A 144179-nucleotide genomic window follows, 5' to 3' on the forward strand; every position below is an offset into this window, starting at 1 on the left:
AGGCTGTATAACATAAAGCCTATTCCATAACCAAATTTATCAGATTTATTTTAGTTTTAGTAGTTAAATGGGTTCATTGTTTACCACTAGTTTCTTGACAATGGTTTTTGTTTTAAGTCATCTCTTATTTAGTTATATTTCATCCCCTCACAGTTTTATCAAGAAGAAGAATAAAATCTTATTCAAATGTATATAACTGTTTACATTCTAAGGGCAAAAGTCAAATTCTATCTTCATGTATTACACTAAAATGAATTTCAGGCTATTATACTAAAGAGATAAATAGAAAAACAAAAAGTTTAATAAATCTTGAAAGAAAGTATAGATCAATATTTATTGGACCCATAGATTTCATAGATTTCATAAAATCTATGACAATATGACAATGGTAAAACTTGTAAGATATTATTATATAAAATTGAAAAAAATTTTCCATGTCAGGTATTACTTAAACAACTTCAAAAAATAGAGAAAACTGAAATTAAAATATTTACAACAAATATAGCAGATTTAAATTAGAACCTTATAAATAATTGATTCGTATGTTGAGATGTCTTATTGTTAAGATCTTCATTTAAGAGGTCACTTATTCAAGGTTTTAAAGGTCTTAAATAGGTAAAGAAATACATTTCAGAAATTACAGATGGAAGGTATAGTTTGAAAAAAGAAAACTACAGCTGGAGTATTTGAAAGAATTTGGAAGGAGATAAAAGACCATAAAAGACTGCCATTGAAAATGGGATAATTTAGAAATAAGTATGAATATACTCATTAGCTGATTAAAGAATCATTAAAATAGTAATCTGAGTATATTTTGATTTTCAAAACTTACCTAATTCTCCAAGAATTTTATTTTTTTCCGATATTCAAGATTTGAATATTGCCTTGTAAATCTGTCTGATTCCCAAAACCAAGCTCATCCAGTTTCTTACAGACCTTCTCCTAGGAGCCATCCATAAAGCTGAATAATATCCTCATTTACTAAACATCTAAAGCCAAATTAAAAATACGTGTTAGGATATTCTCCCTGCAATCTTTTCTCCTGAATAAGTACTGGAGGAGAGCATTTTCCAAATAATTAGCTTGATAAGATAAATAAGAATAACATAGATTTTCATCCATTCTATTAAAAAAGAATGATGCCCTTTCTGGCTGAGAATCCACTGCCCCAACCATGAAGACACAAGGCAGTTTTCAACCAAATGAAAGAAAAGTAGGAAAGGAAACAGAGCTTGAAAAGTTTCATTACACAGATGCTGATTGTCTGAAAGTGCCCAGGGTCAACAGAACCTACTGGCCTGCAACAGCTGAAGATGGAGTGGTTTAATTTGTGGAAAACTATTACACTGTCCATATTGCAAAGGCAAAACCTACTGCCAACGATGGAAAATTCTGTAGGCCATGGCCCTAGTTACTGTTCAGAATACAGTCTGTCACCTAATCAGCGTGTATGACCTTGGGTTACCATCCGTCTTCCTAACCAGGCAAGTGGCCCCACTATGAAAAGTTAAACCTTAAAAATAAACATGGATGATGTATTTTATCTGTAGGCAGAAGTGGATACCAAATATCAAACTCTACAACTCTAACATCTACATCTAACATCTAACGTCTACAAAGGGCTTTCCACGTTATAATAATAGAACATTACCTCAAAACTGCAAAATCTTTTAAAGCTTATCCTCTTCTGGGAAGCAATCACTCTTATTTTCTCACAATGAATTTAACATTCATAATAAAGAACGTTTAATTATAGCAGCAGTAACCCATTTGGAATAGAAGTTTGATATCTACTTTTTTCTTTTTTATGACAAGCTAGAGCTTCTTAAAGATGTATTTTTTTTCTTCCAGAAGATTCAAACAATTCCTCAAATTAGTTTGAACCTTAAGTTAGGATAAAGGCACTTATATAGGTTTGGGAGAAATGGCACGTATATAGTGGCTTCAATTTTACTTTGCCAGATAATGATATAAACCGCCACACATCAGAGAGGATAATGAGCTTCTAGAGCTTTTACCGAAACCTCATGAGCTTAAATCAGATCTCACTGTCTCTAACCCACATCCGAACATTCCACTGGACGTGCGGAAAATTGCTTAAAGACAAAGATGTATGGTTTTGAGGCTTTAAAATCCTTATAATATAGACACATATCACACAGATTTTGACAAGCCTCCCTGGATACCAAAGATGAGCTGTCACTCCCATAGAAAACAAGCTCCAATTACCAATTTCACCAGTAATGTATCTAGCTTATGAAAACATTAACCCAATTCTGTGCATAGCAGTTGAATTCCCACCCCGTCCCCCTCCCGGGGGACTAAAAACTTCCAGAAATGAAAGTTTCTTATGAAAAGCAAAGTAATACTTTTCTATAGCACATTATTTTTAAAATTTTAAGTTATTTTTAGTGATCTAAATGATTCCTATTTTTCACTCATCTTTCCACCCAATCAAAAAAAAAATTAATTGTATCAGCTTCCTAAACAAAATTTTATGGTAAAACAAGCAACAGAAAACAAACCAGAAGTAAATAAAACCAAACAAACATACACATTAAAAAATGGCGAGAGATCACTACATTAAATTATCACTGTTATACATTTTCAGCAACAAAATTTAGATATTAAGTACCTTTCTGATTCTGAAAAAACACTAACATTGAGATATTTTTATGTACTGTGAAATGTGGGTTTTTCCCCATACTCTTTCAAACGGAGAAATAAAAGGAGAACAAAACACACTTTAAAAATGTATCCTGATTTAAGAAAAAGTAACTCAAAAGTCAGTTATTGACTTTTGTTTCAGGAGACGGTGTTACCTGCACCAAACTTCTAGGAATTAAAACAGTACCCTCCTAAACAAGACCCTCCTAAAACATTAATAGACAGCCCACAGAGAGGCCGAAAGACAGTTTCAAAGAATATAGCTCGGACTATCTAGGATCTCCAAAAAGAGCATCAGATCTGAGAACTAACTCTTTATTGAGGAGAACCTTAATAATTGAGAACCTCAAAATAGTTTGTGCCTAGCCAGGACCAGCTACATAATTCTCTGGGCTCAGTGCAAAATAAACATGTGAGGCCCCCTGTTCAAACACCAAAACATAAAGTTATTTCCTTTTTTCTACTCTCTCTCTCTCAACTTGCCTTGGTTTTTTATTTGCTATTTAAAGTTGAACTTCTTCCACCATAAGGATACTCCCTGCAAGAGAAGACCTTCACAGGAGCACAGGACCCAGCTGGTGATTTAGTGGACTGGACACATGTGCCCAGTCACTGCCCTCTCCATGTCTGTACCCAGCCTGCCCCAGGAGTGGAGGGTGAGGGTGGCAGTGGTCCCTGGGAAGGAGCAGTGAGCAGGTGGCTGAGAAGCTGCCACAAGGGGATGGGAGGTATGGGAGCCCCAACTCTGTATGAGCTGGGAATCTAGGTCCCCAGCACCAGTGCTTCATTGTCCCATGGGACTCCATGTACAGAACGCAAATCCCAAAATATAATTATTAAGATTTTTGAGATAGTGACCACAGGTATTAAACCTTAAGCCCCTCCTGAGTGTGTGACCTTGTGAGAATGCATTGTTCACGGTCCCAAAACATCAGCTCTATGTCCAGCCCTAGACCAGAATTTCTCAACCTCAGTGCTATTGACATTTGGGGCCAGATGATTCCTTTTCGTGAGGAGTTGTTCTATGCATTGCAGGAAGTTTAGCTGCATCCCTCCTGTCTTACCCAGTAGTGTCTCTAGACACAGTTAAATGCCCCCTGGGGAACAAAATTGTGCCTGGTTGAGAACAAAAGCCTTAGATGTATATCTATCTATACAAACCCAGGGTGACAACTATGTACTTCTCATATTCCCCTATTGATAGGTAGATAAGGGAGAGATTACAAGATGCACAACTACCTTACGATAATCATTTAGCAGTTACCAGTTAAAGAAAAGGAAGGCATCGAAAGATGAATTTTATCACAGTCTTTTGGTGCTCAGGGCTGACTCCCTACCAGGCCATCTCCTGCCTAGGGCAAGAAGCAGGGGACTCAGCCTTGCAGGAGTGCTTAGGAGATAAGCTCAAAGGACACATTTAACATTCTTCCAACAGAAGGCATACAGTCTAGTTACTATTCTATCCATCTCCTATTTCCTCTGAGACAAGTCAAGCAATTCTCCCCAAAGTTGTAAGTCTCTTGGGAATTGTTGCTTGAGCTTGGAAGGCTTTGTGGAGTTGACAGCTGTAAAGGAAGATCAGACAGCTGTGAGAGCACCACTGGGTCATTGCCCAGGATGCACAGGATCAGATAAAAACTGTTTTCTCCTATCAACTTCTGTGGTTGACGTACTGATTTTTAGTATGTTTTTATATGTTTATTTTCATTGCACCTTCCTAATTTTAAGTAGCCAAGCCCTAGTATATTAGCTGGCTTAATATAATTGGTCAGCAGCTTCTTTACCACCTTGACTCCCTCTTTAATACCTCCCCAGTTCCCGTTCCATTCCTCCCTACCTTCATCCCTGCCTTCCACCCCTCCCAGAGACCCTCTCCACTTAGCAACTCTAGCAACTCTTCTTCCTTCAGGACCAAATCAGGTCCTGTTACCTGAGGAAGGGGAAGAGGGTGTTATGGGGAGCAAGTACAACAAAGTCCACAAAACCTCCATTCCTGTCCTGGTCCTGCCATTTTCCTACAAGAGCTGGCAGCTGACAAGGATGTACTCAGTGTCACGTGTTTCGTACTGCCTTGTCTTTCTCCATGATGTGTCCATGCCAACTGCTTATGCCCGCATCTGTTGAACTTCTCTTACTCATCCAGATCCAATGCAGCTTCCTCTCTGAACCTTCTCTGACCATTCCATTCCTCAATAATCACAGCTCTCTCAATTTCATGAGCACACATGGTTTGTACAGTATATGGGGCATATTGCCTGGCACATAGCAGTCAGTCAGTTACCATATTTATTTTAAAAAATCACCTCACATTTTAAGACAGCATTACATGTTACAATTTTTTTGTCATTCTTTCCAACAATATTACAACTCTGAGACCAGAAGCTATCCTCCCACTGCTAAATGAAGAGTGGATAAATTAATACATAATTAGTCACTACTAGAACTCTATTTCTCTTGATCTGTTTCCTTCTCAAACTGAAACAGTTATTACCAAGGAGCTTTTACTCTCTATTCTTATAATCTGTATTAGTCCCTAAACTTGGCTCTTCCAAAGTTCTCTAGATATTTTCCCCAAAGAAGAAATTGAGAATATTGACATTTTCTCACTGCTTCCTACCAAACTACTGACTATTTATCAGCTTTCAGATTGTGTTATATTGGCTAAATAACCATCCTACTGGGGCTATGCCTCTATGTTTATAGTCTAAGTAGCACCTGACAGGCAATAAATATTGTGATTATTATTGTAACAAAACGGGCACAGTTCCTTATGCTCTTACCACAGAATTAATGCACATAAAAATTGTTTCTGTCCAACTAGGAGCAAACTTAGAACAATTTTTTGCTATAGGTATTCAGATAAATATGAATTGCATAAATGATTAATAAAAATGTTTGGTTAATGCACTTTCCCCTATATCATAAGAAGGTAAGTATTTACTATAAACATGTCTAAAAAAGTATGCATAGGAAAAATTTATGATGTAATGGTAAGTATAAAAGAATTAAAAAATATATTGATAGAGATGTGATTTAAGCTGCATAAACACGGAAGGGAGATGGAAAGAAATTTAAATATTATAATTAAAATGATTGTCTCCGAGGGCTTCCCTGATGGCGCAGTGGTTGAGAGTCCGCCTGCCGATGCAGGGAACACGGGTTCGTGCCCCGGTCTGGGAAGATCCCACATGCCGCGGAGCGGCTGGGCCCGTGAGCCATGGCCACTGAGCCTGCGCGTCCGGAGCCTGTGCTCCGCAACGGGAGAAGCCACAACAGTGAGAGGCCCGCATACCACAAAGGAAAAAAAAAAAAACAGATTGTCTCCGAATGAGAGAGGTGCCAGCGAGGTTTTCTTTTTCTGCTCTTATATGCTTTTCTATATTTTCTAAAGTTTTATTCAATAATGATTTGTTTTGTTATCAGAAAAAAATAAGCAAATATAACACATTTGAAAAGTCATGACTAACAGAAGAAGGAATGGGAATTTTCTTTTGGTCTCAAAAATATTCTTGAATCCCCAAAGCTAAGGACCATAAATGCTAAGGACTCCTGTATAAAAGGATTTACCAGACACATTTTTAGGACTTGCTCAGAGTGAGCAGAACAGTTCTGCTAGTGAGCAAACATCACCACCACACAACATCACCACTACCCTAGCCCAGCTTGGGAAAGATGACTAGAGTGGTTGTTCAGTGTTTCAGATTTGTCTGCTCAGGGGTTCAGTGATGTGACTTCCTCCTATCCTTACTTAAATCAAGCAAAAGAACCACTCCCAGAAAACACAGGTGCTGGCAAAGAAGAGGAGAATGGGATCTCATTTTTCAGTTGGATATATATTTACACACTAGATTTGCTTCTCTCTGTTTTCTGCCCATCTAAGCAAAATCAAAGAAGTTGCAGAGATGGCAAGAAGAATAAAGAGAACAGCTGTTGATTTGCCTGAATTCCTAATCTTTGGCAAGACAACAGTAGGCGAGATCCCCATAGTTCAAGTGGATGCTACAAAATATGGAACTTGAGCTGCTTGCCAGGTAAAGACCCTGATTACAAAACATGTTACAGGATGGATTACCAGGATTTCTCACGGAAAGCAGTTGGGAACACATCGGGACACAGTAGACATTCCCATGTGATGACTTCTGAGGGACTTTGATGTTAATTAGCTGGAAGAAGATCACCACAGTAGCAATTAAATGAAAGAATTTTTTTTTTTTTTTGTGGTACGCGGGCCTCTCACTGTTGTGGCCTCTCCCGTTGCAGAGCACAGGCTCCAGACACGCAGGCTCAGTGGCCATGGCTCACGGGCCCAGCCGCTCCGTGGCATGCAGTATCCTCCCGGACCGGGACACGAACCCGTGTCCCCTGCATCGGCAGGTGGACTCTCAACCACTGCACCACCAGGGAAGCCCTAAATGAAAGAATTTTGCCTCCTCCATCCATCTTCCAGGCTCTAATTCTGTGACGGAGAAATGGGGACTCAGAATGGCCTGTTAAATATATTATCTTTCTAAACATAAAGATAGATACATAATGGTTAGACACATAAATGGTTATTTCTTGCAGAGGAACATTATACCTAAACTTAGGGGCTTAAAAGAGCAACCACTGTGTTATCTATCATTTTTTCTGTATTCTAAAATTCTATATTTTAAATGCTATATATAAAATACTGTATCCTAAAATCCAAAATATACTGAATTTCAAAATCCATCTGGCTTCAAGAGTTGTGGATAAGAAATTACGGACCAGTTTGGGATCTTTAAGTCACATCTTTTTAAAAGATATGCTCCATATCTACTATAGATAAGAACATACCAGAGAAAACCCTTCCTTTATCATTCTTTCTGGCAGATGCTTTTCTATTAATTATTTTTCATAATTTATGTTTGTAAGTACCCATTCTACATGTTCTCAGGCATAAAGACAAACAAAAAATGTTCTGTTACTGGTAAGTTCACAGGTCAAGAACTAAAAAGCAAAGCCTCTGGACAACATATGTCTCCTCAAAAAGCCCTATATAAAGGAAGCATAGTTTTTCTAGGTCACAGCAGAGCCTTTGCTATGTGACACGCTTATGATCTTACAAAAGCATGAATACATTGGACGTTATTTGTTGCCTCATAGAATCAATTGTCTCTTTACACTGAAGGTAGAACAACATAAGATGAATCAGCTGAGCTAGTAAAAAGTAAAATAACAAGAGTGAAGAAGAATAATGAACAGTTATGGTTCAAGACTGGCAAAATAGTGAGGGAGTAGTCAACCTATGTGGTGCTAATTAAAATCCTTATTTTATTGGAGTATTTGTCATCTCTGCACATCAAAGAATAAGTTATGTCTCAAAGGAAATGTTCAACAGATACAGTCAAACTTGGCCAGAAGGAAGAGGAAGTTACTACAATTAATATAGGCCAGTTTTAATTATGAATATATTTTGATTCCTGCAATGCTTGTTGAGCTAACTTTGATCACTCTAAAAGAAGTATAAGATATGCATTTATAAGATATGTTACTTATACGGTATGATTTGGCCTTTTTTCAGCTTTGTCTGATTGTTCCAGGGATTAATATTAGAATATCACCAAGTCTTTTAAAATTAAGACTAAATATACAAAAAAATCTTTCAAGTGAAGTGATTTTATATAATTAAGACCTACTAAATGAGACTGTAAATGCTGGGAGGGAAGGCCTTGCTATGCTAGTTTATTTTTCTTTTAATGGGAAGAACTTATTTATAATAGATTCTGGGATTTAAAAAGTATATTAAACATATAACTAAATTCTCTTAGTAAAGTGGATATTTGAATTAGGGAATATTAGAGAAAAGAAGAAATGAAACAAGCAGCAAAATGACCAAATAGCAGGAAGCTTTATGTGTCAATGAAAGACAGACAAGATGGGCTGAAAAGAAGAGCAGTCATGACAGAGTCTATCCAGAACAGATGGACCAGGGAAAGTCCACCTGCATCAGAAGCTTCAGAGGAAACTGATACCCCACTGGATTTTGAATATAGTGTGTTTTAAGCTTCCACTCTTAAAGGCACTCAGCAGGAAAGAATTGCCATCAATTCATTCCAATCAGTGTCTTACCCTGGCATGGCTGAAATCTGCCCAATATGGAGGTCCAAAATTTGTAAATAAATGGTTTCAAGATTACACGGGGGTAACATGCAGTGTGAGAAAACGGAATTATCAGAAATTCATTGAACAAGTAGATTAGGCTTGAAAAAGCTAAATATCATGCGGAAGTACCCGAGAAGAGAATACATTTTCAATCCTGAAATAGATTTTTTCCTCTTGCTTTGTCTCCCATGTCCAAGAAAGAATGTGCTCAAAGGTGCCTGTCAAAGTTTATACTTTAATGAATGCAGAGCAGCCAGGCTTGAAAATGAATTTCTGGATGTGATCCTGGAAGCCTAGTGTGTCGTTCTAATCATATGAGTGGCAGCCAGAAACTTTGTGTTTATCATCTCTTTTGACAAGAACCCATCAATGTGCATTACCTTTTTGCCATCCTGCCTTCATTTCTACCTGTAAGAATACTCTAATAGACACTATTAGCACAAAAATTACCATTATGCATAATGAGTGCATGAGGGGACATCCAAGTTACTAAAAAGAAATTACTTTTTGGACTGCGAATTTCCTATCATATCTTGGGGACAAATTACAAATGCAAAGATATGATGCCTTATGAGATGCCTGGCATGTTCTCCAGTGTATGTTTAGTCTTTCCTCCTTCAGCCTGCTATCAGAACCAAACTGTAATCAAGGAGACTCATGTAAGTGGCATTTATTCACTCATCCAATCATGGCTTCTTGACAAATGACAGACTCAATTTTATTCCAACAAAGGAAAAGTGTGGAAAAGTGTTTAATATGATTGATAGACAACTTATTCTCTCTCTCTTTGCTTTTCAGTAATCAACACTTTCCATATTATATAAACATCAGAACTGGCCGTTCCTAATGTGAATAAATTATTTCCTATTTCTTAAAATTGTACATTAAGAAAAAATGTTGTTTATTTAATTTTCTATTTCATTAAAATAGTTCTGTACTCTTAAATATTGATATATTATCATAATCAATAATGAACACAATGCCCTAATAAAAATTGCCCAATTAAGTTATTCTAAAATACAGTTTACTTTAGATTAATATAGAAAATCAATTAACAAATTTTTTATTAAATTAAGTTAAAATATAATGTTCTCTATAGCAAATAAATACAAGAGAGAGAGAAAAAAAGATACAATAAACATTTCTATGTCATCAAGTGGAAACAAGATAAAAATCTCCTTTTTAGAACTTCCAAGAAGTACGCCCTACCAAAATTAACTCAGAGGTTTTAAGAAGGGAATTTCTGAATGCCTGGTCCTTCAGAGATGTCGATGATCCCCAGGTGTGCCATGTTCCCAGTGCACTACTAGCAACCGCTCAATAACCCTTCCTCTTTTTGATATCGTAACTCTGAAAGTTGTATTTTATATATACCATTGATGCCAGATTATTTAGACTAGACTAGGACAAATAAACATGTTGCCAAATATCTTTATCGCTTCATCACCTAAAACAACCAACACAGAAGACTCATATATTGCTAGAATTCTGGTTACTGAATGGTGAAAAATACAAACAAGCATCATACTCACAGGAAGCAATGCTCATGAGGGAATGGAGTTCAAATGGAAAACTTTGCTTAAAGTATTAAAAGTATTAGTAAGTACTCTAATTTCACATGTGAATATTTGGTTGATGAAATAATATTTTTAGATTACAAATAAATATAAGTATAAAATAAATGTATGTTCATTTTCTATAAAAATCAGTAGGTATAATAAATCCTTTCTTCATGTGAATGTTTCCAGGCTACATAAATTAGGGTGTATAAACTTTTCAATATGTTTCACAGTCAGTACATGCTTCCAAAAATGAAATTCACCAAAAATATTGGATGAATAAACAAATTCTAGAATCACTGAGCTTTGACACTCAAATCCTAGTATTTGGTTTCATTCTGATTGCACACAACAGGGTCCTGGCAGGAAACATCTAACACACTTATATAGGTTAATTGAGAAAAGTTTGATAAGGAGATGTTTATGTGTGTGGGTAGGTTTCAGGGAAATGGACAGGCAAGGCTGGCTTCAGGGGTGTGCCATCTCTAGTGCTGCATAGGTCCTCACACTTAAGTGCCCTGTGTCTGGTGTAATGTTCTACTGTTGTCATCTTGAAATTCTTAATATTTTTTTAACAAAGGCCCCCATATTTTCATCTGCACTGGGCCCCACAAATTATGTAGTCATTCCTGTTAATAGGAAATAGTGAAGAACCTAAAGGATTCTGCTCCAGATTTCCTTCAGACTCAAGACGGCAATATCAACTCCTCCCTGGGTCTCCAGCCTGCTGCTGACCTGCTCTGAAGATTTTGGACTTGCCAGTCACCACAATCATGTGAGCAATTCCTGAAATAAAAAATCTAGATAGACAGATATAGAGAGATATATGGATGGATGGACAAAGAGATGTAGACAAAGAGAGATATACAGACTTATCTATACCAAAACCTCTATCTATCATGTATCTATCAGCTATCTATCTATCTATCTATCTATGTATCTATGTATCTCTCTCCATGACAGTTTAATCTCTCTAGTTCCTTCTTCTTGTTCCTTTAGAGTTATAAATGATAAAGGTTCTTTTTTATATAGTAAGAGAAAGAGAGAGAGAGGCACCCAGGGGAATAAATACCCCACACCTAAGCTTTCTCAACCCTGAAATTTTCCTCTTGGATTCTCTCTTTGTCCTAAGCTGACTGAAAGCCAAAGGACAAGAGAATTTATTTATGTGGCCCACAAATGCCAGCCTCTTGAAGCACAGAGCAAGATGGAGAAAAGTGGTAATGAATCTAGAGGGCAAAATTATAATACTCATCATCCTAATATAGTTTTATGATTGTAAAATTCTAAATACAGCTCCCAGTTGATGCAGTACATAGCTTCAGTACAATGGTTGATCTATCATATTCACCTTCTTTTAACTTCATGAGATAGTTGTTATACCCTCTTCACATATGAGAAAACAGAGACTTAAAAAATTTAAGTAATGTGTCCAAAATCATACAGCTAGTCAATGACAGAACTGGGATTCAAGTATTAATCTGTCTGATCGCAGAAACAGTGGTCTTGGCTACTTTCTAAACTGATGTGGGTATTTTTCTCTGGTGCACTCCTGTCTTCAATACATCCCTTCACACAAAATATTCAATTTATTCCCAATAGCTCCCTTGTATCATATAATCAATATATATTCTACCTCTACAATCTTATTTGACCAGCTTATTCTCTTAGCAGAGGAGGAGGGTGCAAAAAGCTGACCTAAACTGAAGAGACAGAAGAAAAAATAAATAAATAAAACTAAAGGGGACCAGGAGAAGAACCAGGACCTCTAGACTTTCTTCAAGGATAAACTAAGATTTTACTGCTGGAAATTAATGAATTTACCAAAAGAAAAGAGCAGACTACTAAGTAATTCAAAAGCTAGTTCTTTGCAGAGAAATTACATGCTAGGTAAATTATTAGCTACCTTCTCAAAAAATAAAAATGAAAGCTCAAGCAAAATAGATAAAAATGAGAATGTGGAAATAACCTAAGTCAAAGGGAATTAAAGTAATTATAGGATTTGTTTATATGTGTATTAAAAAATTGAAAATCAGAGTTAAATAGATTTTTTCTGTGAAAATATAAATATGCTCATTGCCTTAATGAAGATTTTTTAATGAATTATTATTTTCAAACATATCAAGCAATTGTACAGATTAAGTCTTTCAAATGTACGTGGAAAGAAAGGAGAAAATCTGTTTCTTGTTTCACCTGTGAACTGCCTGGGTTCAAAACCTATCTTCAGCTAGCTTTACTGGAGTTTCCTAACCTCTTTGTGCCTCCATATTATAATTTGCAAAACAAGGATGCTAATAGTATTTCCTTCATAGGTCTATCATGAGTGTATTTATAAAGCATTTAGAACAGTACCTGGTACACAGTGATATATAAATTATTGCTAATAACAAAATATTTAACAAATACAATCATTTTCTTAAAACCACTTATCTACAAATATTAATGTAAGCATCATAAATAAATATTAGCAAAGCTATTTAATCAAAGCAATAAATGAACAATATACAATGAAAAACAGATTATATATCAGGAATGCAGTGATAATAGTCTAGTAATAAAATTTACTAAATTTAAATATTAAATCATACAATCAATTCCGTGGATGTTGAAAGCATTTAATAAAAGCTTCATATTTATTCCAGATGAAAACTCCTAATAAAACATGAAGAATAGACACAATTTTATATACAAATGTATAAATAAATTTAGCATCATTTTAAGGGTGAAATAATAAAAGTAAAATTAGGAACAAGAAAAAGATGTTGTCTTATTTGGTGTTATTCTAGAGATGTGAGCTGATGGAACTAGAATTGAGAAAAAAATCAATACGTATAAAATCTTAAAATCGATCTGCATAATTATCATAATTTAGAAATTATGTAATGGTATAAAAAGTACCCAGTAGAGTCAACTGGAAAAATGTTACCAAAAATAGGAAAGAGGCTACAAACACAAAGGAGGAAAAGACATATAATTGTCTTTACTTTTGTAAACTACTGATTAAAGGACAGCTGGGGTGGGGAACTTAGGTAACTGTAACAAAGTGACTCCAATGATGTCTCTATTTATTTCCAAAGCCACGTTCTGCTGGAGAAGTTTTCTAAATCTCCTGACCAGAGCAATAGGAAGCAAAAAATAATAGGGCAGAAAATCTAGACTCTCCTTCCAGCTTTGCAAACCAGTTATTTGACCACTAAGAAGTTGGAAATTGAACCTCTCCAGGATTCAAAACTCCTCATCTGAAGGTAAGGAAGTGAAGGCACGATGATATGGGTTCTCACATTCCATTTCATATAGATGTAGGAGAGAGAAGACCCATCTTTTCAACATTCCAAAGCTCAGCAAACCATTTGGGTCAACAATGGAAGTCTACTGTAAGAATAATCATAATGTCTTCATTGAGTAGGGAAGATATGAGGCTAAAAAATATTTAGCAAAATATTGATAATGGTTGAAGCTGAGCAATAGGTAAATGGAGGTTCATTATGCTTGTCTCATCATTTTTTGTTTACATTTTAAATGTTTCATCAGCTCTTATGATAAGGGTTCTTATCACAAAGTGATAATAATAATGATAATAATAAAAGAAAAAGGGTAGGAGAAAGCTTTTGGAAGAGATGGCTATGTTTGTGGCATAGATTGTGATGATGATTTCACAAATGCATACTTATCTCCAAACTCATCTAGTTGTAACACATTAAATACATATGGCTTTTTCTATGTCAATCATACCCCAAAAGTGGTTTTAAAAATGCTTCATTATAAAAAGTTTTTAAAAACCAAAATTATGTCAAAATATGTTCCTCTCTCTAATTACCACTCACATAGAGGAAAAAGATTTAAACAATTTTAAAAAGAACAAGTAAAAATATAAAATGCAGTATTTAGTTGAATTTTTTTCCAAAAAATATAACACTACAGGTAGGTAACACTTTTCAAAAGTTCTCAAAAAGACTCTGGAGAAATAGACATTTTTCACAGAAGAACTCCCTTTGAACTGAGAAAAAACTAATCTAGGTAGAATTAATGCTTTTTAAAGATCAAATTGTCTACATTTTAAAGTGTCCAGAGAAAATAGAATAATATATTCCTTATATTTCCTTTATACTAATAATCATATTTTTAAGAAAAGTGAGGCTGAAAAGTTATTTTGGTATAATCATAATCAATATAAATTCTAATATTGTGAATTTCATGCTTGCAAACAGAAATTTTTGCTACCATGAATTATTTTCCAATTTTAAACTGTCTGGATTCATAAGATAACTTTTGGCTGGATATCATGAATTCCTATATTAAGCAAAGAAAAAAAGAAGGAATACATACATAAACAGGAAGAAAAAGGTAGGGTCTTCTTCTTTTTTTCTTGTCCCTATATTGTTAGGCACTTTACACAAAGTATATCAAAAACACTCTTTAATCTCATATTCAAGAGAAATATAAGAACAAACATTTGTTGAGGACCTCCTATATTTTCCAAATTCTGTAAGGGTCTATGGGAACTGAAAAGGATGAAAAATGGTTCTTTTCTATGAGAAGCTTATGATTTGGCTGGAGGTAACAACACAGCCATAGCTGAAACAATTTGAGAATAGCTCTGTGCTAGAACATGTAGTACTTATGGTAACAGAATGCAGTCTCAGAGCAGAAAAGTGGGGAGTGAGGTCAGTGAGAGAATGGCAAGTGTGGTCTTAGGATATAGCACTTGAGCTAGGTCTGGAAAAGTAAGAGGATCTGAGTGGGCTAAAGGAAAAGGAGGGAGGGGAATGATATTAAGATAGAAGGCAAAGAGTCTGATTTTGGCAGTGTACTGTGGAAATTGTCCAATCTGTAAGTCTAGAATGTTTGGAATGTGAAATGAGATTTTATAATAAGATTCAACTCATATTATGAGTTAGTCTTTATAATTTAAAAGGAGGTTATGAGCAACATTAGAACTTAGACACTGGAGTCAACTTGATGTAGGAGTTACATGAAACTTCTTTAAGTTCTTAAGCAGTGAAGTAACATGAGGAAAGATAATTTGGTACTCTCTGCCAACTGGATTTAAAGAAAGAAAATCTTAGAGTCAGAGAGATTTGCCTGGGGTCTGTTGTAGCACTCCAGATAATAGAGGGTATAGTGGTTTTAAAATGTGCCGACAAATTCTTTAATATTCCTCCTTTCAAGAGGTAGAGCCTAATTCCCCTCTCTTTGAGACTTAATGATTCTCTAAGTGTATTCTAATCAATAGAATACAGTAGAAGTGACAGTACATCACTGCTGAGACTACATCATAAAATGACTGCGTATTCGTCCTTGCTTTCTTTTTCAGAGTAGTTAGCTGTCATGTCACGAGCAGCCCTTTGGAGGCCAGCTAAAGAAGCCTCTATCCAACAGCCATGTGAATGATCCTTCTTGAAGCATACTTTCCAACCCCCGTCAAGCATTCATATGACTACAGCTCCTGCCAATAGCCTGACTACAACTTCATGAGTGACTTTGAACCAGAACCAACTAGCTAAGCCACACCCAGGTTCCCAACATTATATGAGATAATAAGTATTTATTCTTTTAAGCAACTAAGTTTTGGGTAATTTGCTATGCCATAATAGAAATCAATAAAAGAATGAGCTGACAATAAATTGGTTGGTTTTCTGTCACTGTTTGCTTTGGTTTCTAATTTTTTTTTTTTTTTTTTTTTTAGGGAGGAAGAGAAATATGTGTAGTATGTAAGACTTTGACCATTTCAAGTAAAAAGAAAAAAATTCAAATGACTTCTGTAATATAGTAACTTTGGTGAAGTTGGAGGACAGCCTCATTTTAACCTAAAGGGCATATTGTTAAGATCATCACCTTCTGGAATATGGTCATAGTTTTGACATTTAAAGACAAAGAGAGATCAGGCCCTGAAAAACAGTATCAGGTGATCAATGTAAGTTCCAGAAAAAGAAAAACATAAACAAAACTCAGCTACAATGAGAGAAACACTCTGAAGAATGTATGTAAATTTGTCCTTGCTCTGGGGCTCCAGTCCAAAATCTGAAAACATACATGGGAAATAAATTAATAGTCAGATGTGAATTTGACAAGGATAGGAGACATGTCTGATTGAAATGGTGATAGAAACTGAAACTTTAAAATAGAGAGGCTGGGGACTTCCCTGGTGGCGCAGTGGTTAAGAATCCACCTGCCAATTCAGGGGACACGGGTTTGAGCCCTGGTCCACGAAGATCCCCCATACCGCAAAGTAACTAAGCCTGTGTGTCACAGCTATTGAGCCCACGTGTCACAACTACTGACGCCCTGCGCCTAGAGCCCATGCTCCGCAACAAGAGAAGCCACGGCAATGAGAAGCCCATGTACCGCAACGAAGAGTAGCCCCCCCCGGCCCAACTAGAGAAAGCCCTCGTGCAGCAACCTAGACCCAACACAACCAAAAATAAATAAATAAAATTGATTCTTTAAAATGAAAAAAAATAGAGGCTGGCTGCTTTGTGTGACCTCTTCTCTTTGTATTTATCAGCTAAAGTTTCTTTGCCCTAGGCAGTATTGAATAAATACTTATAATCATGTGTGTCAGTTTCTTAACTGACATGCCCGACAGTACATAACTTATTTATATTAAGTATCTTTTATGTTGGTTGTTTCTTGATGATATACTATACATCCTAATTCTATTAATAAATAGTCTCAAAAACTAATGGTAGGTAATTTTGCTCCTGGAATTAGCACCATGCATTGAGTGTGATATTTTTTTTCCTACCTCTATCAAAAGAAAAATAATGCTTTTTATGACATTTGTATGTGTGTATTTTGCAAAATAGACTCAATGGAATTGGGAAATATAGTCAATGGACAGAGTTTGATTTTAAGATCTAGTCTTCCTGCCTTAGTGTCTACAATAGCATAAAAATTTGTACCTTCGAAATAGAAGAATGGTGATATCACTGACAGAAATAAAATAGTTGATATTACAGCCAATTTTAAATGGTAGTAAAGTTGAGCGAAATTTGTTTTCCCCAAAGAGTGTTTCTCAGTATAATAGTACAGTAAGTTAATAGAAATTGTTCATAAATAGACTCTGTAGTCAAAATATATGGGTAGCAAGACCCTGGCAAACACATTTTGGTATGTGATAGATTTAATGATCTTCATTAATTTTCATTGCTTGAAACCTATGATAAATTCAGTTAAGTCATATAGATGGAAATAGCAAGAGCACAGACTGAATCATGAACCTCTAATAACAGTTTAAACAATACCACAGTGTTCTAAAAAGTTGTAATTTTCTTTACTGCACTGATTTTAAAATGAATAAAAACCAAGACACTTTATGAAATGGATCCATATGTTTCTCCCTACATTCTCCCTAATAAAATTGAATCCCCAAATGAAAATAGCTGAAAGGCATTATCTTATTATTAATCCAATTATATATTAATATATATTATATAATATATTATAATATAATATATATATTAATATTATATATTAATCCAATAATGTGCAAACAGCTTCCTTGTGCCTAGACAAATACAAGTTGTCTGGATTGTGATTATTTTAATGATTCAATAAGTAGGAAAAATTAGAGGGTTAATAGAGTCAGTAGGCAAATGTGACTCTTGCTATAACAGTCATTTCCCAATATTCTCAAGATATAAAAAGAAAGGCAGTTTTTGTATCTTCCATGGTAAATAATCCTACTAATTAGAAAAGCAATACCCATCATTGCATGCAATAAGCTAAAAGAAAGATGAGACATTTGAAATTATAGCAAATGATTAGAAAAAGGCCTCAGGATGAAAAGTATGATCCAATGTGCCCTGGTGATATATGTAATGGAATAATGTGGCTATAAAATGTTCCACCCACTAAATGTCCAAGTATCTGTATTCTATTCAAAATAGTTCCAAATAGTACACAAAAAACACTCTGGGAGATGTGAAGGTAGGGTTGAAGGAATGCTTTCCATCATTGGGCCAAGTAAGAGTGAAGATCAGATTTTGTTTAAAACTTTTGCTCTGTTCTCTGTGATGTTTTTGTGAGTTTCAGTCATGGTAGAAGTAAGTATTTAAAAAGTCACAGTATGGTATTTCCCTTCCTTTGTGAAGTTGAAAGTTCCCTTATAAACATCTAAAATTTCCACATTTTTCAAATAATTATGGTAATGGAGACCTCTGCAAACTATTTGTAGAGCAACAATTTGGCATGTCCCATACTAATACACAACTTTTTACAACTGGTTCTCAAGTTCATTTTTATCCTTATATAAACAATTGGTAGGTTTCAGATAAAATGTATGACACCTGGATAAGTTTGAACTTTAGATAAACAACAAATACTTTTTTGTTTTAAGTATTTCCCCAATACTGCATAGAACATACTTACATGACAAAAATATTTTTTATTTATCTTAAATTTGAATTTAATAGCATCATGTATTTTCATTTGACAAATACGGTAACACTAACAACTGGCAATGATCTTTACAAATTAATTGAAAAATCAGGGAGTGTAAATAGGAATAATAATATTAGATTAAGTGAAGAGATGGGTAACGGAGTATCAGAAAAAATATTTTCACTGAATTCTAATAGACAGTATAATAGCTTTCCTCCCAAAAAAGGAATTTACACGATTGTGAAGTAAAGCTTACAGTTTATTGTACAGTTTCCAACTAGGTTAATATAAACTCATTTTCTATGTGGTACCTTTCAAATAGGCAGCTCAATTACTTTTTTATAATTCCTTATTAATATCCAATTGTTCCAGCACCACTTGTTGAAAAGGCTATCTTTGCTCCAACCATATTAAGGTGTGCAATTTAGTGGTCTTAGTATATTTACAAAGTTGTGCAACCATCACCACAATAAATTTCAGCACATTTTCATCATCCCTAAAAGAAAAATAATGCCCACTAGCAGTCACACTCCATTCCTTATACCTGACCCCAAGCCCGAGGCAAACAATCTTCTTTCTATCCCTATAGATTTGCTTATTCTGGACAATGTATATTAATGGGATCATATGATATGTGGACCTCTGTGGCTTAATCCTTTCATTAGCATATCTTCAAGGATCATCCATGTTGTAGAATGTACCATATTTTCTTTCTTTCTATTGTTGAACAATATTTTACTGTATGGATATATCACATTTTATTTATCCATTCATCAGTTAATGGATATTTGGTTGTTTCCAATTTTTAGCAATTCCTAATAATGCTGCCATAAAATCTGCATTTCCATGTTTGTGTGAACCAGTGTTTTATTTCTCTTCAGTTGATACCTAGGAGTGAAATTACCAGGTCATATTGTAACTCTACAACTGTTCCTTTGAGGAACTGCCAAATTTATTTTCCAAAATGACTGTACCATTTTATATTCCCAGCAGCAGTGTATAGGATTCCAATTACTCCACATACTTTCCAACATTTTTTATTATCTCTCTTTTTGTTTATAACCAACCTAATTGGTATGAAATTGAATCTCACTGAGTTTTGATTTGTGTTTCCCTAATGGTTAATGATGTTGAACATTTTTTCATGTGCTTATTAGACATTTGTATATATTTGCTGGAAAATGTCAATTAAAATCTTTTGCCCATTTATTAATTGGGTTGTTTGTCCTTTTATTATTGAGTTTTGTAAGGAAACATTCTCCCTGAGAGCCACCAGAAAAAAAAAAAAAAAATCTTCCAAACCATTTTAGATCTTTGTGGGAACACATAGGCTGAGGTCTCCTACTCCATCACCCAGGTGATGTCATTGTCTCCTGCAACCTTAATGAATTTATTTATTACTTCTACAGGTTTTTTTTGGTTGTTGTTAAGTCTTTAGAGTTTTCTACATATATGATCATGCCATCTGAAAACAGAGATAATTTTGCTTCTTTTCTGACCTGAATGCATTTTATTTTTCTTGTCTAACTACTCTAGCTAGGGCCTCAAGTACCATGCTGAGTAGAAGTGGCGAAAGCAGGCATCCTTAGCTTGTAAAAGATGTTAGAGAAAATGCTTTTATTTTTTTTCCCCATGTATTATTATGTTTGCTGTAGACTTTCCTTGTATAGCCATGCAAGCTGTCAAAAATACAGTAAAAGAAACAGCCAAGGAATCAAAATGGTACACCAGAAAATATCTATTTAAATACAAAAGTAATAGAGGAATAGAAGGAAAAAAGACATAAAATATGGAAAAAACAAATAGCAAAATGGTGAACAAAAATTGTACTTTATCAGTAATTACATTAATTTAAATGGACTAAACAGTTCAATCAAAAAACAGGGATTGACACATTTCATTAAAAAAAAAATCCAACTACATGCTGTCTACAAGAGACATACTTTAGATTCAAAGACAAAATAGGTTGAAAGTAAAAGGAAAGAAAAAGGAAAAATATAGCTCTGTAAGGTATGCATCTAAATTCATTTATTTGCATTTAATATCCAATTGTTCCAGCACCGCTTGTTGAAAAGGCTATCTTTGCTCCAATGCATTTATTGCCTTTGCTCCTTTGTCCAAGATTAGTTGATTGTATTTATGTGGGTCTACTTCTGGATTTTCTGTTCTGTTCCATTTATCTATTTTCCTATGCTTTCTTCAATACCACACTGTCTTCTTTTCTGTAGCTTTACAGAAAGTCATGAAGTCAGGTAGTGTCAGTTTTTCAATTTTGTTCTTTTCCTTCAGTATTTTGCTGCCTATTCCAGGTATTTTGCCTCTCCACATAAAGTTTAGAAACAGTTTTTCTATATCCACAAAATAACTTCCGTTTTTAATTGGGATTGCATTAAATCTATATATCAAGTTGGGAACAACTGAAATCTTGACAATATTGAGTCTTTTTATCCATAAATATGGAACATTTCTCATTTATTTATTTCTTCTTTTAGTTCATTCATCAGAGTTCTGTAGTTTTCCTCATATGATCTTGTACATATTTTGTTAGATTGTATATGCGTTTCACTTTTGTGTGTGCTAATATAAATGGTATTATGTGTTTAATTTCATATTCCTCTTGCTTACTTATGGTATATAGGAATGTGATTGACTTTTGGATATTAACCTTGTAGCCTGCAACCTTGCTATAATTACTCATTACTTTCAGGAGTTATTTTGTCAACTCTTTTGGATTGTTCCACATAGGTGATTCTTTTAGAATTTTTGCAAAAAGAAAATTTTGTTTCTTCCTTCCCAATCTACATACTATTTTTTTCCTTTTCTTGTGTCTTGCATTAGCTAGAACTTTGAGTACAATGTTGAAAGGAAGCAGTGAGAAGGGACATCCATGTCGTGTAATTGATCTTGGTGGGAAAGCTTTGAGTTTCTCACCATTAAGTACAATGTTAGTTGTTTTTTGTCGATATTCTTTCATCAAGTTGAGGAAATTCCCCTATTTTCCTAGTTTATTGTGGGTTTTTATAGTGAATTGGTGTTTAATTTTGTCAAATGATTTTCTGTATCTATTAATATGATTATGTAATTTTTCTTTCTTAGCTTGTTGATGTGGTGGATAACATTAATTGATTTTTCAATGTTAGACCAGCCTTCCATACCTGGAATAAATCCCACTTTATGGTGGTGCATACAGCTGACCTTGAACAACACAAGATTGTATTGCACAGGACCACTTATATGCAGATTTTTGCAAAAGATATATGAAAACAAATTTCAGAGATTTGCGATGATTTGAAAAAGCTCAGATAAACCATATAGCCTGGAAATATGGAAAAATTAAGAAAATTTTAGGTATGTCATGAATGCATAAAATGTACATAGATAGACTTTTTTATTATTTACTACCATAAAATATACACAAATCTAATACAAAATGTTGAAATTCATCAAAACTTACACACACATTTACAGATCATACATGGTATCATTTGCAGTGGAGAGAAATGTAAACAAATATAAAGATGCAGTATTGAATTATAACTGCACAAAATTAACTCTGGTACATACTGTACTACCGTAATAATTTTGTAGCCACCTCCTGTTACTATTGTGGTGAACTCAAATGTTGTATCTGCTTAAATCACTTTGTAATGCTAATCATCTTTTCGTGAGCAGTTTCTCTCCAGTAAACTGCATATTGCAGTAAAAATGCATATCTTGTGGTTCTCACATATTTTTCATTGTGTTTAGTGCAATACCACAAACCTTGAATAATTCTGTGGGACCCATATGAAGTGCCACTAGTGACGCTGGAAGGGCTCCTAAGAAGCAAAGTCATGACATTATAAGAAAAAGTTGAATGGCTTGATATGTATTGTAGATTGAGGTCTATAGCTGTGGTTGCCCACCATTTCAAGATAAATGAATCCAATGTAAGGACCATTTTTATAAAAAAAGAAAAGGAATTTCATGAAGCCATCACTGCAGCTATGCCAGCAGGTGCAGAAAGCTTGCCTTTTTGGGAAATACCCTTTTATCTCATATTGAAAATGCAGTTTTTATGTGGGTGCAGGATTGCTATAAGAAAGGTATCCCTATAGACTCTAATATGATTTGAGAAAAGGTGAAGTCATTGTATAACAAGTTAAAGCTAAAGGAAGGTGAAGGGTATAAAGCCAGAGAACTGAGTGCCAACAAAGAATGGTTTGATAATTTTAGAAAGAGGTTTAGCTTAGAAAATGTCAAGATAACAGGAGAAGTAGCCTCTGCCAACCAGAAGACAGCAGGTGAGTTCCCAGACGCCATTAAGAAAATTATTGAGGGCTTCCCTGGTGGCGCTGTGGTTAAGAATCTGCCTGCCAACGCAGGGGACATGGGTTCGAGCCCTGGTCCAGGAAGATCCCACATGCCGCGGAGCAACTAAGCCTGTGCACTGCAACTACTGAGCCTGTGCTCCAGAGCCCATGTGCGACAATTACTGAAGCCCAAGTGCCTGCTTGCCACAACTAGAGAAAGCCTGTGGACAGCAACGAAGACCCAATGCAGCCATAAACAAACAAACAAATAAATAAAAAGAAAATTACTGAGGAGAAAGGATATCTGCCTGAATAGGTTTGCAATGCAGACGAAAGCACCCTATTTTGAAAAAAAAGAAATAGTGCAACAAAGGACATTTATTAGTAAGGAAGAGAAGTGAGCAACAGGATTTAAGGCAGGAAGTGATAGTCTAACTCTACTGTTTTGTGCAAATGCAGTCCAATTTATAATCAAGACTACCCTTATCTATAAAGTTGCTTACACCGGAGCCTGGAAAGGAAAAGATAAACATGAGCTGCCAGTCCTTTGGTTGTGCAACAAGGAGGCCTGGACAAACAAGAACCCTTTTTCTGGATTGGTTCCATCGATGCTTTGTCCATGAAGTCAGGAATACCTTGCCAGTAAGGGGATGCCTTTTAAAGTTCTTTTGGTAATGAACAATGGCCTGGCCACCCAGAACTGCATGAGTTAAACACTAAAAGCATAGAAGTGATCTACTTTCCTTCAAACATAAAGTTTCTAATTCAGTATCCAGATCACAGGATCATAAAGACATTAAAGGCTCATTACACAGAGTATTTTATGGAAAGCACTGTCAACACTACGGAAGAGAATCCTGACAGAGAGAACATCATGAAAGTCTGGAAGGATTATATCATTGGGGATGCCAATGTTGTTATAGAAAAAACAGTGAAAGCCGTCAAGCCCAAAACAATAAATTCTGCTGGAGAAAACTGTGTCCAGATGTTGTGTAATGACTTCACAGGATTCATGACAGCCAATCAGGGAAATCTTGAAAGAGACTGTGGATGTGAAAAAAAGTGTGTGGGGGGGGGTGAAAGGTTTCAAGATACGGATCTTGGAGAAATTCAAAAGCTAACAGACACCACATCAGAGGAATTAACAGAAGAAAACTTGATGAAGATGAGTGTTTCTAAACCAGTGCCAGATGATGAGGAAGAAGCAGTGCCAAAAAACAAACTGACATTAGACAACCTGGCAGAAAGAAGGGTTCCAATTATTCAAGAATGCTTTGGACTTCCTTTACAACATAGACCCTTCTATGATACAGGCACTGAAACTAAAGCAAACCAAACGGTGGAAAAAGGATTGGTACCGGTGGGCGGGGGGGGGGGGGGGGGGGGGCGCAGGCGGGGTGAGGGTTGGAGAGAGATAAATTAGGAGTCTGAGATTAATATATACACAGTACTATATATACAGCAGATAACCAACCAGGACCTACTGTATAGCATAGGGAACGCTACTCAGTACTTTGTAATAAACTATAAGGGAAAAGAACCTGAGAAAGAATATATATATATATGACTGAATCACTCTGTTGTATACCTGAAACTAACATGATATTGTAAATCAACTATACTTCGATTAAAAAAATAAAATAAAGATAAAAAGTTAAAAAAAAAAGGATTGGTACCATATAGAAACATTTTTAAAGAAATAAAAAAGCAAAAAGGTCAGACGGAAATTAGATTTCCATAAACTTACACCTAGTGTGTCTGCCTCTCCTGTCTCCCCTTTCACCTTTTCCACCTCTGCCACGTCTGCCACTTCTGAGACAGCAAGACCAAGCCCTCTTCTTCCTCCTCTTCCTCAGCCTACTCAAGACTATGAGGATAAAGATCTTTTTGATGATCTACTTCCGCTTAATGAATAGTAAATAATCATCATGCCACTCAGTTAATAAACCTATCTGTTGTGTATATGTGTGTCTGTGTGAAAATCTAATAACTGTAACTGCAAGAGCTGTATGAGACATTTTTTTGTGACATCATCACCTAAGTATTCATTGTGTAGAACATCGTGTGCAAGACTTGTGTTAAAGTGGATAGCCTGGGCTTCCCTGGTGGCGCAGTGGTTGAGAGTCCGCCTGCCAATGCAGGGGACGCGGGTTCGCATCCCGGTCCGGGAAGATCCCACATGCCGTGGAGCAGCTGGGCCCGTGAGCCATGGACGCTGAGCCTGCGCATCCGGAGCCTGTGCTCCACAGCGGGAGAGGCCACAACAGTGAGAGGCCCGCGTACCGCCAAAAAAAAAAAAAAAAAGTGGATAGCCTATCCTTACACAGGCATAAGGTGAGCAATATTTAAAGTTAATAATGTGTTAGTTTGCTTACTGTTTTATAACTTTGCTTTCAAAACCTACATTAGCATACAGTATGCCTCTCTCTCTTTGTAACTGGAGAAATTTCGTTATCAGCCAGTCATCACAAGTGGCTTTTTTTAAAAAGTTAACAATGTTTCCAATACTGTATTATGAATATGACTGTAATAGTGTATGTTACAAAAATTTTATAACGATTTATTCATTAGTGTATAGGCAGGCTACCATGAAGCAGTCATACTGCTGCTTCTTCATTATCAGTGCATGCATCATTATATCTGTAAATAAATATGAATTTCTTTTTCACATTATCTTTTTATTTTTGATGTCTAGAGTTAGTAATACTTATAACATCTACAGTGTTTTGTATCATATAAGACAATATTGATGTAAGTACTGACAGACAATTCATTTTGTAAACAATGTAAACTTACAGTATCAATATAGTACAGTAGTGAAAATATATTTCCCCTTCCTTATGATTTTTCTTAATAACATATTCTTTTCTCTAGCATACTTTACTGTAAGAATATGTACACAATACACATAACATACAAAATAAGTGTTAATCAACTGATATCGGTATGGCTTCCGGGTCAACAGTAGGCCATTAGTAGTTAAGTTTCTGTGAAGTCAAAAGTTATACATGAATTTTCAACTGCACATGGAGTTGGCATCCCTAATCCCCACATTGTTCAAGGGTCAACTGTAATTCTCTTAATACATTATTGGATTTAATTTGCTAATATTTTTTGAGATTTTTTTATCTGTTAACAAGAGATATTGGTCTGTAGTTTTCTTTTTGTAATGTTTTTGTCTGGTTTGGGTATTAGAATAATGCTTGCCTCATCAAATGGGTTAGGAAGTAATCCCTCTGTTTCTATCCTCCTAAAGTGATTGTAAAGAATTGGCATCATTTCTCCCTTAAATGTTTGGGAGAGTTCACCAGTGAACCCAACTGAGCCTGGTGCTTTCTGTTTTGGAAGGTTATTAGTTATTTATCTGATTTCTTTAAGTTTCTTTAATAGATATAGACCTATTCAGATTGTCTGTTTCTTCTTGCGTTGAGTTTTGGCACAATGTGCCCTTCTAGGGATTGGTCCATTTCATCTAGGTCATCAAAGTTGTGGGAACAGGGTTGTTCATATTCCTTTTTTATACTTTCAATGTTTATGGAATCTGTAGTTATGTCCCTTTTCACTTCTGATATTAGTAGTGTCCTCTCTCTTTTTTTAGTTAGCTTGACTAGAGGTTCTCAATGTTATTGACCTTTTCAAAGAGGCAGTTTTTTATTTCTTTGATATTTTCTATTGATTTATTGTTTTCAATTTCATTGATTTTTGCTTTAATTCTTTTTTTATAAATTGAGATACAGTTGCATATAACATTATGTTAGTTTCAGGTATATAACATCATTATTCAATATATGTAAACATTACAAAATGATCACCACAATAAGTCTCTTTAAAAGCCAACATTACACATAGTTACAATTTCCTTTTCTTTTGATGAGAACTTTTAAGATCTACTCTCAGCAACTTTCAAATATACAATCCAGTATTATTAATATAGTTACCATCCTGTACATTTACTTTCCCAGAGCTTATTTATTTTATAACTGGAAGTTTGCTTTAATTCTATTTTTTTTCTTTTGCTTACTTTGGAATTAATTTGCTCATTTTTTTCTAGTTTCCTGAGGTGAAAATTTAGATTACTGATGTTATATTTTCAATTACTTTTAAAATATTAAATAATAGATCCTTAAAAAATATTTTAATCCTTGTATGATAGCTGGGACTGGCAAGTAATGTGGATCTCATTTAAATTGAAAATAAACAGGGAGAAGGACTTAAAGATTTATGTGACATATCCCAGAATTTTCAGTAGCATGTGGAAAAATTAGCTGTAAATATCTAAAAGTTCAGATTTTTATTTTGCTGTCTTCAGAAATTTTCTCTGGATTTTGCACATTGGAAATGGGATCTATCTCAATAAGACTTAAGAAAACTAGAAAAATATTTTTGGAGGAAATCTCAGTTTACTATTTCAGATTCTTATTGCTCCTTTATGATGACAATGGGCTGCACAGTTGTGACAGCACATTTTGAACAGTTAGAAAGCAATGACAATGATTTTTATGAAGTACAATAACTAAATTTTCTATAAGAGAAGCAGGCATTTTTCCAAGTTTTCCATAAACAGTTTCCAACATCTTTCACTCTGCGGAAATTGAGGATGCACTATAGCATGTAACAGTTTTAGAGTTCATTTTACTCTTGATGATACGTTCAGTTTTGCTGTAACTTGAGGTAGTACCTTTCTAAACAGGTTAAATTGTGAAGAAATATATAAATCCTGAAATAGATATGGAACTATATCTTTAAAAAAGATACCTGAAATTTACTTATAGCAGTGAACGTAAGAATGTTTTCAGCTTGTGAATTATTGTTAAATGTTGAAATAGGTTTATCTGAATTAGGAGGGAAAGTTGTAACTTCAGATGTGAACAGGTGTCTCAGAGACATGTGGAAACTGGTGGATATTTGAGATCTGCGTATGTGTGTCTGGTTTTTTCCTTCACAACTCCATTCAGCTGAGTGCACATTTTGCATTCACCTAGTGCTTCCTGTGGGGGAAACTGTACGTAGGCAAATGTGGAATTCATGTTCTGCTCCGATTATTTCTTAATATATCAATTGCTTTGGAACAAATTTGAGTTTCAAAACAAACATCATAGCAGAGCTAACCGTATCTGAAAACTTCTACGTTAAAAAATAGAAAAGCCGTTGATTGCAGATCCATTGTAGATATATTCTTGAGTAAGGAGATTAAGCAAATAAGCCCATCTTTTATAGTTGGCAATCCAGGGGCTGTTTGGAAGTTATTTGAACTGACACAGTTGAGGTGGCAAAGATATGTTATGGATCTGTTGAAGAAACTGAAAACATGCTGCATGGGAGAACAGCTACAGCATTTGTAAGCCTCGGAGAAAAACACACTTGCCCTTGCCCAGTCAGATTTACAATATAGCCATTCTTGCACTGCACTAAGCCCTGGTCATATATATATATATATATATTTATTTATATATATATTCTAAATATTGATAAAGTCTTTTTTCCTTGTGCTAAGGTAAATATAGATAGCTATTATTTAAATTATTTCTTGGAGAATAATTTAAGGAAAGCTGATTTCATTTCATGCCACCAGCCTGTCTCACTAGTTAATATGTTCCTCTGTACATAAGTTACATGAAAACAGAACCAAAACTTTAAGGGTATCTAACTGCAGAGTGTCCATGATGTCCTCATATGCATAATTTCATATTCTTGAAGATTTTATTTACAGAAGTAAATATGAAAGAGGTGGTATAAGACTGATATGAGGATATTACGCTTTAAATTTTTTCCTTTTTTCATAAATATAATATTTATTTTTAAGTCTTTGGCCTAACATCATTCAAATGTTTCTTCATTTCTGTCCTATCTTACATATAGTTTTGTGTCTTATTCAGTAAGTCATACCTTACTTCAGTATTTTTTTAATCTTTTTGTTATTGGTATTTGAATAAAGGTATGAGATATTTATTACTTTCAATTATTCCTATGGTGCTTTGACTAAGTGTTTGCAAGCTGCATTCAAGTCTAAGTCCTTGAATATTTGATACTTTTAAATGAAACTTAAAGAAGGTATTATATTTTCTATATTTTATTTTTGTATTTATTATATACAATTTATCTATGTATTATAAATATATAATGTCTATAATTTTGTAATATATTTAATTATTTATACAAGATATATATACAATTTGGAAGAGGTGAGCCACAGGTATTTTTCAAGGATTTTTACAGTGACATCTTTACAATTTAATACATAAAAAGTAAAACTTCAGAGATTATAGAATGTGCCTGCTATTTAAACAAACAGGAAAAATGTTTTTTAAAACTTTGGTTAGATTTTAATGGTTTCTATACAAAGAATTATGCTATTGCCCTCTTGGTTCCTTGAAGTTTGGAGTGAAAGAAGTAATTTCATGGTACTAGGTGTTAGAAGCTGCCAGATGGACCCACCATTCAGTCTTTCTTTTCTTGACTAAACTTCAGGCAAAGAGAATTATCCAAATTCTATTCCCTAATCATTACTGGGAAAATTTCAGCCCAAGTATTAGACTTGTAGGTAAAATTGCAGGTGCAGGCATTCTTTGGGTGTTTTGTTCCCTTCTGTAGCCCATGATTATAGCTGGCCTTGGACTTTGCTCCCTTATATTAGAATAGGTTAAATTATGCTATCAAATAGCCTAACAATGGACTCATGGCCCTAGCATAATAGCACTATAGTTCCTCACATGCCCTGAATGTAAATTGGATTTCCAACAGAAGTTTCCTTCTTAAAAACAAGATTTTACCTTGTCAGCCTGTTTTCTTTAATACATACCTCATCTACTAATTTTAGGAGTTCATTTCAAATTGTTAGTTCTTATACCATCCCTATATCCTACTTTGGTAATATTCAGATATTTTTGCCTAAAGAACTTCAAAGATGTGTTTTTTCCATAATTTTAGTATTTTTAGATAAATTCAGAACTCGGAATTTTACAGTATTAATCTTCTTAGCTTACAGTAAATGATTTTATTTTATCTAAAATTATTATTTACAGACAATTAACTCAAGGATTAAAACAGAGCTATGCTCATCACCTTAGGCTGCATGCAAAGATCTCAGTTCAAAAGCACTCAAATTCCCTAATTCTGTATTAAGATTTTTATTTACATAACAAACTCAAGGGATATATGAAATCAAATTCAAGTGAATTACCAAAGGAATGAACTTCATCATAATACAGTAATTATTAATCTGGTTACACTATTCCATTAAAAATAGTTAAACAATAAAACCTGGTATGAAACTAGTCACCTAAAACAGAATCTACCTAAAATTCTCACAGACAACATCAGAGTATTCCATGACACTCTCAATATCTACACAGAGCATATGCTGGCAGAATCTCACACTGACAGAAATTTTATCTGAAACTGATGACTAATTTCACAACCAAACATTGGATGTAACTCTTTATTAGAACCTGCATGCTCACAGGTACTAGAAATTTCTCTGAAATAAATTTTAATATACTTAAGTCTGATTTTATTCTAGTATTGATATTTCCACGAAAGATAAACAAAAAATATTTCTTTCCAAACACTATGTTTCAGGACATTTTAGTCACGCAGTTTATTTACTAAAATTCAGATTTTATTATTGTTTTCCTGAAACATTATTTGTATTATTTCATGTTTCTTTGTATCAAATATTTCTGATGCTTCTTACGTGAGTCAATAAAACTTGGCACCACCAGCATTACCCTTCTTCCTAAATTATGTTTGCATTTCTCAAGTTCTAGGTTACTGCCTATTCTATCCAGTCATTCATTCACTTATTCATCCATGTTTTTAAACAAGTATTTATTTAATATCTACCATGTATGAGATAAATGTTATAGGTGTGAAAAATCAAGAAGACTAAACCACTAATTTCAAGATGCTCAGAGGAGAAAGGGGAGAAAGACAAGTAAAAAGAAGATAAAGATACATATGATACATGTTAAAATAAGCCTAAACATAAGAAACTATGAATTTCCTGGAGTAGATTACACTGGGCTAAGTTCTGTAGTATTAATAGGAGTTAGCCATGTGGAAAGCAAAGGGGTACTGGGGGAAAGTACCAGGAATTTAAAGGACAATCATGACCAAAGGTTTTGAAGTGCACAATACAGTACATGAAGGTGAATGATGAGTGAGAAAAGTAGCACAGGAAGATGGGATAAGGGAAGTGATGAGCAAGGAGGCTGGAAAAATGCTGAGATAAGACCAAGAAACATGTGCCCAAAGTCCAATGAGTCACCAAGAATTTCAAGAAGTGTCTTCATTAAATTTTTATTTTAGAAAATTATAAAAGTACAGAAGACAATCTAAAATATAACACTAGTAAATTGTGGATATAATTAGGAGGCTGTTTCAATCATCCAGAGCAAACATATTATGAGAAGCTGAACTAAGAGAGTAAAATGGGAATAGGGACAACAAACAAACTTTAGCAATATCATGGAGGTGATTTGTATTTGACTTATAGCTCATTTAGAGATAAGCGATGGAGCAGAGTCACGGTTGGCTTTCAAGATTCTGCTTTTAACATTAAAAGCACATTAGACATATATGAAAAGGAGCAAATTTAGACAAGAAGAAAATCAGTGTGGTTTCTATGTGCAGTTTTGGGTGCCTATCTTATATATGTTTAGAGAGTTGGACATGCTGATTTGAAGCTAAGAGAGAACTGGATTAGTGATATGGATTTGGGAGTAATTTGCCCAAAAATGGTAATTTCAGACTTGGGAAGAGGTGACCAGGAAAGTTGAGATTCGAAAGTTGCCAGGTAGGTTTTTTGAGTCAGTAGGGTGTTTATTAAATACCTGCATTTAAGCATTCTTTTATGGGGCAGGTCCTCTCTAACTGTCCCAGTTCTCACCAGGCACTGTCAAGGTAAACATAGTATACAGCCTGCTCTACTCCCTTGTGTTAACCAGCTTGGCCCCTAAAGGCAATTGATTGCAGAACCCAAAGGAGATAACAGAAGAAAGGATTGATCTCTGAAAAATATCAACATTTCTGGACAGATGAAGATAATCATGTGAATGATAGTGAAAGGGATCTACAGAGAAAGAAAAGAAGATTCAGAATAACCTTACTTGTATTGGTATTCCCTAATTGCTGTGTCTATTCTCACATATATTTAATTTACTAAATAAAGAAAATACCTCCTATTTTTCTCAATATTAGGGATATCCTCCCACATTTTTTTCACTAATGGTTCCAAGTTATTTAGGAAAATCATAGAATAAGATTTGAGATACCAAGATTTTAGTGTAGTGTTCATTTTGTTTGTTCCCCTCTTTCTTTTTTTATTTTGGAGAGTATCTATTATTAAGGTGCCTGACATATAGAAGTTTCTAAAAACATGTTTATTCTTTTCTTCACATAGCGTAATTTATTTTTGCATAAAGTTGGGAATGCAAATGTGTTTAATACCACCCTCTACCTCATTAACGGCAATTTTTTATAAAACTGAAGGAAAATTAAAAGGAGAAAGGGCTGGAATAGAGAGATAATCATTGTTTATTCTTGAAAGGCAGTTTAAACTGAATTTTTTTACTAGAAAGGAAAACTTTGTGGAAGAATTTTAGTGAGGAAGAACTAGCCCCATCTGATATTAAAATGTATGGTGAAATAACAGAAACTAATTGGACTGGAGAGAGAACACATAAATTAACAGAATAAAATAAAAAGCTCAGAAATAAATCCATATATATATATATACACACACACACATATCCCTAACATACAAATATGACATTTAAGGACAGGGAAATTGCAAAGGTTTTAGGAACCTAATAAAGTTTCCAGTTATTGTTATTGGACTAAAATTCTTGCTATTATTAGATAGTGCTATAAACTTCCCATTATCTTACTGTAGGTATCCCTAAATAACAAAAAATACAATTACATAAACATTTTAAAACTGGAATAATAAAAGGCACCATTTACATGGTGAAAATGTAAATAAAGTACTGGATGGATAATTTTTAGTACTAGTTTTTAGAAGAAATATGGGATTAGTTAACCACAATTAATAGTTTCTATGAATAAATGACAAAAAACATATAACCCAAAAGAATATGGGCAAGGAAAATAGACAACTTGGATAAGAAAAATATTGAAAGTTTGCTTAATCTCATAGTAAAAGAAATACAAATTCAAATAATAAATTATGTTCTTCTGCCCAACACCTGGACAAAAGGGAAAAGATTGATTGCATTTATTAATCATTTATCTTGAAGAAATGCCATTCGTATACTGTTTTGGTGGAGGATAAAGTGGTTCAATTTTTTGGAAATCATTTCAACAGTATTTATTACAAATTAAAATTTTCAAACTGTTAGATTCAATTTCCATTTCTATGTAACCATCCTAAAGAAATACTTGTGCATATACATAGAGGCATGTATAAAAAATGCAAATGAAACATTGTTCATAATACTGGGGGGAAAATCTCCATCAGTACGGATATAGTTAAAGAGTACCAGCATACTATGGAATATTACCTGGAAATTAAACAACTGACACTGGAATTCTTTAGGACACATGAAGGAGAAGCAGTGAGGTTGAACTGATGATTGGGGTGGGCTTTTTTGGGTTTAGGTTGTCACGATTAAGATCAGTGTTTCTCATTGGAAGTTCACAAAAAAAACAGATAGAATCACATGGTATCTGGGGTAGGACTCAGGAATCTGCATTTTGACATTTTATTCTTTTAAAAAAAATTATTAAGCATATTTTACACATCATATGATTCACTCCAGTGCACAATTCAATGATTTTTAGAAATTTTAACAACTTGTGACACCATCACCATAAATCAGTTTTACAGCATTTTCATCATCCCAGTAAGATCCCTCACATCTTTTTACTGTTAACTCAATGCCCACCCCTGCCTCAGACAACCATTAATCTACTATCTGTCTCTATCTATTTGCCTTTTCTGGACATTTCATTTAAATGGAATCACACAGCATGTCTCAAACTTTAACATGCATAGAAATCACCTGGGAATCTTGTTAAAAAGCAGATTGAGCAGGTCTGGAATGAGGCCTTAAAATCTGCAGTTCTAACAAGTTCTCAAATGATGCTGAAGCTGCTGGTCCATGGACCACATTTCCTGGGGCAGGACCCTAGGATGCTTCTGATTCTTACACACAGAAAATTTTGAGGACCACTGTTGCATATCTATCTGTACTTTGTTAACAATGAATATTAGTTCCTGTCTTATAGCTATCTTTTTTTTTTTAAGAAGAAAGTTAGATAATAGGAAGTTTATAGCACTATCTAATAATAGCAAGAATTTTAGTCCAATAACAATAACTGAAAACTTTATTAGGTTCCTGACACCTTTGCAACTTCTCTGCCCTTAAATGTCATATTTGCATTGTCTTTTATTTTCTAGAGAGAGATTAGTCAAAAATATGAGGATTATCTTGATCAACAGAAAAATGGAGAGCCAGCCTCATGGGGATATGAGTCTCAGGAAATAAAGAAGAAAAATATTTAAAAGGAAAAGAACATCAAATAAATTCCTGGAGCCTATGGAAAAAGTGCACAGATGGACAACCAAGAAAGGATGGAGGTAGGACTCAGGCTGTTCCCAACTCTTAATACTACAAATAAATAACAAAAGGTATTTTACTTATTTGCATTCTCTCTTGACAAGTTTATTTTTAGTGTCTGCCCTTAAATTGTTTCTCCAATTTATTTATGTTTTCAGATTGATATTTTCTATACGTTGTATAACATAAACTCCTAAGGTAGCAGTTTTCTAATATTATGTACGTCTATTCAGGGCCTGAAGAATGCATCACTAGTTATATTAGCATTTAGTTTCTCTCTGAGGAATATTCTATTGTGAATACAAATAAAGAAAGAACAATAATAGATGCCCAGAAAATTCTTATCTTTATTGTGAATTCTTGGTTGAGTAAATCTAAATTATATAATTTAAATCCTAGCCAATCAACTTTATTTAACATGTACTTACCATACCCCAGTGTTCTTCTCCCGCTTATTTTCAATACTACCAAATATTAAGTCTCTGTATGAAGAAAAGCTGTGGTTTGGGTAATCCAAAGCAATAGTTAAATCTAAATAATTGGTTTTGAAATGTTTTATAAAATTCTGTTGCTTCTGTTTGCTTGAGCTTCCAAACCCCAGAAGTTAGGTACAAGGAATGCTGGGACTATAAGAGGTATCTGAGTAATATCAGAAAGAAAGGAATAGGATATGTATTTCTATTTTCCACTGCTTTTTGTATTCCTGCCAGTATATCTTTTCTCATATTGAACATTGTTCACTTTATACAACAATAAAACATCTTTTGACCTGAAATTTTATAATATAAGGAATCTGTCATTCCTCTAATGACCTTAACAGGTAAATTGTTTTTTCTTAGAAAAATGGTTTGACCATGTATTATCACTTGTACAAATATACCTAAGAAAAACTACTGAAAGCAGAAAAATCTTTACATTTGAAGATGCTTATCACATTATTTATAAAAGAAAATATTGAAAATAAGCTAAATGCTGGTTAATATGCAAATAATTACATAATTTTGGAATATTTGCTTGAATAAATAAGCCAAAACTTAAAAAATAGTTTTTATGGTGAATTTCAACATGCACTGCCTACAATAACTATATTCATTAATTTATTCATGTATTTAGCAAATGTCTTTAGCATGTGCTAGACACTGTAAAATAAAAAATTATTTATATGATAAGTTTTTAAAAGCAGCATGCAAAATTATAAATCATATATTATTGAAACCATTTTAGTACAAAAATTATGAATATAAAAATATCAGAAGGAAAGTTAGTAACTGTAAAAAATTAATTTTGAACTTCTAATTTTCTGTATATTTAATATTACTATACTGATTTTTACAAAAACAGCTTTAAAAATTCAAGAAATAGGTAGAGCCTGAAAACCCTGACTTATAAAAATTAGTGACAAAAGAATTAAAATACACTCTGTAGGCTTTTATGTATATAAAAAATGCACTGTCTTATTCAGTTCTCTATTCTCTTTATGCATAACAGAGCTTGTCTACTCTAGTTATTTGCTATTTCAGTATCAGTGATAACCAGGGTCAAAGGGCTCCCAGTCTTTGAAAAGGTACTGTATAACAGATTAGTTATAGGGTATCAGTAAATTGGATCTAAATGCAAGGCATTTCTCACAACATGTCTCAATGTTGCTTTTCAGATTCTCCCTTGTAACTTCAGTAGCAGCACATGTAGAAAGCTAGCTTAGCCTACAGAAAAAAACCTTTTCAACTGGCATTTATTTTTATGTCCAAAGTAAAAAATTTCAGAGGTTGACTCACTGGTTGGCTGCATTAATCCGAAACCAAGTGAAGTTTCTCTCAGCAGGATTCCTAAACCTTTTGCAGAATATATCTGAATTTTCTGGCCACAAGACAATGGTAGGAGAAACAGTGCACTGTGGAATAATTAATTTAATCAAAATGTGTGTTTTCTGCTAAATATTCTCCTATTTAAGAAGCTGTGAAGACCATCTGTGATGGTTGATTTTATGTGTCAACTTTGGCTAGGCTACGGTACCAAATTTTTTTTTTTTTTTTGCGGTAAGCGGGCCTCTCGTTGTGGCCTTTCCCGTTGCAGAGCACAGGCTCCGGACGCGCAGGCTCAGCGGCCATGGCTCACGGGCCCAGCCGCTCCGCGGCATGTGGGATCTTCCCAGACCGGGGCACAAACCCGTGTCCCCTGCATCAGCAGGCAGACTCTCAACCACTGCGCCACCAGGGAAGCCCGGTACCAAATATTTGATCGAACACCATTCTACATATTTCTGTGAAAGTATTTCTGGGATAGAATAATATTTAAATCAGTAACCTTGAGTAAAGCAGACTGCCCTCCATTATGTGAGTGGAACTCATGCAATCAGTTGAAGGACTTGAGAAAAAGACTCATCTCCCTCAAGGGAGATTTCTGCTGGCAGACTGCCTTTGGATTCATAATGCAACTCTTTCCTGCTTCTCTAGCCTGCTCACCTACTCTGCATATTTTGGACTTGCTGGTATCCACAATCATGTGAGACAATGAGACAATTCCTTAAAATAAATTTCTCTCTCTCTCTCTCCCCACCCTTCTCTTACACACACACACACACACACTCACACATGCTATTAGATACATTATCTTATGTGTCTTCTTTCTCTCTCTCTCTCTCTCCCCCTCCCCTTCTTTTACACACACACACACACACACATGCTCACACATGCTATTAGTTCTGCTTCTCTGGAGAATATTGACTAATACTTTATCTTATGTGTCTTCTTTGTCACATTGTCTATTATCAATACCCAGTGTACTGGCCTCTTTCTTAAGTGTCATCATTACACAAAGTTGCTTGTGGAATATAAAATAATTAACCATGTTATAAATTCAGAGAAAATTCTCCTGTAATTCAGCTAGTGAATCGGGTCCTAGTTCAGGTGTCTCCCCCATCCACCCCTTTTTGATACACTGGCCAATAAGAGGATACTTTGGATACTAAGGCTAGGGAAGATCGCCATATCATTAAAACCATAAATAACTTAGGTTTTACAAACAAGTTTGGGAGTTTAATTACAGTCTAGCTATATCACAGAAATGGATGTTTATATTATTAATTGGCAATATTTACCAGGTGAAGGAAGTACCTTTCAGTATACTAGGTTAAACAGGTAAATCCTAATGGTTTTATAGAATTTTACCTCAGATTCAACATCACACAGATTTTTTTTATAAGCTTTGCATTTGCTGTGAACTCATTTTTAGGACTCCCAGTCTATCAGAACAAAAGGCTTCCTGTCTAGAAAGCCTTGTGGTTAAGACTGGCACATTTTTTTTCACAGTGTTTTGCCTGACACCAAAGATGACATCTTAAGTAACTTTACATTTAAAGAAAAGAAAAAAATAACCTGTAAGAGCAAAATTGCTCCAATCGAAGAAGAAAATATTTTTCTACCAAGAGTCCATATATAGCTCTTACATCAACACAAAAGATAATATTTCAAAATGGAAAAACCAAATCAAAATCAATATGTCCAACTGACACTAAAATGAGCTCAAAATTAAACTCCAGATTTAAGTGTTTCATTGACTGGATAGGATCTTGGACATAACCCAAGGAAGGAAATGTTGTATCAGTAATGTTTCCCAGTTTTTTCTCAGTTGCTTTTTTCTTTTCTTTTCTTTTTTTAGCTATTACTAGCAGCCACAGTTCACCATGACAAAACTTTACAGATGCAAAAAGTACACATCACATTTAAAGGTTTTGTGATATACCAACTATATTGTAGAGCTTATTCAGAGATATGTGGTGATGGAATTATCTGCACAGCTTTCTTATGAACTTCATATCTTAAGGTTGTACAACAGGCCTCCCTAAGCTACTGGAAAAAAAAAAAAATACACAGAAAACTTTGGGTGAGATATCCGTGTCCTGAGCTGCAGGGATTAAGATAGCTAAATAAAGAGGAGGAGTATGTGTAAGACTTAAATGGATAGAGACAGACAGCAACTTCATATGAAAAAGTATGGCACACCTGGGCAGGACCATATCAGCTGCAGTAAACAATGTTCTGGTGTGTAACAGGAAGTCATTCAATGTCTTCAAATATAACTCCAAGATACTGCACAGAACTAACCTGTGGTAAGTTGGAGAAATTATCCAAACTCAAGTGCACTTATAACAGTAAAATGAACAGAAGTCAAGAATCTGCTAATAACTAGAGTCACAAATAAAGTGAGAACAGAAACACGGTTTAGACAAGAGGAAGAAATGTCAGTCATGTGAGAATATGAACCACCTAGCAGCAGTGAAAAAAGAAACTGCTGGCAGCTTGCACTTCCAGTAGTTCATAGGGAAGTTGAACAGGACTCAAAGCCATTATAGCTACTCAATTCTGGATTGTTCTTGAAGGGAGGATGGAACCAAGGGGCAGTGACCGAAGGTACACGTATTTAATTCACCTTATTTTCTAAATAGCAAAATGATGTATAATACCAGAATATTGACTCAGATATTTCTACAGTCTACATTTTCAAAATTCGTCAATAAAGAAGACTAGTAAAATTCTTCTTTCTCTGAGAAAATACAATCAACAATAAACTTTATTTGAAAGAATAATTCTAAATATAGCCCTAGTGTTAAATCATAATTGTCAGCCCCTCCTTGAATGTAGTTATCTCCTTAAAAACAAAATATTCCAAAACATGCCACAAAAGTTTAGCACCTAAATAACCTTTTCTCTTGGCTTTCATATATGCACATCTCTAGATTTCTCTTTGTCTTGATGTCACCTCCTCAACCTCTGTGGCAAGATTCTCAGTTTTTCAGACTATTTAAATAATCAGGTTTCTCAGTGTTAAGTATTTGGGCTCTCTTCTCTTCAAACTCTACACTCTATCTGTATATTATTTGTCAATTCTTATGCTTTCTATTCAGTTACCATCTGATGGCCAATGACTCCCATATCTCCATTCCAATTATGTTGCTTATTTAATGCATATATATAGAGAGAGGCTAGAATATATGAGTAGCTTGGCATCTTAGATGTCAATTTGGATAGCTCACAAGAACTTCAAACTTCTGAATATTCAAATATTTGAAAACATGAATTATTAATCTCATTCTGTAAAACCTGTTTCTTCCCAGTCTTTGTTGTATTATTAAAGGGCATTTCCTAGCCTTGTCTTTTCCCTCTTTATCATTCTCTATGTTCAGTTTACTACCAAATCCTCTGGATTCTACTTCCAAAAGGATATATGTGATTCTCTTCATTTTCACTGTCTCCACCTTAATTCCATTCATCATTATTCCTTACCTGGATCACCGCAAAGGGCTTCTAACGGGTCTCCCTGCTTCACCTTTATTTTCACTCTAATTCTTCCCCACACATACTAACATGATCTTCCCAAAACCTAACCTGGATCACGTCACTCTCCAGCACAAAATCCTTCCAGGCTCCATTGTATTCTGATTAATATCTAAAATCCTCAACATGGCCTAGAAAATCTTTTCAGATTCATCTGATGCCACAGTTCTTCCATCTTCACCTCCACTGACCTGCGTCCATTGATCTCTCAACTCCTGATTCATTAGGTGTCTCTTGGTTCTTTTCTGTTCAGCTCACAAAGGTACAGTTTCCTCTAACCAAATTATTCTTTTTTCTTCCCTGTCTCCTGTCCTATGATTCTCATTAACTCTTAGTATCTACCACATCACATATTCCTCTGAGAAGATTTCCTTAAGTACTTAACCAAAGTTAGAATCCCCATTATACTCTCCCATTAGGAAAACTTTATGCTATATAACCATATATTGGAGTAATTGTGTATTTAATGTATTCCTTTACCATTACACTCAGGAGAACGGGGTCAAAATAGTTTTATTTAGTATTATATATTCAGTATGCAGTCAATAAATGTCTCATGTTAAATAAAATCTAGATTTTATTCTGTTCTATTCTAATATGAAATATTCATAGTAACACTGATACAAGTTGTTTTTCTCAAAATGCTTTCTGTTAAATTTATAAACTCAATATGACTTATAAGTTTGTCAACAGTTGTTTAAAAATGCTTTATAAATAATCTTTCTTGTTCCATGAAGGACTTCTTGAAAAATCCCAGTCATAGGACTTAAGAGTACTGGCTCACAGATTGCTTAGAAGTCACTTTTTTTTTTCTTTAAATAAGTTATTTCCCCTTAATTTGAGTGTAAAATCTTTGAGGACTTTCCCCTCTACATGTAAATTATACTGCATTTTTTCAAGCAGGCAGACCCTTATACTGCCAATTTTTTTTCTATTTATAATTATACGGAGTTGGCATGTGTTACATCATTAAATTTGTAGAATCATTTGTATTTTCCAAAGTGTTCTTAGCATGCAGATGATCAGGTTTGCAGGAGATAGGATACCTCACTAGAAAAATATTTACAAAGAAAAAAAAAATAACTATGCAGTATTGGCATAGCCACTTATTCCAGAAACTAAAGTAAAACAATTTGATTTTAATATTATTTTAGAGAGTTAGATATTTGTGTAAGTTTGAGTCATGTTGTCTTGCTTTTACTCTCACCAATTCCGGTGTAATTTTGCTCTCTCAAGTTAGGCTTTCTATTAAAAGTCTGAAACTGTACCTTACTTCCTTTGACCAGTAGTTTGCTCCCCCTGGTGGTCTTGCTAAGTTCAAACTGTTAACAAAATACAGATATTTAATTTATAATTTGGCTTTTTTTTCTTGATGTTTTCGAAGACTGACATCTCAGCACCCTATTTCTGGGGGAGTAGGAGATGTCACTAAACTTACTGGCAAGAAATGCTGTTCATTGGTTTGGAGGGATCACCCCAGTATCTCTAGTTCAAAAATTTATCATTATAATCCCTAAATCAAACCATTTTTATAAGAATTTAACATTAAGAAGCATGGTGACAGGATGATAATTATAAGCTTATTATAAAGATCTATCAAGATGGACCAATATCTAGAAATACTGTGGGGCAGGGGCTGGGAGGTGGCAGGGGGGAAGGCAAAGATTTCCTGCTTGGGAAAAATCTTTCATCTGAGACTATAACATTATTTCCTATTTCACTGAATGTCATTACAACGTAAGGAGTTTCTTTTGAAATCACTGAATGTTTCTGATATAAAAGAGATACAGGTTGAAAAGGAATTGGATTAAGGAAAGTAGCACTTACTTGAATCCAGTCTTCTGAAATAAGGTAGAGCATTAAAAATAAATGGCCACATTTCTAAAGACCATTAAAAATAAATGGCCTTTTCTAATTTGACATCACGTAAATACTTCAAATATTTAATGGTGGCAGAGTACAAGCTAAATTCTGAGACAAATGCTGAAACAGTATATTTGTGTCAAAATGTCATATTGGTTTCCAAGTTAAGAAGCCTTCAGTGAAATGCTCTCAGACAAAGGAGAAGGGAGCTATCTGCAGCTGAATATACGCCTGCTCCCAAGCTGTACTTGAAATGCTTTACCCTGGGCTCACAATGCTGGAGAAGGCATGCAGAAGAAAATCTACAAGATTTTTTCCTCAGATGTCTTATCTTGAAGACTTTTTGCATTGTTTAAGCCTCCCTATCTGTCAGAGCCCAGTGAAGAGATGGATTCACTCCAGTAAGTTTTGAAAAAGCTACTGGCTATTAAGAATAATGAATGAAAAGAGAAAACAGAAAGGGAGCTGAGAACAAGGCGGGGAAGGGAGTTGAGCATTTACATCTGAAGTATAAAGATCTTTAGAAAGTTTTGGGCTTAGCAATATCGTTTACATAACAAACACTTGAGAAGATTTAGAACTCCTTGCAATCATAAAGATTTAGGTGATTTTAGGAACTTTTCATTCAACCACTATTCAGTGCAGACTTATATTAATGCTACTGGATTTATCCCATCAACATTAGCTGCTTATGGACTAGTAGGTACTGTAACTGTGCAGAAATAATAACTAGTAACTGCAGCGAATTAAGAACCCTCTGGAGAAATCATCTGTGACATTCTTTTGTAAGATCAGGGCATCTATGAAGCTTTTCTGTATTGATTTTGAGATATTGGAGAATCTGAAAGGGGGTTAAACCTTTTCCATTTATGGTAGCCCTAATCTTAATAGAGGGCCAGCTGATCCCCTGTAAAGCTCTCTGTTACATTTAGCATGAGGCTTTGTTGTACATAGTTCTCTTAAGCCAATTAAAACTTGACATTTTGTACACCCTGTAATTAAAATGCAAATGAAGGGATGAATTTTATTTTCAAAAATAGATTACACAGGTTAATTAAAATGAAAACTTACCTAGACCCAGGTTTACAGATAAATAATGTTTTCAAAGAGCCTATTAACATGGCAGAATATGAATTCTGAGCCTGTGCTCTACATAATAGAAAGATCCATTATCTACATGTCAAAGCAAGGGAAGGAAGTCCCAGAGACTGAAAAATATATTAGGTAGACTCTTTAAAGTAATGGTATAGAGAAAGCAATTCACCAGTTTCTATTTGAAATTAACTTTTCTATGGTTCCATTTTGCCTCAGACTTAGAAAATGCTAGCTTTAAAAAGCACATAGCCTTCAGATGGTATGGATAATGAAAATTACCACAATGAATGCATTTATGAAAAACCATAAACCTTTGTGCACTTACTCTATTTTTATCCGTCCACTTGAGTAATTAAAGGGGAGCTTCTGGACACACTAGAGACATTTGGGTCACAATTCAAACATATAACCTCCCTCTCTCAGAGGAAAGGTGAACAAAGCTAAGAAAAGCAAATACTTTAGAAATGACCTTGCATTATTCTTGTTGCTACTGCAAGAAGATGCAATTCTAAGGGCGATGATGGAAAGGAATAAAATGCAACATTCATTTTCCACACTGAAAAGCCAAATAATGCTTTGTTATTGGTTTTTCTAAGGAAGCATTTTCTAGTCTTTGCCACTTAATCATAGCTGAACTCCTTGCACATACAAAACACAATGTCATATTTAATTTTTAGCCATTAGGAAGATGGATACCTTGTAGATGTTAAAAGCAGCAAAGATAAAGAAACAATTATATAATATTTGTGGCATAAGAAATAAAATACTCCTAGATATCATTGATCAAATACAATAATTATTTTAAAAACTTAAAGACGACACCAAACTGAAAATTTGGGGCGTAGATAATTAACATGGGGTTAGAAAAGGTCACCTTAGCTACCGTGAAACTGAAACTATTGCCACAATTTAAATTAGGCCATTAGAAACTGAGTGTGGGAGTTGAACCAGCATCCACAGCATGATATAGCACCCTGGAACATCTCATTAAATACTTCAAATTGATGAAGTGCTTTAACATCCTTATGTTTTTATTTACTGATTTAAATTCAGTCCTACAGAGCAGAAAAGGAGACAGAGTACAGCTTAGAACCTAAAGGAGAACTAGAAGGGAGGAGATATTTTACTGGATTCTTTAGAATATATTTGTTTCTTATGCAAGTCGCTTCAGTGGGCTTCCAGGGCATGGCTTTTCTCGAGAGAAAATGAAGACTGCAGATTTTTCTCTCATTGAGACACTTACCCCTTCATTTTCTTATGCCTTTTTAAGAACCAAATCCCTAATTTCTCTTACCTTTATTCTACAATTTGGACATAACAAGATATTAAAGTCCCAAGATAATACAATCTGTCTGCTTTTTGCTTCTAAAATAACAACTGAATTTTCCAAAGATATTGCTTACCATTTTCATTATATTCTTAGTGTGTTAGTCATTCTTTAGTGTTTTTGTTATCTTGTTCACACTCCACACACACACACACACACACACACTATTTTTAATGTTTTACTTTCTGGAAAAGTTTTCTCCTGAGCCTTATAAACATATATAAGCATCCCAAGAGTCTTTACTTTCAAGAACGTGGTTATTGGCGCTCTCTCTCTTTTTAAGACTGAACCCCTTTCTTTGAATCTTTTAGTTCACTCTTTTTTCCCCCTCATAATTTCAATCATGTAGTTCCAGAAGGCTTTTGCTATGGGATACCAAGATCTGGCTAAATGTGGGGTCTCTGCATGGCAAGCTAATAGACCCTGGTTATTTAGGAAATTCAGCCCTTTCTTCTACTCTGAGGACATAACAGGAACTCACAGGCCCAATGCGGAGCACTCTTAAACAGCAGAAAGGCAATGATTGTGCCCATGGGGCTACTCATGCTCTTTCACTCCCCAGCTGCTAGTCAAGTCCTTTAAAGAAGCTGATGGGCAGCAACACATGCGTGTTACCAGGGGATATTCCATCAGCCCTGGAAAAAAGCAAACCGCGCCTTTGGGATAAATAGAGACTGTCACCACAGAGCCAGGCTTTTCCCTCATTTACTTTCTCTCCTTTGTGACTGCATATCCTGTTCTCAGAAACAGTTTGTTTCTCCTTCTAAGACTTTCTTTCAGTCCACCCCAGGGAAGATCCCCTGTTTACATCTTGCTCCAGCTTTAGGAAAGGCTACTTTCCTTGGTTATCAGCTACCATCTCAACAGGGAATCAGGAATCAATACCATGGATCATTACTCTAAGAACTAGTTTAGAGTTTCCTGGCTCATTCTGAAGGAGTACAAGTTTTTCCATCCACCAATAACTGATACGATTATAAAGAAGGAATATGTCCCAGGAACTCAATTATCTTTCCTTTCTAATCTTAGTCTAGAATTTTCCAGGAGCGTTATAATGAATTCTCCCCGACAATCTGCTGGAGTTCTGAAGGACAGTCCATCCGCCTACATCATGGATTATCTGACTCGACCTGGAACCTGGTCCCTTAGAAATGCTGAAATAACAAGAGAGATACATGGAATTTTGAGATACAGCAAAACACCACACTTAACATCCTGTCACCCTTAATCAGAACCCAGTGTTCTGTTCACTCTCGTTTCCATAGTTTCATGCTTTACTTTCCTACTTAGACTTCACTGATCTTCTCCTCCCAAAACTTTATATATTCCTTCTAAAATCCCTGTTTCATGGCAAACAAAGCAAAGCAAAGCAAAACAACACAGAACAAACAAACAAAAAACCCTCTTTTACATCCCTTCACCAAACATTCCCTTCAGTTCCTTGCTTTTGCTAAAAATAGTCTTCCCCTTTCCACTAACCCCAGCTCTCTGAAATGGAGACTGTGAAGTCTCAGGGTCAGGATGTTCATGTCAGGAGGGGTGTCAGCATTCTGCTAGCCCCTAGCTCCACCCCACCCATAGACCTGGCACTTAGAACCCTAACTCCTCCCCCCACCCATGGATAGAGTCTGCCTCCTCTGACATCATGCCATTCAACTCTACAATCCAGAATCATGCACAAGCCTCTGGGTCATTTTCCCACATTTATCAAAGGATTTAGCACCATGACTGTGGGCTTCCCCTCCACTCAACTTCTTGTCAATACTCTCCCATGCAGGTGACCAGTTCAAGTGCTTACTTCATAGTTTCTGGAGCTTTTTGACTCTGGTGAACTTTATATTCACCTTGCTGCAGGCCCTCAAACCCAAAACTACATCTGGGATCTTGTAATCACATGGAACTACTCCATCTCTGAAAGTTTTCAGCTGTAAATTCTCATTTGTTCTAATACCTATCCTTCCATTTCCTCACTTATTTATTCCTATTACAGCTATAATTGAAGCCCATAAGCCTCTAGTTGCTTATCTCTATACCATTCCTCAATCTATGGACAAACTCCATATTCCTTCCTATCTAAACTAGAGCCACCAACTTGAATGCATCTCTTGTTAACAACATCTGCTTCCTTTCTCCTTTAACCTCCTGCCATCCCTGCTCTGAAAAATCTCCAACCTGGATCTGGAACATCCCACCTCCTCTACTCTCACACCAGAGCTGCCAAAATGAGATTGGAGACAACCACAGAGCTATGCACATTGGGCCACAACAAAGTCCAAGTCTCAAACCTCAGCTTGGTACCTTACATTGCATGGCAGTCTTTCCAGTTAGTTCCCTTGTACAAGTACCAGCTATTACAAGAATTCTCAATTGTTGTATCCTGACGCATCCCCATAAGTTTTAAAATTAACTTTTTACGAAAGCATAAAATGACATAACAAAAAATGCACATAAGTTTACATATTGATGGGTTTTCAAAAATTTAATACATCTGTGTAAGCTGGCAATCTAACCAGGAAACCAAACATTATCAGCAACCCTGAAGCCCTGCTGGGTTCCCTTTTGCCCCATTCGCCTGACTTTAAACAATACAGGTTGTTTTGCTTTTTTAAAAATTTCCTTGTTTCCTTTCTTTTTCCTTCTCTTCTTTTTTTTTTTATGGATATACCATAGTACATTTATCTATTATAGTATAGGCAGACATTTGGTATGCTTCTAGTTTTGGGGTATTAAAAATAATGCTGTTATAAAAATTCTAGTACATTTTTTGGGGTGAACACAATTGTGCACTTCTGATGGATGTACACATAGGAGTGGAATTATTAGATTACATGGCCTGCCTATGTTCAGCTCTACTAGAAGTGCCAAACCACTTTTCAAATTGAGTGCACCACTCTATACTCTTATGCAGACCTTGACCTCATGAATTACCTTTCAATAAGAAAAAACAAATAAACTAAATAATTACAGGTTGTGGCAAGTGCTATAAAGGATATAAACAATTAATGGGATAGATAGTGCTTGGGAGATTTAAAGTGAGCTACTTGTGTGGTGAGGAAAGAGCACTCTGTGGCAATGACACGTGAACTTGGACTTATCAGGAAGAGATTCCCATAGGAAGAGCCAGGAAAAGCACACGCTAGGCGAAAAGAAAAGCAAATATAAAAGCCCTCAGACAGGAAAGAGTTTGGTATGTTCATGGTATACAAAAAAGGCAAGAGACCTATTTGGCTGACAGATTATAAGAAAGAAAGAGAGGGGCACACATTCTGAGATGAGTTGGGAAAGGTGAACAAGGATCAGTTCGTGCACGGCCTTCCAGACTGCTGGCTGGAGTTTGCTTTTAACTTTATATTCAGTGGAATGCTCCAGGAAGTCTGAAGCTGGGAATGAGTGTGTGTGGGGGGGGAGGATTGACACCATCTGATTACTTTTCATCCTGGCAGCCACCTGAAGAACAGACTGTATACTGACAAGAGTAGGAACTGGAGCATCCATTAGTAAGGTGACCAGGTGTCTTAGGACCCTTAAATTTTTGTCTAATGTTCTACCTGAGCATAATAGCATCCTTTATCAATCTCAAAAATGCTTTGTTTAAGTTAGGAAGTTAAGCATATGGTCACTCTAACCATTAAGGGACTTTAGCAGGAGTATCCAAGATAGATACTGTTGGCCTGAATCAGGTTGTTGGTGTTCGAGAAAGTAAGAAGTGATTCAACTGAAGACCTATTTTGAAGGTAGCATTGAAGGATATATTTATGGGTTGCATATGGGAGATAAGAGAAAGGCACAGACTGAGCATGATTTCTAGATTTTTGCCCGAAATTTATGGGGGTACCATTTCTTAGATAGGGACATCTGAAGTATGAGAAAGACAAATCTACCCAACTGACTGAGAAATCAGAACAGGAGAGATGGAAGAAAAAACAGAAAGTAAAATTGCCAAAATAAATATTTACTTTTTTAAAAAAAATAAATTTATTTATTTATTTTTGGCTGCATCAGGTCTTCGTTGCTGCATGTGGGCTTTCTCTAGTTGCAGCAAGCAGGAGTACACTTCATTGCGGTGCACGGGCTTCTCATTGTGGTGACTTCTCTGGTTGCGGAGCATGGGCTCTAGGCGCATGGGCTTCAGTAGTTGTGGCTCACGGGCTCAGGAGTTGTGGCTCGCAGGCTCTAGAACGCAGGCTCAGTAGTTGTGGTGCACGGGCTTAGTTGCTCTGCGGCATGTGGGATCTTCCTGGACCAGGGCTCGAACCTGTCTCCCCTGCATTGGCAGGCAGATTCTTAACCACTGCACCACCAGGGAAGCCCAAATATTTCTTTTTTTTCTTCTTCTGTTAGTAGAAGAAAGACTCTCTTCAACCTGAAGTATAATCCTTCCACTTGTTCTCTAAATCTTCTCCCCTTCCTTTTTTATTTGCCTCACACTCCCAGTTATCCCTGCTTCAATTTTACCTTTTCCATCTTATTCACTCTTTCTGAAAGACTATAGATGTGAACAACTATTCATCTTTAAAAAAAAAAAAGAACACGTAAGCAAACCCCCAACACTCCATGAACCCTACAGCCTTTTTTCACTACCACAGTTCCTGGGACTTTCAGAGCCAAATTTCTGAAAGTGGTAATCTATAGTCAAGATCACCCTTTCCTTGCCTCCCATTTCCATGAAATCACTGGCACTATGATTTCCATCCTCATCACTTTGATTAAAATCTCTCCCACCAGTTACCTCCACAGGGCAAATGAATGAATACTTCTGATTCTTCGCTTATTTGATTTTCAGAATCCTTTATCACTTTTTGGATACTGTCTCTTACATTTTTCCTACCCTTCCATAAAATTAATATTCTTCAGAAATCTATTTAGTCCAGTTTTCTTCTCATTTTAAAAGGTATTCCAGGACTTCCCTGATGGTCCGGTGGTTAAGACTCCGCACTTCCAATGCAGGGGGGCACAGGTCTGATCCTTGGTCAGGGAACTGAGATCCCACATGCCACACGGTGTGGCCTAAAAATAAATAAAGGTATTCCTCCAAAAGATTCCACTCGGTTCTTATACTCACCTCAAAAGGGTGATAAATATATTTACTGTCTTGATTTTGGTAATGTTTCCATGGATGGACACAGAAAGCAAAGCTTATCAAATTATACACTTCAAATGTGTGAAATTTATTGTAAATAAAGCTGAAGAATTTGTCCCTTAGTTTGAATGAATCTTGGCAGAAAATCCATAAAAAGAGAATACTTGTTCCCATAACACTCTTGCTATGGTGGACATTTTCTGATCTCCAGTGGGACATACCTGCCATGTGAGTTAAATCTTATATCACCAGCTATTTATTGCTCAGATGTTGACAATATGTTCCTAAAGGCAAAATTCAATAAAATTAACTTGAGTGACTTTTCAGGTATGAATCTAGTTATGATTTTTCAGATATGAGTCTGGTGTGAAGCTTTCTGAATGGGTAATTTTTTTTCTCATGAATGCCTCAGGTACAGGTCTCATGTTTTGTCTGAACACTCTAGCCTATCTTACCTCGGAAGAACAAAGACTGAGTTAGCTCTATGTCTATTTCTTTCTGGGCCTCCAAAGTTACTACAACTTATTTCCAGAGTATTATAGTATGCTAGAGAGTACCCCCATTATAAGGTAATATACAATAGTTCCTAGAACAGCAATCGCTTGCCTTTGGAGGAAGTGTAATCTCTGCCACCAAGACTCAGTTTTTCCCTCCTTAAGATCACTCTCTGAAACTCCAAATCACTTTGCTAGGCAGCAATCATCAAGCCTAGTGTTTCATCATTATTGTAGTGTGGATTCCAGAGAGATAGCCCCAAATATTAGCTTTGCCGAACTTTTTAGGATAAAACAATCTGTTTGCAGCCCCAGAGGTTCTACACCCCCTTGCTAGGTGGGATACTGGTAAACTGAGACTACAACCTGTGGGATAGAGCAAATGCATCTCTTTTTCTCAAGCTTGACCTAAAATAAAACCTATAACATAGTCTCCAAGAGCTGCCACTCTGAAATGCCCCGTAGCATCCAGTTAATGCTGCTCAAGACTAAAGACAAGGAGATGTTATCAGTCCACACTTAGAAGAAGCTTCTGTACTATACCTCTGATCATTACCTATGGTGAGCCATTTCAGCAGTAAAAACTTACATTTAGAAATGAAGCCTCAGACTTAGCTGTCAGGTTTCCAATAGGAACTATCCCTGGGAATTTTTCCCTGGAGTTTGGATATAGTACCCTAAGCTTTCCAAATTGACTTCAGTGGTATTATGAAAATGTTTTGGGGGGTGGTGAGGGAAAGTCAATACTGGAGTGTTATTAGTCAATAATTCAAGATCACTGTCAAACATTCCCTGTCTCTTATCTGATCCTTAGATTTACTTTTGGGTATGTATATTAATAAATATTCACTTAACATTAGCACCTTCTATTTTGCCTAAACCAGCCCTAGTCCAATTTGTCCAGGATAATGCCAAATTGACTAGCTCTAATAGTAGACTCCACACTTCTTTGATCAAATACTCATATTATTAACAATTAATTAAAATATAAAAAATAAAATAGCCATGCATGATCAGAATCTACATATGCATTCCTTTTCTTTAAAAGTGATACATGGGGACTTCCCTGGTGGCACAGTGGTTAAGAATCCGCCTGCCAATGCAGGGCACATGGGTTCGAGCCCTGGTCCAGGAAGATCCCACATGCCACAGAGCAACTAAGCCCGTGTGCCACAACTACTGAGCCTGCACGCCTAGAGCCCCTGCTCTGCAACAAAGAGAAGCCACCGTAATGAGAAGCCTGTGCACTGCAATGAAGAGTAGCCCCCACTTGCCGCAACTAGAGAAAGCCTGCACACAGTAATGAAGACCCAAAGCAGCCAACAATAAATAATAAATAAATATTAAAAAAAAAAAAAAGTGATACGTGTGTGTACTACTATTCTAAGCCAATATTTCAAGGCATAAAATAAGCTTAAGATTAGGTTTATTGCTAAATATAGTATATATAACTTTATATTTCAAATAGTTTTCTTAATAATTTTATACTTTCAAAGAATTTAGCTGACTTTTTTATCAGACCTGATTAGATCTTCATTGATCTTGCCTTGACATGTGGCTGGCAAAAAACCCCACATGTACTAGTAGCAGAAATTTCAGCTCTAACATTCTCAGAGGGTGGAGAGGAGGGTTGTTTGCTTCTACTTAAAAACATTATCCTCAACCCAGGGTTACTCTGCAGGGTTCATTTTGATCCACTTATTCATTTCCACAAGTTTAGTGTAGTTAAAACTAGATAATATAATCCATATAACAACTTAATGAGACACATCTAAACTACACAGCCTTACAAAATGCTGAAAGCAAACATCTACTTGGTTTTATGTAAACTCCACTCTTCCGCCAGATACCTTATGGATTCTTCATGAAATTGCAAATATGACATAATGACCTAGTGAAGATTCCAGTGCCTATTCATATTTCAAATATCAACAAGACTTAATTTTTATTTCAACTTCAGGAAAAAATATCAATATCAGTGCTAATATTTTCTTCACACTCTTCAAAGGGCCATCTGTGTATCTAATGCTGCACTCACCCCAATTTAGAGACCACTGATTTACACATGAGTGCTTACGCCATAATTCCTATTGGTTCTATCTTCTCCGTATATTTCAACAGTGCAGGCAAGATCTCTTCCACCACAATAATGTGTATTTATTTTAATCACAATTAAGTAAAACATTATATCTCTTTTTTTCTTAGTCTGTATATTTAACTATACCTCATTAAGATCTTAAAAAATCCACAATTCTTTTTTTATATAAAAAAGACAATTTTTTATTTTAACTTTATGCTATGACAGTATTTAATTACTACATTCAATATTAGTGAATAAAGCTAGGAAATCCTTCAAACAAACACTAATATACAACTGGTATCGACATCTCACAGCCAACAATCCAGGCCTCCAGCTAGTTCTATTTGATAGACACCCACTTAGTTTCACCCTCGATAGCAAACTATCTATCCATATGCTCAAGAGATGCAATGATTGTTGTTTCACTACCATTATCTAAAGGAATAAAATATGAATCCCATTTTTATATATTCCTGCCCTCTAAGAACATTAATATTTAAACATTATTAAATATTCAGTAGTTTAATTTCACAGCTAGATATTTAGAAAAAGTCACTGAATCTTAGACATGCATAGTATTGAATAGACAATACCTGTAAAAGCATTATCTGTGAATAGAGCAAAACAATCTAAAATTGGACACTCCACTTCAGCAATAATTGCATGAGTGAAACATGGAAGTAATTCCATTTATTTAATGAGTGGCCACTATGTTTAGAACAGGCTAGAGGATCCTGTTATGAATCATGAAGTTGACTGAAGGACTAATTAAAAAAAAGAAATATATGATAAGGACAAGCACTAAATACAAAGATGAGGAAAAATAAATGTATGAAAGTAAAGGGGTTAGGGATTTTCACTGAGAAGATTAGAGGGAATAAACAAATACTCCTTTTCTCCGTAAAGAAAAACTCTGGAGTTCAGAACTCAGCTTGTCCCAAAATAACATCTTGATTATCTTTCTAAAATTCTAATTTATGACTCCTGGATTGTCATCTGTTTTAGAATATAACTTCTACTTAAGATTCAACACATTTTTGTTAAGTAAATGAAAATGAATAAATTAGAAAAAAATGGGTATCTGATATAAAGGGGACAATTTTTGTTTTGCACTGCCTAATACAAACTTGCACTACTTCTTTTGTTGTCCAAAATATTAAGATTACATTGTACATAATTTTACGTGGTCTCTAGTACTATGAGAAAAAATTGTTTTTAAAATGTTATGTAAAGCAATTATACTCCAGTAAAGATGTTAAAATAAAAAAATAAATAAAAAGGTTAAAAAAAGAAAAAAAAAGTCAACCAAAACAAGTCATAAAAATGCTATTTTTACCAAGGAAGGACACGTTTCCACAGGAAAATAAAAGTGAAATTTATAATCAGCATTTAAAAAAAATGTTAAACATACAGTTGACGTTGCTACTTATGGAGCAATGTGGTTAATTAGGGTTAGGGTTTGGATTGGGATTGGGTTAAGAGAAATAATGTTCATAATCTATATAATATATGCTCAATGTTTTGGGGTTGTTTGTAATTATTGTTGGACTAATGTGACAGCAAACATTTTGCAAACAGCCCACAGCAGGCCTTAGATCATTGACATTTTATGAGCAGCTTTTCTGACTGAAGAATTAATAGTAATTTTTGAAAATCAGAACATTCTACAGAGTAAAAAGAATATAATAAGTCTACCCACAATCAAGATTAATATTTTGGTAGGTTTCAAGCATGTCTTCTCTGAGATATATACATTTGTCACATGAAATTACATTCCTACAATATGTACCATATGTAGTTGCATCCTATTTTTTTTTATTTAACTCCCCTATTACGAATATTTCTCCATTCATTAAATACTCCCTAAAACCATGACTTAAACATTTTTATAATATTCCATTCTATACTTGTACTGTAATTTATAAAGCCTTCCTCATTTTTGTGGATATTTACATTATATCTGATCAAAACCCACATATTTTGAAAAAGTCCTAAACATGGAATTTCTGGTCCTAAGGTTATTTAAAACTCCTGCTGCAATTTTCCAACTGTCCTTGCAGAAAGGTTCTTATACCCAAGCTAGTATTGCATAAGAGAAACTCCCATTTTACTATAGATAGTCTTACATGCACTAGATATTATGCTACTAACCGTCACACTTCATGGGAGATTAAATAGTATTACATTTTACTTCTATTTTTCTTATAAACTACTAACTAACATGCTTTTACATGTTTGCTTTTATAGATAATTCTTGACTTTACTGTATATGTTCTTTTCTGAATTCTCTACTGGTGCCATAATTTTCTAAGTGATTTTAAGAACATATGTCTTTACATATTAAGGATACTGCTATATTTAATATATATGTTTTGAATATTTCCCCATTTATTATTTCTTCCAATGTTTTGGACCTCAAAGTTTAAATAGTTATTCAATCTTTATTCTTTATTTTTCTCATGCCATTTATTCTGCTGTTTTTGTTCTTAGAAAGTTCTCCATTCTGAAACTATATAAATATTTATCTAAATGTCCATCTTGTTGTTACAGTTTTGTTTTCTTATATTTTGTTATTTAATCCATCTGAAATAATTTGATTCAGGGTATAAGAAAAAACACTTTATTTTTTATTTAGGAACAATTGTTCCAGCACCACAGAGTGAATCTACATTTTCATTCAATAAGGACTCCCTACTCACAATGAGCCAGCCTCTGCCCTAGGCACTGAATCATTCCTCCTTTGCTGCATTGGTCATAGTCAACCTTTTTAAACTATGCTGTATCACTTCTTGTGCCAGGAACATATTATTTTAAGTATTGTCTATTTACAATTCACTGTAATATGTAGAGAGGCAGATCCTCTTCAGATGTCCCTACCTATTTGGTTTGTTTGTAAACTTTGGGAGAATGTGTGGGGCTGGATGAGGACAGTAATCTTTTAAATTTCTTCATTCAATTATGTGTGGTTTTAATTTTAATAACATAGGTTACTTTTATAACTTTACTTTTTTACTGCTTTATCACTTTTTAACTACTTCAACAAGTTTAATATTCCTCCCATTATTCTGTTTAGAATCACATCATATGAATGAATATGAAAATGATTAATGTATCTACTTTCACAATATTCAACTTCCCATTTGAGAATATATTTTGTCTCTTTGTTTAGCCATTTGATTTCATCCTCATGATTTTTTGTAATAGTTTTTACAATGGCTTTGTGTGTTTCTTTTTTTATAATTCAAGTGTTAGATTATTGGAAATGCAATATTTAAAAATTACTTTTGCAACTATTTTTGGCTACTATATTGAATTCTATTGTTTTGTATATTTATTTGTAACAATTTGCTTTTAAAAACAATATTTCTAATTTATTTTTAGTAGAATCCCTTGATTTATACTTCTTTTTTCTGAGAACGCTGTGATTGTGTTTCCTCTTTTTTTAACATACTCTTATCCCAGAACAATGCTAATAGTAATAATGTCAGTGCCTCCTGGTCTTGTTTTGATTTTAATGGGAATGCCTCTGCTGTTTCAAGGTTAAGTATAATGTTGTCTGTTGACTTCAATAGATAGCCTTTATTATAAGTAATAACTATCTTTCCATTACTATCTTTCTATAATTTTAAAATAAAAATTTATTGTTATAAACTGTAAAATTTCCTTTCTGATTCTTTTAAAAATAGTGTATTTTTCCCTCCGACTTATTGTCAAAACTTACTGATTGTCAAAACTTTTTTTTTTTTTTTTTTGCTATAATAAGCCCCACCTGGGTATCTGGGTATGTTTGATGAAAACATCTGAAATATAAATGGTCTGTAGTTTCGTCTTTTGTGCTTTCTTCTACAGGTGTCAGTTTGTAGATTATCATGGTTTAATAAGTGATACATGTTCAAATAGGATTTTTGGGGGGAGCATGGAATGGATTATACAAAAAGAGGATTATTTGAAAACTGAAAAGAATATATTAATTAAACTGATTGGGTTTAGAGACTTTGGGAAGTAATTCTTTCACGTTTTGTTTCCACTTTTTCATGGGCTTAGTCAATAATATCTAACAATTTTACACTGCATTTATTTGCTGCCGTGCTATTTAAATGGGGTTCCAGGTAAATCTTATTGCATTTGATATTCAACACAACATGATGAATCAAGTGTATGTAGCTGTTTCCCCATTAAAGATAAAAATAGCAGCTCAAACAGGCTTGACTTGGCCAATGTCACACTGGTGTAACAAGCAGCAGTCAAGGTTAAAATCCCAAATAATTCAGAGGCCAGTTTTCTTTTGAGCACACTATCTTGCCTCTTACTCTACCTTTTAAATGGCCCCATGGGTCACCTTAATTTATCCCTCCGATGCAACTTAACACTTATCTTCCTGTGTTTTCCTTGAGATAGACTCCATCACTTCATTTATCACACTGAATTGACCAATATGTCCTTAATGTTGCCTCTGTTTGACTAAACTTGAGACAGGTTTCTTCCTGCCCTGACCTCCTTTTTCTTGGAGCATTTACTTTAGAAAACAGTTATAAATGCTGTCTTTGTCTCTTTGAGATGTAAGTATTCTCCCAGCCCCTTGCCAATTTTACAACCCAGGAAGGTCCTACTCAAGGACCTAGGAGCCATCCCCTGGAAAGGTAATCATCAAGAAAGATAGCACCTTTATCTTCCAGTGTCTGTGTGACATAGGATAAGCACCAATTAGCAAACACAGAAGGCCCAATTTCATTGACCAATCTCCTCTTTAATATCCTCCTGTACTTTTCACTAGCTGACCCCAGTGCTTGAAAACCCTCCCATCTATTGTCTGAGTGGAGTAGAGTTCAGTCTCTCTCCAGTGTTAACAATAGTCTTGAATAAAGTATTTCTTGTCCATTTAACTCTGTCAGGTACAATTTTTCTTTTACAGTATTAAAATGTATCTATTTATTTGGTAGTTTTCCACTCTGTCCTTTGAAGTTCTTAGAAGCTATACTAGGTTTCAATCCTGTTTTTAATTCCTAACACAACAAAAGTACCTAAATATATGAGGTATTTAATAAATGTTGATTGAATACATGGAATATGTTTGAATGAATAAATGAATGACTGAATGAATGGGCTGCAGGAAGGCAATTTGTGGTCCAGAGTCCCTGTCCCCATTATAAGTATAGCTCTCTCAATTTTTTTAAAATAACATTTGGAAGTGCTGATCCATAGCAGATACCTCCTGCTATGCAAAGACAGAAAATTAACAAGTGACTGCTCTGTAAGTGGTACTTCTTCTAAGGAGATCCAGATACTGTTAAGGGGGTGATCTCATCCTTCTAATTTAAATCCATCCTCCATTTTTCCCAAGGATCACTAGTTGAAATAACACTGTCAGGCCTGTGCCCCAAGAATAATAAGTTAAATGAGTGTTTTGTTGGAATACAGCAGCTCCATAAAGCTTTGTTTCAATGAGAGAGTTTGATTTCACCCACCAACATTCACCTTTCCTCAGATATCAGAAGATCAGAGAGACTTTCTTTTATCAGCTTAAGGAATAGGCATATAGTTTGGCAAAAGTATAAAGTAGGTAAATAGCAATGCCTTCTTTAGCCCCCTTTTTTAAAAAACTGTCTTCTGAGATGGTGATGTAATTGAACTTATTTATTAATGAAGGTCAGCTCACTAGATTTCCTATCATGGTGCACCTTGATATAGCAGCTTTTCTACATCACTAGTAGCCAAGGTCTTGCCATTTCTTTTTGCTATCTTATCATGTTTGTTTTAATTCCTTATGTTTTTCACTGTTTTATATAGCCAACCAATATGTACATTGTTTGTAATTGTGTCTGTTTACCAAGTCATACTCTCTCATTCAGACTGAACCAACCTCACTTTTGTTTTAGTTCAACTTCTCTCTGTAGGGTATATGTGCATTTCCACCACCCTCCTTCCCAGGAGTTCGGGCTGTTTACCTTTAAGGGAAGTAGACCCAGCAGTGGCCCAGCCAAGGGACCCTTCTCTTCTGCCCACATCACCTGTAACTTTGCCTCCAGGGGCTTCCTTACCATTCCTTGTATTGATGCTTCCTTTATAATACTTAGCACAATCGGCAATTATGTGTTTATTCCTGTGTATATTTGTTCAATGTATGTCCTTTCCATTAGACTGAAAACTATGATTATAGGCCATGTCTTTTTACTGACTGCTGTATCCTGGCACATGGTAGCCATTGCACAAATACCTCGACTACGAAATGGTAATCTCAAATAAGCTAGGTCACTATTGAGAGAGGTAACCCACATGTCTTGGGTGGAGAGTTCATAAAAGGCCAGCAGTCCAAAGCAGAGCCCGTGCCTGAAACTCTGACAAGGTCTTCTATCTCCCTCTACCAGGCAAGGAGGAATACAAGGCCTGTCACCAGCATCCCACCCACAAGCTGCCATCAGTTCTTTAAAATACTTGAAAATGTATAGTCAAAATTGCTACCATTCAGGAATATAGCATTTATTGGGAATCCGTAACATCTTGATAACTTTCTATAAAGCAAATCATTTTAGCAGCAGTGTTTGTAATTTTTGAAAATTTTTTCTAAAAATCCAGAAAATCTAACTTTTAAAAATAAACAACCATATATTTATTGATGAACTGTCTAGGCCTAGAGCCGGGGTAGCACCTAGGGCCAACTAAGTCCATTTTCCATCCTGGGACCATTCTCCTCGGCCCACTTCACCTGTGACTGCCTTCAGGTGCTCCTCTATCACTCGTCATTTTGCATTTTTCTAACACAAGGTACACATTTCAAGTAAAGTATTGCAAGAAGGAAGCGAAAGGTGAGAGGTGTCCTAGAATGCTGCGTAATATTAAAATATTTACCTGAAGGTATAAAAGCCAGAATGGCAAACTATGCCACTCTGTTAATACTGATATTTTTAATTGGACAGTGGTGAGAATAGCTGTGGGCTGATGTAATTAGTGGTTAGAACACAGGTCTGAATTAGTGCCTTAGCTCCATATCTTAGTAATTATACACACTATAAGCAGTTTTATTCACCTTTTTTAGAACTGCTTTTATGACATATACAATAACACAGTATTCTCTTTTTAAAAGCCAAGGATATAATATTTGTAAAGTGTCTAATGCAGTGCCAGGCACGCTGTTAGTGCTCAGTAAATGACGATGATGTGATGATGGTGATGTTAGTGATGACAAAGAACATGTAACTGACACCTTCATATACTGGATAACTTAAAGTTTTGTTTTAAACCACATAAGGCATAAATACATCCCTCAGTTTTTAACTTTAAACTGTTAAATGTGGCAGAAAAACATGTATACATACTATCCTTCAATCACTCTAAACTATCATTCTCTCACACCTGTTTTCCTCCCATCAATAGCCTCTTGTTTTTGTTGTTTCTGTGGTAAGATCCTATTTTATCCTGGGTTGGAGGGTAGAATAGGGGCAGGGAGGTATCAGGAAGGCTGACCACTGTCAGAAGAATTATCAACCCAAGATGTTTGATGCCTTTTCTCTGGAGACCTGGGTTCCAGTCTGGGCTCTACTACCAGTTAATGATATAACCTTGGGCAAGTGACAACCTGTCTAGGCTTAGCTCCTCATTTGTAAAATGAAGGAATTGGCAAAGAGTCCCTTCTAAAGCTCCTTCCACTTCTACAAGGACTATGATTAGTTCCTATCACTCTAGGCAACATCCTACTGTCTTAGCTAATAAGGTCACGTATGTTCAGTCTATCAATGCATCATTTTGCAGAGGTATTACAATTCTCTATTGATGTTCTTCTGATCAGTTTGAATGCGTGCTATTAGTAGAAATATTCTCCCTAAAAATGTACCAGGTAATAAACGTGTAGTTTAAGCTACACAATCATTAACAAGTTATTCCCAAGAGTTCAATAAACAATATTTCTCTAGGCACACTCCTATCTTTGTAGATATCACATAGGTTAATCCTGACATCAATGGCCATCATTATCCTCACCAATTACTATGAATAGTGATCACAACAGACAAACAGGCTTCTTTGGGACGTCCAGAAATTATGCACCTTAGCCTATAAGAAGAAAAACCAAGAGAAAATAGCTCTTTACAGAATTCCTATGTTTTTCTCTTATTTTCCTTTGTTAAGAGTATTAGGAAGTAGGGCACTTTATCCTTCCACTTAATTTTGAGGGTTGAATTTAATGATTTTTTAAAAATTTGTACAAAGTTTTTACTAAACTTTTTGTTATTTATTTCTCTTCCAGAATCATATTTCTAGGCTTTAGTAACTTTGTCTCACTTGGTCTCAGCAGGATTTAAACACACACACACACATACACACAAAAACACACATACACAAACACTCAGTTGTTTTCCTTTCTTTGTAATGCACATCTCTTTACAGGACTTGATTTCATCAGATTCTTTAGAAATGCTTACTACATGTGACACAATAACCCTATAGATAAATGTCCTGAATAGATAGTATAATTAAATTAAACATTGGAGGCCAATTTTCTTCGCCTTGTGGTGCTGGTAGCTGGATTAGAGTATTTACATTCACATTTTAATCCATTAATCTAGGAATCAATGTATGACCTGAGGCAACAAGTAAATAGCTTGCCAAAACGAAGCCTGGGCAGGTGGCAACATTGATCCAGACTGCAATTTCCCAAGACCCCTGGAAATATCTGGTGCAAGAGTCTGACAAACAGTCACAAAGGAGTCAGGGCCCTGCCCAGGACAGCTCTCTGATCCCTGTGGCACGGCTTATCTTCTCTTCCAACTCAAGGCACTGAGTTTCCCGCATTTTCCATAAAAACTATACATGTTATTAACAAGTCCTGCTTTCTCTGGGACACCATGGATCATGCAAATCATATTTCCATTCAATTTACCCAGGCCATGACAAATATGCCCTCTCCTTTCTCAATAATTCCGGTAACATATCCCTGTAACTTTGTGAAAGGTTTTCTTTCTGTTTTTCTTTTTGAATTCTGCCTCACTTATTTGTCACTATCTATTCCTTGGAACTCTTGAGATTTTATAATTTATTCTTTTTTTTTTTGAGAAAAATTCCCAAAACATCTTAAGATGTCAAATATTTCTTTTAGGTAAAACCTTCAGGGCCTTGGCTTCACAGCAGATGGCAACACAATGCAGTGGTATTGTGTTTGGCCAGTGACAGTTTCCATATTTAAAGCAGCGGTATTGTTCCTGGTAAGCACTCAGATGAATGTACTGAATCTCTCTGCTATTAAATTTTTGTGCTCCTTGGTCAATAGCACACTTCTGCATGTGTTTGCCTTGTCTTTTGTTCACATCTTTTCCTGTAACTCACAACCTGAAAGCCATATTCTTTTTCTTTCTATTGCCTGACTTTTTACCTTGCAGGTTGTGTTTGCTCCTGATGTTCCAGTGGACATTTAGTAACCATCAAATAGTCCATTTGAAGGTGCTATTTGCCGTTTCTATATGTTCAATTGAATAGATCCCATCTTTATCATCTCTTTCATTTCCCCCAATCCTTAATTCATGAAGGATAGTTAATTAAGTAACTGTGATGACTTAGTTGCCTTGCTTATTTCATTCTCACATCTAATGTACATGGCCCTATTAGTTCTCTGATCAATTTATAACCTTGATCAAAATCTGACATTCCCAAATCAAATAAGCTTGTTTTCCACTATTCCCCAACAAGCCACTTCCACTTCACTCAGGTTGCCTCTTCCTTTTTCACTGAACACTCAGTGCTCATTTCTAGCTCTACTGCTTGGCCTGCCTGAACCACTTTGTCCTTTCCATGGATAACCTGTATCTCTGTCAGCCTCCGTGTCTTTGCAGCCATTCTGCCTACAGCAGCCCACATAGTCACTCTCCTTTGTACCTTCGCAGCACTTCAATCAGGCCTTACAGTCTAATACACATCAAATACACTTTTGTACTGTTCCATCTAGATTGCAAGCTCTCTGCCCTACACTCTCTGTGAAGATGCCTTAATGCCATCTATGACCCCACACAGTGAAGATTTTAATTGAACTGTATCAGTGGGTCACTTGGTATTACATCTTATCTTCTACAGTCTTAAAATATAAAACCTGTTCTTAAAATTAATATGTCCAGTTTTTCCCTATTAAAACATAGCACAAAATACATGCAAAATATAAACTATAAAAATAATCTCCATTTTCCAAATACTCAGATAATACCTATTGTTAGTATGTTGATATATTTCTTTCCAGTCTTTTACAGATAGAGAGATAGAAAAGCCACATACTTATGTCTTTAATTATCTGAAAATGTGTATTTCCATTTTATTTTTTCCACTTAGTCAAACATGAAGATTTTCATAATGACCTTGTATAGCCTTCAGAGGCATGATCATATACTTATATAATCATCTAATTACTCTCACATTATTGGACATTTATATTTAGTCTAATATTCTAATTTTTTAATACTATTAGTAATTCTGTTATGAATACACTTCACATAAATTTGTGTGTTTCTGATTATTTCCTTAGAACAGACTCCTCAAGTGGAATTGCTAGGTCAAAGTGTAGGAATTACTTTAAGACGTTTGATTAATATTGATAATTTGGCAGGGTTATAGTGTCCTCTTGATTTCTTTTTGATTCATTATTCATTCTCTTATCCAATTCATTAATTCTACCAACATTTGTTGAGTATGGGTATCTGCTACTTGCTGAAGAGATCCTGAAGCCAACTTCAGTCCAGTGCTGCTGTTGTTACAATGAGAGGAAATCCCTCCAGGATTACGGTGACAGACTGTCTGTCAGTCTACGTGCCATTATGTTTTACTCTTAAAATGATGTGGTCTTCTTGGCTTCACTTTACACTCAAGTGATTTCCAGAGACTTATCAGAGATCCTTTTACCGTGTCCCACTTGATTAAACCCAAATAAAAGGCAACTTAATGGTACTCACTCTCTTTCAAATTTCTACCCCTCAATATAAAACACCAACCATTTTCCCATTTTGCCAGCACCATTACAATCTAAGTTGGAATGTTTCATACCTATGGAGAAGTTCTGTAGCTTCTCCATAATGTTTCTCTCATGCAATGGTGTCATTTGATTTGAACTATGAAACTGAATAAACTTCACAGTTTAAAAAATGTAGACTATCGGGAATTCCTTGGTGGTCCAGTGGCTGGGACTCTGTGCTCTCACTGCCGAGGGCCTGGGATTAATCCCTGGTTGGGGAACTAAAATCCCACTGGCCGTGCTGCATGGCAGAAAAAGAAAAAATGTAGACTATCATAGAGGTATGGAATTTTATTCCTAGATTTTACTCTTATGACCTAGCTCTGGCAGGCTAAGCCATTATCTTCTACTGTAAACACTCCAGAAAGAGAAAAGTCATATAACCAATGAGGGTAGTCAGAAAATGAAAACTAAAAGGCAGAGGAAAACTGAATGAAGCATTGGAGTATCCATCTTTTAGATGGTGCGGATAAACAGAAAGGAGATAGCTATCTGGCTCCTAGATGGGCTCCTTGTCCCTAGCCTAGCAGATAGGTCAGGAGGGAATATCTGAGTCACATGCAAGGTCAGGAGGGTATTTGTTCAGGCTATTCCTCAATATCATTTTCTTCTGCCTTTTATTTCCCTACTCTTGCTCCTTTTCCTCTTTCATATGTGATTTTCATCCTTTATTTCACCTCAGAATTGCCTGATCTGAAACATGATTACTTTAAGTTTGTTCAACTTCTTTAAATCATTCAGAGACAGTTTCAGATTGGCATTTCTATTTCTGGAGTCGAGGGAGTGCTTTCCAATTCCCCCCATTGTTCTTCAGAACCACCTTTTTCTTATCACACTTCTAATCAAATTTTAGTCTTAAAATACCTGTCATTTCTTACAGACTTTGGAAGTTTTTGGTGTTCTGAAAGAAGTTGTTGAGGAGGCTTTTTAAAATTATTATTTGTAAAATAAAATAAAACTATAATTTGAGAGAATAGTTTGACTTATTCCAATGGCTTTATTCTATTAATTGTAATCATCAAGGACAAACTTTACATTGCTTTCTCTGTCTCTCTTTTTTTCTTTTTTTTTTAAGTTTGTTAATAGGGTTGAATTTCATTAGTCACAGAATGGTTTTAAATAACTTTGTCCAAGATCCTTTGGATGAATTCAGAAACGCACATTTATAAGAACTTTAGATTAATGCCTTTGTATCATGTTCACCAGTGTCAGCAACTTGTGGAAGACCATGTTTGATTACCCTACTGCCTCTCAGATTTTTCAGGTGTATGATTCAGGGAGGGAAGCCGAATATGTGCTGGAAACACTCACTTGACCTGAACCTCTTGGTTCCTCCATAGCTGCCACTTAAACCCTCGTTTCCCATAGTCCCCACTGGCTGAGAAACTGGGCTGTGGACCCCTCAGCTGCTTAAGGGAGACTTTCCCCATCCTCACCCATATTTAGGCCCCATCCAAAGGGCTAGGTTATGGCCCAGGTCTCCAACCTCAGTTTTCATCCTATTGCCTTCTCAGTACTTCTTTGTAGGACTGGAACTCTGCTCATCTGCTAGTCTTCTGGCCCAGATCCGGGTCTTGTATTCCACTATCCCTGTCTACTCCCAAGTGTCCTGTCATAGAGTGAAAATCACAGTGCAAATCAAAGAGTGAAACCACCTTTTGCTTTTTGGTCATTTCCTCAGCAGGTCTTCTTTGGCCACCCTATTTATAGACGATGTCCTCCAGAAATGCCTCATGAGTCCAATATTGTGTATGGATGTGTGTTTCCCTTATGATGCTTATTACAACTTAGAGTCATGATATTTATTATCTGGAAATGTGGCTTTTGTCCACCTCCATGGAAGCCAGGGATGTACCTGTCTTGCTAGTTTTTTATTATCAAAATTTAAGATAGTGTTATAAACATAGTGAGCACCAAATAAATGCTCACTAAATGAAAAAATGAGCAACACTGACCTGTTGATCATTTTCATGTCAGGCTCTGTGCTGCTTTCATCAAAATTACCAACTTATGCTCAACTGTCCTGAGAGTCTCAATATGAACCCAGACATCTCTTATGACATGTACTTCTCTGATGCTAGCACCTACTCAAGGTGCTTGCTCTAAAACCTCAATGCCTCTTCGGAAGTGAATACATGACTACAGAATCAGAAACCTACTTTAGGCATTAGAAATTCTGCATTTGTCATAAGGATATAACTCAAACAGAGAATGTACTTGGTAGTGTTCATGTTCTTGTTCTGAATACACACGAGGGGCCAGTTCTAGAAATAACTACTTCTCAGCAGCTTCCTTGTTCTTGCCCTGACTAAATACACACACCACAGCTCTTCAGCCGGCATATACAGCCCTGCCTCAGCTTCAACTCAGCCATAACCAAGTCTGGTCACATATCAGTAGCTCTAGCCCCTCAGCACTTGAGGTCTAGATTTACCCACTGCTCTCATTCTGGCACCCAGTAGATCTGGAACAAACCAACATTCATTTGCATGCTAACTAAACTGCAGACTTTCTCCCTGACTTCTAGACTGTATATAAAATATGCACGACCAGATATTTATCCTGAATCCTGATTTATACTCGAGTTTTCTCAACTGGAACTGAAGCAGTCACCAAACCTTAGATCATCTGGCTTTACTAGAAGAACCCTGACATGTCATCTGGTTCTTGCCAGCATTCCTTTCCAAGAGCAAGACACACTTCTCCCTGCAGCTGCTAGCTCCAAACCAAAACCACAATGCCACTACCACCTGTCAATCCTGGCACTGCTTGCCCCTCACCCAAGCAGAGCCCATGTGCATGCATCAACCCAGATCAGGTCAAAGATGTCAGAGACCTTCAGCTTTGCAGTTTGTACTGTAAGCTTTCAGTCTTCAGAAATGAGACTTTGAGACCAGGAGAGGGCCCTTGCTCTTGTCCCACCCATCCTCTGATTATGGTGTCTCCCAAAGAAGCTGCCATCACTTTTGGTATACTCTGAGGCCCTTGAATTATGAATGTGCTCCTCAGAAGAGCACAGGTTAACCACTACTAACATAAAATCCACCAGAGATAGGTATTTAGTCTGTAGCAAGACTTACATGAGTAGTGACAGTTTCTGAGACACATTCTTTTCTTTTCCATCCTTTAGCTTTAAGGATCTACATTATTTTAAAAATAAGTTAACAATTATCTAAAGACAATATCGAGACTCCAAGAACTATAGTAATCTAGTGCCTTCCTCAAAGTGTGGTTCCAGTACCTGAGAACCAGTAGTAATGCAAACTCTCAGGTCCTGACCTAGACCTAAGTCAGAAACTGCATTTTTAACAAGGACCTCAGGTGATGTGTATACACAGAAAAAATGATAAACACTGATCTAGCAAATATGAGAGAAATATTTAGATTGCCTCTAAACACAGAGTAATGTTGTTTGGCTTGCACTGAAAATTAATCCTTCCTTTGCCTACTAGGCAAGCTTCCATCTATCCTTCAAAATCCTGCTCAAACATTACCCCTTCCATGAAGACTTTTCTATAAGAAATCCAAGAAAGAGTGGTTTACTCTCATCCTCTCCTTAGCTGATTTTATCCTTTTCTTTACACGATGTTATCCATATCAAGAGGTTTTCATAAATAAGTAAAATTAAATAAATCATGTGAGTTCCCCCATAGGTAAAATTATGAACACATAGGTCATAATAACAGCTTACAGTTTTTGAACACAATGTGCAAACAATGTTCTGAACACTATAAATATATTAACTTAACCCCTAAAAGCTGATTGAGGTGGATGCTATTATTATTTCCATTTTCAGACTCTGTTAGCTGTAAGCTCATCAATTTAGAATAATAACATTGGGAAAGAACCATGGTTCACAGATTACGCTGGCTTGTATTTTCTTAAATCTATAAATAAAATGTAGATTAGAAACTGACCATCGACTAAACGCTTTAGTTTCCAAAGTCTCATGTTTCTAATGCAATATCAGACATACAGCTGCCTTGAAACCCCATTTTTACATTCAACAAGGAGTTATTTTTTTAAATAGAGGGTTTAATCTTTAAATCCTTAGCAGGAATAAAACTAGAATCTCCTAGATCACCTCCACACTGTTGCCTCTCTAATGCATAGTATTAAATGCTACACACAGAACGCAGTTAAATGTATGAGCTTGACTGAATTTCTTCAAACCTATATAGAGAGATGAGATACACCTGGTTGTTCTGTTAACTCTTCTTCACAGGTTACAGTTACACACAGAGAAGACAAATAATAAGCAGGTCCAATTCTGAAACAGCTGTCTCAGGTTTCTGCAAAGCATGGGCTATCACCACAGCGTTCGATCTGATCAGAGCCAAGTAAACTCTGATTGGCTGTTACATAGCAATAAGCATGGCAGGGCACCGCCCCTAAGGGCCATGCCAGGACCAAGACTCTTTAGCAGTGCCTCCAAAGGGCCCTTGCAAATTCTCATACACTGCCATTTTCTTCGAAATATTTTATAGGACTGGAATCTCTGACCCCTTAAATTGTCTTCATTACACACTTTATTTCAGAGACTTAAAAGAAAAAAGACAAAGAATTAGAAGGTGAGGGCAAGGTGAATATATTCATCAGCAGTGTGAGGACACGACTTATAGTATTTCCCTGTATTATTCCATATGATTCTGTTTACTGAGGCCATTACATTTGCCAAAGATTGTGTGCTCCCATTCCCCACTCCCCAAGTAAATAAAAAATTTAAAATAAAGAGTGCCAGAGTATTAAAAAAAAAAAAAAATCAACCTAATACAGGACATACATTGACCAGCCTAGTGATCTAATGTAATAAATGATTTAATACCAGGGGAAAAAACTTCTGAGTCAGGAATTACTTTGCATTCAACTGTATTGTGTAAGATAATACAGAAGCCAGACAAATTAAGAACCCACAGGCACTTATTTAAACTGAGAGAAATGTGTCTATCCTTTACCAATCTCATCAGATTTCTAACACTATTTCATAAATATCAAAAGAAAATATAAAGTCATAGGTTGTTAACCTTCAGATGCAACTGAAACATATGATGCTTATGCTTGCAAAATGAAAAACAGAGGTTTGAAAGTTCAGTAAAATATTCTACTGCAACCTAGTATAAGTTTATTCACTATTTCTAACTCATCATTTACTACAGAATTACGCATTTGAAGTATTTTAATAAAATTTATAATTTCTGGGTCTCTTACACATTTCTAATGCATGCTGAAGTACAAAATTTGGGGAGATTTGAGACCCTCAAATTTCCTTAATCAGTTTTGCACATCTGCAATCTGCTGCCATACTGCTATTGACATAAACAATGATACTTATTCTGTCAATAAAAACAGCATTGATGCTAAGAAGCATTTTAGAATATTGATCCCCAGAAGTCTCATATAATCTAAAGCCACTGTTTATTATTCATTATCACCCATTGCTAGAAGAACACTTCCCGCTCTCAAATTTCAGACCATTATCTAACTGCTGAGACTGCTGTTGCTGTTATTACAGAGTCAAATGCTTTCAGTATGCGACTCCATAATTGTACTGCAGGGGAAAATTCCATAGAAACTCCACTTCAGTTTTAAAGAGCAGGGTGGAATGGGGAGAAAGATTTTCTCTGAGGAAGCTGTCTTGCTAGCATTCCTGGAATAGCCTGGCTTCAATGGATCCACTGTGCTTCCATCTGAACCTCTATTGATTCCAGCTGCTGTCTAATTGGCCCATGACTGAGTAACACCCCTGAATGTGTTGCATTTGTATCACCAAAGTAAACAAGGAATCTCCGCCCTGCATAACATCAGTGGCTGCCTGAAGGAAAATGCTTTTAGATATCTGAATGTTTCATCCCCAGATTTCTGGATACCTGTGGCCTTTTGTACAATCTCTATGATTGAATTCCCTGGCAAGTAGAATCTTAACAGGCCTCTGGTGGGATGCCATACAACACACTTAGACAATTTAATGATAATAGTGGTAGTGGTAGAAGTAGTAATCAACACTTGCAGGAAAGTCCAATGCATGGTGTGCAAAAGCTTCAAAGAAATGAATTACTGCCATATATACATATACTGAAAAATTACTTTTAATCCTGTATTCTTGAGTTAAAAACAATAAAAGATAAATTCTAACTTCAGGAACATACCAAGAATCTTTTCTCCTACTCTATTTCTGGGGGTGAATTTGCTCTAAATATTTAATTTTGGAAAAATAAGTTGTTGTCCTTTTAAGTTAAATTTCTTTTCCCCTGAAGGAAAAGAGAAGAAAATTAATTTATTTTATAATTGATCTGGGAGAGCTTTTTGCCATCCTTTTTTGTTTTCATTATGGATGACTAGAACAGCTGCCACCTGCAATGCCAATGGTGAAGTAAAACTTAATTATCACCAGCTGGTGGATGAGGTTAAACTTGCTTACTGATGACCCAGGACAAGATCTAAATAAGGCAAATAAATAAAGTAAATAAGAGTTCTGAGGTTTACCTTCCAGTAACCATTTTCAAGAGATGTGTTAATTTTAGTAGAACTTCCAAAATCTTACTTTCACTGAATAAAGCATATAATTTTATTTAAAGGGGGAAAAATGTGTCTATATACTCTCTACATCATACACATGAAACTATAATACACTTAAAAAAATCTTTACTGATATAATTATTGCAATATTGTGAATATATATTATAAGGATCTATCACATTATGGAGGCCACATTTTAGGTACTCAAGGATCTTCTTTTTTTCCTAAATTATAGTAATCTGGTTTTATTTTTTTTAAGTAATTTTCACTCCTCTGTGCAAAATTTCTAACCCTAAGCAAATAATTCGGAAGATGAAGGTGTTTTTTTTTACAAGTAAGGCTCCAGAAAACTTTGGCAATTATTTCCTGATGTGTATGCACAACACCTGGCTATATAATTAGATTGATGACTGAGAGCAGTTTAGTTTGTTGGAAACTGCCTTTTGATTTTGACAAAGCTAAGCCAGATTTAAGGTGTTGTCCTGAGACCTGAGAGCCAATAATGTTTATATGATGAAGATAGTACAGCTGGACTGAGGACTGAGTTTCATGAATAGAAAGGACCCAAATACTAAGGGAAAGCATGCTTATAATTGAGAACCCTGAAAATGCAAGGCCTGTTCTATCTAGTCAAGTGGTTTTGAAGTCCAAAGTCCAAGCAGTTTTAGAACATGATTAACAGAATATCTATGTCAAAGTGCAAAAAGGCCTGAAACTACTATAGTCCAGTATTCTAGGCAAGTAAAATTATAGGTGCAAGGCAGTACTGACTTCTATTGTTTTCTGTTTAGTACACTTATTCCAAAGATCCTTCTCAATAAGAACATTTTACAAAATAAAAATGAGGAACTCGGCTAAATTTCCAGAACGAGAGAAATAAAAGCATTGTTTTGACAATTCCTAGCCCGAGAGTTCTGGGAACAGAGAGGAAAAATGACATTTTCATCTTCAAGAGTTCAATTTCTGTGTAGATTCCAGAAATAATATAAAATCTTTAATCATGCCCTGTCATCTCTTGGGGCTTCAGTTTCCTCATCTGTAAAAGTGCAAATGGAATTAAATAATAAGGTCCGTTCTACATCTCTTATCCTATAATTCAAATAATAGTACTTTTTACCTGAAGTAATTTTCTTCTACTAACATATATTTGAATTTTTAATACCCTTTATTGCTTCAATCTCCTTTCTGGCCAGCAGCCATTCTTGGATTTAAATTTTAAGTACTTAACAGAACCTTCATTTCAATTCAAAGGTGCAACTGCAGCCACAGAGTATCCCAACTAGAAGAGTTCTCATATTTTATGAGCAATAACATTTGAGCTTGAACTGGAGAAGTTTACCCTTTTTGTAAGAAAATTAGGCCCTCCCAGCATGCATACTGCAGCAAAATATGACTCATCAGTGAAAACGAGAGGTCCAAGAACTTAGCTTTGTCACCCAATCACCTATTTCTCTGGACGCTCTGCAGAGCACCAAAGCATGATGGCTCATGACTAATAATAACCAAGGGAAAAGAGATAAGCATTGTCAAAGTCAGAAAGCACCTGCCTACTATTCACACCAATGGCTCTACAGAATCTAGGAAACAAAAATGAACTCGCTCCTATGTAGAGATTTTCCAATTGCCAGAGATTTACTTAAACCATCCCTCTCCAACCTTCAAAATTAACTGATGTAAAAGGATGCAAATTAAAACCTGTAATGTAATTAACAAGAAGACTTAATTAAAAGCAGGCAAGTCTTAATAAACCAAAATAAAATACAGGAATTTATTAAAGAAAATTTTGTGTTTATTTTATGAAACAGGTTTGGTTTCTCTCCTTTTTTTTTTTTTTAACATCTTTATTGGGGTATAATTGCTTTACAATGGTGTGTTAGTTTCTGCTTTATAACAAAGTGAATCAGTTATACATATACATATGTTCCCATATCTCTTCCCTCTTGCGTCTCCCTCCCTCCCACCCTCCCTATCCCACCCCTCCAGGCGGTCACAAAGCACCGAGCCGATATCCCTGTGCCATGCGGCTGCTTCCCACTAGCTATCTACCTTACGTTTGGTAGTGTATATATGTCCATGACTCTCTCTCGCCCTGTCACAGTTCACCCTTCCCCCTCCCCATATGGTTTCTCTCTTAAGACAGAAAAAAAAATAAGCATAAAGAAAGCAAACAAATTTAATAAATTTTATTTAAAAACATTAAATTTTCAAATAATTTATAGTCAGTTTATAAAGGAAGTATATAAATCTATACATTTTATTCTATTCTGTTGACAAGGCTACTTTAAGTAAAAATGACCACTTTCATTATTCAGCTAAAAGTACTATTTTATTATTTATTTTTTTTAACATCCTTATTGGAGTATAATTGCCTTACAATGGTGTGTTAGTTGACGCTGTATAATGAAGTGAATCAGCTATACGTTTATATATATCTCCATATCCCCTCCCTCTTGCGTCTCCCTCCCACTGTCCCTATCCCACCCATCTAGGTGGACACAAACACGCAGCTGATCTCCCTGTGCTATGTGGCTCCTTCCCACTATCTATTTTACATTTGGTAGTGTATATATGTCCATGCCACTCTCTCACTTCATCCCAGCTTACCCTTCTCCCTCCCCATGTCCTCAGGTCCATTCTCTAAGTCTGCATCTTTATTCCTGTCCTGTCCCTAGGTTCGTCAGAATCATTTTTTTTTTTAGATTCCATGTATATGTGTTAGCATACGGTATTTGTTTTTCTCTTTCTGACTTACTTCACTCTGTATGACAGACTCTAGGTCCAACCACCTCACTACAAATAATTCAATTTCGTTTCTTTTTATGGCCAAGTAGTATTCCATTGTATATATGTGCCACATCTTCTTTATCCATTCATCTGTTGACGGACACTTAGTTTGCTTCCATGTCCTGGCTATTGTAAATAGAGCTGCAATGAACATTGTGGTACATGACTCTTTTTTTTCAAATTATGTTTTTCTCACGGTATACGGCCAGTAGTGGGATTGCTAGGTCATATGGTAGTTCTATTTTTAGTTTTTTAAGGAACCTCCATACTGTTTTCCATAGTGGCTGTATCAATTTACATTCCTACAAACAGTGCAAGAGTGTTCCCTTTTCTCCACACCCTCTCCAGCATTTGCTGTTCGTAGATTTTTTGATGATGGCCATCCTGACTGGTGTAAGGTGATAATTCATTGTAGTTTTGATTTGCATTTCTCTAATGATTAATGTTGTTGAGCACCCTTTCATGTGTTTGTTGGCAATCTGTATGTCTTCTTTGGAGAAATGTCAGTTTAGGTCTTCTGCCCATTTTTGGATTGGGTTGTTTGCTTTTTTGAAATTGAGCTACATGAGCTGCTTGTATATTTTGGAGATTAATCCTTTGTCAGTTGCTTCATTTGCAAATATTCTCTCCCATTCTGAGGGTTGTCTTTTCGCCTTGTTTATGGTTTCCTTTGCTGTGCAAAAGCTTTTAAGTTTCATTAAGTCCCATTTGTTTATTTTTGTTTTTATTTCCATTTCTCTAGGAGGTGGGTCAAAAACGATCTTGCTGCGATTTGTCATAGAGTGTTCTGCCTATGTTTTCCTCTAAGAGTTTTATAGTGTCTGGCCTTATATTTAGGTCTTTAACCCATTTTGAGTTTATTTTTATGTATGGTGTTAGGGAGTGTTCTAATTTCATTCTTTTCCATGTAGCTGTCCAGTTTTCCCAGCACCACTTATTGAAGAGGCCGTCTTTTCTCCATTGTATATTCTTGCCTCCTTTATAAAAGATAAATTGATCATATGTGTGTGGGTTTATCTCTGGGCTTTCTATCCTGTTCCATTAATCTATATTTCTGTTTTTGTGCCACTACCATACTGTTATTTTAAAATTTTTATTTATTTATTTTGGCTGCACTGGGTCTTCATTGCTGCACGCAGTCTTTCTCTAGTTGTGGTGAGCGGGGGTAATCTTCGTTGCAGTGTGTGGGTTTCTCATTGCGGTGGCTTCTCTTGTTGTGGAGCACAGGCTCTAGGTGTGTGGGCTTCAGTAGTTGTGGCTCATGGGCTCTAGAGCGCAGGCTCAGTAGTTGTGGCGCACGGGCTTAGTTGCTCCGAGGCATGAGGGATCTTACCGGACCAGAGCTCGAACCAGTGGCCCCTGCATTGGCAGGCAGATTCTTAACCACTGCGCCACGAGGGAAGCCCCATACTGTCTTGATTACTGTAGCTTTGTAGTATAGTCTGAAGACCGGGAGCCTGATTCCTCCTGCTCCGTTTTTCGTTCTCAAGATTGCTTTGGCTATTTGGGGTCCTTTGTGTTTCCATATAAATTGTGAAATTTTTTGTTCTAGATCTGTGCAAAATGCCATTGGTAGTTTGATAGGGATTGCAATGAATCTGTAGATTGCTTTGGGTAGTATAGTCATTTTCACAATGTTGATTCTTCCAATCCAAGAACGTGGTATATCTCTCCATCTGTTTGTATCATCTTTAACTTCTTTTATCAGTGTCTTATAGTTTTGTGCATAGAGGTCTTTTGTCTCCCTAGGTAGGTTTATCCTTAGGTATTTTATTCTTTTTCTTGCAATGGTAAATGGGAGTGTTTCCTTAATTTCTCTTTCATACTTTTCATAATTAGTGTATAAGAATACAAGAGATTTCTGTGCATTAATATTGTATCCTGCTACTTTACCAAATTCATTCATTAGCTCTAGTAGTTTTCTGGTAGCATCTTTAGGATTCTCTATGTATAATATCATATGATCTGCAAACAGTGACAGGTTTACTTCTTCTTTTCTGATTTGGATTCCTTTTATTTCTTTTTCTTCTCTGACTACTGTGGCTAAAACTTTGAAAACTATGTTGAATAACAGTGGTGAGAGTGGGCATCCTTGTCTTGTTCCTGATCTTAGTGGAAATGGTTTCAGTTTTTTACCACTGAGAATGATATTGGCTGTGGGTTTGTCATATATGGCCTTTATCATGTTGAGGTAAGTTCACTCTATGCCTACTTTCTGGAGGGTTTTTATCATAAAGGGTGTTGAATTTTGTCAAAAGCTTTTCCTGCATCTATTGAGATGATCATATGGTTTTTCTCCTTCAATTTGTTAATATGGTGTATCATACTGATTGATTTGTGTATATTGAAGAAACCTTGCATTCCTGGGATAATCCCCACTTGATCATGGTGTATGATCCTTTTAATGTGCTTTGGATTCTGTTTCCTAGTATTTTGTTGAGGATTTTTGCATCTATGTTCATCAGTGATATTAGCCTGTAGTTTCTTTTTTTGTGACATCTTTGTCTGGATTTAGTATCAGGGTAATGGTGCCCTCATTGATGAGTTTGGGAGTGTTCCTCCCTCTGCTATATTTTGGAAGAGTTTGAGAAGGATAGGTGTTAGCTCTTCTCTAAATGTTTGATAGAATTCACCTGTGAAGCCAGCTGGTCCTGGACTTTTGTTTTTTGGAAGATTTTTAATCATAGTTTCAATTTCAGCGCTTGTGATCGCTCTGTTTATATTTTCTATTTCTTCCCGGTTCAGTCTCGGAAAGTTTTGCTTTCCTAAGAAGTTGTCTATTTCTTCCAGGTTGTCCATTTTATTGGCATAAAGTTGCTAGTAGTAATCCCTCATGATCCTTTGTATTTCTGCAGTGTCACTTGTTACTTCTCCTTTTTCATTTCTAATTCTATTGATGTGAGTCTTCTCCCTTTTTTTCTTGATGAGTCTGGCTAATTGTTTATCAATTTTGTTTATTTTCTCCAAGAACCAGCTTTTAGTGTTATTGATCTTTGCTATTGTTTCCTTCATTTCTTTTTCATTTATTTCTGGTCTGATCTTTATGATTTCTTTCCTTCTGCTAACTTTGGGGGGGTTTTGTTCTTCTTTCTCTAATTGCTTTAGGTGTAAGGTTAGGTTGTTTATTTGAGATGTTTCTTGTTTCATGAGGTAGGATTGCATTGCTATAAACTTCTCTCATAGAGCTGCCTTTGCTGCACCCCATAAGTTTTGGGTCATTGTGTTTTCATTGTCATTTGTTTCTAGTTTTTTGTTTTTTTTGCGGTATGCGGGCCTCTCACTACTGTGGCCTCTCCCGTTGCGGAGCACAGGCTCTGGATGCGCAGGCTCAGCGGCCATGGTTCATGGGCCCAGCCGCTCCGTGGCACGTGGGATCCTCCTGGACCCAGGCATGAACCCGTGTCCCCTGCAACGGCAGGCAGACTCTCAACTACTGTGCCACCAGGGAAGCCCTGTTTCTAGTTATTTTTTGATTTCCTCAGTGATCTCTTGGTTATTTACTAGTGTATTGTTTAGCCTCCATGTGTTTGTATTTTTTACAGATTTTTCTCTGTAACTGATATCTGGTCTCATAGCATTGTGATCAGAAAATATACTTGATATGATTTCAATTTTCTTAAAGTCACCAAGGCTTGATTTGTGACCCAAGATATGATCTATCCTGGAGAATGTTCCATAAGCACTTGAGAAGAAAGTGTGTTCTGTTGTTTTTGGATGGAATGTCCTATAAATATCAATTAAGTCCACCTTGTTTAATGTATCATTTAAAGCTTGTGTTTCCTTATTTATTTTCATTTTGGATGATCTGTCCATGGGTGAAAGTGGGGTGATAAAGTCCCCTAATATGATTGTGTTACTGTCAGTTTCCCCTTTTATAGTTGTTAGCATTTGCCTTATGTATTGAGGTGCTCCTATGTTGGGTGCATAAATATTTACAATTGTTATATCTTCTTCTTGGATTGATCCCTTGATCATTACGTAGTGTCCTTCTTTGTCTCTTGTAATAGTTTTTATTTTAAATTCTATTTTGTCTGATATGAGTACTGCTACTCCAGTTTTCTTTTGATTTCCATTTACATGGAATGTCTTTTTCCATCCCCTCGCTTTCAGTCTGTATATGTCCCTCTGTCTGAAGTGGGTCTCTTGTAGACAGCATATATACAAGTCTTGCTTTTGTATCCATTCAGCCAGTCTGTCTTTTGGTTGGAGCATTTAATCCATTTACATTTATAGTAGTTATTGATATGTATGTTCCTATTACCATTTTCTTAATTGTTTTGGGTTTGTTATTGTAGGTCTTTTCCTTCTGTTGTGTTTCCTGCCTAGAGAAGATGCTATAGTATTTGTTGTAAAGCTGTTTTATTGGTGCTGAATTCTCTTAGCTTTTGCTTGTCTGTAAAGGTTGTAATTTCTCCACCGAAACTGAATGAGATCCTTTCTGGGTAGAGAAATCTTAATTGTAGGTTTTTCCCTTTCATCACTTTAAATATGTCCTGCCACTCCCTTCTGGCTTGCAGAATTTCTGCTGAAAGATCAGCTGTTAACCTTATGGGGATTCCCTTGTATGTTATTTGTTGCTTTTCCCTTGCTGTTTTTAGTATTTTTTCTTTGTATTTAATTTTTGATAGTTTGATTAATATGTGTCTTGGCATGTTTCTCCTTGGATTTATCCTGTATGGGACTCTCTGCGCATCCTGGACTTGACTATTTCCTTTCCCATATTAGGGAAGTTTTCAACTATAATCTCTTCAAATATTTTCTCAGTCCCTTTCTTTTTCTCTTCTTCTTCTGGGAACTCTATAATTTGAATGTTGGTGTGTTAATGTTGTCCCAGCAGTCTCTGAGACTGTCCTTAATTCTTTTCATTCTTTTTTCTTTATTCTGCTCTGCTGTAGTTATTTCCACTATTTTATCTTCCAGGTCACCTATCTGTTCTTCTACCTCAGTTATTCTGCTATTGATTCCTTTTAGAGAATTTTTAATTGCTTTTACTGTGTTGTTCATCATTGTTTGTTTGTTCTTTAGTTCTTCTAGGTCCTTGTCAAATGTTTCTTGTATTTTCTCCATTCTATTTCCAAGATTTTGGATCACCTTTACTATCATTATTCTGAATTCTTTTTCAGGTAGACTGCCTTTTTCCTCTTCATTTGTTTGGTCTGGTGGGTTTTTACCTTGCTCCTTCATCTGCTGCATATTTCTCTGTCTTCCCATTTTGCTTAACATACTGTGTTTGGGGTCTCCTTTTCGCAGGCTACAGGTTCGTAGCTCCCTTTGTTTTTGGTGTCTGCCCCCAGTGGGTAATGTTGGTTCAGTGGGTTGTGTAGGCTTCCTGGTGGAGGGCACTGGTGCCTGTCTTCTGGTGGATGAGGCTGGATCTTGTTTTTCTGTTGGGTAGTCTGCGTCTGGTGGTGTGTTTTGGGGTGTCTGTGAACTTAGTACGATTTTAGGCAGCCTCTCTGCTAACAGATGGGGTTGTGTTCCTGTGTTGCTAGTTGTTTGGCATAGGATGTCCAGCACTGTAGCTTGCTGGTCATTCAGTGCAGCTGGATGTTAGCATTGAGATGGAAGGCTCTGGGAGAGCTTTCTCTGTTTGATCTTATGTGGGGCTGGGAGGTCTCTGTTGGACCAGTGTCCTGAACTCAGCTCTCCCACCTCAGAAGCTCAGGCCTGACACCTGGCCAGAGCACCAAGACCTTATCTGCTACACAGCTCAGAAGAAAAGGGAGGAAAATAAATAAAGAAAAAATAAATAAAATTAAAAAATTAAAATAAAAATATAAAAAAATTATTAAAACTAAAAAAAGTAATAAAATAAAGTAAGAAAGAAGAGAGCAGCTAAACCAAAAAACAAATCCACTAATTATAACAAGTACTAAGAAGTATTAACCAAAAAAAAACAAGACAGACAGAACCCTACGACAAATGGTAAAAGCAAAGCTATACAGATAAATGCAAAGCTCTACAGACAAAATCAAAGAAACATATACACAAACAGAGAAAGAAGGAAAAAAATATATACAAATCTACCATTGGTAATAAGCTCTAAATACTACACTAAGATAAACATAAAACCAGAAACAAATTAGATGCAGAAAGCAAACCCCAAGTCTACAGTTGCTCCCACAGTTCACCGCCTCAATTTTGGGATGATTCGTTGTCTATTCAGGTATTCCACAGATGCAGGGTACATCAAATTGATTGTAGAGATTTAATCTGCTGATCCTGAGGTTGCTGAGAGAAATTTCCCTTTCTCTTCTTTGTTCACATAGCTCCTGGGGTTCAGCTTTGGATTTGGCCCTTCCTCAGCATGTATGTCACCTGAGGGCATCTGTTCCCTGCCTAGACAGGATGGGGTTAAAGTAGCAGCTGATTAGGGGGGTCTGGCTTACTCAGGCCAGGGGGAGGGAGGGGTATGGAATGCAGGGTGAGCCTGCAGCGGCCGAGGCCAGCGTGACATTGCAACAGGCTGAGCTGTGCCATGTGTTCTCCCGGGAAAGTGTCCCTGCATCACGGGACCCTGGCAGTGGCAGGCTGCCCAGGGTCCCAGGAGGGGAGCTGTGGATAGTGACCTGTGCTCGCACACAGGCTTCTTGTTGGCTGCAGCAGCAGCCTTAGCATTTCATGACCGTCTCTGTTGTCCGTGCTGATAGTTGCGGCTCATGCCCGTCTCTGGAGCTCATTTAGGAGGTGCTCTGAATCCCCTCTCCTTGTGCACCCCGAAGCAATGGTCTCTTGCCTCTTAGACAGTTCCAGACTTTTCCCCTGACTCCCTCCCAGCTAGCTGTGGCCCACTAGCCCCCTTCAGCCGTGTTCACGCAGCCAACCCCAGTCCTCTCCCTGGGATCCGACCTCCGAAGCCCGAGACTCAGCTCCCAGCACCCACCCACCCTGGTGAGCAAACAAGCCTCTCAGGCTGGTGAGTGCTGGTCAGCACTAATCCTCTGTGTGGGAATTTCTCCACTTAGCCCTCTGCACTCCTGTTGCTGCGCTCACCTCTGTGGCTCCGAAGCTTCCTCCCCGCCCACCCCCCATCTCTGCCAGTGAAGGGGGTTCCTAGTGTGTGGAAACTATTCCTTCTTCACAGCTCCTTCCCAGAGGTGCAGGTCTCATCCCTATTCTTTTGTCTCTGGTTTTTTTCTTTTGCCCTACCCAGGTACATGTGGAGTTTCTTGCCTTTTGGGAAGTCTGAGGTCTTCTACCAGCATTCAGTAGGTGTTCTTTAGGAGTTGTTCCACATGTAGATGTATTTTTGATGTATTTGTGGGGAGGAAGGTGATCTCCTCTGTCTTACTCCTCTGCCATCTTGAAGGTCCCTCCAAAAGTACTATTTTAAAAAGTTGCTAACTATGAGAGATTTGAAATAGGGCAGGCAGGCATCTAGAGAAGGTGTAATGATTGGAAAGGAATTAATGACGTGATCCAACTGCTTCAAAAATTGACAATTCAGCTCATAGGGATAAATGATGCTGAGAATGAACAAAGAGATTGCAGAATTAACTTGGAATATCTAACCCATTCTGTGAATTCCACTAAACGTTCAAGATAATGACATGCAAAATTTTGGACCTACGATTGACCTACTCTCTAGGATGTGTTCTTTTCATTTTGCTTGCTTTTCATACTTAACACATGTTAAGGTGGCTTTGATCATTTAAGATACAGTGATATGTCAACAAATTTTGAAACTCTTGTCATAATGTCATCTTTGAAAAAGTAATAGATATGATGCTTTCCTCCATGTTTTCTGAAAGGTGAAATGGTTTTTCTGATGTCATACCAAGTAATACTTTCCATTATTGCTTAAAACTTGACTAGGAGAGACAAATATTATGGGAGAGATGAACCATAAATACACATTTAGGGAAGATAATTTTAATGTTCTTTAGAAGTGTAATTTATTACACTGTTTTTGCAGCTCCAGTAGAGCTTCAGGGGAAAAGTAAAACACTAAACTTTTATCCAATGAAAAAGAAAAGCAACAATAGCAAATGTTGTTTGAGAATTTTAGCTTCAGTAATAACCAAAGAAGAATGAATACGCCTTGAAAAACAAAACATAAGAGTCTTTGTGAAGTAGACACTGAGTCCACCAAGTGTGAGTGAATTAGACTAAAATATGATCTGATTAGACATACACATGTACACACAAAATATCTCCTGTAATTATTACAATTTGTGATATATTCTTGTCAACTGGGTTTGCTTAATCAGAATATAAAATTTTATAAAAGCTATAGCTCAACAGAATAAAATCACTACACTCCTAATATTGCAAACATAATTAACTTTGAATTATGTGAGTTAACAGTGCCTAACAAATTATCATTCAGCTCTGAAATTAAATTCTTTCATACCATTAGATTTGTTTGTTAAGCTCAAGTAGGCAAAATTGTATTTAATATAGTAATAATGGTGCTTTTCTAAGAATGCCTTTGAGAAATATAGATTTATCTAAAACAAATCAAGAAATTTCTATTATTAGTTTATTTGTGAATATCATAACATCTACCTAATAAAATTAAGGGGAAAGTCTGGTGCTCTTACAGGATACTGTATGTTTATTACAGGAAACCCTTTTCTAATTACCTTTTTAATTAGGTATTTTATATGGTTATTTTGTGGTTTCATACACGTAATACAAATACATTTAAGACTGATTAGATTCACAGGTTTTTTTTCCATTAAAGTTATACTAGCACCTCCATTTACAAAAAGTAGGGTCACTTAAACTTCATCTTACACTGTCCATCGCAGATAATTCTGCAAAATATATTTAAAGTTATCAAACAAAAAATAAAGGAATACAGTATTCAAATATTTTCATATGACCGAAGAATCGAAATTTGGAATACTTCTTATATTGCAGAGTCTATCTACATAAATTCTAATGTTTCATTGGACTGAATTTTTGCTAGATCAGGAGCAGGGGTGAGGGTATGCTTTCACTTGTGTAAAGAAAGGAAATTTGCTCATATATTTGATTAGGTTCTCCTTCAGGGTATCATCTGAACAGTATAAATCCAAGTATGTTAAAGGGGAGGCTTCTGAGAGGCCAGTGGAATAACTGTGAGTGAGACAAAAGACAAATGATTTAAAAACAAAACAAAATAAAATCCTAGCAGACTCGGTCGACTTGAATGCCACCATAAGGCATGTACTTTCTCATTCAAAAATGACCCCAAGATAATTTCTCAAGATCAAGGGACCCTGGTAAACTCAGCCAACTTAGGTTCTTCAATAATATTTGAGTATGGTTTGAGACTAGGTTCGTCATCAAGGGAAACAGGAAAATGTTTACATGGAAGGTGTTTGGAGCTTGAGTTTGATCTTAAGGGTCATGTTGAAATACTGCAGTACGCTAAAGCTTTCTGTGTATTCCAATCATAAAATTCAACTGGAGAGATGGCAAGGAGGATGCTTATCAGGAATTCTATTCTGCTGCGAAGGGTGTTGCTATTGTTAGGAACATACTAGCCTTCTTTCATAAATCATCTCACCTAGGGCTTGAGATACTGAAGTATTTCTGTAATCAGAGTGACAAGTTTGTTCTTGTTCCTAATTCTATACATAACCCCTTGCTGGATCCCTCTTGTAAAGAGAGGCTCAAACACTCAATGTGGATTGTCAGTGTCAGGTGTTTGTGGCCATGGTGAAAGGGGGTCAGGGAGAGGTAGAGGAAGAGAGAGAAGGAAGGAAAGAAAGAAGGGGGGAGGGAGGGAGGGAGGGAGGGAGGGAGGAGGGAAGGAAAGAAGGAAGGAAAAGAATAAAAGGCAGATATGTATAGGTAGATAAATAGACAGATGATAGATAGATAGAACCCCTTTCTGGTTCCCAGGCAGGTAGAACATATTTTAAAATTAGTACAGACCACCTAACTCCAAGCCTATGTTTAGTTGAAAAATCTCTTCTATGATTTCAATGAAAAAATAGTACCTATTATTCCAAATTTGAATAAAATGAAAAGGCTGTGCTATTAGAATTATTTACAGCAATGCTGTTTGTTTAAATATTTAGTAAAATAATTTTCCAATCAAAAATAATACTTAACCCTTTGAGAGGAAGACAAATACCATATGATATCACTTATATGTAGAATCTAAAGTATGACACATATTAATTTATCTAAGAAACAGAAACAGACTCACAGACATAGAAAACAGATTTGTGGTTGCCAAGGGTGAGGGGAGGTGGGGGAGGGACGGATTGTGAGTTTGGGGTTAGCAGATGCAAACTAGTATATATAGAATAGATAAACATGACTTCCCTGGTGGCGCAGTGGTTAAGAATCCGCCTGCCAGCGCAAATCCCCCTGCCAATGCAGGGGACACCGGTTCGAGACCTGGTCCAGGAAGATCCCACATGCCACAGAGCAACTAAGCCTGCGAGCCACAATTACTGAGCCCACATGTCACAGCTACTGAAGCCCACGTACCTAGAGCCCATGCTCCACAACAAGAGAAGCCACTGCAATGAGAAGCCCATGCACCACAATGAAGAGTAGCCCCCCCCGGCCCAACTGGAGAAAGCCCGCGCACAGCAACGAAGACCCAACACAGCCAAAATTAAATTAATTAATTAATAAAAAAAAGAATGGATAAACAAGGTCCTACTGTATAGCACAGGGAACTATACTCAATATCCTGTAATAAATCATAATGGAAAAAACATTAAAAAGAATGTGTGTGTATATATATATATATATATATATATATACACACACACAAATACATATATACATATATATATATAAAACTGAATCACTTTGCTGTACACCAGAAACTAACACAACATTGCAAATCAACTATACTTCAATAAAATAAATTTTAAAAAATACTTAACCCTTTGAGACAGTTTTATAGTTTTGAAACATACCACAGCTGTGGTTCACCAGAGATAAGCTGGCTTGCTCACCATCAAGACGTGATCACCTACAGTAAGGCCTTTATCTAGTAGATTCATGTTAGTTCAAGATCTGGCTTTCATGGCAAGAGTTTTTGTTCATATGAGCAGGCCTGTCTCCTAAAGGAGGCAGATTTTCATTAACTAAGCTCATGACGATCCACGTATGAAAACTAGAATGTCGACTTATCAAACAGGAAGCAAAATTACCTAGGTGACGGGTCTCTGAATGTTTGTGAGGCAGAAAAGCTTCTTCAATGAAACCCCACAGAGAAATAATGCAATGTACCCATGAAAAATATATATATTCTCCCATGTAGGTCTGGCCATTCTTTTAACATATTCCTTCTTCAGAAGAGGAATAAAATGATTATCTAGAAAGAGACTTTCTTAGGAGCACACAGAGTCCAGCTGTGCCTGAGATCACACTCCCACAAGAACTTGATTGCATTTGGGCTCCTCTCAGACAACCTCTTGAGTTGTTCCTACAGATAACTGATAATATACTTTGCTGACTTACCTTAACTTGTGGTTCTTCCTAATTTTATTCCCAGAAAATATGTTTCAGTGATTTTTAAAATTTAACTCAAATGACTGCTTAGAAGCAACATCCATTTAATTTTTCATGAGTAAATATTTTATTTTGAAAGTATTGGCCAAAGAAGGAAATAGCTGCATTTAGTCATCATCATTCCAGTTTGAACCTCAAACAATTCCAGTACTTTAAATTTTATAGAGTAACTTCTTGGTTAGTTGAGGCCCTTGACATCGCATTGCTAACACTGATTTTCTTCCAGTTTCTTTGGATGCTCTTCAATCTACTTTGAGGGCTTTTCTTCTTTTGCCAATTGCTTATGAGTTGGAATTTCTATCCTTGGTCATTGTATCTGTTCACTCCGAGCCCTCTCCCTTCATGGTTTCATGAGAACCAATATATACTATAAGCTTGTATACTTGGATGTCCCATAATTACCTCAAATTCAACTTGCAAAAAAACTGTGCTAGGAAAATCCTGATCCTCTGTCACTTGACCATTTGACCATCCCATAAAACAAGAAAATATTATTTTTTCCACTATATCAAATACTTTCCAAATTCTACTGATTAGATCTCACAAAATTCTAAAAATTTATATTTTCTCTCTGCTGCTGTTCTTGTCCTAGTCACCAACACTTCTCTCCTGTGTTACTAAAACCGTCCCTGCCTTGGCTTCCGTATCTCCATCATTGCCTCCAACGCAATTCATTCTCCATATTGTGAAAGGAGTGGTCCTTCCAAAATGCATCTCATTTTCCTGCTTACAAAACTTAATGACTCCGTTTTCTTCCTGATATATGCTTCCTAACATTGGACTGACTGTATCACACAATAATTACCTCATCACTTACCCAAAGTTTCCCTAAAGATAGTCAGTGGATTTTGTCCATCATTTTACTCTTATTTACCTAACAGCATCTGACAATGATAGTAGCTCAATAAATACTTATCCAGAGAATCAATGAATTAATGTAAACTTTGTATGGAGGCATATCTGTGAATACAGAAAATAATGCATTTATAACATTAGGAACATGTTAGGGACATGCAAAATTGTAATTTAAAAATTGATATATGTGTATAAGGCAGTGTTATGCATGGTAGTAAATAGGGAGGGAGATGATCCCGTGTCCATTGTCTTATTTGACCCTCACAAACCAAGCTGTGAATTAAAATTCTCAAGAACAATAAAAGAAGATAAAAATAAACATTTTAGAGGACTGACCACTGATCTCCAACTTTGCAGTGCCTGCTTTTGGACACAGCATTATTATGATTATTGTTTTTCTTACAGTAAGGTACTACTTTTACTCGCTATTAAATGTTTTGACCCACAGAATATTCATAGATCAATAATATTTAATGTTATTTTCTTAATGAGTGCATATTTGTATATTTCGTACTTGCATAGAGAAGGTGACTGTAGGTAAGATTGTGAGCTCTGGCAAATGGCCTATGCTTCAGTTGCCTTTTCTATTAAATAAGTAATAGTACCTACTTCATAAGTTTATGTGAGGCTTAAATGAGTTTATTTATAGAGTAATAAGAACAGAGCCTGGCACATAAGTACACATATTAATTATTAGTTCTTATAGTTATTATACATACATGATGTTATTAATTTGGATCCTATAATTTTAGCTGGAAGCTAATATCTATCTATATAGAGGTCATTCTTTTTTTTTTTTTTTTTTTTTTTTTTTTTTTGCGGTACACGGGCCTCTCACTGTTGTGGCCTGTCCTGTTGCGGAGCACAGGCTCCGGACGCGCAGGCTCAGAGGCCATGGCTCACGGGCCCAGCCGCTCTGCGGCACGTGGGATCCTCCCGAACCGGGGCACGAACCCGCGTCCCCTGCATCGGCAGGCAGACTCTCAACCACTGTGCCACCAGGGAAGCCCGTAGAGGTCATTCTTAAAAATTTTTATTACGTTTACTAGGAGGTGATTGATTATAGCCTTTCTTTTCACTTAAATTTTGTGTATGCCATGTTTTCTAATTATGTAGTTGCTCTCCTAGGTTTTTGTCTTCCTTTTTTCAAATATTGTTTTCATTAATTTGCAGGAAACTTAAGGATTATAATACCTAAACAAATTTCTTCTATAATTAATTTGCATTCAGCAAAGTCTACACTCAGATTTCTTAAGTACTTCTTAAATATTTTCCCTCTTCCCTGAAATTTATATATCATTGTCATTACTTAACTTCTAAGAGCAAATGACTCTTATTAAAACCAGAATTTTTATACGCTGTTAGTTCCTAGTGCAGATCATTGCCTCTAGGTGTTTCAGAATCAAAATCAGAACTACTAAATAATTTAGAGGTAAGTTAGCAATTAACTGAAAATGACTTATCACAAACTGTGGTTCATATGTGGGAAGTGGGCTGGCAGAACTGTTACAATCTGCCAGATCAGAACTTTCTCTCTCTCATTCTCTAAGAGGTAATAGCCAATAACGGACATAGAAATATATTTACATAATGAAAAATAATTAATACAGCTTCATCACTCTTTTGTAAAATTGTGCCTAAAACTCTATAATGTGCTAGCATATAATTGCTACTATATGCTTATCTGTTAGAAAAAATCCTGTGCATAGAAACAGGAGGGATACTTGATATTGAGATAGAAATTTGTAATTTCATCTCATTTTCTTTTCAGCTGTACTATAACACCCCAAATCATTTAGTTATTTTAAAGAAAATAGAAAATGGGAAGTTTTACTTAGGGCCAATATAATATTTCATTTTGTTAATACCTCATATTGGAGAGGAAAAAATAAACACGGTGACAAATACTATCTTTTGTTTTCAGACACCAACATAAAAGTGATTGAAAAATTCATAATTATAGAATTAGAAAGGATCTTACAGATTGCCCTCAGATTTTATAGCTGAAAGAAGTAAGATGCAAAAGGGATTAAATGTCATGCCAAAAGCAACACATGTTTGTACCATTCCTGGAAAAAGAACCTCTGTCTTCCAATGCCAAGTCCCATGTGCTTTCTGTGTCTCAATCTAAAACAAATTATTGTGGATCACTGGCTTCTGCTAACTAATTTGTTTTTAAGATAAAATATTTCTGTCGCACCAGATCACCCATACCTTAGAGCACAACAAATGTAGTTTGACTTTATGCCCAATAAATAGAAGCAAAGGGCCACAGGGTTGCAGCAATACACTGAAGTTGTCATATTGCCCACTTTTCCCAGACTACGTCATCATATCAAAACCTCACAAGAAAAAGAATAATTGATTATGCTTAACTTGACCTCCATAGAAGAAAGGCCTCAATATCCTGTTCTGCCATTCTAACATCTAAGAATCCAGTTATAGGTCTCAATTCTCTTCTTTCTCATCTGGATATCTAGGGGTTTTCTTTGTATTATTTGTCCTCAGTGGGAAAATGAAGACCTGATCAACGACTGTCAGTCCAAGACTGCTTTCTCTCCTTATAAGTTCATTCAAAAGTTTGCTAAATCATGACATTCTTGAGAGCCAGATTAGTTCTTATTTAATGCTACCTTTCTAATGTACCCAGCACCTCACAGGTACCCAATACATTTTAGAGTAAATAAACTTTGGATTCAATCAGTCATTGGTCTTGAGGACTATTTTCTTCATGCTGAAATTCACTTTAACTTTTTTCTACCTGTTTTTCTTTTTAGGGAAAGTTTATTTACCCTTTTAATTTTCCTCCCAACTTTTCTAGTAAAGAAGTACAGAACTGTCCACTGTGCTCTAATAAGAGCACAAACATTCAGTATTTAATGGAAAGATTATTTCATAATTTCAAATTGTAATAAATTTTTTGGAGTTTTTAATATTATGTTTCCTTTTAAAAATAGTGCTTTTCTGCTGACCCAGGATCAGCCAATATCCATCCTCACCACCCCCAACCCTTGGGGTCTCTTTCTCTTGTACTAGCACTTAGGCAGTCATCCCATATGATAGAATCCCAAGACAGAAAGACAATTATCTTTCTAAATGAGCTTGCTTGTAATCAGTGAAAAAAGAAAATACCTAACCCAGAAATGTTTATTTTCCTTGCACCTCAACATACTTGAATAGTATTGTTTTAGTTTTCAATCAAGATTATGTGTATCATTTCCTTTTCTCCTTTGGCACCAGGATCTATAGGCAGTAAAGATGCATTAAAGAGCCAAAACCCAAGAAAGCGTCTGTAGAAGTGAGCCAATAATAGAAGTCAATGTCATACATGTAAGGTCAGGGCAAGGCAGGAAAGAACGCCAGGTAGACAGGTCAGAGACTGATGGATGCAGAATCAAGAGGTCAGATAAGTAGCTGGGACTAGAAATTAAGCTAAAAGCTATTAGTGGAGAGATTTTCTACTTTGGGGAAAGCAGGACAAGAGCAAAAAAAAATTAACTGATGCAGGACTTCCTGTTGGTTCAACTATTGGCTCAACTGTTGCTCTGGCTGCCTCAAAACTAGCTTTTTTTCTCTCTTGTTCGACATGAGACTGACCCAAGGGCTGCAAAAGTGGCCACTGAACAAGCCAGCTGGGAAGAAGAGTGTGGAAGGAGGACATACCCACTGATTGCAGAGAATTTGTAAAAGATCTATTGCTCCCGATCTGGAAAAGCCAAACTCAGTTTACACTGAGTCTTGAACACTACAATAATTCAATCAATCTTGGTAATATTACTTCACTTATTGACATCGAGGAGCTTAATGACCCTTAGATCTCATGTTTTTTGAAGGGATTTTTCCATATTGTCTTCTCCTGCGAGAGACCATTTAGTTTGGAAGTCAAAGCAGAAAAAAAGGGCAGAGCTAATGAAACTACGGGAGAAATGCTGAAGAACTTGCCACAGTTCTCAGCAAACGTAGCTTTCCTGTCTACATTGCTTCTTCTATCATGATCTTCTAGGAAATTTGACACCGTTTTTTCAGTAAATTGTCAAATATTTATTGAGTACCTACTATGAGACCAGTGGTCCATTAAAAAAACTAAAGACTGTGATACAGGGATGGACAGTAGGAGATGAAGGATTCAGGGAATGCCTCTGTCCAGTCCCCCTGATGTCTACCTTATAGTCTTGAGATTTCCCATTCTACTTCTGGCTTGAAACTTTATTTCTCCTAAACCAAAATCAAATGCACTATTCACTTTTATATTTACCAAACATTTTCTGAGACTCTTTAGGATGTGCCAATTGGTAGGAGAGCAAAGTTAAAAAATATATATCCCTTGCTTTAGATATTGCATGATTTACAAAGGATACATACAAACAACTTGAATATTATTTCTTCTTGTTATAAAAGTATTTGCAAATACATGCTTCATCTCTCTTATGAGAAATCAGGAGAAGTTTTGATTCTGGAATTAGAAAAATATCAAATCACTCCTACTGAAGATTATAAAAGGAGAGAACTGAAGAAATGAACTTAAAAAGTACAAAACAAAAACAGCAGAAAAGAAGGGGTGTGTGTGTGAGTATTTGCATGTATGTGAACTTTTCTTCTTCCTTTCCTAAGGAAAGATAAAACCTATAAAGGAAAAGTCAAATTGGGCCATATGGCTGCATTTCTTAAGTACCTATGTGAAGAAGAATTGAGTAAGCCATGCAGATAGTTGCTAATTTGATGATCACAAGTGAAAGTCTATTTTAAGGAAGTGTTTGGCAGAGATATGAGAGAAATGATCAAAAGACAGTAATAATATTTTAAATAGCAGTGCTTACTCATCACCTAATATATTCTGGATATTGTGCTAGATATATCAATATAATTTAGTATAATACTCCTCATAACCCAGTGCATTAAGACAGATTCCCCAAAAATGGTTACCAAAGGACGTTCATAGATGTCTTGCATCACATACGCATCAACTTAATTAGTTTTCAAACACATTAATGACATACTAAGCTAAAACAAAATTCAAATGAGTTTTTTGTATTACAGGTCTTGTGGTCTCTAACACATTAAAGCAGAAATTCTAAGCAGGAGAATATGGTATATAGCAATCCTCATACTAATTTTGGATGATGGAACCTATTTTTCAGGGACCATATCGGAGGTTGGTGTATTAGTGCCCTGAGAAATATGCTTTGGAAAATATTGTGACTAGGCATTAAGTATTGGGAAGAAAAAACTTGAGACAGAAAACAAAAGACTGTTAATATTCATTTACCTGCACCAAAATAATATAAAATTTCAAGTTCAAACTTAGGAGAGCTTAGGGGAAGAGTTTCTACAATACTTTGCACTGGAATGGATATTACTAATATATTTCATTGTCATTGCTATTATTTTGGTGTTCTATATTTACTGCACTATTTTGGTGAACTTCAGAGCACCTCATATCACGGAACTTTGATCACTTTACTCTTAAGTCTCAGCTTCCTCAATCACAAATTCTTCTACCATGGAAAATTTTAGGAACTTAATCCCTAAATGGGGGGAAAAAAACACTATAATTACAAGAGTCATGAACAAAGTGATATTGACATACTGAGGAGAAAGATCTGACCCTTCCTGGGGTGGGGAGATTTTATAAAAAGATGACAAAGGAGCTGTTCTATAACTCCCATTGAAGCTGCTATGGTTTACTTAGAGACTTGGTGCAAGAAAATATTAAAAGAACAACAGAAGGAAATGATTATGTAATGGGTCTTGTCAGGCTGTTTGCTAGAAAGTTCCTGGTTAATATTTTGACCCATCTCATAATACATTGTGGGTCATTATGATACACAGCATTTAGTTATTCTTGTGGCCTCACTTTGTCTCTGATTCAGAATGATTGTCTAGGCTAACTTCATTTTTACAACCTATTTAAATTATCCCTGGCCCGGTTCCAAATTTTATCTGAAGTACCATTTCTTTTTTCTTTTTTTTTTCATTTTTTTTTTTTTTTTTTTGCGGTACGCGGGCCTCTCACCGTTGCGGCCTCTCCCGTTGCGGAGCACAGGCTCCGGACGCGCAGGCTCAGCGGCCATGGCTCACGGGCCTAGCCGCTCCGCGGCATGTGGGATCCTCCCGAACCGGGGCACGAACCCGTGTCCCCTGCATCGGCAGGCAGACTCTCAACCACTGTGCCACCAGGGAAGCCCTTTTTTTCATTTTAAAGACTTTTTTGATGTGGAGCATTTTTAAAGTCTTTGTTGAATTTGTTACAATATTGCTTCTGGTTTATGTTTTGGCTTTATGGCTGCCAAACATGTGGGATCTTAGCTCCCCGACCAAAGATTGAACCCCCATCCCCTACATTAGAAGGCGAAATCTTAACCACTGGACTGCCAGGGAAGCCCCTGAAGTACCATCCTTAATGCTATATTAGGTTCATGGACAAAAGGGGAAATCATTCCCACCCAGTCAGTCCTGGAAAAACTGAAGTGCTTTGGGTCTCAGACAACTGTAACAATGGGCCAGATATAGTACTGACTCTATCAGCCCCAGATGAAATCTCAGGTGGTTTGTAGTTTCTATTTCTTCATCCTTTAAACTACCCCTTAAACCTAACCAGCACAGGATTAAATTAACTCCCTCCCTTTTCATACTTCTTCCAAAGTTATTTACAGATGAGCAGCAGAGGACAGAGACCGTGGTCCTCTCTCACTGGTTTCTTCATCATAGGCACATTGAGAGGCAAAGTGTCTTCTTTTGTCTTACCTCAGAAAACAAGTTAAATACCCCAGATATTTTTCTGATTTGTTCTTCTTGATTATAGATTTATCTTTGACTCATGATTTAAGTTAACTCCAAAACAAACTTACTGAAATGGGAAACAGTATGCTTTGTTTGTTCTTGTTTTTGTAAGAAAATAAAGACAAAGCGTAAAGTTTCCACTCACAGGCTGAAACATTTCACCTTTTAATACCTAATTATCAAGCTTAATATGCTTTATATTATGCTCCTTTTCTTGTTTTTCCCTTCTTTGTTATATTTGATAGGCAACTGTAAAACTCCAAGATAGTTTCTAGATCAAGATAATTGTAAACAAGCAAGATTATGATGACAAAAAAAAAGTCAGCTGAGAATGTGAAACTAAAGGCTGCATAAATGAAGTGAACTATAGTAGAAAATGAATGTTGATTATGTTACAAAATTAGCAGCATGAAAAGGGGTTAAATAGAAAATCACTTGAACCATTGGTAAAAGTGGATATCTAGAGTCCTTCATTATTTCTGATCAGATGCGGGTTACTAAAACCGGAAGTTATTTCTACAAATAAAGAAGAGGTGGGTCACCAAGCTACAGCAGGATTTAAGACTCAACTAGAATGTTTGCAGAAAAAAATATAACAGTTTGAGACAGATCAAAAGAAGAATAGTATTATGGCAAAGAGGGCTGCAGGGAGATCCAACTTTCTGTCCTAGAATTATGTTTGCAAGGACTCATGCCATTGCCACTCCAATATTTAACAAAAGGTCTATATAAGTTTTAGAATAAATACAGTAAAGCACCTATTTAAAGTATAAGTCCTATTTATTATTTTTTCCTCGTTGATTTAGCTGTGTATTTCTTGTTTCCTTTTGAAATTTTCTAATGGTTTGCCCTCAATGTGCCAGAGGGAACATAGTGCCAGCTGCCATTGAGACTGATGTAGTGAAAGGGCAATTAAACCAGTATTAAGGTTTCTGTTTCCCTCAGAATGCAAGAAATTAAAGTCTTTGAATTCTACCTTAGGATAAAAAGGTAATCAAGTTTATTACTAGAGTGCAAGAACAACTAAATCGTATACGAAATGATTTTGTTAATTCAGTGAGTATCATTTTGAAATAATTCATATTTTAACTATATGTGTATCATCTAATAAGAATGTGATGATTTCCAGTTTTTAACAATTAATTAACATCCTGCTCAAAATATTTTTCTCTTTGTTTTAGTGGCTTTTTGTGACTCTTTACAAGTGTTGGAAAAACTGAAAAATATAACCATAAAGCTCACAAGAGAAACGTAATATCTTTTGAACTAAATGCTCCCTCATGCTTGACTAAAGAGTAGTAAGCCATTTAATCGGTATCTCATATTATGGTCTGTGGATGAACGTATGCAAAAATAGTATTATGGTCTATGAAAATGGTATGATCTTAGAGATCCTAGCTCCTAGCTTGTGTCTAATCAGATGGCTTAAAATGTAAAATGAAAAAAGAGAGTTAAAATAATCATATGACAAAGAAGTGTTCAATTATTTTAAAAGCTTTCTTATGACAAAGTATTTAATCTTTCTAAGAAAAACATTTTATCATTTTTGTTTATAATGACCTCAGGTAGAGTAGTGTTATGGTGCTTTCCAATGGACATTTTATTATCACAGGTAAAAGTATTATAGATGGCATGAGGTTTAGTGAGTATGTAGAACCTCTTCAATACATACAAAGAAATAAAGGTACAGGTGGGAGATACCATATTATTGGTGGAATCCTTTTCTCTTCTCCACTGGAAGTGTGTTGGCAATTCCTCTCTTCCTATGGATATCCCCACTTGGTTTCAGGCTGATCACGGCCTATACCATCAAACGGGTAGGCTAGATATGCTCCAGGTATATATAATTGAACCTGCACCTGACAGGACCTGCGGAAGCACTGCTACTTCCTCCCGTGATTCACTGCTTCAAGAGCTCAATAGTAACATTTTTCCAGAACCATTCCGGTTCAGACCAGCTTTGTCAGCAGAAACTTCATTTCTGGACAAATGCTAACAAACTCATATTGTGCTCTACAGTGACAATATAAATAAATACAAACTAAGAGCAAGATTTAAATAGCAATGTTTTGGGGAATTCAGCAAGTGTTCGGTAAGCTACCTCCTTTTTATTTGATAGTCACATTTGTTTTTGCAAATGTATTCTGATAAAATACAATGCCATGGGTCTTTCAATTTGTAAAATGTAACTTCTTGATTTTTCTCTAATTGACAACTCGTATGTTGAATATACCCTTCACCAGTAAACTGGTCTCCTGATAAATAAGAACAGATTTCATAAAGTCAATTTTCTTTTCTTTCTTTCTCTTTTAGATTTTATTTTTATAACAGTTTTATGTTCACACCAAAATTGAGCAGAAGGTACAGAGATTTTTCATATACCCCTTGTCTCTCCACACACAGCTTCCTCCCCTATCAACATCCTGCACCAGAGTGGTACCTTTGTTACAGTCAATGAACCAATATTTTTAAACTCTATTATAGCAAGGTTGCAGAATAGAAGATTAATATACAAAAGTCAGTCACTTTCCAATATAATAGCAATGAACAAGTGGAATTTGAAATTTAAAACCCAATACTATTTACATTAGCACCCCAAAAATAAAATACTTAGTTTTACATCTAACAAAATATGTACAAGATCTAAATGAGGAAAACTACAGACCTCTGATGAACGAAATCAAAGAAGAAACAAATAAATGGAGAGATATGTCATATTCATGGAAAAGAAGACTCAAAATGTCAAGATGTCAGTTGTTCCCAATTTGATCAATAGATCTGATGCAATTCCAATAAAAAAAAATTATGTTGTGGATACTGACAAACTGAGTCTAAAGTGTTTGGAGAGGCAAAAGACCCAGAATAGACAACACAACATTGAAGGACAGAATAAAGTTGACATATTGATACTACCTGATTTCAAGGCTTACTATAAAGCTACAGTAATCAAGACAGTATAGTATTAGAGAAAGAAGAGACAAAGAGCTCAATGGAAGGAATAGAGAGCCCAGAAATAGACTCACAAAATAGTCAACTGATCTTTGACAAAAGAGCAAAGGCAATAAGTGTAATGGAGCAAAGATAGTCTTTTTAACACATGGTGCTAGAACTACCAGACATCTACATGCAAAAAAAAAAAAAACCCAGTTACACCCCTCACAAAAGTTAGTTCTAAATGGATTGTAGACCTAAGGGTATAAAACTCCTAGAAGACAACATAGGAGAAAACCTAGATGACCTTGAGTATGTCAGTGACTTTTTATATATAACACCAAAGGCATGGTCCATGAAAGAAACAATTGATATTCCAGACTTCATTAAAATTTTAAAATCTCTGCTTTGTGAAAGACAATGTCAAGAGAATGACAAGACAAGTCACAGACTAGGAGAAAATATTTACAAAAGACACATCTGATAAAGGACTATTATTCAAAATATACAAAGAACTCTTAAAACTCAACAATAAGAAAACAAACAATCCAATTAAAATATACGCCAAAGACTTTAACAGACACCTCTCTAAAGAAGAGATACTGATGGCAAATAAGCATATGAAAAGATGCTCCACACCATATGCCATCAGGGAAATGCAAACTAAACAATAATGAGATACCACGACATACCTATTTGAATGGCCAAAATCCATAACACTGACAACCTCCAATGCTGATGAGGATGTGGAGTGACAGGAACTCTCATCTATTGCTGGTGGAAATGCACAATGATACAGTCACTTTGGAAGACAGTTCAGCGGTTTCTTTCAAAACTAAACATACTCTTACCAAATGGTACAGCAATCACACTCCTTGGTATTTACCCAAAGAAGTTCAAAACTTATGTCCACACAAATACCAGCACATAGATGGTTACAGCACCTTTATTCATAATTGCCAAAACTTGGAAACATCCAAGATGTTTTTCAGTAGGTGAATGTATAAATAAACTGTGGTATATCCAGACAATAGAATATTATGAATATTATTTAGCACTAAAAAGAAATGAGCTATCAAGCCATGAAAAGATATGGAGGAAGCTTAAATGCATATTACTAAGTAAAAGAAACTAATCAGAGAAGGCTACAAACTGCATGATTCCAACTATATGACACTCTGGAAAAAGCAAAACTATGTACATGGTAAAAACATCAGTGGATGTCAGGGGTTGGGGAAGGGGAGGGATGAATAGGTGGAGCACAGGATTTTTAGGGCAGTGAAAATACTCTGTATGATACCATAAGGATGGATACATATCATTATACATTTGAGACAAACAACCCCACAAGAGTGAACTATAATGTAAATTGTGGGCTTTGGATTATTATGATGAGTCAACATAAGTTCATCAACTGAAACAAATGTACCACTCTGGTAGGAGATGTTGGTAATTTGGAAGGCTATGCATGTGTGAAGGCAAAAAGTATGTGGGAAGTCTCTGTACCTTCCCCTAAATTTTGCTGTGAATCCAAAACTGCTCTAAAAAAAAATAAAGTCTTAATAAAGCAAAAAAAAAATTCAAAATAGTAAGATGATGTTTTGATAAAAACAATCATCACTTGCTCATTGACCACAGGATAAAATGTTACATATACATAATGTAGGCTGAAGTATCCTGATTCTAATAATTGTGTCAATTACCGCAAATCAAGCCCTTCAAAGAGAATTCTAAAAAAAAAAAAAAAAGAAAAAAACTTTTCCTAGTTCTTCAGAAATCACACTCACGTTTGATATATCTCACCCAGAGGGTCATGATATCATAGCTGTCATGAATTATAGTGTCCTCTGAACTTTTGAGATTACTTCATGAAAAGTCCATTCCTCATTATACTAATGGCTTAAGACACGAAAACTAAGTTGATAACGCTTATCCACTGAACATTAATCAAGACAAACCTGAAGCAAAAACTCTGCAAACATATCACAGTACTCGTCTGAGCTGAAACTGAGCCAATAGGTAGTTGATGAATTCTTAGTAGAAGACTCATTTGCCATATGATATTTGAGTTGCAGAAGTGTTTGGAAACAAAAAGAACTTTACCTGTCCACATGTATATATAGGCTGTAAGTACCATGTTCCCTCACATCTATATATCACTAACAAGAGTATTAGGAAAAGTTCAGAAAATCCCAGCAGTCATCAATTCTCATCTGTGTTTAATTACCTGAAAAGTCTAGACAAGTTTGAAGCATCCAAGCCAGTGGTGTTTCCATAACCAACTGTTTCTAATAAACATACATGATCAGAAACAATTCTGCTTCCTTAACCCTCAGCATTCAGAAATATCTATAGAGAGAAAAGCAATACTAGGGAGAACACAAAATATTCCAAGGCAGTGGAGTGTTCCAAGGCAGCACATCCATTAAGTACTTCTTATGACACCTTAAAATTTTTACCATATAAAATTACAGTCTTTCTTAATGCTGAAATTGGGATTGCTTGCCTTATTCTATGTCCATTTCCACCCCCTCCCCATGATTTTTACACTTCATTTTTCCCCAAAATATACGAAGAGTTTCTTTTCTATAAATTCTGATTGGTTTCACCACTTCTAGATAACCATTCTTGCAGTTGTTTATGGTTTTTAAATGATCCTTTGTGATATTTAAATAATCATTTACCACTGCTAGCACATTAAAAAATCATCTGATGATGACATAACTGAACAACAGTTAGAAAATCATTAACTGTAAACTGATACTGATGAGCTCTTCAAAAATCTAGATGACATAAATTATTTGTAAACCATAACTATATGGAGAATAAAAACACAACGTGAGGAAAATTCATATCTACACTAACCCTAAAGGGAAATTATATAATAAAACCTCACAAATCTGAAATAATAGAGGAAAGTTTGCTTCAATTATTGAATACCTTACACAAATGCAGCATTAGTACATTCAAACAAACAAAAAACCAAATGAATAAGGCAATTTTAATTTAAGGGCCTATTTTTCTCATCTAAGTTATTATCAGAATAAAAGGCTGTTTTTAGACTTGTCATTTGGATTTTTAAAAAATACACTGAGACTTAGTTTAGACAAATCTTTTGTTTTAGCCACATAATGGTGGTCCCTATCTTCCCCAGCTCTAGGTTGTTGTGGGTATGAAAGACATAGAATCTATACGACCCCACTCGATATTTGCCCTTCAGGGTCTTTTTGATCAGTGAAGAAGAAAGTTACATAAACATACAATTGCAATATAATGAGATAATGTTATATTAGACAAATATAGCAAGACCACAGATGAGAAAGAAAATGTGGTGTAGCATAATACTTTCTTATTTGGTTTTAATCAGCTTTACTATGTGATAAGCAACAACTAAAACTGGTAAGTTAAGCCAATATCAGAGCTGAAGTGCCATTTTAAAATACTGATCATGAATAACCTTTAGAGGAACTGCCACCTTACAATCTTTAAAAAGTTCAGGTAATATAGCTTTTTGAGACTGGGCTACAGAAAGCAGAGCTGTGTGACAGGGCAATAAATCAAGGATGTAGTTCCCTAAGGGTCTTAACTAAATATGTTTCTACAATTAAGTTAGCTATTGAACTTAAATATTTTTAACAGTAAGAATATTTCTTATTATATATGCATAATGTATCTACCCGCCTGCTACATGTTGACATACTAGCTAGGAAATTATATCCTGGGTAATCATTTTTTAACACATGTATTTTATGTCAAGTGTGACTTAGATGAAAATTGAAAGGTACATCACTTTCTTTGTTGTTTTACTTCAATCACTCCCAAGAGTCTTAAAATTATATTTCTTTTTTGTTCATAAGCACAAAGCGTGAACAACCAGCCTTTCACTTCCTCAAGAGGCTACACCTCATGTTAAGCCATAATCTTCCTCTTGCTCTTGATGTGTGAATTCTATTTGTACTTTGTGAAGATTTTAGTCAATTACATATTTCAGTTCTAGTAAAGCTATAAAGTTTCATGAGATTCTATCCAGAAATCACTTGCCATGAGAGATTTGCTTTCAAATATGCATAACTAAAGTACCCTGGTATGTATCAGTGTAAAAAAATACAAGTCCCACCCCCTTCTCACCATTTTATTTCTATTAATCTAAGAGTTAAAATTTCAGACTGAGGTAAAATGGTTGCTATTTTCCAAAAAATTATATGAGAATCCTTTTAAGATTATGTTAGTCCCAATAAAAATATTTTACTGTATTGACAACTCGAGTTATTTTTAGCTTTTGGTTAATGGCAAAAAATTATCAAAAGGCTATCATGAACTTACAATGCTCTACAATATAAGATGATAATCTCTGAGTTTCTGCTATAGTGCCTAATAGATGTATACAAATTACATTTAAGGTATGGTGCCCTTGTGTATATATGTAATTATGAAGATTAAAGGAAGTGGATTAAAGAAAGATAATGATTAAAGTTTACTAAGGTACAAATGTTCCTCTAAATCTGCCTCTTATAGCTAAACACTGTTCCTCACTGATTCCAGCTTTATGCATCTTTGAGTTTTTCAAGGTTGACATGAGTACCAAAGCAAAATAGCCATATATACCAAATACATTAAGGCAACACATCATTTAGGGCCAATGAAAGCATGTTGGTAGCAAACCAGTGATCATCTTACAAACCAAACAAAGGTCATATTAAGACTTGACATATATACACTAATATGTATAAAATGGATCACTAATAAGAAACTGCTGTATAAAAAATAAATAAAATAAAATTCAAAAATTAAAACAAACAAAATAAAACCCCTTTGCCTGAAAGCCATCAGGGAGTTGGGTCTTTTGAGCACTAGCAGCCTGGACTCCTTGCTTGGTGCCCTGCAATAAACGCTGTGCTTTCCTTCACCACAAAAAGAAAAAGAAAAAAAAAAAAAAAAGACTTGCCTCAAAAATCCAACTCTTCTAATAAGCCTTCCTCATGGATTCTACTTTCTCTTCAAAACTTCTATTGTCTGTATTCAATGAAGCACACTAAAAAAGAGACGGTACTGGGTCCTACCCCTACTCGGGTCCCCAAAAACCTTTACTGTAATACCTGTGATAATCAAAGAGGACATCCTAGTTGAGCAATCGTTTTCTCTCTCTCTCTCTCTCCCCCTCTCTCTCATTCTGATATATTTATACTATTTTCATCTGTATAAATACCATACAGTTACCTCATAATAATACCTTGAAGGAATATTTAAATAAATACTTTGAAAGATGACAAAAAAATGTAGCTAGTATGAGCTCACATCTTATACAAAAAAAAAAAGCTATGTGCTGGACAAATTAATATTATAAATGCTGTATAACAGAGGATAGCAGTTTTCTATTTCTCTTTAGTGAGGAGCAAGGGGTTGGTGCTAACTAAGTGACTGAGACTACATCCTTGTCCAGTCACCCTAGTTGCCCTCAGTCTGTAGTTCCATGTAGCCAGTTTTGCTTCAGAACCCTTATGACTGTCACACAATGCTGTTGGTCTCTTTTTATGTACTCTAGGAATAGCTGATACATTGTTATGTTCCATCATGCTGATATGATCCATATGTGTATGCTGTGCTGGCATTAGGGGTGGTATGGGTGTTAATGGGGGTGGTACAGTGGGATGTGTGCCTTTTTGCCAGATTTAATTTGTTAGGTGAGAGTTTCCAACTGTTCTCCATGTGGGCAGCAACATGATGTATCCTTCAAAATAACACTGAACATTCCTTCCCTGGCTGCTTAATCCTCTCATGTCCCATTACATGTCAGTTACATTTGCAGAATATATTTTAAAGCTTTATAAAATCAGAAGAGCATTGGGATAAAAGGGGTAATACACAGCAAAAATCACAGGCTCTAGAATCAACAACATGGTTTGGTCTCAGAGCCACAATTTGCCAGCTATATTAACCAAAGAAAGTTATTGATTTCTCAGTTTTCTTATCTCTCAAATTCCATAAGACCTCATTCTTTTAGTGAGGATTAATTGAAATATTATGAAGCAAATCGTGTCAGGCATGAAGTAAACACTATGAACTTTATTTGTATTATAAATCCATTAGCAGAAAGGGACATTAAGAAAGCTTCTGTTCAGGTTCTTTCCTTAGTGGCTGACAAACGTTAAATGATGGAGTGTAGACTGAAGCATAGAGCAGGGACTTATGATCTCTCAGGCAAAGTACTCCTTCTCCTTGGTCAGTTCATTATTATATAAAGGCCTATGTTGTTCTTTAATTGCTATCTTTGTGTTGAAATTGATTCTTCAATTCAAAACTCTTGTTACATCAAATTCACATATTTCTTTAGTGCTCTAAACAGTCTAGTGCAATGTTGAGCATGTAGCAGATTCTCAATAAATAGTTGTATGCATTTTAGACTTGATAACAGAATGAGTAAGGCAGCACTTTTCACTATGGATGTCATTCATCTATTTTTTAAATCTATTTTTCCTAGTTAGTCTTAATACCATCTTGGTAAAGGATTCATGCCATGCTAGTGTGCTTGTATAATTTTATTTCCCTTTTGTACCCCAATCCCCCAAAAATGTTTGATTAAAAAAAATGCTAAATATAAAAGTGTATTTTAAAAATCCTAAACTATTTCTCCTCTTCACCCACTTCTCACATCTAAATTTTAAAATGCCTAAGTCCTTGATCATAAATGGTTAGTGGAATATACCTATTAAAGGAAGACTCTTTATCCAGTTTTATGGTCTAAAGTTCATTCTATCCTTTATCAGCTGCTCTCATATATGTCTATCATATGATCAAGTGACTTCCAGACATTCTATTTGGCTACAGTCTAGTTCAAGGTACAATAAGTATTATTTTTCTTTGTAATGGTTCAAAGTATTCTAATCAGTACCATTAAAGTTCTATTGGCCAACATAATATTATTACAGATTATAGCTAAACTATTACCTGAATATTAATACTTGAATTTAAATACATTTAATTTTATTATCAATTAAAAATTAAAAGTCATTCATCAAACACTGTTTACTGTATGCTTCACCTGAAAAATTTTCTTTGCCTTAGGTTTAAAACCTATTTTTAAGGAGTTCAAGAAGTCAAAAAGAAAGCAACAAAGAAGTAAATTTTTAATTTATTTTTAATTATTGGAATGAACATAATTGATGTGAATTTTTGAAAGCTTATAGATGTCAGGTGTCATTATACTATTTATTAAAAACTAAATGTCACAGTATGCCTTATCCCAAACTTTAATTCTTCACTGTCAATCACCCTTATCCACTAAATCTGCTTGCACTCCATCCATCACACCTCTCTTTTAGTTATTATTTTATATCACATAGCTGACTGTCTTGTTCTCTCTCAGCCAATTTTTAATGCCTTTCCTCCATCTCTGGTTTACCTCTACCATATTCTCTATCAATCTCATGGGTCATAGCTCATGGAATTGCAGACTGTAGCTGCTCCTAAACACTCTCTAACTAAAAATCTCATAACCATCATGCTCAGTTTTTGTGAAACATAAGTTACGTGTGGGAGAAATCAAGGCCTACATGAAGAATCTGATATTTCCGCCTAACATTGGACAACGCACTGCAGGTGCTTACCCATGCTTAGAGCGGGATTTTTTTTTCTTCCTGGAAGCTCAGATTAGGATTTTAGAATGTTACCAATGACACTGATGTTTTTCATTAAAACCTTCATCCAACAGTTGGAGAAACAAAGATTGATTAACTGACTTACTTAAGTTCACTCTGCTAGTCAATGACAGATTTTGAACAGATGGGGACCTTCCCTTTCTGCTTCACCAGAGGGATTTGATATTATAATAATATTATGAAATTTGGTTTAAGTAGGGTTTAACAGTTATGGGTAGGAAATATTTCTTGTATAAATACTCATTTGGATTTGTGAAAAATTATGATTACAAATCCACGCTCACAAAAGATGAGATGGTAATAACAAATAGCCAGAGGCACAAATAGGTCAATTTAGCCAAGGACGCATATCTCATTAATATTTTTCTGAAGCAAATAATGTCCAATTTACATAAAGGCACACCTCGTTTTGTTGCTCTTCACTTTACTGCTCTTCGCAGATACTGCGTTTTTATATATTGAAGGCTTCTGACAACTATGTGTCAAACAAGGCTACTGGCATCACTTTCCATTAGCATTTGCTCATTTTTTTGTCTCTGGGTCACATTCTGGTAATTCTCACAATATTTCAAACTTTTCGTTATTATTATATGTTATGGTATCTGTGATCTTCAATGTTACTATCGCAAAAAGATTACGGCTTGCTGAAGGTTCAGATGATGGCTAGCATTTTTTAGCAATGAAGTATTTTTTAATTAAGGTGTATACATTGTCTTTTTATATATAATGCTATTTCACACTTAATAGACTGCAATATAGTGTAAACATAACTTTTATATGCACTGAGATAAATCTGTGTGACTTGCTTTACGGTGATATTCACTATATTGTAGTGATCTGGAACCACAGCCACAATACCTTTGAGGTATGCCTATATTTTATTGCTATTTGCCTAGGTTGCTTTCATAAGAGATTACAAAATCAGATCAGAATTATTAGTATCATTTTACAGGATGGTTTAAAATAAAGGCAAATATACACTGAAAGCAAAGAACAGGGAAATGGACATTTTGAGTGGAAGTGCTGACAGAGGGCTCTCTCAAAATCAACCTAAAAATGTTGAGCTGTGAAGCTACAGGAAAGGATATTTATTTTTGCAACTGCAGTGAGAGTCATGCAGTTTCTTCCAAGGATTTGTAAACATTCCTGTGGGTGGTCTATAACCAAAATTTGTTCCCTTAGCATTTCCCACATCCTAGCAGCTGGCTGCTTAATCACTGTTAAAGATATTACCATGTACACGTGACTGCTAACAATTTTGAAAACTTGATGAAATGGAAATTGTCATGTGCAAATAAAATTATGAAAAGTGATACCATACAATATAGAAAACCCAAATTGATTAATAAAAAGAAGACAAAAAGAGAGAGAGATAAGAGACAGAGTCAGGGAGAGATGCAGAGAAAGAGAGGAGAAAGAGAAGGGAATTAGTTCAGAAGGCATAAGACTCAGTTCTACTATGATTTATCTTGAATTATAGGCAAATGCTTTATACAGTATATTGTATATATCTCTCTCATAGAACAGGTAAAACAAATTCTTGACTATATCACAGAAATGTTGTAAGAACTAAAGAAATAAGTCTCTTAATGTGGAAAAAATAGGGCTTTGAGGAAATATAAGTATTATCAAAATTCCTAAAAAACCTGAAAAGGCTAGTAAAAAAAAAAGCAGAGGTTTTTGTAGATAAATAAACAATATAGATGAAAGGAACAGAAGCCAGCTCACAATTTTTCTATTAAAAAATTGAGATTTTATTAAATCTAAAACCCACTATTAGAGTTCAGCAATTTACCTGTAGAAGATGATTTTGATTTTGATACCAGTTTTGATAGGATAAAAATTTAAACAAAAAATACAGATCAGTCAACTGAGATAACCTCAATTTATAAAATACGTGTCTACAATTTATTTTTCCAAAGAAGAATTTATGAAGAGGAGGGGGGAAAAACAGAGGGATTGAAGGTATATGTCATATAAAGCTATGATGTGAAAACTGTTTAATCACACCAGACAGCATGAAAAGAAAAAATGTTGACACAATCCTAACAAATATCAGCTGACATCACCGATGAGAGGGTTATTATCTATTCTGGCAAGAGGATCTTCTACGAAACTGAACGTTAAACACTAGAACCTCAAAACCTAAGTCATAACTGGTGGCATACTCTTTAATGACTTTCACTTTTACCCCATCCTTAAACAGGATCATATACACAAAAGCATAGATACACAAACACACATACATATACACACTCATCACCAGATACCTGTGCTTTCTAAGGAGACTTAGATATAAGTGTCTATATGCCATTGAGTGTGATGGCATGGTGGTGGCCCTACCTGTTGTCTACTCATTACAGGCTTTCCTCCCCTCTGTGTGTCTTCTCATTGACCTCAAGCCAGCCTTTACCCTCCACTGCTGATGCACAAGGTTTTCATCACCCAGATGTTGCCACTTCTGCTACCATCACTTCTAATCTCTACTATTCTTCTAATCTCTTCTCCCCTTTTTTTTTTTGATCTTTTATATCTCTGGCTGCTCCCCCTTTTTATTGGATTTTTATTGAAAAGACTTTAGAGACCTCTTTGTAGAAGCCTTTCTCTTCTGACCCTTCCTACAATCCATGTACCGAGAGGACATAAATATCTTGTTATATAGATACATCTAGTACTAGAACATATATCCCACTATAATTGCTTGTATTTGTATTTTGTATATGTATACCTTGTGTTAAAAATTATAATTATATATAATTACATTTATACTATTATATATAATTTTTATTGTAATACTTTATATATAATTATATATTTATATCTACTTGTAGTGTGTATATGCATGTGTGTACATATGTGCATGTATACATACATATACACATACACATATACATACATGTCCCTATAGTAGTTCCTCACTTATTTGTGAGTTCTTTAAGGAAAAGACTAAATTTCATCCAATTATTTAGGCACATGCTGAGCAATCAATAATTTAAAGGATAAATAGATGATGGGCACTGGTCTGTTTTTTCTCTTTTTGATATGAAACCAAGCATTCACAGTGAGGCAGTTATCATATTTAAAACTTTGGCTTGACATATGTGTTTAATTACTTCTTTCTGCTAAAGTTTTCTTTCTTTTCAGTCAAAAATACTCCCTCTGCTACTTTGGTCATTTTCCTTCTTAGTTTTTAAAAAATTATTCTGAGAACTTGGAAGTCTAGAAGTGGTTCATAGATAACCCAGGCATTACTCTAGGAAAAAAAAAGTATACAAACACATTATATAGATTATATAAAGCTATATAACACATTGAATAGATAAACATATAAAGTTTAATGTACTTTTCTGCCCTAGGAGTACATGGGATGTCTTTAAGGATAAGTAGTCACTCTGAAGTAATTGTGGTAAAAGTCTACACAATTGTTATTCTAACAAGAATGACTCACCTCCATTTTTAAAAGAAAAAATGTCATTAAGAAATCAAGTGTTCACTGGAAGGAAATTATTTATTATAAATTAAATTGATTTCAGGCATTTAGCTTCCTCAAGCTTAGACCTTTTTTTTCTGTTATCTTATTGACAGAGTTGAGACTGATAGCTGGTCAAGGAAAGCCCATCAGGTCAACACTTTGTAAAAAGAATTAATGGTCATGCCGATATAATAATCTCACTAAGTGCTTTAGTTCAACAATGAGAACCTAAGCTTAGGCAACCCCAGGCCAGTCTTTCCAGGTGCCACAACTCAATAAGCCCTGAATGACAATAGAACCACCCAATAAAGTCATGTGAAAGGTCAATCTATAAAATTTTGTCCCCAAGTACTCTGGAGCTTTCAGATTTCTACCAAACGTTGATATAGAAACTTGAAACAGACCTTCTGGATTGATGCTCTTGAGGAAGGAGATACAATTATCTGTTCCTTGAGAAGCAAGCCACTGTTAGTTTCCAGAAATTAGTCAGAGTACTTTATTTAATGATTGCAAAATAATTATTGATGTTATCAAATATAAGCAACTAATTTAATATTTTCTTGTAATTCATATCACATGGATATTTGTGATGCAATCTCAGATCTACTTTCCTACCTTTGTCATCCACTCAGGAGCTTCAGTAGGCAAAACAATTCAGAATAAGTGATTGTTCTATATATTTTTTAAATGGTGCTTTCACTTCAGGTAACAGAAGCTCTTGTGCTATAACTGTGGTAAATATCAATATCTATTAAATTTAGTAAAATTAAAATCTACCTAAAGTGCCAAGAAGTATTTGGAGTGCCTCTCTTACTCAAAAAGAACACTTCTATAATTTGAAAGGAAGGAATCATTATAGTATCACATTTCTGAAAAACAAAAGATGCTGGCTTTCACATTTAAAATATTGTATCTGTTGGTGGTTTATGGGGTGTGTAGGAAAACCAGGAGTTACTGATGTAGGACCCACTCACTTCTTTGATAGATAAATTTCATGCAGCTGTAACAGAATGTTTAAATAAGTTATTTTTGAATGAGGTCTTTTATGTCCCATGCAATTCAGTGCCTCAGGCTGTGAGCTCCTATAACTTGGGTTGAAGGATCTCTAGTTTCTGTTGAAACAAAAGTATGAGATGAATTGTGTCAAGAGAAACCCTAGTTTATGTGCTGTGCCCTGGCTTACTCACAGTGGTTTCTTTGTAAAATACCCTGAGGGTGCAGGCAAAGAGCAGATTCTAGTACTTCTCTGGTCAATTTCAAGCAAACAAATGAAAATGAAATAAAATGGCAGTAATACACTCTTAGGAGCAAAGGGAAGCTTGATCTTTCTGTCAGATTCTTTAACTTTTTCCAACTGTGTTTAATGTTCTTTATTATTTGTTGATTTAGAAGCAAAGCTTTTTTTGCACTTATCTACTGGTTGTACAAAAATTAAATCTCCAAGATAATAGCATCCAACTAGTATGTCCCAATTTCTAAAGCATTCCTTTTCAATGTATTTGCTTCTAAATTTCACCTCCTCAGTGAGATCCTCGTGAACATACAACACTCTTATTTCCTATCCCCTTTCCCTGCTTTATCTTTCTCTAAAGCCTTTATAATGGTCTAATGTACTGTAAACTTTACCAATTTGCTTTTTGGATTGCCTGTCTCCCATTCACACTAGATCATAAACTCCGAGAGAGAAGAACTTTGTGTCCGTTTTGATCACTGCTAAATCCCCAGAGGCTTAAACATTGCCTGGCACATACCTTACCAGCCTTGGTTTAGGGTTTTAAGAACTGGAATTCATGGGATAAATAAGAGAGGTGGAAAAGTAGGTTGAAAATACAACAGGGATGGTATGTATGATCTTTATAGAATGTTTCTTCACTGATTCGGGGTGGATGATTGACCCAAGGGAATTTTTTGAAATATTCAATGTTTATTTTTTAATACCATCCTTTCTACCTCTTTTCTAAGTTCCTTGTTTTTCTCTCTCCAGGTGCCCAATACTCTTTCCTGCCTTACTGCCCCATATAACCCCCGTACTTCTACTTCAGAAAGGTGTGTAAAAAAGTCTTCCTTCCTTTAAAATATACGGTGCCCCATGACTCTAATTACTTCAGTTTTGATTCCTCCCCACACCTTTCCCAAAACTCCCATTCCCTTTGAGCTTAGAATAAACTGTAGAGCCATAAGTTTAAACAAATTCATTTTTAACCTCTTAGACTCTCCAGGTTCTATCTGCCTGTTCATCTGTTTTTCTCGTTAAATCAAACTTCAAGTATTTTCATACTTGGTTTATTAGCTTCAAATAATTTCCTAAGATTGTGCAGCATGTAATTTCTTTACTCTTTTCTTTTTCCTTCCTAATCTCCACCCCTGTCCCCATCCCTGCTCATAAATACTTCAAAACCCTATGTGTTTTGAGGATCATCCTGTTATCACCACAGATTGTCATATTATCTTGCACTTGAATGTGGATCCATTTGAATACATTATCCTATAAAGATAATATTTAAGGAGTTAAGGGCTTTCCTGGTGACACAGTGGTTGAGAGTCCACCTGCCGATGCAGGGGACACGGGTTCGTGCCCCAGTCTGGGAGGATCCCACATGCTGCAGAGCGGCTGGGCCCGTGAGCCATGGCCGCTGAGCCTGCGCATCCGGAGCCTGTGCTCTGCAATGGGAGAGGCCACAACAGTGAGAGGCCCGCGTACCGCAAAACAAAACAAACCAAACAAACTAAAAAGAGTTTAAAAATTTTATATTATCCTTACTGTGTATAGAATATGGCCAGTGGCAGCTGTAGGGTACCTATTTTTGATGTTTCAAAATGTCTCTTTCAATAAAATGCTTCCTAGAAGGCAGAAATAGACTCCGGGAAATAAAAGTGATCTAAAGAGCTAAATAATCATCACAAGCAGTGATAAGCAAAATGGAATCATCTCTCCCCCACATACACATATGTTCAGACTGAGATAAACATGCACATACTTCAATTACAAGCAAAACTTTCTTGAGGGACAAGTGGCAGGGAGCACTGAAGCTGAAAGCAATGTGACAACACAGTGGCACACAATGGTGAGAAACAACTCAACCCTGTAATTAATTTCTATCATTAAAGTCCCATTAATATCACTTAGGTGGATGGCTCTGACAGGATGGGAATATTACCTAGAGACAGATTTCCTACTTCAAAGGTTATAGTACTGTTTGCATATGTAATTTAGAATAAATTACAAAAAGGTGAAAAATATGGAAGGCATTATGTATAACCCGAGATTAACTTAACAGAGCATAAATGTATGTGCCTGACATTGGCTGTGGTAAATATAAAGCTTGACACATTTTTCCCCTCTAAAAAGAAATGCAGAGGTTCAGTTCCCAAAATTGGATTCAGAAAACAATGTATATTTAGGATTAATTTATACAAAATCCTAGTACTTTTATTTGCTGTCTATAATGGTTAATACTAATGAAGTAAACAAAATTGCCTCAAACTGGAGTCATTATTAAAGAAAACAGAAAGGAAGGAGAAAAGGGATTAGATGTAACCAATTACTTTTAGGACACAATTGATTAAATGGATATAGAATAAACAACATGGAAAAAAACTCCCTTTGCAGCTATACCAGTATGGCCAAAGAAAGCAAAATTTTAGAATAGTGATTGTCATGAAAAAAGTTATTTGAAAAGCTGTAAAAATTTCTCTTAGGCTCAAAATAAAGTTTCTTTCATTCTAACCAAAGTCTGGCAAGTGATTTATTTAGAAGACTATTCTGAACTCCCCCAACTGAGAAACACCACATCATAGAATCCTCCCTGTCTAAGACAGATTATTGCATAAGGTTTATTGTATCTTTAAAGCATAGACACATCACTTAAAATGACTTCTAATCCTCAAACTAGGTACTCATTTCACTCCCTTTCTTTGAAAATCTGAGTAGATTCCAAATAATGAAATAAGGATAATTCAACACTATTTTGTGAGATATGACAGGCTCTGGAATTAAAATTACATACAATTTGAACTTAAATTAGTATATGAAATAAATCAAACTTTTGAAATCCTTTCTCAGACTAAATCAGTGTAAGCAACAAAATGACCCTTTGTTGTATATTTCTGACTTTTTAAATTTTCACCTTGACAAAATATAACTTAAACATGCTTCAGGCATATATGTGAATAACATGGTGACATTTCCTTCAGCATTAAAAAAAAAAAAAGTTTAAACGTGATAAGGTGAGTTGCTTGTGGAAAAGAAACTTGTTATTTCTTCTTAACTTTGCCTCAGAGACAACATCTTCATTTTATTAACTCTAAATTTTTAAATGTTTTTTTTAAAATTATCTCATTGTAAGACTCAAAATCAGTTGAGGGTAAGATGACGGAATTCAAATATCATACTCTCTGCAGGCACGTAAAGTTCAGAGTTCAGATTCTACATATGTACCAGATGTGGCAACACTGTTCATTTGTTAATTCATTAAACAAATATTTTTGAGAGTCTAAAGTACACCAGATATTGTGCCAGACAACATGGTAGGCACTAGGAATACAGAAATGAATATGACATCTATGATCCCGGTGGGGGCGAGAAAAAAAAATAAACATACTTTAGTAATTAGAAAGGATGAGTGCAATGAGAGAAACAAATAGGATTTTGTAAAAGAAGATAACAGGAAAGGACCAGATCTAGACGGAAAAGCCAAGGACATCTCTCAAGGTGATATTCAGGCTGACATATCAAGATGAAGCAGCCAAGGGAAGACTAGGAATAGAGATTTCTCAGAGTAGAAACGTAGCTTATCCATAGTCATGAATAAGGAGAGAGCTGGCAATGTTGTAAGAACAGATAAAAGGCCAAGGGGACAGACGCAAAGGTGAACTTCCACAAATGGTGCGCAAAGGAAAGAGAGCATGAGGTGATTTGGGAGATATAAGTCGAGCCCGTTTATACAGTACTTCTTGATAAGCTATAGTAACTAGTTAATGTTTTATTCTAAATGGGATGGAAGCCATTGAAAAATATTAATTAGAAACATTGTAGCTGACAGATTTTCCATATATGATTGTTTATCTACTTCAGAAATAGTTTCAAACTAATACTCATAACTAATGTACACATAATTAAGGGACAAAAAGTAGATGAAATGCTACAATAAAATATGGAGAGTTATACTAAGAAAACTTAAATATCATACTGGGCATAGAAAAATTATATAATGCTATTTAAATAGAGTGGTTTTAACATATTCTAAGATTAGGTTTGCTTTCCATCCTTCTAGATGATAAAATTTATTATAAATGTGTCAATAATGAAGGTAATATAGTGACTACTGCATCACCACAGTCATGACCATTGCAGAAATTTTCATAGTGTTTTAGGCTCTGGCTATCCACTTACATCTACAGAAAATAATATGTTACATAATAATTAACAGCCAAGAGCTCCTGCCTTTTTTTTCCTCTAGCTGAGGAAACTGAAGCTCAGAAAAGTATAGCCGGGACTTCCCTGGTGGTGCAGCGGTTAAGAATCCGCCTGACAATGCAGGGGACACAGGTTCGATCCCTGATCTGGGAAGATCCCACATGCCACGGAGCAACTAAACCCGTGTGCCACAACTACTGAAGCCCACGTACCACAACCACTGAAGCCTGCGTGCCTAGAGCCCATGCTCTGCAACAAAGAGAAGCCACTGCAATGAGAAGCCCGCACACCGCGATGAAGAGTAGCCCTTGCTCGCCACAACTAGAGAAAGCCCGCGCACAGCAACGAAGACCCAACACATCCAAAAAAAATTACTTAATTAATTTTTAAAAAGTACAGCCACGGGTTTCCCTGGTGGCACAGTGGTTGAGAGTCCGCCTGCTGATGCAGGGGACACGGGTTCGTGCCCCGGTCTGGGAGGACCCCACATGCCGCGGAGCGGCTGGGCCCGTGAGCCGTGGCCACTGGGCCTGCGCGTCCGGAGCCTGTGCTCTGCAACGGGAGAGGCCACAACAGTGAGAGGCCCGCGTACTGCAAAAAAAAAAAAAAAAAAAAAGTACAGCCACTTCACCTTGTCAAATTTCACCCTGAAGTCAGTGGCTAGAGAGATAATACAGGTCTTTCACCAAATAGCTCTTAAAACTATGACTTAGAAAAGTTTTTAGGAGAATAGTAAATTTTAATTTGGTTAGTTTGGTTTATGTCTAGTTTTTGTTTACTTGTTTTTTATTCTTCAAACATTTTGGAGGGTTTTGTGTTTTATGGGGATTGATTTTGATTGTTAGCTGAAATACAATATTATATTAGTTTTAGGTGTACAATATAGTGGTTCAACACTTAAATACAGTATGAATTGATTACCACAAGTCTAGTAACCATCTGTCACCATACAAAGTTATTACAATATTATTGACTATGTTCCCTATTCTGTACATCTCCATGACATTTATTTTATAACTGGAAGTCTGTACCTCTTAATCCCCTTCACCTATTTCCTTCAACTCTCACTCCTTTCTCCTCTGGTGACCACCAGTTGTTCTCCATATCTATGAGTCTGCTTCTCTTTTGTTTTGTTTTTTAGATTCCACATATAAGTGAAATCATACAGTATTTGTCTTTCTCTGTCTGACTTATTTCACTTAGCATAATGACCTCTAGGTCTATGCAGGTTGTCACAAATGTCCAGATTTCACTGTTTCTTTCCTTAATGTGGACCAATTTTAAAGTCTTTATTGAATGTGTTACAATATTGCTTCTGTTTTATGTTTTGGTTTTTTGGCCACGAGGCATGTGGGACCAGGGATTGAACCCACACCCCCTGCACTGGAAGGTGAAGTCTTAACCACTGGACCACCAGGGAAGTCCCAAGATTTGTTTTTTATGTCTGAGTAATATTATATTGTATATATATGCTACATCTTCTTTACCCATTCATCCATCCATGGACACAGTTTACTTCCATATCTTGGCTATTGTAAATAATGCTGCAATGAACCCAGCGGTGCAGATATCTTTTCAAATTAGTGTTTTCATTTCCTTCAGATAAATACTCAGAAATGGAATTGCTAGATTCTATGGTAGTTTTATTTTTTAATTTTTGAGGAAGCTCCATAATGTTTTCCATAGTGGCTATACGAATTTGCATTCCCCAAAACAGGACACAGGGGTTCCCTTTTCTCCACATCCTTACAACACTTGTTATTTCTTGTCTTTTGATGATAGCCATTGTGATAGGTGTGAGGCGACAGATCATTGTGGCTTTGATTTGCATTTCCCTACTGATTAGTGAGTTTGAGCACCTTTTCATGTGTCCACTTGCCGTATGTATGTCTTCTTTGGAAAAATGTCTCTTCAGGTCCTCTGTCCATTTTTTTTTAATTTATTTATTTATTTTTGGCTGTGTTGGGTCTTTGCTGCTGTACGCGGGCTTTCTCTAGTTGCGGTGGGCTACTCTTCGTTCTGGTGCGTGGGCTTCTCATTGTGATGGTTTCTCTTGTTGCAGAGCACAGGCTCTAGGTGAGCAGGCTTCAGTAGTTGTGGCATGCGGGCTCAGTAGTTGTGGTTTGCGGGCTCTAGAGCGCAGGCTCAGTAGTAGTGGCGCATGGGCTTAGTTGCTCCACGGCATGTGGGATCTTCCCAGACTAGGGATCGAACCCGTGTGCCCTGCACTGGCAGGCAGATTCTTAACCACTGCGCCACCAGGGAAGTCCCCTCTGCCCATTTTTTAATCAGATTGTTTGTTTGTTTGTTTTTGACATTGAGTTAGTTGTGAATTCTTTTGTTTGTTGGGAGTTTTTTTATTACGAATTCAATTTCACTACCAGTGATCAGTCTGTTCAGATTTTTGACGTCCTCCTGATTCAATTTTAGAAGATTATGTTTCTAAGAATTTATCTATTTCTTCTAGTTTGTTCAATTTGTTGGCACATAATTTTTATAGTAACCTCATGATATTTTGTATTTCTGTGGTGTTAGTTGTAACCTCTCCTCTTTCGTTTCCGATTTTATTTATTTGGGCCCTCTCTCCTTCTTTCTTGATGAGTCTGGATAAAAGATTATCTATTTTGTTTATCTTTTCAAAGAACTAGCTCTTTATTGATCCTTTCTGCAGTTTTTTAATCTCTAGTTCATTTATCTCTGATCTTTGTTATTTCTTTCCTTCTACTCACTTTGGGTTTTGTTTGTTTGCCTTTGCTCTGGGACTCAAAGCTTGTTCATGAGGCCTTCATGAGCAGAGTCTTGGTTTCCCACAGACATCCAGCTCTTCTGAATATGAGCCCCACTGCTTTTCAAAGCCAGACAGTGTGGGGCTCATTCTCCCAGTACAGGTCTCCAAGGTTGGAGTATGATGTGGGGCTCAGACCCTTCACTTCTCTACAGCTGTGATATCCCTCCTGCTTGTGGGTTGCTGCAGTGGGGATGTGGGCTCTGATTAGACCATGTCTCTGCCCCTCCTACCCATCTTGATGTGGTCTTTTCTTTATATTCTTAGTTGTAGAAAATCAGTTCTGCAAGTCTTCAGGTCATTCTCAGAGACAGTTGTTCTATGTGTAGCTGTAGTTTTGGTGTGTCCGTGGGAGGAGGATCTTCCTATTCTGCCATCTTGATAGAGAACTCCCCTCAAATGATTTTTGGATATGTGTGTATGTGTGGTGTGATTCATTGGGGATGGAAGGACACTTACCACATATCCACATTTTTCTTAAAACTATTATGCAACAAGCAGCTAAACATTACCAAGATTTACTGAGCTCTCATTAGTATCAGGAAATGGTTAAGCCATCATTAGGATTTCCATGCCAAACAACCGTGAGTTATCTTGACAGCTCTCCCTTCTTTACACTGAACATTTAATCAAGTAGAAGATTCTGTGAATTCTACCTACTAAATATGTCTCCAGTCCAATGATTTTTCAATACTGTCATTGTCACCATTCTATATCAAGCCTCCATCTTTTGGCCTACACTGCTGTACTAGCTTCCCGGATCTTCTTTTAATCCTTCAAATCACACTCAGCACAGCAACCAACTTAATCTTAACATATTTCTCTACTTAAATGCTTCAATGGCTATCTTGCCTAAAGAAAAGAACCAACACCCTTAATATAAGCTGCAAGACCCTACAGAGCCTCTCAGTTTCCTTTTCTGCAGCTCTCCTCATTGCTTACTGTGTTAGTCACTCTGTTTTTGTTTCGGTTTTTTTTGTTTTACTTTTTTTGTATTTTCTTCATGCTCCACCTTGGAGGTCCAATTTTAAGGTCTGCAGCATCACAATTCCCTTTCCCCAGAATATTCAACATCTCTCTCTTCCATTAGTAAAATTCTCCTCATCCAGAGTCATCTTATGTTGACTTAAATAGATAATCTTATATAGTAGGAAGTATCCTAAGAATGAGCTTCCTGAGTTGGCAGGGTACCCCTTCACTTCCCCATTCTAACACTTATTGCAATAGTAAATTAAATGATTATTTATGTATGCATTTGTTTATGATCACATATTGTCTCCTCTTCTAGTCTGAAAGCCTCAGGAGTGTGGGAACCCTATCTGCTAAAATCATGATTTCAGATTTTTAGCCTTCAGAACTGTGAGACAGTAATCTATTGATTAAGCCACCTAGTTTGTGGTACTTTGTTATAGCAGCTCTAGAAAACTAATAAAAATTGAATCAAGAAAAATAAGAGAAAAACACAAATAAGACTAAGAAAAAGAAAACAAGCTATTATAGGAATACTGTATACAATATAATTCTATGTTAATAAATTTGGTGATTAGAAATGGACCATATTCTGTAAAAAAGTAGATATCCAAATTTCTTTAGAAATAGACAAAGTACAATTAATTACAATAAAGAATTCTTGGTGATGTTGAAAAATGTCAATGATATATTATGCTGAGTAAAAGGCAGTAGGATAAATAAGTATATTCAGAGTAATAAGAAAAATAGAAATATATCGTAAACACACCAAAATACTAGCAATTTTTATATAAAGGATTGTCTATAAGTGAATGTGTTATTTATTCTGTACACCTTCCTATATTCCTTACTTTGTTTAAATATTACTTTTAGTGCCCACAACACAGTCTATATGACAACATATATGAATATATATAACATATGAATATTTTTATTAATAACCTGATTAGAAAGATAAGTTCTCTTTCTATGAGCCTTACATAAAATGCATAAACTCTTTTTAAAAGCAGTTACCAAAATATTTTAAAGTTGCCATTTCTTTATGACAATGACAAAGATAAGTTCATCCTACTATAGTTTAGGTACAAATATTTTATTAGGTTCAAACTCCAGGTGGTCTATTATTATACGTATTTCTGTTATTATTTGAATTTTTAGGCAAATTAAAGGAAGAACTTAGTGAATATTTTTAAAACAGTTTGGAAAAGTGTTCCTGTAATATTTTTAAACATTACTATGAAAAAGAATATTCAAGCTTTTTTCCCAGCTTCATGTGTAAAACAGTTATATTGCATGAAGACCAGAAAATACATAGGATAAGAAAAAAGAAAAATCTGCCTTCATCCAGTATTCAAACTGAGAAGAATACAAGAAGGAAATGATGACCTTAAAGAATGAAAATAAATTGGATTTCTGAAATCCTTTAGTTTTAATAATCTACAATGTTATTAGTATTTGGGAAAATTAAAATGTACAGACTTTATTTTGTCAATGCAACATTATTTTAATTGGTTTTCTTTATTTTGAGATAATGAACATTAAAATCACATTTTCACGATTTTGTGAAGACTAGAAGTTTGACCAGACTTTTGTTCAGTGAATTACTTCCATCATCTTAAATTACTTGATTCCTATAAGAATCAATTTTTGAGATAATGAACATTAAAATCACATTTTCACGATTTTGTGAAGACTAGAAGTTTGACCAGACTTCTGTCCAGTGAATTACTTCCATCATCTTAAATTACTTGATTCCTATAAGAATCAATTTATTAACAAGGTACATACCATAAAATAATACTTACATTCTGACCCCAGAATGTATTTATTACATTTTTTCTATTGCTTCTGAACTTTCTGGATGAGATTAATATTCTAATAGAAATTTATTATTGCCTTTATAATTCTGGATAATAAAAACCAAACAATGTCTTTTCTCCAAGGAGAGTAGCTACATATTAAAACTAAAACATGACTATAACATTTTATGTTAAAATATTTGTACATTATAGATACATTGTATATATACACAATACATCAATATTGTGTATATATACACAATACATCAATATTGTATATACATAGTAATATTGTATATATATAGTAACATTCCATTGTGTTTGTGTGTGTGTGTGTGTGTGTATATATAACTCATCCATGAGAAAGAAGAAATCTGCTATTTCCAATAACATGAGTGGACTTTGAGGGCATTATGCTAAGTGAAATAAGTCAAACAGAGAAAGACAAATACTATATGATATCACCTATATCTGAAACTCTAAAAAAGTCAAACTTGTAGAAATAGAGAGTAGAATGGTGATTATCAGTGTGTGGGGGCTATAAGGGAATTAGAGAGATGTTGGCCGGGGGGGACTAATTTCCAGTTAAGGGATGAATAAGTTCTGGGGATCTAATGCACAAGCATTATGACTATAATCAACATTACTGTATTGTATATTTGAAAATTGTTAAAAGAGTAGATCTTAAATGTTCTCATCACAAAAAGGAAATGGTAGTAATGTGACACAATGTAAGTGTTAGTACTACAGTGGTAATCATATTGCAATATGTAAATGTATCAGATCAACAAAGTCTATACCTTAAGCTTAACACAGTGTTTTATTTCAATTGTGTCTCAATAAACCTGGAAATAAAATAAAATGGTTAACTAGAGGGAGAGTGAAGGTGCAGGATGAGGGATAAAAATAAAAGTCTTTTTTCAAAAATAAATAAATAGATAAATAAATAAAATTAAAAATTTAGAGTATGAAAAAAGGGCTGAGACAGGCTTACTGAAATCATGCAGTTAAAAAGTAGGAAGACTTCATGTAGACCGATGCTCTGCTAAAACAGGAACTTAGTTTGAAATATTCTCAAAAATGTTTCCCCAACCTCAATGAGGAGATGGGAAGTTATGGACTCACAGGTGGCATGTGATGTCTCTCAGGTTACAGGGTCCAATTAACAGATCACTCCCCTTTACAGGCTTCTTATTGGCATTCTAATGACCTTACAAAAAGACCTCTCCAAAATGTGAACAAGACCTGTTAACGTAATTGCAACAGTGCCATGCCAAAGCATAATGGAACCAGAAGAAAAAAAAAAAAGGAAGAATACTGATATGTTCTTTATTTAAAATTTTGATATTTTGTTCATCATTACTGTTTTACATTTTTTTAAATATTGCATTGAAATATTCACCTAGATTATTGATTGTTTGGCATCACCTTAAATTTTGCACCTAAGGTAAGTACCTCACTCACCTCACCTAGTCCCGGCTCTCAGTTATAATTTCTGTTGTGTTTCTGTTGAGTATCATTTAACGAATGACTCCCTAACATGCTTTTGTTTGTTTCTTTTTACAAAGAGAAAACAATCATGCCTGTAGAAACAATTAATTTCAAAAGATGTATATAATTCAAATAAATTCAGATAATCTACATACAAGGCAAGGAGTGTAACTTACCAGGTGTTGGTGGCTGATGGAATTTTGCCAAACTTGAGAGGGGAGCAGAGCAGTGCTGACTGAACTACTTTTGAGCTTCTTTACCCCTTGATTATTATAAGCCTCAACTTCATATTCTTTGGGGAAATGGGTCAGGAAGAAGCCAAGATCTCTTAATATGAAGCTATGTTATATCCCAGAACTCAGAAGAAATCCAGAGGTAACCAGTAGAACTGGCCTAATCCTCTAAAACCAGATGCTTAAAAATCTCTAAAACAGTTATAGTTGCCAAATTGCTTTGTGTTTAATTTTTAGATTCTTAAAACTTTGGTGATGAAGAACATTGTCTTACTCTGTGGTTGACAAATGCTGGCCACTTCATGACAACTTTACTGGGCTGCTATAAAAATGTTAAAAACAGGACAGTATTATATGAATGTAGAGAGAAACAAGTATAGACACATTCAAATATCACTTAACATTTCTCATAAAAGACTTGCCTTAAGTAGGTAATTATACCCTTTCTACATTTTGTTTTAGCATACTTCTTTTATGAAATTATGGTAAGAGTGCATGGTAGTTTTCTTTTAATATATTTATTTGGCAAAATAAATACTTGGTAACCTTATATTATTTACCCTATTTAACAAAAATATTCATTGACCCATGAAAGCAAAAATGAAGTACAACTTCTCACCAAATACAGGGTGTAGCAACCCTGACAACTGGTTACTCTTCCTCCACAAACTCATAATAAGAACAACAGTAACATTTATTGCATTCTTATTATGTGACAGGCACCAGGCTAAGCTACTTTCCACTAGTATTTTTTTTTCATGTTAGAGTATGATATTTATTAAATTTCATCATTTATGATCACTCTCCTAACCAAATTAACCCTAACACAAACTCTGACATTTAGAAACACAGACAGCATACTGATTTTTCAAGTATTTTGCTTACGTGTACTTCTCAATTGTCACGTAGTGCTCATAATTAGGAGATACTATACATTAACCCTCTCATATTATGCTTATTAAGAACCAAATTCAGGGGTAGAAAAATGCCAACATAAATTCATTCTCCCAAACTGCCCATGAATGTATTGTCACTGTTCTTTCTAATCATATACTTATGGTACATTCTTCAGTAAGATGTATAACTGTAGTCACATGACAACAGTTATGATGAGGCGATATCATTTCAAGAAAGAAATGTAACAAATGAAACTAAAAATTCAAGAGCAGCGATCGGGGCGTATAAAAATCATTTGAGAACACCACACAAACTTCAGTGTTTTCCACTTTCCAGTTGGAAAGAACATGCGCAAAGTTTTCTTAAGACAGTTGTCAGGTGTGCATGAAAAATTGGCTTTCATGTCATGTATGTTGAGAGGAGATCAATTTCATTGAGGAAAAAGAACTGTGTTCATTATCTTTTGGGTCTGTCTATATCATCTATAGTTGAGAGAAGTTTTTATCTTGCTTTCTTATCCACTAGTATTTTATTTGATCCTCACCACAGCCATGACATAGACATTATAAAGACAAAACCCTATGAGCCTGCCCCTAGCTCTCATCCACATAATTCATACTGTGGCAGCTCTCTGGCTCCAGAGCCATAACATTTAAATCCTATAGTTGTTTTCTCCACCCTCAGAACATTTCACTCCTTCCATGGTTGTTCAGTTCTAATCACTACAGAGGATTTCAAAGTGAGCCCTGGTCCCCCAACCTCTCACCACAAACCAACCCAACTTCACTCTGAAGCAACATAAAAAACACCCAAAAAACAAAAAACAAAAACCACCTCTTTCCATCCAAAACTTCACATATTTGAAGGCAACACTAGTCCACCTAGGTCCGCTAACTGTCACTTCTTGGGAATGACTATCTCAGTTCTTCAACCATTTGTCGTGTGGTATGGCTTCCAGTTCACCCAATTAGCATTCTTACTGTGACTATGCAGTGTGACCCAAGGCACCAGACGTGACCTGTTCAGGGCAGAGGGCTATGGATATGGCCACTGCCTGTGTTTATTGGGATGCTATAACATTTTCTTGATGCAAACTTATTTGATATTTCCTCCAGAAGTCATGTTTTCTTCAGCTTAGAGTCAACTTCAACTATCACTGATCCCCCCACCCAGTCTTTTGTATATTACCTACTTTCAAATCAGGTTTCTTCATGGGTTGGAAAACTTTTAGTGTGAGGGATCAGAGAGTACATATTTTAGGCTTTTAAGGTCATATATATTCAATCACAACTACTGGACTCTGACATGGTAGCATATGAGCAGCCTAGCCAAGACAAAAAAGAAGGGTGTGCCTGTGTTTTGATAACTTTGTTTACAGAAACAAGCAGCTGACCGGACTTGGCTCACGCATCACAGTTTGCCAACTCCTGCTACTCCATCCTGTGCTTACTAAGTAACTTCTAGAACATCAATGCAAAACTCTCTTTCATCTTGGTTTCATTCGACTGAAGTTATTTTAATCCTCACCTCAATATCTCAGGTGCATTAATTGACCTTCTCAAATTGGTGTGCTTAGCTTTTTGGACATGTGTGCCTGCTAGAGCTTCTAAGTCACCGGGGGGAGAAAAAAGGTAAACTAGGACATAGATAGTGACCTAAAGCACATTACTGCAGTCTTCCCTGTACTAAGGTTATCCTGTTTTCTGTCTTACACTATGGATTTACACTGGGATTTGCATGCATGAGGTTTGTTAAGAAATACCTTCAAGAACATTTGTGAGGGGTAATGGGAGCAGGTTTGGGTGATGGAGAGGTTAAACAGTAGTAGCTATAAACAGAGGTCTTAGCCAACACTACAGGAGCTCCAGATCTGGGATGGACCTTCAGAGTTATCCCAATTGAAAAAGGAGACTGGGGCTTTGTAACCCCAATATTGGCCAGTCACTGGATGTAGGATGCCCCCAGGAAAGAGGAGTGGACAAGGCAGCTTCCTTTGGCCAAATGTAATTCCTAAAGAGGAGCCCTGGTGACTCATCAATCAAAACCCCTGGGAGCTGGGGCTGGGGAAATATGTGTTTACTTCTAAAGAGAGGATCTGGACAGCACCTCACAACATCCACTTGAGCTGCTTGGATCTACTTGCTCCATAAAGTAAATTCACCTCATCTGGAACACAGCTGATCCAGGATTATGACTGATCTCTTTTCACCGGGAAACTTACAAGTGGGTCATGAATAAGAAGAATCATTGCTGTAGCTGGTCTTGAGGTCACAATAATACTCATCATATATTTACTAACCATTCTAGATTACACTCACCCTCCGCTAGCACTTCCACTGGTCCAGGCACTATGATGCATTGGTGTAGACCATGATGCAAAATGATTTAGACCCATAGCCCTGGTCATCTTGCCCTTCTCATGCTATGGTTGCTGCATTTGTCCATTGATTCCCAATACTGGATAAAGAACTATAAGAAAAGCTCCAATAGATCAGCTGAATCCCAAGTGTATTCCTCCCTGCCCAAATTATGTAATAGCATCCCTACCATATCCTGATGATCACAGTCAATTACCCCTGCTAGGGTAGCTCTTTCCTTGTCTGCTTATCTCTTGCTACAAGAAATCCAAAGGAACAGGTAACAGACATAGCTTAAGGCTTAATGGAAGTCTCACTGTGTCCCAGATTAGAAGCATTTCCCCTCTGGAACAAGAACCTATAGATCCAAGGAGACTATAATTGTGGGGAAGGCAATCACAAATTACCCAAGTGGGTTACTTGTTAAAAGTAAACAGTAAAAGTGCTGATAAGCAAGATCACTCCAGCTTCCATCCCCTGTTTTGGAGACCCATTTATTTTGTCATTAGCCTCTCTGTCCAAGATAAACTAGGATGGTTGCCCACTATAAGATGAAGGGTACCAACTTCTGAAGGACACCAGGGATAATCTGATGTCAAAGTTGGAGGCAGTGAAAGCCAAAGTGGGCTTCAGTCCATACTTGTAAGTTTCAGCTGCACTCACAGGTTCCAATTTGTTTTGTTTTCTCTCCTACTTTAAATCCATTTTCACTTCCCAATTACATGTCCTGTGGATTTCAAATCCCAGTATCATACACAAAGGCAACAACTTTACAGAGACTACTTAACTAGTTCCCACAAATGGCTAAGTTCAAATACCTAAAAGAAGCAGTGCTGCTTCTCCGATTGAAGCTTTACTGATATATTCGGTGTCCCCACAGTGTAGAAACCTCCAACTATGAATGCATTAATTTTGTGATGGTATCTCTTGAAGTATTATTATGGAGTAATTAAGAGCACTGATTTTGGAGACAGGCACACCAATATTTGAATCCTTTCTGTACTATCTACTAGGTATGAAATCATGAACAAGTTACATAAATTCCATGTGACTCTTTCTCCACCAATAAAATGTGGGAAAACTGAAAAGTTATTGTGAGGATTAAATGAGAGGCCATTTTAAATTAATTAATTAATTATTAATGTGAATTAAAATTAGCACCCAAAATATTTTGATTATGATTATTAAATTATGTCAGCTTTCTCAAAATTCTCTGGAAATTTAGAGGTTTTGTCCTCTCATCAATAACAAACAAACAAAGACAGCAAAAAATAAGGGTAAAAAACCCTCTACCCTATAACCAGCATGAATGGAACACAAAATTATTCCAAAATTGGCAAAAAATGTTAATATACTTTTTGGTAAATAGGTACTTCTTTAAATTATAGGAAGGGAGAAGTAAAGCCATCTGGGGAGGAAAAATATTGTGTCATCCTTCTGGAATCCCTCTGATGCATTTCGATCAGGTTCTGATTTCAAATCATCGATAAGAACCCCCAGCCTTGAGAAAAGAGCTCTACTTAGAACTCTATTTCTGTGCAGTGTGAGCCTTCATTTTTTTCCTTCCTCATACTCTTTGCACAAAGACCCTGAAAGGGCCCCCACCTGTCGGTCTACTTAAATCGCTTCCCTTCAGCAGAATTGACAATTGCTGATTCCCTAATGCCCCCAATAAGTCATGATCAGGTAATTTTTCTTTTACATTTTCCAGAATAGCAAATAAAAGCCTCTCTCCTAGCTGCCTCTTATGATCTACTTACTGACCCCCCATAGATTACTCTGGCTTTTCTTACTGACCTGCTGCTGAGGCACAGCTGACTCCTCACGTGTGGTTTCTTCTGCCTGAGGAAGGTAAAATTCCCCCTTAATATGACTGGGTTCTTTACCCTGGTACTGAAGGAAAAAACGTCTGTAAGATAGGAAAGGAAGTTTTATGCCATAAAAAATTCAGAACTGATGGAATATTGTGCACCCTGCAGTTTTTTTTCTAGATTTGCCAGAGATTTCAGGACTTTCTAATTTTCTCAGACTAGTCCAGTTTCTTTTAGCAGCATCAAGAAGAAAGTGTTAAGAGCCCAGAAGATCATGAAAGCCGTAAACACCTCTTGCAATGTCATCATACCATGAAACTGTACAGGACCATCACCATGTCCTATACTCCGATCCTTCTAGCCCCAGGATCTTTATACAGGTAATTCTGGAGCAGTTCTCATGGAAAACAACAGGCAGTATTGTGGTTTCCCTGGATCCACCCCAATTTTAGTAAAGCCATCTGGGGTGGGAGATATGGGACTGAATGTCCCACATTCTAAGAAACCCTTCAGTCCTTGGCACATTAGGGCAGTTGGTCACCCCATACAGAGTCACTAGAAATATGTACCCTGGAGACAAGAAGACCAAGGAGCAATTCCTATCTCTACTTATTTCTAGTTGTATCACCCTGGACAAGTAATTCAACCCCAATCAGACCTTAATTCCCTCAACTGTACTTAAGAGCAGAAATACCTTTTAAAATAGATTTGTCCCAAAGAGAAAATGACATAATGTATTTAAATTATTTCACATAGCTTCAGGGACTTTATGAGTTATTAATATTAGCTATTGTGAGTGTTGGTGATGTTACTTGATATTGAGTACTTCTTAGGTTCGTTCCTATAGCTTTTGAAGATGTTGGTAGAATAGGAACATTGTAAGTTTACTCTTGAGAATAGTAGGTATGTGGTCCCAGAATCAAGAGCTTCTGGATTCCTAAGCAATTTCTCCACTGAGATATTAAAACCCTGCAACATTTTATGCAGGTGAATTCTGTAACATACTTCATGAGAAATGACACCCGAAATAGGAGCTAGCAAGACCATGGTTAGCGTGTGGCTCTGGAATTAAAAAGATCTGGCCTTAACTTCTGGCTTCACCTTACAGATTGTGTAGCCTAACCTCCTTAAGCCTGAGCTTCTTCATCAGCAAAGTGGAAATAATAATACTGCTCTCACAGGAATTGGGGGGGCTCTTAAGTGAGATAATGCTTGAAAATTGTTTAGCACACTACCTGGCCATTTGAATGTGCTCAATAAATATTATAAAATAATAGCTAACATTTAAGGCTAACTATGTGCCTTGCACAGTTCTAAGGTTTTTCATGAATTGACCAAATTAATATTCAAAATAACTGTGTGAGATACATATCATAACGTTTTTTCAAGTGATAGATGTGAAAACCAAGGCACAGAGAGATTAAGTAGCATGCCCAAGTTACACAACAGAGGATGTGTGATTAAGATTTAATCAAAGCCATCAGGCATCAGAGCCCAAACTTTTAACCACTAAACTATTATTACAGTGTCTCAACGGTAGAGCACAGAAATGTGAGAAAATTAGAGAGATACTCTTAAATATCGACCTTTGAGAAACAGGAGGTAGGGGAATGGATAGTGGAATTATCAGCAGATTGGATGTTCAGGGACCTTGAAGGGTGGAACTACACTCATTATCACACTAGACTTCCTAACCAAAGGACAAGTTTCTACTCACCCAAAAAAGTGCACTCGGGGAAATCACTTTTAAGTATGGACAGGGAGTGATAGCTTCATGTTCACCTCTGAAGGACACAGCTAAACTGGGCTACAGACACACAGCCAGATAAGAAAAAAGCATCTTAGCCTTTCTCTTATTCAGTCCTGGGACATATAAACCAAGGTTTCCCTGACTAAAATTGAAAGTTCATGTTAGGTTGCCAAAGAATTACTCTTTTCACATTTAGAATGATCTTAATATCACCATTAATCAGTGACAGATAAATCAAAAACAGGACAGCATAAGATCAAAGAAGTTGCTTTCAGCTGTAGGAACAACTTCATGTCACTAAAGAACTCAATGCTTTTCTGTATCTATTATTTGCAATACCAGTGAATTAAAAGCAACATGCATATTTTGGACTTTTGCTTCCAGTTAAAAAGACTTGCTCCCATACTAATAATGAGAACAAGTCAGATAAGCCTCACTATTATATTTTTATCTTTTTAAACCCACCAGAGAGCCAAGGTCACAAAGAACATGAATGAGTTAAATTCCAGAAACTCATGAACTCTTCTAAGAGAGAAGGCACCTGCCATTGCTTTCATCAAAACTACCTGAACAGCAGTAAGGAGAAGCCAGTTAAAATTTAATGAACTTTTAATGGCCACATGGAGGCTGTAGTGATGGACTGAAATCCTAAGGAGCCCAGCCACCTGGAATCTACACTCACTCATTAACCCTTCTTCATGAGTCTTCAGTGAGCATATGAGTAATGGTAATGCAAGAAAGTCTGGGAAAGCTGACAGAGCGCCCCATTCCCTAGAAATGGGCCTTTCCCACAAGTAAGACTAGGACTTGCTGGAGACTGGTGACAGGGCAGGATGTTGAGAGAAATTCATCTTATGCACTCCAGGCTGTTACAGAATGCACTATAGAGGCTCTCAGAAAGCTGTGGAAATGTCAATAGAATGGAAAAACATTTCATTGTTTAGAAAGCCAGAGATGGGATTAGAAAACAGGAACACCTCAGTGACTGAAATCTGACTGCCAGAATTTAAAGCAGAGAGAGAGAGAGAGAGAGAAAAAGAGAGAAGAAAGAGATCCTACCATTCAGAAAGTTGTCACCTAAGTTGTAAAGCATAAAGAGATTGCTAAAGACTTGGCATGCTGAGATCTCAATCCCTGATAAAGGAAAAGTCCTGACTCTAAAAATTTGAAACCAGTTGTAAACTAAAAATAGAGCTGCATCAAAGTCCAAACTCAAATCAAATTTCTATTAGATCAATTCAGCTCCCCACACTAACAGCCTGACCAAAGAAGGAACAAAGCTTTTACTAGCTGTAAATATTTATTTCAGTCTCTATTTTACACACAATGTCCAGCATATAATGAAAAAGTACACGACTCACAAATAAGTATAAAAATATGATTTACAGTAAAATAGAGGAAATACTCAACTGAAATAGACATTGAGATGGTCCCAGGTGCAAGTTATCAGATAGAGATTTTATTTGTTTTGTCGTTTATTTTTCTTTCTCCTCTGATATGAATTATTTGTGGATTATAATATACATTAAGTGAAAAGTAGAATAAAAATCAGAAAATATCAAATATCTAGAAGCAAATCTAACCAAAGATGTGTATTTAAAATTCTTAAATATTGAAAATAATAATTAATGAAAATATAAATATTACATGCTAATAGGTTGTAAGACTCAATAATGTTAACATGTACATTTTCCCAAAATTGATCTTCAGATTCAATGCAATACCAACAGAATTCTACAGACTTTTTGTTTGAAATGGACAAATTCACTCTAAAATTTGTATGGAAATTCAAAGTATCTAGAATTGTCAAAACAATTTTGAAAAAGATGAACAAATTTGGAGGACTTTCTATATGTGATTACAAGGCTTACTTTAAACCTATAGTTTTAAGACAATGTGGTAATAGCACAGGGAAAAATAAAGATCAGTGGAATACAACAGAGTTCATAATAGCTGCACATCTATACAGACAATCGATTTTTGACCAATTTACCAAATCATTTTAATGGGGAAAGAAAAGCTTTTTAAAGAAATGGTGCTGAAACAATTGAATGTACTCATGGAGGAAAACAAAAAATGAAGATCAACTTCCACTCTACTCCATACCTATGAATTCATCAGAAATAAATCATAGACTTAAATGTAAAAGCTAGATTCCTAAACTTCTACAAGAAAACATAAGAGAATGCCTTCATGACTTAGAATAGGTATAGTAGTCAGGGTTTTTCAGAAAAACAGAACAAATGTGTATGTATGTATGTATGTATGTATGTATGTGTGTATGTGTGTGTGTGTATCTGGTGTGTGTGAGCAAAAATATTTTTTATAAGGAATTGGCTCACACAACTAGGGAGGCTGGCAAATGCCAAGGTCTGCAGGGTGGGTTGGCAAGCTATAGATCTAGGAGAGTCAGTGGCTTAGTTCCAGTCCTAAGGCCAGCAGGCTCAAGATCCAGGAAAAGCCCATGATTCATTTTGAATCTAAAAGCAGGAAGAAAGCCAGTGTCCCAGTTTGAAGGCAATCAGGCAAGAAGAATTCTCTTATTTAGGGGAAAGTCAGACTTTTGGTTCTATTCAGGTCTTCATCTGATTGAATGAGGCCCACCCACATTAGGGAGGGCAATCTTCAGTATTCAGTTTACTGATTTAAATGTTAATCTGATCCAGAAACACCCTCGCAGAAACCCTCAGAATAACGCCAGAAAAAGACCATGTCTCACAACCTCTAAACGATTTTTATAAATCTATAAGGAAAAAATATCTTGCTCTCACTAGGTGTACTAGAGGTACTTAATAGCATCGCATTATACTTTTAATATCTCTTAGCACAGTCATTGACAATAAATGAGTATCTTCAGAAGAGCAACAGATAAATTCCTTCTCTTTGATCTGAATTAATTTAAAGTGTGTGCTGAAAATAATGGGTATCAAAGTAAGATATTTACTTTTAGTTATCCATTTGATTTTGGTAATAACTTGGGGTCTCTATGAGCCAAAAAGGAGTGCTTTTAACAGAAGTTCAGGTAACATGTGGCTAAGTACCCATTAGGGTGGATATCATATAGTTTACGTAGGGATGAGGAAGCCATAGAGGTAAAGGCTAGGGGGGTACATTGTCTCTTGAACTGAAAATTCTGTAATGGTCTGTTGTAGAATGATCTGCTCCAATCCTATAAGAGCTTATGAACTTTTAACATAATGTACAGTAATGTAGATTTCATCTTTGGAAAAAAGATTGATTAAAAGAACTTGGGTTACGAGGATTTTTAAAAGACCATATCTTTACATGAAAATCCTTGAGAATATATAACTTCATTTTTTTCTTATACTTGATTGGCCATATTCTTTTTTAAAAAAATTTTATTAGAGTATAGTTGATTTACTATGTTGTGTTAGTTTCTACTGTACAGCAAAGTGAATCAGTTATACATATACATACATCCACTCTTTTTTAGAGTCTTTTCCCATATAGGTCATTACAGAGTACTGAGTAGAGTTCTCTGTGCTATCCCATAGGTCCTTATTAGTTATCTATTTTATATATAGTAGTATGTATATGTCAATCCCAGTCTCCCAATTTATCCCTCACCCTCTCCCAGCTTCCCCTCCTGGTAACCACAAGTTTGTTTTCTATATCGGTGACTCTATTTGTTTTGTAAGTAAGTTCATTTGTACCATTTTTTAAGATTCCACATGTAAGTGATATCATATGATATTTGTCTTTCTTTGTCTGACTTACTTCACTCAGTATGACAATCTCTAGGTCCATCCATGTTGCTGCAAATGGCATTAATTTGCTCTTTTTTATGGCTGAGTAATATTCCATTCCTCTGTCAATGGACATTTAGGTTGCTTCCATGTCCTGGCTATTGTAAATAGTGCTGCAGTGAACACTGGAGTGTATGTATCTTTTTGAATTATGGTTTTCTTCGGGTATATGCCAAGGAGTGGGATTGCTGGGTCATATGGTAATTCTATTTTTAGTTTTTTAAGGAATCTCCAGAAAGCTCTTCATAAGTGGCTGTACCAATTTACATTCCCACCAAGAGTGTAGGAGGATTCCCTTTTCTCCACACCCTCTCCAGCATTTATTGTTTATAGATCTTTTTTTTTGCAGGGGGGGGGGGTTCACTGGCCTCTCACTGTTGTGGCCTCTCCCGTTGTGGAGCACAGGCTCCGGATGCACAGGCTCAGCGGCCATGGCTCACGGGCCTACCGCTCTGCGGCATGTGGATCTTCCCAGACCGGGGCACGAACCCGTGTCCCCTGCATCGGCAGGCGGATTCTCAACCACTGCGCCACCAGGAAAGCCCTGTTTATAGATCTTTTGATGATGCCCATCCTGCCCGGTGTGAGATGATACCTTTAAATCTGCTTTGTTAACTGTTATAACACTTAGTTGGTAAAAAATAAATAGCAAAGTACATATTCCAATTTTATAAAACTATGATTTAAGATGTGCAAAATATTTTATAATAGTATTCTAAATGTGTAGTGCTTGGAAATTTTATTCCGTTATCAGCGTACAAAAAATTTTGGAAGCTACTGTCGTTAAAGTAATGTGCACTAAAACTGAAGTTGCATGATCTTGTCCTGTTTGTAGCTTCATAGTTTATAAAATAATGTTAAAAGCCTAAAATCACAATCTCTACAACTACTAATTATGAACTCTATTGAGCATATATTGAATTTTTTAGCGTGTGTTATGAACTTTATAATTCTGACTATATTTAATGGATTCTCTGGTCCAGGAATGAAAAAAGTTCAAGGGCTGTGAGACGGCACATAACAAACAAAATTACTGTTACCTTTTAGTTTGATTATTTTTAAAATCTGAAATCATTATGGTTATTAGTTCAATTCTAAAAGATGGACCAGAAAGTTTTAAGAGGCTTTCTATCTCAAAAATGTAATTCAACAGTTCAATCATTTTAATTTTTTTTTTTTTTTTGCGGTACGCAGGTCTCTCACTATTGTGGCCTCTCCCGTTGTGGAGCATAGGCTCCGGACGCGCAGGCTCAGCGGCCATGGCTCACGGGCCCAGCTGCTCCGCGGCATGTGGGATCTTCCCGGACCGGGGCACGAACCCGCGTCCCCTGCATTGGCAGGCGGACTCTCAACCACTGCGCCACCAGGGAAGCCCCTAAATTATTTTATTTTATAGGAAAGCAGGAATAGAAACCTCACAGTACAGCTCTTCATCTTACTGATCCTTTTTCTACACAGCAAAATAAGGGAAAGAGGCAATTATCTAGAGACAAGTAGTCCTCAACCTAGGAATTGGTTGTGTTCCAAAAGGTCCTTCAATGGTCAGTTGAATGTATTAGACTCAGGGAAGTCCAGCAGCAAAACATCAGGACCTAGCCAGTGACTCAATTAACCGGGGGAAACTTCAGTTCTGAGGAAGAAGTTCCCAAGAGAAAGTTGAATAATGTTAACAGGCAAAACACAGTTAAACAAACAAACATAAAACAGACAGTATTAAAAGAAGCATAAGGCCAATGTCAACCACTGCTGCCCCCCACATGTTTTTGCAGGAAACACAAAGGTCTGGCTCAGTCTCTTCCAGCAATGTGGCCATCTGTGAGCATGGCAAGAATGCAGGAGCAGCCCTTTCCTCAGTAACGGTGGTAGCTGGGACCTAACCAACCCTTGGAACATCCTGAAATAAACTATCCACCAACAGGATGTCACCACTTACTCCCTACTAACTAGCTCACTCAAATTTAGGGCTTCTGCCCTGGACTGTCTTCCGCACTCACTTTCCCAACCCAGATTATGCTTTTTGCTTTTACGTGTCCTATAAGGTCTTGCATTATGCTAGGCACATGGAAGCAACAATGCAAATACCTGTGGATCTATTTATTAACTAAACAATCTGGCTAATTACATGGATCAATGATGATGATGATTGATAATTCCAGATTAAATACACCATGTAGATCACCATCCATGCATAGTGTTAGGACTTTGGAAGGATTAAAAAAAAATTCAAATATTTCATAACATTTTAGTTTCGGTAGAACTACATAGAAAAAAGATTATGGTACATCAAACACTAGAAAAGGAGTATATTTCCCAAATTCAAAGTGATATTGCCACCAGCAAGGCCCATTATCAAGTCCCAGGAAATAAAAATAGAATCTGGGTAATAAAATAAGGTCTAACCTATTTTTCTTCTTTTACTTTGTGCTGTGTCTAGTTTCACTTCACTGGGTGCCCCGTGCAGAGGCTTCACACCTGGCACTTCAGACCCGAGTTCCTAGTGTGAAAGGGCTGTGCTGACACCTCAGCTGGCAGGCCATGTGTAGTGTAGAACCACTCTGCACAACACTACAATTCAAGATGGCAGCAGTGGGCCTTGTGCAGAGACGCTGCGCTGGGAGCTGCGGATCTGGAGCTATGAGCAGCACAGCTGCACCTGCCCGGCAAGAGCTCACCGCCTCCAGCTGCTGACAAGACCCCTATAAAGCAGCCCTGCCCATGATGTGTCAAGGAGAGTACATGCTCTAGACCACGAGCTCGCACCTCTCCGTTCTCCGATCAAAGCATAAGGCTTTCCTTTGCTTCTGTACCGAACTGAACTTAGTCTTGTTCTATTGGCTCAAACACTAAGCAGGAGAACCCTTGTTGAGACCCGCCTAAAACTAGAAGACAGCTTAGGGGGTTCCTGGGGATGGCTGGGTTTTGCTGCATCTGTATCCTTAACTATGGTCTAGTAGCTAGGCCTCTATATAAAAAGTTGAAAGACTGATGATCCTTTTGAATGGAATTCAGAATTTAAAAGGGCATTTCAAGAATTGGAAAAGCAATTACTTCAGGCCCCTGACCTGGCCCTCCCAGATTTAGCTAAACCCTTTGACCTTTACACTCAAGAGAGAAGGGGAATCACCCTTGGGGTATTAGCTCAAAAACTGGAACCCCTTATTTGGGTGGTTGCTTATTTCTTTAAACAATTAGCTCAAACCACTAAGGGTGGCCTCTTTGCCTACAGGCAGTAGCAGCTACTACAACCCTGCTGAAGAAGGCTGAAACGTTAACATTTGGTCAGCCAATCACTATAAGGACTTCACACCAGGTTCAAGCTTTAGTAAGTTCTAAGGGAACAGAATGGCTATCCCCTAAAGGTTGATTCAAGTTCATGCTATGCTTTTAAGACACCCCAGCGGTTACCATAAAATCCTATCACACGCTAGATCCTGCCACCCTGTTACCCACAGAAATGGGGCCCCTGGAGCATGATTGTATAGCAACCATAGACACGATCTAGGAAGTGATCAGTTGCCCTGACCTAGGAAGTGAGCCTCTTCCTGAAGAAGAAGAAAGGTCCACAGTAGTTTTATGAGAGAGGGGGAAAGGCTGGCAGGATACACAGTAACCTCCCTGACCCAAGTCATAGAAGCACGAAGCTTACCCCCAGGGACTTCATCCCAAAAGTCCAAGCTGACAGCCCTCACCTGAGCCTTAGAGCCCAGGACAGGGAAGATATTAACTGTTTACATGGATTCCCAGTATGCATATGCCATCCTACACACATGGGGCTATTTGGAAGGAAATGATAGGGACAGAATAAAAAGTAGGTAATTAAATAGTTAATCCCACAAGGGGATTGTAAGTAAAGAAAAAAGTATGGGAGATCTCTTTCAGTTAATGATCACTCAAGAAAGCAGGTTTGCTTAACCACAAAACCATGCAACAGAAGCATGAGACATGCCCCAAAACAATAAAACAATGGTGGCATGAGACCCACATCCTGCCCAGTGAGTCAGTAAGTTAATGACCCCTAGGACATGCTCTCTGCACATAAAAAAATGATGATTTATGGAAAGGTGACATGTCAAAGTGAAAGACCCTCACTGTACTGAGACCTGAAATAATTTTTCCATAGTACTGTGACAGTCCTAGTTTGACCACGAAGGGACAAGAAAACTCCCCTGCCCAACCTGGAGGAGAAGCTGATGATGGAAGCTTGAGGTCTACTCAAGAATGAGGAAGAAGGGGTCCTTTCCCCCTCCCCACATTTCCTTTGATTATAAAATTGTTGCCTACTAACTTCTCGGGTCACAGCACCCTCTTGTCCACCCACTTGTATGTCTCACAAGTGCCCTATTCTAATAAATCACTTCTGATCTATCACTTTGCCTCTCGCTGAATTCTTTCTGTGCTGAGACATAAAGAACTGGAGCTCCTCGGAGCCCACCGAGATGCCACTTAGCGGTTTCAGAAAGCGGTATGCTTATTGCAGAGAATGAACAGGTGAAACATGGCATAAGCATGTTGAAGCTTTAAAAACAATACAGCTACCAAAAAGGTGTCAGGGACTCATTGCAGGGGTCACCAAAAGGGGGATGCAGAGGTAATAAAGGGAAACAACAGGCAGACACAACTGCCCAAAGGGTGGCCCTAGAACCAGTAACTTGGCAACTATCCCTCATGCCTCTAAGGCCAGATCCATCCAATTATTCCCCAATCTACACAAAGGAAGAATTAGATAAAGCCCTAAAACGGGGCTTCAGCAGAGATCTAGGAGGCCATGGGTGGTTAGTTAATGAACATGGGCAATATTTCTTTCCACAAACTGCATCTTGTCAAGCCATCAGGGAGACTCATCAAGGAACTAACTCACTACGGGAGGGAAGTCCTATATAATAGGTTAGTTGAGGTCATGGTAACTTCTGGCATGAGAAGTATAACCAGTCAGATAGTTGAGACATGTCCCATCTGTACGATGAACAACTCCAACACCAGACCCCCAAAAGGCCCCAGATAAGGCCCATTCAGACCACAGGGACATAACCTAGGGAAGACTGGCAGATTGATTTCACTGTCATGCCGAGAGTACCAGGCAATTTCAGGTATCTCAGTGCTAGTAAACGCATTTTCTAGGTGGATAGAAGCATTCCCTGCTAGAACTGAAACAGCAACTGAAGTGGTTAGAGCATTACTGGAAAAAATAATCCCCAGATTTGGGCTCCCAGGATCTCTACAAATTGATAATGGTCCAGGATTTGTGTCTCACGTGACGAAGGGGATAACGAGGGCCCTGGGCATAAAATGGACCTTGCACTCAACCTGGAGACCCCAGTTGTCAGGGAAAGTAGAGAGATTCAATCAGACCTTGAAAGGGGCCTTAGCCAACCTATGTCAGGAAACTCGAGAAAACTGGATTAAGTTGCTTCTGACTGCTCTGCTCTGCCTGATGTTTGTCCCAAGGGATAAGTTAAAGTTAAGGGAATTTGAACTCATGTATGGTAGACCCATTCCCCAAACCAGAGAGAAGGGATACCTTAATACCCTTGAGATAGAACAACTCAAGTGTGCCCTCCAGGTAGGAGAAATTATGAAAGCTCTCATGGCATGTGGGAACCAGGTGCTGCCCACACCCACTGACCTGGCCCCCCACCCCTTCTGGCCAGGAGACCTGGTGAACCTAAAACCCTGGAAAACCGGCAGCCCACAAAATTTGATCACTCCTAAGGGGAACAGACTCCACTTGGTGATCGTAACCACTCATTCTTCCCAAACGTTCAGGGGATCACTCTGTGGGTACATCAGACTCAAGTGAAGAGGGCCCCAAGCCCCCAACTCCAGAGAGACAACCTGGGGCAAGAAACCCCCTTCACTACTCATGTGAACCTCTCTCTGACCTGAAGCTTCTCTTCCAAAAAACAGAAGTGCAAGCAGAAATATTCAGGCCAGCACAGTGAGCCTCAACATCACAGCACACTTCTGCCTGCAGGCAAAAGACCTAGATACCTTCATTTCTAGGAACATTTGACATGTGACCATTATTCTCTTGCTAATATTTGGGCCATGTATCTTAAATTGTCTGGTGTTCTTTTTCTCCAAAAGGTTAGACAACTGGTGATCACTCAGGGATACGAACAGTTAGGGCCAAGGCCAGGCGACAACCAAACGTATCTAAAAGCAGCTGGGGAGAAGTTCCACTCCTCTCCCTGGGGTTGTGACAACGCCCCATGTCAACAGAAAGAAGTTACGGAAGCTGGACCATTGCCCCTCGGCGCCACTCAAGAACGCGGAGCAGAACAAAAGACCGAGGAGGGATTTGCCACCAGCAAAGCCCATGAAAAATTCCCAGGAGGGCTTCTCTGGTGGCACAGTGGTTGAGAGTCCGCCTGCCGATGCAGGGGACACGGGTTTGTGCCCTGGTCTGGGAAAATCCCACATGCCGCGGAGCGGCTGGGCCCGTGAGCCATGTCCGCTGAGCCTGCGAGTCCGGAGCCTGTGCTCCGCAACGGGAGAGGGCACAACAGTGAGAGGCCCGCGTACCGCAAAAAAAAAAAAAAAAAAAAAAAAAAAATCCCAGGAAATAAAAACAGAATCTGGGCATCAAAATTAAGTCTAACCTGTTTTTTTCTTTTCCTTTGCACTTTGTCTAGTTTCACTTGTTCATAGGGTGCCGCATGTAGAGGCCTCACACCGGGCACTTCAGACCAGGGTTCCCAGTGCGAAACAGCTGCGCTGATGCCTCAGCTCGGCGGGCGGCCAGGTGCAGAGACACTGCGCCTGGCACTGTGATCTGGAGTGTGAGCAACGCCCCTTCGAGAACTCCGCCCCTCCCCGCTGACGCCCAGGATATCCCTATAAAGCAGCCCCACCCGCGGCCTGTAGGGGAGTGTGTGCTCTAGAGCAAGAGCTTGCACCTCTCCATTCTCTGATCAAAGAATAAAACTTTCAGGGATCGAGCCCAGGCTTCCTGCCTTGGGAGCGCGGAGTCTTAAAAAAAAAAAGAATAAAACTTTCCTTTGCTTTTGAACCAAACTCAATCTCATTCTATTGACTCAAAATGAAACTAGGCAGGAGGATCCTTGTTGGAGGCCCACTCAGGAGGGTTAGTAACAATATCACCGTGTCAGGGTCTGTTTTCCACACTCTCCGGTATCTCTACGGCCGGGGGTGGGGGTGGGGTGGTCCTTGGACGTTTGGTGCTTCATTTGCCCTCCTGTGGCCTCCCTATATGAGCAGCGCAGTGCCTCTCCTCTGATCACCTCCTACAGTTCTTCTGGCTTTGGAGAAGAGATTATACTGTAGGGTGGGTGTCAAGTGTCCATTTATCACATTATCTTAAGCACAAAACAATCTTTTCCTCTAAATTAGGAAACGGCAAAATAGAGTCCTCCAGCCCTGATACCTGTTTTTATAAATAAAGTTTTATTGGAACACAGACACACACGTTTGTTTTAGTGTCACCTATGGCTGCTTTCATGCTACAGTAGCAGAGTTGAACAGTTGAATCAGAGACTTTATGGCCCACCAACATTAAAAAACTTACCATCTTGCCTTTTATAGAGTTTGTCCACACTTGCCCTAAAGCAGCACAGCCACAGCACATCCTGTAACATTTTAGAGTGCTACTTGAAGGTGTAGGGAATACAGCATGATATAGAAAGCTACTTACAGCTGCTATTTGATGAGATCATTCTCATGGTACCCAGGTCAGATTTGCTCACAGTTTCCTTCTGAGAAGCTCTGCTGAGTTCCTGTCAATCCCTTTGGAGCTACTTACTCACATTAAAGTAGTATGCCTTGGGGTTCAGAACCAAACGCTGTGATGCCTGTGTGAAAGAAGTGTTTTCTCCTGCCCTCCAGCGTAAGTCCTGCGTCCCCAGTCTCACATTTTCTTCTCAAGAGCTACCCCTTTACAGAATGATAAATTGGTAGTGGAAAAGTCCACATGCTGGAGGGGAAATTGTACCTCCTGCCCAGAGGATGAAGTGTTACCCTAGAACCTCCCAAAATGATGCCATTCATTTTACATTGTATCACTGTTCTCAATTATTTACTGTCTTAACTTGCAGAGTCCTCCTATGCAGGTAAATTTTCCCACATGACTGACTTCAGGCTTGACCATACGACTTGCCTTGCCATAGCAGATCTCAAGTATTTGATATCCTAGCAGAAATTTGAGCCATCACATAGTCCAGCATTCACACTTTTCCTTCTGCTTTGAGATCATGTTCCAAATCATGACTGGCAATACGGTCTGCATCTTGGCATGAAGAAGACACATGACACACAAATAACACAGCTGCCTCAGCTAACACATAACATGAGTGAGAAATAAACCTTCGTTGTTATAAGCAACATGACTTTAAAAATTTTTGTGCTGTTACTTAGGATAATGGTGAAAGACAGCCATCCTAGGTAGCTCAGGCTGACATCATGAAATATCATAGACTGGACGGTTTAACAACAGAGATTTACTTGTTATAGTTCTGGAGGCTGGGAAGTCCACAATCAAGGTGCCAGCTGATTCAGTTCCTAATGAGAGCTCCCTTCTTGGCTTGCAGATGCCTACTTCTTTGCTATGTCCTCAAATTGCCTTTCCTCTATATTCTTCTTCTTATAAGGGCCACTAATTTCATTCTGAGGTCCCCACCCCCATGACCTAATCTAAATCTAATTACTTCGCAAAGGCCCCATCTCCAAATACCATCATATTGGGGATTAGGGATTCAATGTATGAATTTTGGAGGGACATAAACATTCAATTCATAATAATAACTAATGTAGAAATTGGTAACAGAAATGAAGTACTGACATAATTAAAACTCTAAAACATGTAGCATTAGATTAAATGTCAGAGATGGTAAGACTGCCATCACCTGGGACAATTTAGAAGGCTTTAAAGGAATGGAATGGTGGCTTTAGACCAGCGGTTCTATGCCAGGGACAATTTTGCTCTCTAGGCAACATTTTGCAACGTCTGGGGACATATTCAGCTGTCACAACTGAGTGAGGGGGTGCTACTGGCATCTGGTCGATAGAGACCATAAATACTGCTTAACATCCTACAGTGTGTGGGATAGCCTCCCACAACAAAGAAATACTGATCCTAAAAATGTAAATATTGACAAGGTTGAAAAGTCCTGCTTTAGAAAGAGATTACTAATAAAAACATGAGTGTATTTGGTCACCTTTGACAAGTTATTTCAAAAAAAGAGATAAACTCAAAAGAGTTGAGCAATTTGCAAGCAGGTATGATGCTGAGTATAACTAATCCAAAATCAAAACTTTCTGAGTTTTTTGTTATTAACATCACAACTATGGCATCTACAAAAATATCTCAGCTCAGGTTCACAAAGAACAGTTCATTTCCTTTTTTTAAAGCCTCTCTTAATGACCAAGTCAAAAGCCTTCTGCAGTTCCTTCACCTTAGCTCACCATCTCCTGTAATCTACTGCTCAACTAGGTCACAACTCCACAAACTGTATTCTATTTTATAGGCCAAGAACAATTCAAATCCATCGACAGGGGAAAACAATCCCCCTCACGTAAGAAGCAACATACTAGTTTTCAATGTACACACACAGCTTAAATTATTAATCAGAATTCTTAGCTGCTCTATTTAAAAACAACCGTTCAGATTTCTACAGTTTTCCTCAAGACCAGTGAATGGGTGCTTTTTATATCTGTGAAACAAAAGGGACAATCTAGATGGTTTTTCCAAAACAGGCAAACAAAAAGTCTGCTTCAAAGATGAATTCAAATATCTATCTTTTTATAAGAACATAGATGGAGAAAGAATTGGTTTTATTTTTTCCATTTTCTATCAAGATTTCAAAAATCAATGGGCTGATGTTTGAAGTCTTATTCCCTAACTCCAGTCAAAATAGCAGGGCTGTGATATGAGTAGAAAAGATGGGAACGGGGAGGCTCAAGGAATTTTCTATACCACGACTGATACTAAACAATTATATGCACATCCACTGTTACAGAAGCTACTCCCAAGACTGTGCTCTCTTTTGGGGACTCTCATTGTTATAGTTTCCATACTGAGACACTCAATTAAGTAAGACTTTACTAATGATCCTCTGAACTTCTCATGCATAAACTTCCTTTCCAATGAATTAGTTCAAAAATACAGCCACATTTCAGTGTGAGAAGTTGTTCAGAACTTCAAAACAGGGAAATGCTTCCAGAATGTTCTGCCAGTTTGAAAACTCCAGCCTTGCCAAACTTATAAAAGCAATGCCAGTGAGCCTGAGGCACACGAAGCCAATGTGCTTAAGCTCTACCGGGATGGGAAATAGTCCATTCCCAGATAGCATCCCAAAATGAATAAAATGAAACATAACAAAACTTTTCTTCCTGTTACTGCTACCTCTGAATATTAAAACTCTCCATTGAAGACAAATAACCCCAAGGAAGTCAAAGGATCACAACCGTATGAATGTAAAAGAAAAAACAAAGGACAGACTTAAATATCACTAAGTTCTACCAACTTCATATTTGTGTGAACATTAAAAATAAACAAGAACATAAAGTATTAAGTCTAGTCAAAATGTTTCAGCTGAGTTTTAGCTATTCAGTTCTACAAATACAAGTAACTCATCACATTTTTCTCTACAATGACAGCAATTAAAATTTTTTAATATGGTACAAGTAAATTTTTCAAAAGGATTGACACAGGTAGGGGCCAACTAGCCGAGAACACTCATGCTTACAAAAACTCAAGTTTTCCCTCTTAATCCTTGATCCCTGCTAGATCACATTTCTCAGCCCCCTTCCAGTTTAAGTGGATAGAAGTGATGTACAACACTTCTACGATTAGTTTCTACAAGCTCTCTGCTGGCCTCCATGTTCTGTCTCTTTTCTGGAAAAGACCCTAGAAGATGAGAGAGCCACAAGATGGAAAGAGCCTGAAACCTGAATCTCAGTGTGAGTGAATAGATGCCCACCAAACACTCAATTAAAGCTGGAGGTAACCAAGATCAAAGCCAGTGGGGTTTGAGGTCTTCTGCTGCAGCTGTTCACCTCCCTTTACTACTGATTTGATGAATCCAGGGCATGTTTGTGCACCCTGAGAATAGAGGAGACCTGCACTGTCCTTCCCACATATAGCTTAGGAAGATAGCAAGAGCCTGGAGAAGGAAGGGATGCCTGTGGGTCTAAGCAGACAGAGACAGGGACAGCTTCACAGAGATTCCCAGTGCCCAGTGTGGTCTCAGAGCAGACAATTTCAGGGCACAGTGGCAGAGCAAGGACAAATGGCACACACAGTTGACTAATGCAATGTGTTTTTGCCCTCACTCCACACTGCTGCCGCCACATTCCCCTTTGCAGTGCCTCCAGAAACTGACCTATGCTCCCTCTACACAGCCTTCGCTGTGGCCCAGTCCCAGCACAAAAGTATTGGAGTTTCCAGACCAGAAGAGACCCAGAAGGAATCAAAATGTATAGTGACCATAATCTGGTTTGCCTTATATTTGTTCTCTTGGTGTAGTTATTTCCAGCACCCCCTTTCATTCTGGAAAGTATCTGATGTAGATGATAAATAACATGGTTTCTATAGGAATAGGGATGTCTATATAAAGGTCTGTTCATGAATATACAATATTAAGGATGACATGTCCCTCCCTGGCCATATTCCAAGACAAACCCCCTAAAACAGATTCAGCCTGAAGAAAAAGGTACAAAGTTGACTAAGATTATATTTCTGCCACTGGGTAAAATGGAGGCTCAAAAGAGAAATTGAATTTAATTATAAAAAGTAAGTTCTATTTCTTATATTACTGAGTTGTAGTGAAATTTTTATCTCTACCTATACATGTCACACACTCACACACACATACACACACACATGCATACACACACATATACACACTATAGTATAGGATATATCAGGCTTCAAATCCAAGTTCTTTTACTCACTATTAGGATTTGGGTTTGTTTCTCAGCCTCCCTGAGCCTGAGTTTCCCCAACCACATCTATAAAATTAGGATCATAATTCTTGATTTTTATTGTGAGAATTAACATGTTTAATATGTTTGCTTGAAAATATCATTCTTTAATGAAATTTATACTTAACCTGCATGTACTTACATATAGCAAAAAAAATTCAGTGGAAGGAAGAGTTTACCCAGGTCTATCCATGTGACTATGCCGGAAATAATTAGGATGAAGAGTCGTATGACATTTGGTCCTTCGTTCCCTGCCTGCCCACATTTCCCTGCTCACACTGTCACACGTGTTCAATTTTGATGATGTATCTAAAACAGAGCCAACAGCCATGGCCCTGCCAGAGCAGATTTCCAAACATTCTCAGAGAAACAAAAGGCAAAGTGACCTGGAGATCATTGGTGTTGGCCAGGTCGGCCGCATGATCACCCTACACTGATGCTGCTTGCACCAGGCTCTGGGCTTTCAAACACACCTGTTCATTCCACCCAGCACGTGTGCTCTTGTGGCAGCACCACAAGCATCATTCATAGACCTGCTCCTGAAAGTGGGGCTTTTCATCGTGGCGGCAGCCCTTCCCTGCCCAACTGGCCTAACCTAGCCCTCCCCATCTCGCTGCATCCCATCCTTAAAAAAGTAGCACAATCACATAGCAACAGCCTCACTGGTAGGTTACACCAGGGTAACCACGTCCAGGAGGGCAAAGTAGAAAACCAAGAGGATGACAACTGATAATGATAACACAGTCACTAAGCACTGGATTTATGCCAGCCATTGTATGAAGCACTTTCCGTTAATTGTCTCCTATAAGCCTCACAACAACTCTGTGAGGCAGGGGCTATTTTATCATCATGTCATAGGTGAGGAAGCTGACACTTAAAAGGGTAAGCACTAGAAGAGATATTTATTGAGGGCTTACCAAAAGCCAGACACTATTTGAAATTTTCTGCATGTACTTCATTTAGTTGCTGTAGCAAGTCTATGAAGTAGTACTAATATTTTACCTGTTTTACAGATGAGGAAAATGAGTATACAAAGTGAACTGAATTTTCCCAAGGTCATCAGTAGCTAGTGGTGGGGATGGAGTCTGAACCCAAGTAATTTAGCTCCAAAGTGTACATTCTTAACCACTTTAATATAACTAAGAACCAGTTGGTTAAGTCTTCTGGATTCCAAGGCCCAAACCCTTAACCTCTCAATCACATCAGATGTCAAAGTGTTATTAACTGTCATGATCCCAAATGGATTCCTTTTATTTTGCATATGGGGAACCTGCGATCAGAAGGGCTCATCAGTCTGCGAATCTTCAGCAAGCTCTTGGCAGGACTTCCTGTAGTGCTGTGCATTGTAAGGGAAGCTTCCAGTGAAGTGACAGCCCCTTACACAGCTCTGGGGCTTATGTGAGCCCTCTGAGGCAACCTGACACTTTGGGCAGAGCTGTGACTCCCAGTACAGAATGTGCTAGATTTCTCTCAGTGTGGATACATAAGAATGTATTCTTATGTATAAAAATGCATCCACATTCAGTATGTACGTAAGAATGTACATAAGAATGTATCCACATTCAGCCTGTTACTCTCCAAGTCCTTCTGCTTAAACACAAAGTAAGAAGAAAATTAAATAGTTGAAGCAAATTCTCCAATTGTCCAGGCTCACAGGCATATATTATTGGGAAAAAAATTATATAGAAAGGCGGTATGGCAAGTAATTCATATGGAAGACCACAGACCCTGGAACCACACTTCCTAGGTTTAAAGCTCAGCTCTGCCATTTACTAGCTGGATGGTTTGGGGCAAGTAACTTAACATCTATTTTGCCTTTCTGCATCTGAAAAAGGGGTGGTAATAAAACCTTCCTCATATATATATAATATATATATCACATAGTAAGTTCTATTTAATTTTTTTTGCCATTATAATTACTAGGTCCTTTATCTGTTAATGAGCTGAAAATTCTGATAGAATATACCTTCAAAACATTTTCTCCTGTCTCTTCTAATCAATGTGCACTATCAACCTTCTCCAGTCTTTCATTTTTCTCTATCCTCCTACTCTCCCAAACTGTACTTTTGAAGTCAATAAAGGGGCAAGCTCTGAATACAGTGGTATATCAGGCTCATTAAAACATTAACAGCTATCTTCTCACATCCAGGTCACTTAATTTTGATAAATTAAGAAACTAAGTACAGGAGGTTTTAGAGTGAAAAATTTGAGAATTAGGGAGTAATTTGTAGTTTCTTTCAGACTAGCAAATTGCATAGACTGGAAAGTTACAAAATTTGGAAATTAAACTTAACGTTGTCCATGTATGACATTTTAGAAACTTCTTTGATTAGTCATCAGTTTGTTTAAATTTTCATGCTAGAAGATGCTCATATTTTACAGTTTTCTAAATTTCAATTCCTAGGTTCTTGTACTATTAACATAGTTAATACAGTATAATTTTGTTAGTATAGTATAATTAGTATAATATAATGCTTGACCAATAGCATTATAATGGTGGAATCTGAAAATTTAGACCAAAATCTTTTACATTTCTTGCTTTTTACTTAACAGTATAGCCTTGTGTTGTTAATTAACTTGATTTTGGGAATCCTTTCACAATGTATACATTTATCAGATCATTGCATTGTACACTTTAAATATATTATAATTTTGTCAATTATATGTCAATAAAGCTGGAAAAAATATCCAAACTTTTATAAAGAAAATTTACTTCATTTTTGATTCAAATATTTACCATGTATTTCATTAAAATATTATTTGCATATGTAAAGCACATTGGAAGAACAATATACAATATCTATTTTTTAAAAATTAAGTTTCAAGTTATTCTATACTATTCTTTACTCACAATAGGTAATTTTTTTCAGATGACCAAGATAACTGTTTCCAACAAAAGTCTATGCTAGAACAAATACTGTCTATATAAAACTCTTTATTAAAACAAATTATTACCAATAATTGTATAATAATTGTATAATAGAGCACAAGCTGCAAGTTACTTTATAATTAACAATGTTATTTTGAATTTAACTTTTCTACTGGAAAGCACCCTACAAATTCAGGATTTCATTTATCTGTTAATATGCCAACTGTTATGAAATTTTCCGCAATTCAAAAATCCAGTGATTAAATAGCTCTTTGATAACAGTCTTGCAAAACAAGCCAGTGGAATTATGCTTATTATAGAAATACTAGAGTTGTATCTAAAACCTTTCCATATTACTTCAGCTTTTCAACTCTTAAGGGAATTAGAAATTAGACTCTATTTCTAGCAAAATTCCAATTGGGAATAAGGGATGACCTAAAAGAAGGGAATAAACCTGGTTATTACAAAAGAGACTCAAATAGATTTTGAATAATAAGCTCTCATGTCCTTTTCCAAGTGTAGGGAAATTTTATCATAAAATGTATGACCCACTAGTCACTCAGAAATCCAGTAAAAATATAAACATAAAATATAAGTGTGCTTCAGGTAAATTCAACATAGCAGAAATCCAGGGAGAATAAAATCAAACTTGAATCAAATCCAGAAGGTATAGTCATTTTTTTAAAGATCAGAATATAACCGTATTCCTATGGCTTGATTTTTTTTTTTTCTTTCAGGTTGTTGGATTACTATCCTTTCTGCATCAGCCTTTGAGTAAAAA

This window comes from Phocoena phocoena, chromosome 12 (genome assembly GCF_963924675.1).
Source record: "Phocoena phocoena chromosome 12, mPhoPho1.1, whole genome shotgun sequence".
NCBI lineage: Eukaryota > Metazoa > Chordata > Mammalia > Artiodactyla > Phocoenidae > Phocoena > Phocoena phocoena.